This window comes from Bufo gargarizans, chromosome 4, assembly GCF_014858855.1.
Source record: "Bufo gargarizans isolate SCDJY-AF-19 chromosome 4, ASM1485885v1, whole genome shotgun sequence".
In the NCBI taxonomy this organism is placed as follows: domain Eukaryota; kingdom Metazoa; phylum Chordata; class Amphibia; order Anura; family Bufonidae; genus Bufo; species Bufo gargarizans.
In genome coordinates this window covers 412,331,865-412,476,043 of record NC_058083.1, presented here as the reverse complement: position 1 = coordinate 412,476,043, position 144,179 = coordinate 412,331,865, and positions in this window count along the sequence as shown.

Sequence of the window (144,179 nt, the reverse complement as noted above, 5' to 3'; positions counted from 1 at the left end):
TTACCGTATTTTCTGTCTGCATTAGAAAAATGCAAGGGCCTAGCAAAGTCACATAGGAAAAGTTTGCATTTAATATTGTGCAGAGATGCGTTTCATAAAATTTGATAAGATGCATGATAGGATTTTATTAAAAGCACTACTTTTCTATGTCACTTTGCTAGACCCATTATACTTTCTAGTGCAGATGTCTGAACAACACCCTGGAGATGGCAATCATGGATGCTACAGGAGTTGTTTTTAACTATAGATTTTAGACAATAAAAAATAATATTATCGGTTATAAATTTTGACTTACCAAGTCCCATACTTTTATCAGATCTGTATCTTGCCCATTCATCAGGCAAAAGCTCCTGCGCGATCTCTTCCCATGAACGATCCTTTCGTACACGGTCTTGGTATATATTTTGTCTGCAATCCCAAATCTCTGGCCTGTCTTGGATCAAGACAATGGGCCAGATTTATCATGATTCTGACAGCTGACTCCACTTTAACATATGGCTAAAGTCAGTTTTATGATCGGCCCTTTAAGACTGTAATAAATGTGGTTTGACGGTAGCAGTTTATCCATCAATAAGCAGCTTTAGAAAAGTCGCACATCTTTACGAAAAAGTCGCATGTTTTTATGAAAAAGTCGCATGTTCTATTAAAAAGTCTCATAAGATAAGCATGGTCCTCACTGGAGTGAAATTGCGACTTTTTTGCAACTTTTTTGCAACTTTTAAAATAGTCCCAATAGTAAATTTGTCTAGAGATTCATTTACATAAGAAAACACGCCCACTTTCAGAAAACTGGCGAGCATAGTGCAGAGCAGAAAAAAGTCGCAAATTTGTGCGCAGTTTTAGAGTTTGGGACTTTTTCACTCCATTATTCTGACCTGAGCTAATGATAAATCTGGCCCAATGAGTTGCTGACATCAATTCTGGACATTTTGGAGAGCAATCAAGTTGGTGTACAACAATCGTCACCAAATGCTAGATATGATTATTTATCCACAACCCCTGAGGGCAGAGCCTTCATTAAAATATATTTTTTTTTAAACGGAAACGGATCCGCAACTATCAGATGACATACGGAAACCATTCCGTATGTCATCCGATATTTGCGGATCAATTAACTTCTATGGGGGAGCGGACCGATTTCTACGGACAATAATAGGACATGCTTCATATTTTTGTGGTGTATAAAATCGGAAACACGGTGGCGGACAACATACTGAATGTTGTCTGCTAATTTAATTCACCCATAGGAATGAATGGGGCCGATTTTATTCCGCAAAATACGGAACGGATGCAGATCGGACATGGAAACAAATAATACGGTCGTGTGAATGGACCCTTAGGCCCATGCACACGACCGTTTTTTTTTAAGGTCCGCAAAAACGGGGTTCGTAGGTCCGTGATCCGTGACCGTTTTTTCGTCCGTGGGTCTTCCTTGTTTTTTGGAGGATCCACGGACATGAAAAATGAAAAAAAAATCTAAGTCAAGTTTGCCATTGAAATGATAGGAAAAAACGGACACGGATCACGGACATGGATGACAATCTTGTGTGCATCCGTGATTTTTCACGGACCCATTGACTTGAATGGGTCCGTGAACCGTTGGCCGTGAAAAAAGGTCCTATTTTTTTCACGCCCAGGAAACACGGATCACTGATGCGGCTGCCAAACGGTGCATTTTCCGATTTTTCCACGGACCCATTGAAAGTCAATGGGTCCGTGAAAAAAAACGGAAAACGGCACAACTGCCACGGATGCACACAACGGTCGTGTGCATGAGGCCTTATTGTGAGGAAAATTCAGGAGCCAAGCCTACTCTCTGATTAGGTATCAAGAATAGATCTGCACCTGTTCTATGGGTTTGACCCGCACCTGCTTTGAGCTGACAATTACTGACCAAATAAGTGAAGTGTGAACTAAGCCTAATAGTGACGCAGAGTCATTCTACATCTTGCAAAAGGGATTCAAACGCATGTGTTTGCACTGCTATGACATAGATTAAAACAACCTTTTATTTCTCCACTACTTTATTGGCGCTGCCTTCCTGTCCTTATTTTGTCCCACTAAAGAGTCATTGGGATACCTGCAGGGGACTGCAGCATTTTTGTTTGTTTTTTGCTTTACTGGGGGATGCTGTATGTTTTTTGTTTGCTTAGCTAGGGGTTAGCTAGGAATGTTGGTGGCCTGCACAATGATGTATATGTGATCTGCCTGTCATTGAGACACATGGTAACTGTTTCGCTACCAGAAGGGACTAGCTATGTATATTGCTGCACCATACAGTGATGTACACCAGGATAAATTCTCCTTAAAGTTTAACTGCAGGCCAGGATAGACCTGATGTAATGCGCTTCATGACAAATTAAGTTAGATCAAAGTAAATTTATTTTAAAAAATTTGTCGAAGTGACCAAATCTAATTTTTCTAAATTTGGTGCACTAACATTGGGAACGTGTAGAAGAGACCACTTAGTCACACTGACCACTTATTCCCATAAGAGAATGAGATGTTCTGTTGACATCACTTTTCAGCAGTCATCTCATCACAGACAGTTTAGGCTACATTCACACTTGCGTTCGGAGCGGATCTGTCCCCATTGACTTACATCCATTTGGCTCCGCACGGCCAGGTGGACACCTGAACACTGCAAGCTGCGTTCGGGTGTCCACCTGCTGAGCGGGACGGAGGCCAAACGGTGCCATACTGATGCATTCAGAGCGGATCCGCCTCCACTCAGAATTCATTAGGGCTGTACGGATCCGTTCGGGGCAGCTTGTGAGAGCCTTTAAACGGAACTCACAAGCAGAGCCCCGAACGCTAGTGTGAAAGTAGCATTACTGTGGAAAGTAGCCCCTGCACTGTATATACAGTACATAACAGAAAATCACATCATTCGACAGCACAATACTGGAGCATCGCTAATATCATACCCATATGAGGCTACTTTCACACTGGCGTTTTGGCTTTCCCTTTGTGAGATCCATTCAGGGCTCTCACAAGCGGTCCAAAACTGATCAGTCTTGCCCTAATGCATTCTGAATGGAAAAGGATCCACTCAGAATGCATCAGTTTGCCTCCGTTCCATCTCCATTCTGCTTTGGAGGCGGACACCAAAACGCTGCTTGCAGAATTTGTAACACCCCAGAGTTGTGTTACTACATGCCTCTACCCCGTTACTATCTTCTAAGAGCCTTTATATTGTCATCTGATATAATTTATATTATGTCTCCACAAATGTGCATATAAAACCATGTTGAACACAATTGTTCCTGTAATTTTCCAGGTTCACCAGCAGCAATGCATTGGCCAGGTACTAGTCCTAGTTTAGTATATCTAGGCCTGAATGGATTATTCCAAATTAGCTCCCTCTCTGTGGAGGTTAGGGCTGTTCCCACATCCTGCAGCATGGGTGGAGAAGGAAGTTAGAGTCAGTGTAGCCTCCCTCCTGCTAGGGGAAGGCTGTCTGATAGCGTTCAGGAGAACCCCTGCATAGGGAAGACAGCAAGGATCTTGTCTCGGCTGAGACTTGATCACATCCTCAGACTGAGCACCTTCAGCCTCAGCTGGATGAAAAGAAAGCAGAAAACTACAGACAACCTCCAGAGTCCCAGGAAGAAAGCATCCCCTGAGAAACCATCTGAGAGATAAGTCCAGAGACCTAGGAGAAGCCATTCCTCCTCAGCTAGTCTGTCCCCATATAGTAGAAGTTACAGAAAAGTGCAGAAGATTAGCTCCTGCCACAATTACAGAGCAGACGACTTATCCTGCAAGTTCACATTTAAAGCAAAAGCATTCATTTCCTGCCAATCATTGCTAAAACATGCTGGAACAAGAGACCAAAGCTGTATACTGCTTGGATACAAGTTATCTTCAGTAAAGAAATGTTTGAACCTCATCTAAAGGTCTGGACATAATTTCTGCTGCAAAATTCTTCTATTACTCCTACAATCACTACACCCAAGAGTCCAGCCGTACCCAGTTAGGAGACACCGTTGACACAACTACCACCACCCTATAGAGACATTATAGGCTATTACACCACTCTGGCATTCCTAATCTGAGACGTGCGTTATAACACCTTGGAAGGGCCCTGGGGTAGTACCCTGCGCACACTGCAATTGGTGTCACAACAAATACAGAACTTTAAATACCCATATCCTGGCCCACTGCACATTCTGGTGTCCGTCTGACACACAATGTAAGTCAGTGGGGACGGATCCATTTTCTATGACACAATCTGGCACAATAGAAGACGGATCCGTCCTCCATTGACTTTCAGTGGTGTTCAAGACGGATCCGTCTTGGCTATGTAAAAAAAGATAATATAAACGGATCTGTTCTGAACGGATGCAGACGGTTGTATTATCTGAACGGATCTGTCTGTGCACATCCATGATGGATCCGCACCAAACACGAGTGTGAAAGTAGCCTAAACTGTTGTGAATTCATCACAAAAGCATAAGGTGAGCTCTTTTAACTTGTATCACATACACCAAAAGTCCATACAGTAATGCACTAGAGGCGCTGCTTCTGTTCTTTTTTTTTCTCTTCTCTTTTAAATCATTCATAATATGTAATGGTCACAGCTAACCTCTCCTTGTACATTGACCTCTGCACAGATCACAGAGCATGCCCAGAACACTATCATCATAGAAGTCATTAAGCATCTCCTGTCTACAGATTCTATAGTCCGAATGGATGCTGTAAAGCATATACAGTATATAAATGCTGTTAACAACAGTCCAGACATGATGACAGTATGTGACATAATCACATACATAAAATAGAATTAAAAAATCTACAGTCAGAATATAAAATCAGATTAGATAAAAATAATACTTATCTCCTGCCTAGACATAGATATAAATGAAAACCTGCTGACTAACTGCAGACTAGTGGTAGAGCTTACTGCATACAGTCTTATCATCAAATTCAATGGATAGCAGCTATTCCCCCTGCAGGGACTCAACATATTATTTAAATCTATATCAGGGAATTTGGTGCTATGTATCAGCAAAAGCATAGCATTATTCAATACTCATCTCTGTTACATCTATACATAAAGTGGACCATGGAATACACTGACGAGCATAAGAGTAACACAGTTTTGAACTTTTGACTTTCAGGCTCCAACATCTCACCATCCACTACAGCTCTGAACATGAGACTACAATCATTGTGTAGACAATCATCTTAGCTATCTCATACATAAATTGGACTTGCAACTATTTAGCTTATGATTAGTTAATGTAGATTCTTGTCATGTAACTGCATTATTACTGTTTTGCTCCTGGTGGTGGAACAATCTTTTTCTTCTTGTATACTAAGCCTTATGATATGGCATTGTTGCAAATACAAAGGCGTTGGATACTTGACCAGGATCAATGGTGGTCTCAATACTGAGCTATATGCAAGTATCCTATAAGACGAGTTACTTCGCACACTTGAGTGCTATGCGTATGAAATGGACGACATAGTGTTCCAGCAGGACAACGACCCGAAGCAGATGTCGAGATTCGCGAAGAAATGGTTCAATGACAATGAACAAGAGGTGCTTAATTGGCCTCCCCAGACCTCAACTCAATCAAACACTTGTGAGCAGAGTTGTAGAAAAAGCTGTGTTCATACCAAAGCGAGTTGACCAGTATGCACCAACATTGGGAATGTGTAGAAGAGACCTGGGAACAGATTTTGTGCGAGACATGCTTGAGTCTGCAGAAGGAGTCAGGCAGTGTTGAAAGCCAAAGATGGATTTACAAAACACTAACAAAATGATAAAAAATTGAATTAAGAATTTTAGAAGCAAAACAGTAACAATGCAGTTACATGACAGGAATCTGCATAACTAATCATATGCTAAATAGTTGAAAGTCCAATTTAAGTATGAGATACCTAAGATGATTGTCTATAAAATGATGGTTGTCCCACGATCAAAGCTGTATTGGATGATAACATATTACACAAAGGGAATGATATATAGTATATTATGCTCATGTCAAAAAAAGATAGGTGGAGAGAATAAAACATGTCCTATATAAACAAATTGGGCAGCATATTTATAATATATATCCTAAATATAATACAATGCAGAATCAAAACATTATATTGAAAATCATTCCAAGATTCTGAGGTATATAATATCGAAAGAGTTAAGCCAAGGAGGAGGAAACTTTATTGAACCTATATCACATGCAGAAGGTCAATGGATTTTCAACTTGAACACCATTATCCTTAGGGGATTAAAGATTTATGTAAACAGATTTTTTGCATTTAGAAGAACTATTGTGCTTAAATTGTTATGAGTGTTAATAGTCTATTTGACCCTTTCCTGAACCAGTCATTTTTTACCTTCCTGACACAGCCTATTTTTGCAAATCTGACTTGTCACTTTATGTGGTAATAACTTTGGAATGCTTTTCCTTATTCAAGCCATTCTGAGACTGTTTTCTCCTTATAAATCATACTTCATGATAGTGGTAAATTTGAGTCAATATGTTTTACCTTTTATTATAAAAATAAACCCTAAATTTGAATTTCTCGGCTTCTAATACAGACAGTGATAGCTGTTAGAATAGTTATTCATTATCATTCACCATATCTCTACTTTATATTGGCACCATTTTGTAAATGTAATTTAACTTTTTAGGACATTAGAAGGCTCAGAATTTTAAAAGGAATTTCTTAAATTTTCAAGAAAATATTGAAAACTGACTTTTTAAAGGACCAATTCTGTTATGAAATCACTTTGAGGGGCTTACATAATAGAAACTACGCATAAATGACGCAACTGTAGAAAATACATCCCTCAAATTATTCAAAACGTATTTTACAAGCTTTGTTTACCTTAAGGTGTGCCACAAGAAATAATGGAAAATGGAGGTAAAATTTCTATATTTTACTTTTTTGGGAATATTTTTCATTTTAATAAATTTTTTGCTTTAAAGGGGTTGTCCAGGTTCAGAGCTGAACCTGGACAGCCCTCCATTTTCCCCCCGGCAGCCCCCCTGACATGAGCATCGGAGCAGTTCATGCTCCGATGCTCTCCTTTGCCCTGCGCTAAATCGCGCAGGGCAAAGGCATTTTTCAGAGTTCTGGTGACGTACCGGGCTCTCCATGGGGCTGACAGGAACCCCGGTGACGTCACCGGCACTGATGGGCGGGATTTGGCTCTGCCCTAGTCAGTAAAACGGCTAGGGCAGAGCTAAAGCCCGCCCCTCAGAGCCGGTGACGTCACCGAACACACTGCTGGGCGGAAGTTACCGCCCGGCAGTGTGTTATTAAAAACAAAAGAGCCTGTGCCCTGCGCGATCTAGTGCAGGGCACTGGAGCGCATCGGAGCATTAGATGCTCCGATGCTAGGCTCAGGGGGGCTGCCGGGGTGAAAATAAGGGTATGTCCGGGTTCAGCTCTGAACCCGGACAACCCCTTTAACACAGCAAGGGATAGTAGCAAAACAAACCTTAGCCTCTTACAGACACAGAGCATACAGGTACGCCCTGATGTCCCAGTACTTAAGGACACAAGGCGTACCTGTACGCCCAGTGTATTTCCGATCACCGCCGCGCGGCGGGCGGTGATCGGAACTGGGTGCCTGCTGAAATCAATCAGCAGGCACCCTGGGTCAATGCCTAGGGGGGAACTGTGGACCTCCCATATCGGTGATCACTGCGGATTACCCTCTTCTATGCCGCTACCGTGTTTGTGTTTGAGGGAGCCCATCTAGTCCCTACGCTGTTGTTTCGGGCGGACTTAATGTCTCAGAAGGCAGCCCGGTGGCATGCAGAGGCTGCCCAATGCCTTGAATGGCATTGGGAACTGCCTTCTACAGGAGCCGAGGAGATCCAGCCTCAGGCTGGGCCTCCTAGGCAACCTGTTAATGTATTACTCTGTGTAATACACTAACAGGCAATGCATTACAATACAGATGTATTGTAATGTATTGCAGAGGGGATCAGACCACCAAAAGTGAACATCAGAAATAAAGTAAAGAAAAAAAAGTAATAAAATTTATGAAGTCAAAAAAGAAAAAAAAACGCCCCTTACCCCTTATTTTATAATAAAAACTGTTAAAAAAAACACACACATATTAGGTAAATATATCACATGATCCACCCTGTCCGATAAATACCATAAAAAATAAAATAAAAACCGTGTAAAAAAAGCAATTTTTGTCACCTTACATCACAAAAAGTGCAACACCAAGTGATCAAAAAGGCGTATGCCCGCCAAAATAGTACCAATCTTACCGTCACCTCATCCCGCAAAAAATGAGCCCCTACCTAAGGCAATCGCCCAAAAAAGAAAAGACACTAAAACTTTTTTTGGTTTCAGGAATGCTGGTATTGTGTAAAACTTAAGTAAATTTTAAAAAGTATACGGTACATATTAGGTATTTCCGCGTCTGTAAGAACCTGCTCTATAAAAATATCACATAACCTAATCTCTCAGGTGAACACCGTAAAAAAAAATATGAAAACGGTGTAAGAAAAGCCACTTTTTGCCATCTCATCCCGAAAAAAATTTGCCCCTACACATGACAGTCGCCAAAAAATAAATAAAACTATGGCTTTCAGAATGTGGAGACACTAAAGAATAATTTTTTTCTTTAATGCTTTGTCATGTAAAACTGAAACAAATAACCCCAAAAAGTAGTCATATTTGGTATTGTCGCATCCGTGACAACCTGCTCTATAAAAATTCCACATGATCTAACCTGTCAGATGAATGTTGTAAATAACAAAAAAAAAAAAACAGTGCCAAAACAGCTATTTCTTGTTTCCTTGCCTCACAACAAGTGTAATATAGAGCAACCAAAAATCATATGTACTCTAAAATAGTACCAACAAAAATGCCATCCTATTCCGTCGTTTCCAAAATGGGGTAACTTTTTTGGAGTTTCTACTCTAGGGGTGCATCAGGGGGGCTTCAAATGGGACATGATGTCAAAAAAACTGTGGTGTCAAAAGTTTGTAAAATCAGTTTTGAATACCTTGAGGGGTGTATTTTGTAAAATGGGGTCATTTTTGGGTGGTTTCTAATATGTAAGCCTCACAAAGTAACTTCAGACCTGAACTGGTCCTGAAAAAGTATGTTTTAGAAATTTTCTGAAAAATTTCAAGATTTGCTTGTAAAATTCTAAGCCTTGTAACGTCCCCAAAAAATAAAATGACATTCCTAAAAAATTTTACATTTTTGGTAAATTTGGTATTTTTTTTAACCAGTGTCATGAAGTACAATATGTGATGAAAAAACATTATCAGAATGGCCTGGATAAGTAAAAGCGTTTTAAAGTTATTCACACATAAAGTGACACTGGTCAGATTTGCAAAAAACTGCCTGGTTCTTAAGGTGAAATATGGCCATGTTCTTAAGGGGTTAAAATATATTAATATGATTGTGCTTACAGAAACATCCCATATGTAGTTATAAACTGCTGTATGAGCATACTGCAGGACTTTGAAAGGAAGAAATGCCATAAGGCCATATGGTTTTTGGAGGGCAGATTTTGCTGCAGTGGTTGTAGTGGAATTCGATCCGAATTTCATGAAAAATTTGATTTGCACCGAATCCAAATTTCCTCACGCTTCGTGGTAACAAATCGCATTTTTTCCTAAAATGGCTGCTGCACGTGCGAGGACATGGAGCAAGGAACTCTGGGAAGGTAGGATCACCCATAATGCCATGCATGCAGCCAATCAGCATCCAGACAGCCCTGTGATGTCACAGCCCTATAAATAGCCTCAGCCATCTTAGATTCTGCCATTTTCCAGTGTACTTAGTGCAGGGAGAGATGTCAGCAGTAGTGTTGATCGAGCACCAAAGTGCCCATGTGCTCTGGCCGAACACATTGGTTTGCTTGTGTGCTCTATCAAGCACAATGGAAGTCAATAGAGGAACCCCAAGCACCCACTGCTCGGAAGAGAAGAGGGTGTCTGGTTCAAAAAAAAAAAAGTTTAAAATTGTTGAAAACCCCACCAAAATAGTTTGGAAGCAGCATTGGGAGGATGTCTGAATGCATCTCTCATTACCTATGACATACAATAAATAACCACACAAAGGCTATATGCTAAAAGCCAGTTATATGCAAGCCAACCATCTATCTATGAGACAGATAACAGTCAGCATACCTTACAATGGTAGCCTTGTGCACTATGAGATATTTCAAACCAGCTCTCAACTGACTAACAGCCAGTAAGCCTCAAAGTTGCTTCATATCTGTTGGATGGCTTGGGTGGACCTTCGCACCTAGATCAATATCATTAGGGTGACAACAAGTTTTCTGATTGTCCTAACATAATATCCAATAACCTTTCTAGATAGTTTTGTCATGTACACTCATTTGCATAAACATGGACATATGGGAAAGACATGCAAATTAGCAGAATCTGCCTTGTTTTTCAGCTGAAAAACCATTTGCATGGAAAATTCACTATAAAAATTTGTGATTACAATATTCACAATCTACACTACTCATGAACAGCGCCATCTATTGGATTCATAGTCCTGTCATAAGACTATTAAACCAATAGATGTCATTACAAGCAGGGCTACAGTGCTCAGATACATCCTAGTAAGCTTATATTACCACAGATAAAGTGCTAGAAGATGTATAAATGATAGCAGCAATCCGATATACACCTTAGTGTTAGCGCAGGCTATTATAGGCTGAGTGTAACACGGTGTGTGGACTTTGTTGAGCAGGGTGTCCCACTTACTAGCGCCCGAACAAAATAAAAATTGCCATCTATTGGTTTCATAGTCTTATGACAAGACTAATAGTCTTGCAAATCAGCTAAAAAACAAGGCAGATTCTGCTCATTTGCATGTCTTTTCCATATGCCCATGTTTGAGAGCTGGTTTGGAATGCCTCAGATGGGATGGAACGTTTAGGAATGATAGAAATTTAAAACAAAGTATGCAATAAAGTCTGATGATGATGGGATGGAACGTTTATGAGTGATAGAGCGTAAATATTCCTATCTGAGGGGGGGAAAATAGCTGGTTTGGAATGCCTCATAGTGCACAAGGCTGCCATTGTAAGGGACAGTGCTAGAAAAAACTTCATTGTGCTAAAAAATTATTTACAAGTGCAGAAAAAGATTATTCAAGGTGTAGGGAAAAGATAGGGAAGGTTTTTCCACATCATTTATGTTAAACAGGGTTCAGTAGGGAAGGTTACAGCCTGGGTAATAGGAACAATCCTATTATACCTTGCTGCACTGACTGGGCACCCAAATTGCCATTATACAGCTCTGAAATTCAAGCAAACCGTTCTTGTTATTGGGGTGTTACAGCCTTTAACGAAGGTTTATTACAAGGAAATATTTCTATGTCTAATTTGCCCTTGTGCGTTGCAGTTATATGTTCTAAAGCATTTTTTTGGCTTTAATTAGTGGGGAAAAAAGGGCTTATTAATTAGTCGTTGTGTGGTGAAGTGCGAAAATTACAGCTCTTTTTGTTTTGTATTAGTGGCAAAAGAAAAATCAATTTGCCGTTCAGCGGTGTAGTTATATGTTCTAAAACCCTTTTTGTCGTGTAATAGTGGCAAAATAAAAATATATTTGCCGTTTAGCGGTGCAGTTATATGTTGTAAAGCCTTTTTTTTTCGTATAATAGTGGCAAAATAAAAATATATTTGCCATTCAGCGGTGCAGTTACATGTATTAGTGGCAAAAGTAAAATATATTTGCAGTAAAGCGGTGCAGTTATATATTCTAAAGCCTTTTGTGGCGTGTGTTAGTGGCAAAAGTAAAATATATTTGCCGTAAAGCGTTGCTGTTATATGTTCTAAAGCCTTTGTGGCATTTATTAGTAGCAAAAGTTAAATGTATTTGCCGTTCAGTGGTTCAGTTATATGTTCTAAAGCCTTTTGTGGCGTGTATTAGTGGCAAAGGAAAAATAGATTTGACATTCAGCAGTGCGGTTATATGTTCTAAAGTTCTTTTTTGTGTGTTTTAGTGGAAAAAAAGGGCTTATTACTAGAGTTGAGCGGACACCTGGATGTTCGGGTTTGATAAGTTCGGCCGAACTTCCCGGAAATGTTCGGGTTCGGGATCTGAACCCGATCCGAACTTCGTCCCGAACCCCATTGAAGTCAATGGGGACCCGAACTTTTCGGCACTAAAAAGGCTGTAAAACAGCCCAGGAAAGGGCTAGAGGGCTGCAAAAGGCAGCAACATGTAGGTAAATCCCCTGCAAACAAATGTGGATAGGGAAATGAATAAAAATAAAGATAAAATAAATAAAAATTAACCAATATCAATTGGAGAGAGGTCCCATAGCAGAGAATCAGGCTTCACGTCACCCACCACTGGAACAGTCCATTCTCAGATATTTAGGCCCGGCACCCAGGCAGAGGAGAGAGGTCCCGTAACAGAGAATCTGTCTTCATGTCAGCAGAGAATCAGTCTGCATGTCATAGCAGAGAATCAGGCTTCACGTCAGCCACCACTGTAACAGTCCATTGTCATAAATTTAGGCCCTGGCACCCAGGCAGAGGAGAGAGGTCCCATAACACAGAATCTGGCTTCATGTCAGCAGATAATCAGTCTTCATATCATAGCAGAGAATCAGGCTTCACGTCACCCACCACTGTAACAGTCCGTTGTCATAAATTTAGGCCCCGGCACCCAGGCAGAGGAGAGAGGTCCCATAACACAGAATCTGGCTTCATGTCAGCAGAGAATCAGTCTGCATGTCATAGCAGAGAATCAGGCTTCACGTCAGCCACCACTGCAACAGTCCATTGTCAGATATTTAGGCCCAGCACCCAGGCAGAGGAGAGAGGTCCCATAACACAGAATCTGTCTTCATGTCAGCAAAGAATCAGTCTGCATGTCATAGCAGAGAATCAGGCTTCACGTCAGCCACCACTGCAACAGTCCATTGTCAGATATTTAGGCCCAGCACCCAGGCAGAGGAGATAGGTCCCATAACACAGAATCTGGCTTCATGTCACCAGAGAATCAGTCTTCATGTCATAGCAGAGAATCATATAATACATAAGTCCACGGCACACTCAATAATTATTTTGTTTCAAAAAGAATATTGTATTTTATTGTTGTATCCAACACCAACGGATATTATATCAGAAAAAACAGAGAAAGCAGGGCCAACGTTTCGGTCCTAACCGGACCTTGATCACGGCCTGTAGACAATACAGAGAAATATACATGACATCACTAGGTTGTTGGATCACAGTAATCAGATATTGAAGAGTAATTTAGTAAAACGGTCAAGTACAGAAGTCCACATATTAAAGAAAATCATGAGTTACACAGCTAGATGGGTATTGGTCTAACCCATGGTGGAAAAAATGGGCCACAAGGTGAGAGCTGGTCAAGGGATCCAGATCCGCTCAAAGCAATATCATGTATTAATATATGTACTAAAAAGTTAGTAGCACCAGGACAAAAACTCTTTTAGATATAGGCAATTATGTATATAATTTTAGACCTGGCAACAAGAGAGAGGAGGGGAAAAGAGAAAGGGGGATCATGGATGACCAGCTCTCTACCCTATAGTTCAAATTGTCCACCACGGAGATGTCAGATCAGCCATAAGTACAAATTCAGCCCTAAATTGCATATGTTGTAAGAAGAGCAAAGTTATATATCTGAGAAGTATGTATAGAGTTAACATTAAGAATACAGTCCAGGATCAAATAGAAGAAATAATCAAGCTCTTACCAGTGTGCTTTTGGAGCGATGTGTGATCGTTGGTGGTATAGTGAAGACTATCGTTGTGCTGTTCGTTTATAATGGGCAGACACGTGGGGAGCGGCGTCTGACGTCATCAAGCCGCGTCATCAGGCCGCGTCCCGTGTGTGTGTGGAACGCAGAGCGCATTGTTAAGACGTCATTAATAGGCGTCTGGTAGTGTATTGGAACGCAGATCGGTAGATAGCGCATGCGTGAATATCATCTGTATTATCGCCCACGGGGACACACATAGCTCCAAAGCATTAGGTATAAGAATATGGACTTTAGGTAAATGCAGCGGCATATTGATGTATAAGGTAACAGTATGCACAAAGAAATAAACAATATCATCCGATATAGAAGAACTTGAAAGAGACCTATGCAAGGTATCTTGTCAAAATAGATTGAAATAAATCAAAACTGGCAAATGGTCGAGTTGTTCGTTTCATAATGTAGATCATTAAACATCTTGTGTCTTGAGTTATTGTAGTATATATCATCATCAGATTGGATTTCCGGTCTCAATTCTCATAGATCTCATTGGATGTCTGGGTTAATTACAGATATGGATTAGTATATGTTAGTACAAAATAATCAGTAATGAGGGTAGTATATATTCATACAAACTAATAGGTTTATAGAAGTACAAATGGTACTCGGATTATTTTTAGACAAATTGAAACAGTGACGTTTGTAATATTAGCGACCCTCACAACAATTATATGATAGCCGTTAACATCAAATAGTTATAGAATAGAATGCAATGAGGATTAGGATATATTAAGAACAAAATTATAATAAAAGACAAAATATATTTATATTTATAGGCCTACCTACACCTATGTGTCAGCGCGTCAAGATGGGAAAAAAGATAAAAAAGGAGCATATAGTTATTAAAGACAGTTATGATCGAGAACTTAATTCAAAGACATATCCATAAATGTATCACATTAGTCCTACTAAATTAATCAAATTAATAGATCAAATTCACGGTTTAATCCATATGGTGTGATAGTTTTTAATTCGTAAATCCAGAAGGACTCCCTTTTCCGCAATAAAAGTTTGCGGTTGCCGCCCCGTCTTGGCATTGGTATGTGGTCAATAATCTGAAATTGTAGCTGACTGACTGTGTGTTGTGACTGTAAGAAATGATGGGGTATGGGAAGTTCAGTTTTTTTGCACCTAATACCAGATTTATGTTTGCTGATCCTGTCACGAATAGATTGAGAAGTTTCGCCAATATATGCCTGGCCACATGGGCATTTAATCATGTAAACTACATAGGATGTTGCGCAAGTATAATAGCCTTTAATGTTGTAAATTTTGCCAGAGTGTGGATGAGAAAATGTGTTACCTTTTTTCACGTTGGTGCATTGCGCACAATTTAAACAAGGAAACGTCCCATTTTTCAAGGGAGCCAGAGTAGGCTGTATAAATTTGGGTTTCAGTGGGCCAATATCGGCATGAACCAGGGAGTCTCTGAGGTTACGTGGGCGCTTGTAACACATTCTCATTGGGTATGAGAATTCTGAAATTTCTGGATGAAATTTTTTGAGCAATGGCCAGTGTTTACGGATGATCTGATGTATCTTCGGTACAAGTGAGTGGTAGGTAGTAATAAATGGTATTCGTGGAACAGGACTTAATTTGTTGCTTGATTTATCAGAAGGTGTGGTATGTGGAGCTATTTGTTTAAGTTCAGTGTCTAAAAGTGATTGCGGATAACCGCGTGTGCGAAATCTTTGGGACATTTCTTGTAGACGAGTCTCCCTGGTGTGGGGCTCAGTCACGATTCGTCTGACCCGCATAAATTGGGACTTTGGTAAAGATGTTTTAGTATTGTGAGGGTGGTTACTGGAAAAGAGAAGAAGGGTATTTCTATCGGTGGTTTCTTATATAAATCCACCGTTAATTTACCATCTGTTTTTACTATTAGTGTATCAAGAAAATGAACAGAATGTTTACTGATGGTAACCGTAAATCGTAAATCTACTGTAATGTTATTAAGGAAACAGAAAAATTGGTCAAACGAATCGCGAGTGCCTTCCCACACCAGGAAGATATCATCGATGTAACGACGCCATATTTTGCAATGACGTTGAAAGGTAGAGTAGGAGTATACATGTGTTGACTCGAAATTTGCCATATACGCATTTGCGTATGGGGGGGCTACATTAGCCCCCATTGCTGTACCCTTCCGTTGTATGTAGTATTCGTCGCCAAACATAAAATAATTCCGTCGTAGCACTAGTTGTAATAAATCGATGCAGAAATTCTGTTGTACAATGGATAAAGATGAAGTCTGGAGGATATTGGAAACGGCCTGTACACCCCCATCATGAGGTATGGAGGTGTACAGGCTGCACACATCGAGTGTTACCAAAAATGTATCTTGGTGTAAGGGACCAATAGCAGAGATAATGCTTAGAAAATGGCTAGTATCTAGAAGGAATGAGTCAGTTTTTTTGATCAATGGTGTCAGAATTTTTTCTAAGTAAATAGACAAAGGTGAAAGTAGTGAGTTAGTAGAGGCTACAATCGGCCGGCCTGGTGGTTTTTCTAGATTTTTGTGAATTTTAGGGAGTGTATACAGTACTAGCATCGTCGGGTGGTCGTTGTGTAAGAAATCAAATGTGGCCTTGTCAATTATGCCCTGTTGTAAAGCAGAATCTAAACATGAATTGATTTCCTTCTGGATTTTGAAAGTGGGATTGGATGGAATTGACTCATATGTTGCTGTATCTGAAAGTTGAGTTTGAATTTCATGGATGTAATATTTGGTGTCCATAACTACTATGGCCCCCCCCCTTATCGGCGGGTTTGATTGTAATGTTAGAGTCATTAGTCAAAGTTGTGAGGGCCATATATTCAATATTAGATAGATTCTTTGATGTTGGATATATACCTTTTTTCTGGGCTTCTAGTACTTGTCATATTTCTTTGTCAACAAGGTCAATGTAAGCTTCAACACTATGGTCGGATTTAGGGGGCATGAAAGTACTTCTGGATTTAAGACCCAGGTGTGACACAGACAGATTATCTTGGCTAATAATTCTATCACTAGAAGTTGACAATGCAAAATACGCTTTTAGTCGCAGTGAGCGATAAAATCTATGTAAATCTTGAGTAAGATCAAAATGATGTAGAGGAGAGATAGGACAGAAGGAGAGACCTTTCGAGAGGACCGATATTTCAGCAGGAGATAGGGTTCTAGAAGAGATGTTAATGACTAGGTCACTACCTGGGACCTGGTCTGCATTGACGGTATCTCTGTTTCGACTAGAGTGTCGTCCCCTCCGTATCCTCTTTGTTTTCGGCGGGATCGATTCCCGCGCCGGTTGAAAAAACGCTGTCTGCGGTAATTCGGTCTTTCGCTCCCCGAAGAGGAGGATGCGTAGTCTGCATTTGAGTAGTGACCGTATGTATTCTGTTCTTGCCATTGCCATCTGTATACACGGTTTAACTGGTAGTCTTCTGTATCACGGATGTATTTGGATCTTTTGGTTTGTTCTATATATTTACGATGCTCTTCTAGAGTTTTTTCAATTTGATTTTTAAGATCACTGAGTTCCTGAGAAGAAATGGTAGCTGAAAGCTGGGTCTCAATAGCTACTATTTTATCTTTTGACTCAAGAATGGATTTTTGTAGATAATCTATGCTAAGGACAATAATGTCCATAGAGCACTTATTAAGTATTGTTTCAAATTTGTCGCAGTAGTCCTTGTTAGTGGAAAAAAGATTCGGTCTTAGGTGGACTCTCAGTCCACGCGGTATCAAGCCATTATTGTAATATTCAGCTAAAGTGGCACAGTGGAGCTCAGAGCCGGTAAGTTTTTTATGTTCTCTTTCGAGATCCCTAGTTTTGACCTCGCTATGCGAGATATGTAGAAAGTCACTGGAGGCTGTCACTTTAGAGACAATCCCGTCAGCTGTAGCGGTATCATAGGAAAAAGTAGAGGTGGACATAAGGGCGGGTGCACAATCCCACAACACAGTATATATCAAAAAAGATTGGAAGGCACTCCGGCACAATAATGAAGGGGTATGTCCCCAAATCGGAGGTGCTCAGTGGAGAGGCTGTTTATGCCACTATTATATAATACATAAGTCCACGGCACACTCAATAATTATTTTGTTTCAAAAAGAATATTGTATTTTATTGTTGTATCCAACACCAACGGATATTATATCAGAAAAAAACAGAGAAAGCAGGGCCAACGTTTCGGTCCTAACCGGACCTTGATCACGGCCTGTAGACAATACAGAGAAATATACATGACATCACTAGGTTGTTGGATCACAGTAATCAGATATTGAAGAGTAATTTAGTAAAACGGTCAAGTACAGAAGTCCACATATTAAAGAAAATCATGAGTTACACAGCTAGATGGGTATTGGTCTAACCCATGGTGGAAAAAATGATTTTCTTTAATATGTGGACTTCTGTACTTGACCGTTTTACTAAATTACTCTTCAATATCTGATTACTGTGATCCAACAACCTAGTGATGTCATGTATATTTCTCTGTATTGTCTACAGGCCGTGATCAAGGTCCGGTTAGGACCGAAACGTTGGCCCTGCTTTCTCTGTTTTTTCTGATATAATATCCGTTGGTGTTGGATACAACAATAAAATACAATATTCTTTTTGAAACAAAATAATTATTGAGTGTGCCGTGGACTTATGTATTATATAATAGTGGCATAAACAGCCTCTCCACTGAGCACCTCCGATTTGGGGACATACCCCTTCATTATTGTGCCGGAGTGCCTTCCAATCTTTTTTGATAGCAGAGAATCAGGCTTCACGTCACCCACCACTGTAACAGTCCATTATCATAAATTTAGGCCCCGGCACCCAGGCAGAGGAGAGAGGTCCCATAACACAGAATCTGGCTTCATGTCAGCAGATAATCAGTCTTCATATCATAGCAGAGAATCAGGCTTCACGTCACCCACCACTGTAACAGTCCATTATCATAAATTTAGGCCCCGGCACCCAGGCAGAGGAGAGAGGTCCCATAACACAGAATCTGGCTTCATGTCAGCAGATAATCAGTCTTCATATCATAGCAGAGAATCAGGCTTCACGTCAGACACCAGTGCAACAGTCCATTGGCATATATTTAGGCCCAGCACCCAGGCAGAGGAGACAGGTCCCGTAACAGAGAATCTGTCTTCATATCAGCAAAGAATCAGTCTGCATATCATAGCAGAGAATCAGGCTTCACGTCACCCACCACTGTAACAGTCCATTGTCATAAATTTAGGCCCTGGCACCCAGTCAGAGGAGAGAGGTCCCATAACACAGAATCTGGCTTCATGTCAGCAGATAATCAGTCTTCATATCATAGCAGAGAATCAGGCTTCACGTCAACCACCACTGTAACAGTCCATTATCATAAATTTAGGCCCCGGCACCCAGGCAGAGGAGAGAGGTCCCATAACACAGAATCTGGCTTAATGTCACCAGAGAATCAGTCTGCATGTCATAGCAGAGAATCAGGCTTCACGTCAGCCACCACTGCAACAGTCCATTGTCAGATATTTAGGCCCAGCACACAGGCAGAGGAGAGAGGTCCCGTAACAGAGGATCTGGCTTCATGTCAGCAGAGAATCAGTCTGCATGTCATAGCAGAGAATCAGGCTTCACGTCAACCACCACTGTAACAGTCCATTGCCATAAATTTAGGCCCTGGCACCCAGTCAGAGGAGAGAGGTCCCATAACACAGAATATGGCTTCATGTCAGCAGAGAATCAGTCTTCATGTCATAGCAGAGAATCAGGCTTCACGTGAGACACCAGTGCAACAGTCCATTGGCATATATTTAGGCCCAGCACCCAGGCAGAGGAGACAGGTCCCGTAACAGAGAATCTGTCTTCTTGTCAGCAAAGAATCAGTCTGCATGTCATAGCAGAGAATCAGGCTTCACGTCACCCACCACTGTAACAGTCCATTGTCATAAATTTAGGCCCTGGCACCCAGTCAGAGGAGAGAGGTCCCATAACACAGAATATGGCTTCATGTCAGCAGAGAATCAGTCTTCATATCATAGCAGAGAATCAGGCTTTACGTCACCCACCACTGTAACAGTCCATTGTCATAAATTTAGGCCCCGGCACCCAGGCAGAGGAGAGAGGTCCCATAACACAAAATCTGGCTTCATGTCACCAGAGAATCAGTCTTCATGTCATAGTAGAGAATCAGGCTTCACGTCAGCCACCATTGCAACAGTCCATTGTCATATATTTAGGCCCAGCACCCAGGCAGAGGAGAGAGGTCCCGTAACAGAGGATCTGGCTTCATGTCAGCAGAGAATCAGTCTGCATGTCATAGCAGAGAATCAGGCTTCACGTCAGCCACCACTGCAACAGTCCATTGTCATATATTTAGGCCCAGCACACAGGCAGAGGAGAGAGGTCCCGTAACAGAGAATCTGTCTTCATGTCAGCAGAGAATTAGTCTGCATGTCATAGCAGAGAATCAGGCTTCACGTCACCCACCACTGTAACAGTCCATTGTCATAAATATAGGCCCTGGCACCCAGTCAGAGGAGAGAGGTCCCATAACACAGAATCTGGCTTCATGTCAGCAGAGAATCAGTCTTCATGTCATAGCAGAGAATCAGGCTTCACGTCAGCCACCACTGCAACAGTCCATTGGCATATATTTAGGCCCAGCACCCAGGCAGAGGAGAGAGGTCCCGTAACAGAGAATCTGTCTTCATGTCAGCAGAGAATCAGTCTGCATGTCATAGCAGAGAATCAGGCTTCACGTCACCCACCACTGTAACAGTCCATTGTCATAAATTTAGGCCCTGGCACCCAGTCAGAGGAGAGAGGTCCCGTAACAGAGAATCTGTCTTCATGTCAGCAGAAAATTAGTCTGCATGTCATAGCAGAGAATCAGGCTTCACGTCAGCCACCACTGCAACAGTCCATTGGCATATATTTAGGCCCAGCACACAGGCAGAGGAGAGAGGTCCCGTAACAGAGGATCTGGCTTCATGTCAGCAGAGAATCAGTCTGCATGTCATAGCAGAGAATCAGGCTTCACGTCACCCAACATTGGAACAGTCCATTGGCATATATTTAGGCCCCGGCACCCAGACAGAGGAGAGGTTCATTCAACTTTGGGTAGCCTCGCAATATAATGGTAAAATGAAAATAAAAATAGGATTGAATGAGGAAGTGCCCTGGAGTACAATAATATATGTTTAAGGGGAGGTAGTTAATGTCTAATCTGCACAAGGGATGGACAGTTCCTGTGGGATCCATGCCTGGTTCATTTTTATGAACGTCAGCTTGTCCACATTGGCTGTAGACAGGCGGCTGCGTTTGTCTGTAATGATGCCCCCTGCCGTGCTGAATGCACGTTCAGACAAAACTCTGGCCGCCGGGCAGGCCAGCACCTCCAAGGCATAAAAGGCTATCTCTGGCCACGTGGACAATTTAGAGACCCAGAAGTTGAATGGGGCCGAACCATCAGTCAGTACGTGGAGGGGTGTGCACACGTACTGTTCCACCATGTTAGTGAAATGTTGCCTCCTGCTAACACGTTGCGTATCAGGTGGTGGTGCAGTTAGCTGTGGCGTGTTGACAAAACTTTTCCACATCTCTGCAATGCTAACCCTGCCCTCAGAGGAGCTGGCCGTGACACAGCTGCCTTGGCGACCTCTTGCTCCCCCTCTGCCTTGGCCTTGGGCTTCCACTTGTTCCCCTGTGACATTTGGGAATGCTCTCAGTAGCGCATCTACCAACGTGCGCTTGTACTCGCGCATCTTCCTATCACGCTCCAGTGCAGGAGGTAAGGTGGGCACATTGTCTTTGTACCGTGGATCCAGGAGGGTGGCAACACAGTAGTCCGCACACGTTAAAATGTCGTTGCGCAGGCACTGCAGCATGTAGTCGCTCATGTGTGCCAGGCTGCCCAGGGGTAAGGACAAGCTGTCCTCTGTGGGAGGCGTTTCGTCATCGTCCTGCCTTTCCCCCCAGCCACGCACCAGTGATGGGCCCGAGCTGCGTTGGGTGCCACCCCGCTGTGACCATGCTTCATCCTCATCCTCCTCCACCTCCTCCTCATCCTCGTCCTCCTCGTCCTCCAGTAGTGGGCCCTGGCTGGCCACATTTGTACCTGGCCTCTGCTGTTGCAAAAAAACTCCCTCTGAGTCACTTCGAAGAGACTGGCCTGAAAGTGCTAAAAATGACCCCTCTTCCTCCTCCTCCTCCTCTTCCTCCTCCTCCTCCTCCTCCTGGGCCACGTCCTCTTCCATCATCGCCCTAAGTGTTTTCTCAAGGAGACATAGAAGTGGTATTGTAACGCTGATAACGGCGTCATCGCCACTGGCCATGTTGGTGGAGTACTCGAAACAGCGCAACAGAGCACACAGGTCTCGCATGGAGGCCCAGTCATTGGTGGTGAAGTGGTGCTGTTCCGCAGTGCGACTGACCCGTGCGTGCTGCAGCTGAAACTCCACTATGGCCTGCTGCTGCTCGCACAGTCTGTCCAGCATGTGCAAGGTGGAGTTCCACCTGGCGGGCACGTCGCATATGAGGCGGTGTGCGGAAGGGCCGAAGTTACGCTGTAGCGCAGACAGGCGAGCAGCGGCAGGATGTGAACGCCGGAAGCGCGAACAGACGGCCCGCACTTTATGCAGCAGCTCTGACATGTCGGGGTAGTTGTGAATGAACTTCTGCACCACCAAATTCAGCACATGCGCCAGGCAAGGGATTTGCGTCAAACCGGCTAGTCCCAGAGCTGCAACGAGATTTCGCCCATTATCGCACACCACCAGGCCGGGCTTGAGGCTCACCGGCAGCAACCACTCGTCGGTCTGTTGTTCTATACCACGCCACAACTCCTGTGCGGTGTGGGGCCTGTCCCCCAAACATATGAGTTTCAGAATGGCCTGCTGACGTTTACCCCGGGCTGTGCTGAAGTTGGTGGTGAAGGTGTGTGGCTGACTGGATGAGCAGGTGGAAGAAGAGGAGGAGGAAGCCGAGAAGGAGGAGGTGGCAACAGGAGGCAAAGAATGTTGCCCTGCGATCCTTGGCGGCGGAAGGACGTGCGCCAAACAGCTCTCCGCCTGGGGCCCAGCTGCCACTACATTTACCCAGTGTGCAGTTAGGGAGATATAGCGTCCCTGGCCGTGCTTACTGGTCCACGTATCTGTGGTTAGGTGGACCTTGCTACAGATGGCGTTGCGCAGTGCACACTTGATTTTATCGGATACTTGGTTGTGCAGGGAAGGCACGGCTCTCTTGGAGAAGTAGTGGCGGCTGGGAACAACATACTGTGGGACAGCAAGCGACATGAGCTGTTTGAAGCTGTCTGTGTCCACCAGCCTAAGTGACAGCATTTCATAGGCCAGTAGTTTAGAAATGCTGGCATTCAGGGCCAGGGATCGAGGGTGGCTAGGTGGGAATTTACGCTTTCTCTCAAATGTTTGTGAGATGGAGAGCTGAACGCTGCCGTGTGACATGGTTGAGATGCTTGGTGACGGAGGTGGTGGTGGTGTTGGTGGTACATCCCCTGTTTGCTGGGCGGCAGGTGCCAACGTTCCTCCAGAGGCGGAGGAAGAGGCGGCAGCAGCAGAAGAGGCCGAGGCGGCAGCAGCAGAAGAGGCCGAGGCGGCAGCAGCAGAAGAGGTAGCAGGGGGAGCCTGAGTGACTTCTTCCATATGAACTCCATTCTATTGTCAAGATACCATATGATCAACTTTTATATTATTTTATTCTAATTATTCTATACTATATCTAATACCATTTTTATATGTGATGCCATTTTAGTGTTTAATGATATGTCTTTTTAATTTTAAGGAATTTCAAACTGATTCTAGGAGTTTTATTCACATATATAGATGTACTATAATGTGTAGAATCTAATTTTATAAAAAACGCACTACACTGAAAAAAACCGCATGAAAAACGCAACCAAACCGCAATATGGCGATAATTATATATTATCATTCCTGCCTGGATTGTTCAACCGGGATTTGTCATCCACCAAGTAATTGTATAAAAAGGAGGAGGTTTAGAAGTGTCTGCCATTACCACTGAGGAAGGGACCGGAACAGTCCCGAAACGCGTCTGGGCGATACTTCATCATAACCTCCAGAAAGAACTTTTGCATGGCCATGCGCTAAGAGACATTTGAAAATTACTTTCGCTGGGATAATTACACTGCTGTTATACGTCTGAAGCGGACAGAGAGATTGGACGGGAGTCTTACTCACAATACCGCGAGATCAGACGTCACTGCCTTACAAGCAGTACTCACGAGAGCGCGGACGTCAGCGCGTCTCGTACAGCGGAGCCCCGACATTTTCTAACAAACATCAAGTGGACGACTTCACACGTGTGCAGCAGTAACATACTGCCATAGGAGGTAAGACTCCACACCCAGGAGAGTTTACCTTTTGCAACAAAGTTAGGCATATAATTGCCACTATTGAAAGCGATACAGCTATTAAGCTGAGACATTTCAACGGCTCATTTGGTCATTTTTGGTTGCGGCCATCCATCTTTATGGGAGGAACTCTTTTGGCTTGAACAGTATATTAGGTGTCCTATCACCTCATCACATTTGTATGTTATTAATATTATTGATCACTTTATTGCACTGTTTACTTTATTGCACTGTCTACTTTCACAGGATTTATATTCATATATTTAATTCACAGCTTTCTATTATGTTTAATCTTATTTAAGACACCGCTATTGTATTACTGAGATATGCCCTTTCGTCTAGGTGGATTGCGTTACTAAATTGGTCGACCAATCATTCTACTATTGTAATATTTTATCCGTATTTTATCATCATTTTATTGTATTATTTTTTACTATTAAATCTGAGTATTTTTGCCACAGAGTGAGTGCTCGCTCTTCTATTCTATTACTCTTTCTTACATTGAGGTGAGGCGTCCTCAATTTTAGCTTGCAGCACCGCATCATCCACTAACAGCAGTGAGCCGCGACATTCTGTTAATTTTTCTTATTGCAAACGCCTTAGCCACGGGCTCCTTCTGTTAGTAGGATGGATCTGTGGCATCATATTCAGAATAAGAAGCTTAAGGCAGAATCCTATAGATTTTTAGCCAATGAACTTTCACCCACAGAAGGAGATAAATCCGTAGCTATTACCTTCAGAGAACTAGAAGGTCTGCTTCAAAAACAGCTGAGACAAATTTGGGAAATAAGGTCGTTACAGCACTATATTGAGAATGATATAATACCTAAAGGGTTACAGATTACAAAAATTCCAGCTCAAGATCTTCTCATTTGAGAACCAATGGAGTACCCTTTTGCATTCTCAATCTATTGCTCTAATGAATTTGATTGTTAAAAGGCGAACAGAATTATTAGAGGATCTGAATAAGAAAATAGAAAAGCTAAAGGAACAATTGGACAAGATCCCAAAAAATGACGAGTTTAATATGTGGCAGGAGAGAATTTGTAAAGGTTTAGATAAAACTGAGACGGATATTATAAATAAGAAAACTAAAAAATATACAGATACTCAGGGAAGTAGATACCGAGATAATGTTCATAATAATGCCTATAAGATTGATTCTTCACAGATACATACACATGTTAATGAGGATAGAGGGTCAAATAGACAAGAAGAAAATAGGGAGATACAACATAATATATCGACAAACAACAGATATGATGTACTATCGGAACATCCTTTTTTAGATCATACCCCTGCACACCACAAAACGCGGATGAGACAGAGAGATTATTCACCCAACCACTATCCCCAACAATCGGTAACTCACAACTACAACCTGAGACACAAAGACTCCCAATACCAGAACTTGAGGGAAGAACAGTCTTATCACACTCCCCTGCCCCGGAAACACTACGGGAGATCGAACGAGGAACTGACAAACGACAAGCGATCCCAGTATTACAAACCGTCAGAAGAAGGAAAACTAGGAGGAGCAAAAGGAAGAGAAGGGAGACACAGGAAACATCACTAGAATTAAATAAAAATAAGAATGTTATTGTGAACCTCAGTCCTATTGCCCTTACAGAACCACAAATCTCTTTACTGAATAGGGGTTTGAAATATGCCCCTACTATACAGATAGATAAATTCTCTACTTACATAGGGATACAAAAATTTATTAGGAAAATCTGCTTGAAGAAGCATTTTTTTAAAAATCCTTTGCAAACTAAAAGGAGTGAGTCTTCTAGTATGTTTCAATACACAACGTTGAAAAATAAGTCCAAAATGTATCCACGCAATGAGATTAGTAAAGAGATGGCCACTTTTCAAAAATGTGTGGAGGGAGATTTGAGGAAAATGAGAGGTAGAGTGGGTAATAATAACTTAACCCCAAGAGAAACCTCAGCAATCAAAGAATTGCAGAAAAACAAATCTATTACCATACGGCCAGCAGATAAAGGAGGGGCAACAGTAATATTAGATACTGCCAAATATAATAATGAATGTTGGAGACAGTTGAGGGATACGAAAACCTATTTGAAGTTAATGAAAGACCCACTGATCCAATATAAAGAAGAATTAAAATTATTATGTGAAAAAGGGTTACAAGATCAGGTACTTCTCCAACAAGAATTTGATTTTATATTGGGCACACAGGGACGCTTACCAGCATTCTACTGTTTGCCCAAAATCCATAAGAGCTTAGAAAATCCCCCCGGACGCCCCATAGTTTCTGGTATAGGCTCCATCACATCAAATTTATCCAGATATATTGATACACATCTCCAACCACTGGTGAAGAAATCCCAGTCATATGTGAAGGATACTACACATATCATAAATATCTTGGAGAAATTGAAGGTGGAGCCTGGCTGGATCATGGGGACAGTAGACATCCAGTCTCTGTATACGGTGATTGATCACCAACAGGGACTGGATGCAATTGAGAGACAATTGACTGGAGATGACTCCTTAGATAAGACTCAGATTGATTTTATCCTGTTGGCTATTAAATATATTTTACAACATAATTATTTTTACTTTGAGGGAGATTATTATTTACAGCATCGAGGCACCGCCATGGGTACCAGGTTCGCCCCCAGTTACGCCAATCTATTTCTAGCTGATTGGGAGATGGATCAGATTGATCACAAGCTGGGTGGCGACCTGGTCCTATGGCGGCGCTACATCGATGATGTTATTTTCATCTGGAGGAAGGATAGGACTTCATTGGAAGAATTCTTAAAATCTATAAATAACAACGATAAAGGTCTGATCTTTACCTCAAAAATAGAAGACAGAACAGAATATTTAGATCTATTAGTAGAAACAAGAGATGAGAAATATTCTTGCAGTACTTTTCAAAAACCTACAGCCTCCAATAATTATATTCCCTTCTCAAGTTGTCACCTTCTGAGGTGGTTAATTAATGTCCCTACGGGACAATTCAGGCGCATTAAACGTAATTGTACGGAAGATGCGAAATTTGAGGAGGAAGCAAAAAAGATGCAGGGCTATTTTGAGGACAAACAATACCCCATAGGTATAATCAATGAGGCATTAAGTACTGTAAGACAACTAGACCGACAAGAATTCTTTAAAGAAAAACCAGTACAACAGATGGAAGATACATTTTTAAATATAAGACTAATTCTCCCATTTAACAATAACTATAAAAGAATTCAGAAAATGATAAGATCACATTGGTCATATTTGTTAAGCGACAAAACAATAGGACACCTTCTACCACATACACCAAAAATCACTTTCACTAGAGCTCCCAATTTAGGTTTGAAGGTAGCTCCATCAGTGCCAGAGAAAATTCAGAAAAATTCTACCTTGAGCTCCTTCATGAAAATGAAGGGATTTTATAAATGTGGAAGGTGTATAGGGTGTAAGAACAGCATTACACCGAGGAAGACCCTAGAAGTCCACTCAACCCAAAACCAATATAGATGGACCATTGACGATTGCATTTCTTGTAACACATCAGGGGTAATATATTTGATCCAATGCCCCTGTAATCGTCAATATATAGGCCGGACAAAACGCCGCCTGAAGACAAGGATTAGGGAACATATCTCCAATGTGAAAAAAGGATACGAAAAACACTCACTGTCCAAACACTATAAAGAAAAGCATAACAGTAACCCAGAGAATTTAAAGTTTTTTGGCCTTGAGAAGATTGACAAACATTGGAGAGGGGGAGATTTAATTTATAGAATGTCCAGAGCCGAGTCCAGACAGATTTATGAGTTTGGCTCTTTAATACCGTACGGGCTGAATTCAGAGATGGAATTGTTCGGCTTTATTTAATAGGTGGGGGCCCCATCCCCGATGTCGAGTCCCTAGTTAGGCCGTCTATCGGCACTGGGACTCGCCCTCTGGTTTGGGACCCTCACCCAGTCCGACTTCTTCCATATGAACTCCATTCTATTGTCAAGATACCATATGATCAACTTTTATATTATTTTATTTTATATTATTCTATACTATATCTAATACCATTTTTATATGTGATGCCATTTTAGTGTTTAATGATATGTCTTTTTAATTTTAAGGAATTTCAAACTGATTCTAGGAGTTTTATTAACATATATAGATGTACTATAATGTGTAGAATCTAATTTTATAAAAAACGCACTACACTGAAAAAAAACGCATTAAAAAAACGCAACCAAACCGCAATATGGCGATAATTATATATTATCATTCCTGCCTGGATTGTTCAACCGGGATTTGTCATCCACCAAGTAATTGTATAAAAGGGAGGAGGTTTAGAAGTGTCTGCCATTACCACTGAGGAAGGGACCGGAACAGTCCCGAAACGCGTCTGGGCGATACTTCATCATAACCTCCAGAAAGAACTTTTGCATGGCCATGCGCTAAGAGACATTTGAAAATTACTTTCGCTGGGATAATTACACTGCTGTTATACGTCTGAAGCGGACAGAGAGATTGGACGGGAGTCTTACTCACAATACCGCAAGATCAGACGTCACTGCCTTACAAGCAGTACTCACGAGAGCGCGGACGTCAGCGCGTCTCGTACAGCGGAGCCCCGACATTTTCTAACAAACATCAAGTGGACGACTTCACACGTGTGCAGCAGTAACATACTGCCATAGGAGGTAAGACTCCACACCCAGGAGAGTTTACCTTTTGCAACAAAGTTAGGCATATAATTGCCACTATTGAAAGCGATACAGCTATTAAGCTGAGACATTTCAACGGCTCATTTGGTCATTTTTGGTTGCGGCCATCCATCTTTATGGGAGGAACTCTTTTGGCTTGAACAGTATATTAGGTGTCCTATCACCTCATCACATTTGTATGTTATTAATATTATTGATCACTTTATTGCACTGTTTACTTTATTGCACTGTCTACTTTCACAGGATTTATATTCATATATTTAATTCACAGCTTTCTATTATGTTTAATCTTATTTAAGACACCGCTATTGTATTACTGAGATATGCCCTTTCGTCTAGGTGGATTGCGTTACTAAATTGGTCGACCAATCATTCTACTATTGTAATATTTTATCCGTATTTTATCATCATTTTATTGTATTATTTTTTACTATTAAATCTGAGTATTTTTGCCACAGAGTGAGTGCTCGCTCTTCAATTCTATTACCCAGCTGCCACTACATTTACCCAGTGTGCAGTTAGGGAGAAATAGCGTCCCTGGCCGTGCTTACTGGTCCACGTATCTGTGGTTAGGTGGACCTTGCTACAGATGGCGTTGCGCAGTGCACACTTGATTTTATCGGATACTTGGTTGTGCAGGGAAGGCACGGCTCTCTTGGAGAAGTAGTGGCGGCTGGGAACAACATACTGTGGAACAGCAAGCGACATGAGCTGTTTGAAGCTGTCTGTGTCCACCAGCCTAAGTGACAGCATTTCATAGGCCAGTAGTTTAGAAATGCTGGCATTCAGGGCCAGGGATCGAGGGTGGCTAGGTGGGAATTTACGCTTTCTCTCAAATGTTTGTGAGATGGAGAGCTGAACGCTGCCGTGTGACATGGTTGAGATGCTTGGTGACGGAGGTGGTGGTGGTGTTGGTGGTACATCCCCTGTTTGCTGGGCGGCAGGTGCCAACGTTCCTCCAGAGGCGGAGGAAGAGGCCGAGGCGGCAGCAGCAGAAGAGGCCGAGGCGGCAGCAGCAGAAGAGGCCGAGGCGGCAGCAGCAGAAGAGGTAGCAGGGGGAGCCTGAGTGACTTCCTTGTTTTTAAGGTGTTTACTCCACTGCAGTTCATGCTTTGCATGCAGGTGCCTGGTCATGCAGGTTGTGCTAAGGTTCAGAACGTTAATGCCTTGCTTCAGGCTCTGATGGCACAGCGTGCAAACCACTCGGGTCTTGTCGTCAGCACATTGTTTGAAGAAGTGCCATGCCAGGGAACTCCTTGAAGCTGCCTTTGGGGTGCTCGGTCCCAGATGGCGGCGGTCAGTAGCAGGCGGAGTCTCTTGGCGGCGGGTGTTCTGCTTTTGCCCACTGCTCCCTCTTTTGCTACGCTGTTGGCTCGGTCTCACCACTGCCTCTTCCTCCGAACTGTGAAAGTCAGTGGCACGACCTTCATTCCATGTGGGGTCTAGGACCTCATCGTCCCCTGCATCGTCTTCCACCCAGTCTTGATCCCTGACCTCCTGTTCAGTCTGCACACTGCAGAAAGATGCAGCAGTTGGCACCTGTGTTTCGTCATCATCAGAGACTTGCTGAGGTGGTATTCCCATGTCCTCATCATCAGGAAACATAAGTGGTTGTGCGTCAGTGCATTCTATGTCTTCCACCGCTGGGGAAGGGCTAATTGGATGCCCTTGGGAAACCCTGCCAGCAGAGTCTTCAAACAGCATAAGAGAGTGCTGCATACCTTGAGGCTCAGACAGTTTCCCTGATATGCATGGGGGTGATGTGACAGACTGATGGGGTTGGTTTTCAGGCGCCATCTGTGCGCTTTCTGCAGAAGACTTGGTGGGAGATAATGTGAACATGCTGGATCCACTGTCGGCCATTCAATTGACTAATGCCTGTACCTGCTCAGGCCTTACCATCCTTAGAACGGCATTGGGCCCCACCATATATCGCTGTAAATTCTGGCGGCTACTGGGACCTGAGGTAGTTGGTACACTAGGACGTGTGGATGTGGCAGAACGGCCACGTCCTCTCCCAGCATCAGAGGGTCCACTAACACCACCACGACCATGTCCACGTCCGTGTCCCTTACTAGATGTTTTCCTCATTGTTATCGTTCACCACAACAACAAAAATATTATTTGGCCCAATGTATTGAATTCAAATTCAGGCCTTTTTTTACAGACACCTAACACTATCTGGCTATCTATTTAGGTACCGTATTACACTAATACAGGCACAGCAGTAACCACCGATTTAGCTGACTATGAATTTGAGGCCTAGTATTTAGGCGCTGGGTGACAGGTATACGTTTTACGGACAGAATTAGACTGGGATATGCACAGTAGCGTGTGTGTGAAGTTATTGAGAATGACCCTATCAGCACCTTGATTCTGATATACCCTTTTAGGGATGTATTTAAAGTAGGCCTGATACAGCAGAAACCACTAAATTAGGAAATTGCTAAATTGGGAATTGTATTTCAACCCAGAACAAAAAATGTGCTTTGACGGACACTAAATAACTTGCCCAGCCACAACAGTACAGCAGTAACGACAGATTTAGCTGGATATAAATTTGAGGCCTAGTATTTAGGCGCTGGGTGACAGGTATAGGTTTACTGACAGAATTAGACTTGGAAATGCACAGTAGCGTGTGTGTGAAGTTATTCAGAATGACCCTATGTGCACCTTGAATATTATATACCCTTTTAGGGATAGATTTCAAATAGCTCTGATACAGCAGAAACCACTAAATTAGGAAATTGCTAAATTGGGAATTGTATTTCAACCCAGAACAAAAACTGTGCTTTGACGGACACTAAATAACTTGCCCAGCCACAACAGTACAGCAGTAACGACAGATTTAGCTGGATATAAATTTGAGGCCTAGTATTTAGGCGCTGGGTGACAGGTATAGGTTTACTGACAGAATTAGACTTGGAAATGCACAGTAGCGTGTGTGTGGAGTTATTCAGAATGACCCTATCAGCACCTTGAATATTATATACCGTTTTAGGGATGTATTTAAAGTAGGCCTGATACAGCAGAAACCACTAAATTAGGAAATTGCTAAATTGGGAATTGTATTTCAACCCAGAACAAAAACTGTGCTTTGACGGACACCAAATAACTTGCCCAGCCACAACAGTACAGCAGTAATGACAGATTTAGCAGGATATAAATTTGAGGCCTAGTATTTAGGCGCTGGGTGACAGGTATACGTTTTACGGACAGAATTAGACTGGGATATGAACAGTAGCGTGTGTGTGAAGTTATTGAGAATGACCCTATGTGCACCTTGAATATTATATACCCTTTTAGGGATAGATTTCAAATAGCTCTGATACAGCAGAAACCACTAAATTATGAAATTGCTAAATTGGGAATTGTATTTCAACTAGGGATGAGCGAACCCGAACTGTATAGTTCGGGTTCGTACCGAATTTCGGGGTGTCCGTGACACGGACCCGAACCCGGACATTTTCGTAAAAGTCCGGGTTCGGGTTCGGTGTTCGTCGCTTTCTTGGCGCTTTTTGAAAGGCTGCAAAGCAGCCAATCAACAAGCGTCATACTACTTGCCCCAAGAGGCCATCACAGCCATGCCTACTATTGGCATGGCTGTGATTGGCCAGAGCACCATGTGACCCAGCCTCTATTTAAGCTGGAGTCACATAGCGCCGCCCGTCACTCTGCTCTGATCAGCATAGGGAGAGGTTGCGGCTGCGACAGTAGGGCGAGATTAGGCAGATTAACTCCTCCAAAGGACTTGATTAATTGATCGATCTGCAGCTGTGGATCATTGAGCTGCTGATACTCAATTGCTCACTGTTTTTAGGCTGCCCAGACCATTTGTCAGTCACTTTTTTCTGGGGTGATCGGCGGCCATTTTGTGTCTTGTGGTGCGCCAGCACAAGCTGCGACCAAGTGCATTTAACCCTCAATGGTGTGGTTGTTTTTTGGCTAAAGCATACATCAGGGTGAAGTTGTCACACCAAGTGCATTTAACCAGCAATAGTCTGGTTATTTTTTGGCCATATACTACATCAGGGGCAAGCTGCGCCTGTCACCACGTGCATTTAACCCTCAATGGTGTGGTTGTTTTTTGGCTAAAGCCTACATCAGGGTGAAGCTGTCACACCAAGTGCATTTAACCAGCAATAGTCTGTTTATTTTTTGGCCATATACTACATCAGGGGCAAGCTGCGCCTGTCACCAAGTGCATTTAACCCTCAATGGTGTGGTTGTTTTTTGGCTAAAGCCTACATCAGGGTGAAACTGTCACACCAAGTGCATTTAACCAGCAATAGTCTGTTTATTTTTTGGCCATATACTACATCAGGGGCAAGCTGCGCCTGTCACCAAGTGCATTTAACCCTCAATGGTGTGGTTGTTTTTTGGCTAAATCCTACATCAGGGTGAAGCTGTCACACCAAGTGCATTTAACCAGCAATAGTCTGTTTACTTTTTAGCCATATACTACATCAAGGGCAAGCTGCGCCTGTCACCAAGTGCATTTAACCCTCAGTAGTGTGGTTGGGCAAGCTGTCACACCAAGTGCATTTAACCAGCAATAGTCTGTTTATTTTTTGGCCATATACTACATCAGGGGCAAGCTGCGCCTGTCACCAAGTGCATTTAACCCTCAGTAGTGTGGTTGGTCAAGCTGTCACACCAAGTGCATTTAACCATCAATAGTGTGTTTTTTTTTTGGCCATATCCCAGTCTAATTCTGTCAGTAAACGTATACCTGTCACCCAGTGCCTAAATACTAGGCCGCAAGTCGATATCCAGCTAAATCTGTCATTACTGGTGTGGCTTGTCAAGTTATTTAGTGTCCGTCAAAGCACATTTTTTGTTCTGGGTTGATATACAATTCCCAATTTAGCAATTTCATAATTTAGTGGTTTCTGCTGTATCAGAGCTATTTGAAATCTATCCCTAAAAGGGTATATCATATTCAAGGTGCACATAGGGTCATTCAGAATAACTTCACACACCCGATCAAGACTGGGTGGAAGACGATGCAGGGGACGATGAGGTCCTAGACCCCACATGGAATGAAGGTCGTGCCACTGACTTTCACAGTTCGGAGGAAGAGGCAGTGGTGAGACCGAGCCAACAGCGTAGCAAAAGAGGGAGCAGTGGGCAAAAGCAGAATACCCGCCGCCAAGAGACTCCGCCTGCTACTGACCGCCGCCATCTGGGACCGAGCACCCCAAAGGCAGCTTCAAGGAGTTCCCTGGCATGGCACTTCTTCAAACAATGTGCTGACGACAAGACCCGAGTGGTTTGCACGCTGTGCCATCAGAGCCTGAAGCGAGGCATTAACGTTCTGAACCTTAGCACAACCTGCATGACCAGGCACCTGCATGCAAAGCATGAACTGCAGTGGAGTAAACACCTTAAAAACAAGGAAGTCACTCAGGCTCCCCCTGCTACCTCTTCTGCTGCTGCCGCCTCGGCCTCTTCTGCTGCTGCCGCCTCTTCCTCCGCCTCTGGAGGAACGTTGGCACCTGCCGCCCAGCAAACAGGGGATGTACCACCAACACCACCACCACCTCCGTCACCAAGCATCTCAACCATGTCACACGGCAGCGTTCAGCTCTCCATCTCACAAACATTTGAGAGAAAGCGTAAATTCCCACCTAGCCACCCTCGATCCCTGGCCCTGAATGCCAGCATTTCTAAACTACTGGCCTATGAAATGCTGTCACTTAGGCTGGTGGACACAGACAGCTTCAAACAGCTCATGTCGCTTGCTGTCCCACAGTATGTTGTTCCCAGCCGCCACTACTTCTCCAAGAGAGCCGTGCCTTCCCTGCACAACCAAGTATCCGATAAAATCAAGTGTGCACTGCGCAACGCCATCTGTAGCAAGGTCCACCTAACCACAGATACGTGGACCAGTAAGCACGGCCAGGGACGCTATATCTCCCTAACTGCACACTGGGTAAATGTAGTGGCAGCTGGGCCCCAGGCGGAGAGCTGTTTGGCGCACGTCCTTCCGCCGCCAAGGATCGCAGGGCAACATTCTTTGCCTCCTGTTGCCACCTCCTCCTTCTCGGCTTCCTCCTCCTCTTCTTCCACCTGCTCATCCAGTCAGCCACACACCTTCACCACCAACTTCAGCACAGCCCGGGGTAAACGTCAGCAGGCCATTCTGAAACTCATATGTTTGGGGGACAGGCCCCACACCGCACAGGAGTTGTGGCGTGGTATAGAACAACAGACCGACGAGTGGTTGCTGCCGGTGAGCCTCAAGCCCGGCCTGGTGGTGTGCGATAATGGGCGAAATCTCGTTGCAGCTCTGGGACTAGCCGGTTTGACGCAAATCCCTTGCCTGGCGCATGTGCTGAATTTGGTGGTGCAGAAGTTCATTCACAACTACCCCGACATGTCAGAGCTGCTGCATAAAGTGCGGGCCGTCTGTTCGCGCTTCCGGCGTTCACATCCTGCCGCTGCTCGCCTGTCTGCGCTACAGCGTAACTTCGGCCCTTCCGCTCACCGCCTCATATGCAACGTGCCCGCCAGGTGGAACTCCACCGTGCACATGCTGGACAGACTGTGCGAGCAGCAGCAGGCCATAGTGGAGTTTCAGCTGCAGCACGCACGGGTCAGTCGCACTGCGGAACAGCACCACTTCACCACCAATGACTGGGCCTCCATGCGAGACCTGTGTGCTCTGTTGCGCTGTTTCGAGTACTCCACCAACATGGCCAGTGGCGATGACGCCGTTATCAGCGTTACAATACCACTTCTATGTCTCCTTGAGAAAACACTTAGGGCGATGATGGAAGAGGAGGTGGCCCAGGAGGAGGAGGAGGAGGAGGAAGAGGGGTCATTTTTAGCACTTTCAGGCCAGTCTCTTTGAAGTGACTCAGAGGGACTTTTTTTGCAACAGCAGAGGCCAGGTACAAATGTGGCCAGCCAGGGCCCACTACTGGAGGACGAGGAGGACGAGGATGAGGAGGAGGTGGAGGAGGATGAGGATGAAGCATGGTCACAGCGGGGTGGCACCCAACGCAGCTCGGGCCCATCACTGGTGCGTGGCTGGGGGGAAAGGCAGGACGATGACGATACGCCTCCCACAGAGGACAGCTTGTCCTTACCCCTGGGCAGCCTGGCACACATGAGCGACTACATGCTGCAGTGCCTGCGCAACGACAGCGGAGTTGCCCACATTTTAACGTGTGCGGACTACTGTGTTGCCACCCTGCTGGATCCACGGTACAAATACAATGTGCCCACCTTACTTCCTGCACTGGAGCGTGATAGGAAGATGCGCGAGTACAAGCGCACGTTGGTAGACGCGCTACTGAGAGCATTCCCAAATGTCACAGGGGAACAAGTGGAAGCCCAAGGCCAAGGCAGAGGAGGAGCAAGAGGTCGCCAAGGCAGCTGTGTCACGGCCAGCTCCTCTGAGGGCAGGGTTAGCATGGCAGAGATGTGGAAAAGTTTTGTCAACACGCCACAGCTAACTGCACCACCACCTGATACGCAACGTGTTAGCAGGAGGCAACATTTCACTAACATGGTGGAACAGTACGTGTGCACACCCCTCCACGTACTGACTGATGGTTCGGCCCCATTCAACTTCTGGGTCTCTAAATTGTCCACGTGGCCAGAGCTAGCCTTTTATGCCTTGGAGGTGCTGGCCTGCCCGGCGGCCAGCGTTTTGTCTGAACGTGTATTCAGCACGGCAGGGGGCGTCGTTACAGACAAACGCAGTCGCCTGTCTACAGCCAATGTGGACAAGCTGACGTTCATAAAAATGAACCAGGCATGGATCCCACAGGACCTGTCCGTCCCTTGTCCAGATTAGACATTAACTACCTCCCCTTAACTATATATTATTGTACTCCAGGGCACTTCCTCATTCAATCCTATTTTTATTTTCATTTTACCATTATATTGCGAGGCTACCCAAAGTTGAATGAACCTCTCCTCTGTCTGGGTGCCGGGGCCTAAATATATGCCAATGGACTGTTCCAATGTTGGGTGACGTGAAGCCTGATTCTCTGCTATGACATGCAGACTGATTCTCTGCTGACATGAAGCCAGATCCTCTGTTACGGGACCTCTCTCCTCTGCCTGGGTGCTGGGCCTAAATATATGACAATGGACTGTTGCAGTGGTGGCTGACATGAAGCCTGATTCTCTGCTATGACATGCAGACTGATTCTCTGCTGACATGAAGCCAGATCCTCTGTTACAGTACCTCTCTTCTCTGCCTGGGTGCTGGGCCTAAATATCTGACAATGGACTGTTGCAGTGGTGGCTGACGTGAAGCCTGATTCTCTGCTATGACATGCAGACTAATTCTCTGCTGACATGAAGACAGATTCTCTGTTACTGGGCCTCTCTCCTCTGCCTGGGTGCTGGGCCTAAATATATGCCAATAGACTGTTGCAGTGGTGGCTGACGTGAAGCCTGATTCTCTGCTATGACATGCAGACTGATTCTCTGCTGACATGAAGCCAGATCCTCTGTTACAGGACCTCTCTCCTCTGCCTGGGTGCTGGGCCTAAATATATGCCAATGGACTGTTCCAATGTTGGGTGACGTGAAGCCTGATTCTCTGTTATGACATGCAGACTGATTCTCTGCTGACATGAAGCCAGATCCTCTGTTACGGGACCTCTCTCCTCTGCCTGGGTGCTGGGCCTAAATATATGACAATGGACTGTTGCACTGGTGGCTGACGTGAAGACTGATTCTCTGCTATGACATGCAGACTGATTCTCTGCTGACATGAAGCCAGATCCTCTGTTACGGGACCTCTCTTCTCTGCCTGGGTGCTGGGCCTAAATATCTGACAATGGACTGTTGCAGTGGTGGCTGACGTGAAGCCTGATTCTCTGCTATGACATGCAGACTAATTCTCTGCTGACATGAAGACAGATTCTCTGTTACGGGGCCTCTCTTCTCTGCCTGTGAGCTGAGCCTAAATATATGCCAATGGACTGTTGCAGTGGTGGCTGACGTGAAGCCTGATTCTCTGCTATGACATGCAGACTGATTCTCTGCTGACATGAAGCCAGATTCTCTGTTACGGGACCTCTCTCCTCTGCCTGGGTGCTGGGCCTAAATATATGACAATGGACTGTTGCACTGGTGGCTGACGTGAAGCCTGATTCTCTGCTATGACATGCAGACTGATTCTCTGCTGACATGAAGCCAGATTCTCTGTTACGGGACCTCTCTCCTCTGCCTGGGTGCTGGGCCTAAATATATGACAATGGACTGTTGCACTGGTGGCCGACGTGAAGCCTGATTCTCTGCTATGACATGCAGACTGATTCTCTGCAGACATAAAGCCAGATTCTCTGTTACGGGACCTCTCTCCTCTGCCTGGGTGCTGGGCCTAAATATCTGACAATGGACTGTTGCAGTGGTGGCTGACGTGAAGCCTGATTCTCTGCTATGACATGCAGACTAATTCTCTGCTGACATGAAGACAGATTCTCTGTTACTGGGCCTCTCTCCTCTGCCTGTGTGCTGGGCCTAAATATATGCCAATGGACTGTTGCAGTGGTGGCTGACGTGAAGCCTGATTCTCTGCTATGACATGCAGACTGATTCTCTGCTGACATGAAGTCAGATCCTCTGTTACAGGACCTCTCTCCTCTGCCTGGGTGCTGGGCCTAAATATATGCCAATGGACTGTTCCAATGTTGGGTGACGTGAAGCCTGATTCTCTGCTATGACATGCAGACTGATTCTCTGCTGACATGAAGCCAGATCCTCTGTTACGGGACCTCTCTCCTATGCCTGGGTGCTGGGCCTAAATATATGACAATGGACTGTTGCAGTGGTGGCTGACGTGAAGCCTGATTCTCTGCTATGACATGCAGACTGATTCTCTGCTGACATGAAGCCAGATTCTCTGTTACGGGACCTCTCTCCTCTGCCTGGGTGCTGGGCCTAAATATCTGACACTGGACTGTTGCAGTGGTGGCTGACGTGAAGCCTGATTCTCTGCTATGTCATGCAGACTAATTCTCTGCTGACATGAAGACAGATTCTCTGTTACGGGACCTCTCTCCTCTGCCTGTGTGCTGGGCCTAAATATATGCCAATGGACTGTTGCAGTGGTGGCTGACGTGAAGCCTGATTCTCTGCTATGACATGCAGACTGATTCTCTGCTGACATGAAGCCAGATCCTCTGTTACAGGACCTCTCTCCTCTGCCTGGGTGCCGGGGCCTGAATATCTGACAATGGACTGTTGCAGTGGTGGCTGACGTGAAGCCAGATTCTCTGCTATGGGACCTCTCTCGAATTGATATTGGTTAATTTTTATTTATTTTATTTTTATTTTAATTCATTTCCTATCCACATTTGTTTGCAGGGGATTTACCTACATGTTGCTGCCTTTTGCAGCCCTCTAGCCCTTTCCTGGGCTGTTTTACAGCCTTTTTAGTGCCGTAAAGTTCGGGTCCCCATTGACTTCAATGGGGTTCGGGTTCGGGACGAAGTTCGGATCGGGTTCGGATCCCGAACCCGAACATTTCCGGGAAGTTCGGCCGAACTTCTCGAACCCGAACATCCAGTTGTCCGCTCAACTCTAATTTCAACCCAGAACAAAAACTGTGCTTTGACGGACACTAAATAACTTGACCAGCCACAACAGTACAGCAGTAACGACAGATTTAGCTGGATATAAATTTGAGGCCTAGTATTTAGGCGTTGGGTGACAGGTATAGGTTTACTGACAGAATTAGACTGGGATATGGCCAAAAAATAACGACACTATTGATGGTTAAATGCACTTGGTGTGACAGCTTGACCAACCACACTACTGAGGGTTAAATGCACTTGGTGACAGGCGCAGCTGGCCCCTGATGTAGTATATTGCCAAAAAATAAACAGACTATTGCTGGTTAAATGCACTTGGTGTGACAGCTTCACCCTGATGTAGGATTTAGCCAAAAAACAACCACACCATTGAGGGTTAAATGCACTTGGTCGCAGCTTGCCCCTGATGTAGTATATGGCCAAAAAATAAACAGACTATTGCTGGTTAAATGCACTTGGTGTGACAGCTTCACCCTGATGTAGGATTTAGCCAAAAAACAACCACACCATTGAGGGTTAAATGCACTTGGTGACAGGCGCAGCTTGCATCTGATGTAGTATATGGCCAAAAAATAACCAGACTATTGTTGGTTAAATGCACTTGGTGTGACAGCTTCACACTGATGTAGGAATTAGCCAAAAAACAACCACACCATTAAGGGTTAAATGCACTTGGTCGCAGCTTGTGCTAGCACACCACAGGACACAAAATGGCCGCCGATCACCCCAGAAAAAAGTGACTGACAAACGGTCTGGGCAGCCTAAAAACAGTAAGCAATTGAGTATCAGCAGCTCAATGATTAACAGCTGCAGATCGATCAATTAATCAAGTCCTTTGGAGGAGTTAATCTGCCTAATCTCGCCCTACTGTCGCAGCCGCAACCTCTCCCTATGCTGATCAGAGCAGAGTGACGGGCGGCGCTATGTGACTCCAGCTTAAATAGAGGCTGGGTCACATGGTGCTCTGGCCAATCACAGCCATGCCAATAGTAGGCATGGCTGTGATGGCCTCTTGGGGCAAGTAGTATGACGCTTGTTGATTGGCTGCTTTGCCGCCTTTCAAAAAGCGCCAAGAAAGCGACGAAAACCGAGCCCGAACATGGACTTTTACGAAAATGTCCGGGTTCGGGTCCGTGTCACGGACACCCCAAAATTCGGTACGAACCCGAACTATACAGTTCGGGTTCGCTCATCCCTACTTATTACCCGTTGTGTGGTGAAGTGACAAAATTACAGACTGTTTTGAAGTGTTTTAATTTCCTTTTCATTTATTTATTTGATCTAACAGTCAGACAGAGAAGTGCCAGGCCCTGCACAGGGGATTGGCAGAGGCCTAAATGTTTCTGCCGCAAGCACAGGTCGCAGCAGAGTAAGGGGGCGTGGCAGGAGGAGTAGCAGCGAAAAGTCTGAGCTCCTGGTGTCATCTAGCGGTCATGTCTTGACCAGCAACCCATCGGTTCTTGAATGGTTGACTTGATCTTCAACTTCGTCGCAAGTGACATCAGACACCCCCAGCCAAGAGTCAGTGGGTTCGTCAGACACAACCCTTAGTTGGCATGGCCCGGGAGCAGGCTCTGTGCCCTCACCTGTCCTTAACCTGCCTCTGTCCTTTTCTGTTCTCTCAGCCAGAGAAGTATTATATGCTGTGTGCTCAGCCCCACTATACAGCAAGGACGAGCTACTAGAGGACAGTCAACAGCTACTGGCCAGCCAAGTTGTGGAGGAGACATCCGCTGCTTCCTCTGCTAGGTGGGTAAGTAGTGATGAGGAGAGTGGCGTGAGAGCTGGTGTTGCGAGCAGTCAGGCTCCTGAACCAGAGATGGCTGAGGAGGACATCAGTACTCGATGATGGGGCGTGGTTTGCCTGCCGAGAGAGATGGCCGCTTGAGCTGTGAGCTCCCAAGCCCTACTAAGCGACTTGCAAGCTATAACAAGCTGACACCAGGCTTATTTACACGGCACTGGAGCAGAAGTCTCCCGCTTCACACCCATGATGACAAGGGGGAAAAGATCCGTCAAGAAGCAAGGGAAACTGGACTTCTTTGTGGAGAGGCTGAGAGACCAAGATGGCGCGGGCTCGCCTGCCTCCACGCGCTCCTCAAGCTCCGCGGAGCGTGTCTCCCCAGCGACTACTCCACTCCAGCAGAGAAGCTCCCCTGCCTCCCGACCTCTATCTACGCATTCTTCTTCGCCGGTGGAGTCCCCCCTTATCCTGCATGTGGCGTTTGTACAGGATCGGTGTAGCCTTCCTGATCTCGACTTCAGGAAGACGTGCAGGGACTGGCGGGGGTGAGTGATCGGGGTACCCCGTCTCTTGCAGACTTTCCCACCACAGACGACCTAGCTACAGGCAGCATGATTAAGGAGATGTTGGTGGTGTTTAGCCGCTCTATGCACAATGAGATTGCGGCCCTACTGTCTCCCCTGCAGGCCTCAATTACTGACCCATGTTGAAACTAAAATGGGAGACTTCGCTGCATCCCACAATCATTTAGTGGATGCTCATGAGGAATTATCCTCTGAAGTAGAAAGGCTCAAGAACAAAGTGGTGGACCTAGAAGATAGGTCCCGCCGCAACAACATCACACTGCGGGGTATACCCGAAGATGTACCGCCAAAGGAGCTAGAAGCTTACATACTGGACCTTATGTGATCACTTTTACCAAACATGAGCGAAAAGGATCTCACCCTAGACAGGGCGCACAGAGTGGCCCAACCGAAACATCTCCCGGACTCAATTCCCAGAGACGTCCTTGCTAGGGTTCATTTTTTCCATATCAAAGAGCTGCTCATGAACGCTTCCAGAAAGAAAGGCCCCCTGCCGGCTCCACATGAAGGGGTTAAAATCTTCACAGATCTGTCTGCCCCTAACCTCCAGCAAAGAAGAAACCTGGCCCCCTTTACTGCTGCCTTACGGGACCATAATATACCTTATCGCTGGGGTTTTCCTACTAAGGTGTTAATCCAACACCAGGGCACACTGCATGCAGTTCACTCCCTGGACTCGGGAAGAAAGCTACTAGCAGATTGGAACATTCCTATTAAAGAAACCCCTGATCTCCAATCAAGAGGTCCAGACCAGGTTACATCGGACTGGCAGACGGTCCCATCCAGGCGCAAACCGCAACGTTGACCGATGAACTCTCAGTGTGGTTAATTGAATTCTTACATTGTGTAGGGTTCGAGTGGTCAGTCGGGCAGAAACTGCCTCGTAAGCCCACACCATAGTGCCTGATGGCTATCAGGTGCCTTTTCACTGTTTTAGTTTTATTCTTCCTTTTATGTTTATTCCTTATGTTTTTCTTTTGCTGTTACCTTAATACGTTCTGTATTTGACCTCCTCAAGTGCCAATGGGAAAAATCCCAGAGAGATTTGAACTAGGGTTTAGGTATATTGAAACCTTGAAGTGCCCTTTCAGTATGTGTAGTTTTCACCTTGCAGATCCACCATTCCTCCCACAAACATGGTTCTCAAAATTGCCGCTCTAAATGTTAAAGGGCTGAATAGCTGTGATCTATGTTGTGGAAGGAAATTCGTGAACTGAAATGTGACATTTTCTGCACCACTGAAACCCATTTACTCCAATCTGATGGTCATAGAATCCATCACCCTAAGTTCCCACATATCTTTCAATCCCACCATGTTAAAAAACAGAGAGGAGTATTAGTGGCCATCAGCCATTCAGTGGCCTTTTCTTTGAAATCCTCGGTCCTGGACCCTGGAGGTAGATATGTTATCTTAGTGTGCTTATGTTGATTATACGTTGGTTTTTCTATATGCCCCTAACAAGCATCAGCTATCCGTCTTTAGGCGTCTAGCTTCTAAGGTACGAGGGCTGAGGTCTGGCCATGTGATCTGGAGTGGTGACTTCAATTCCACTATGGACCCAAGCGTAGACTCCACAAATCCCTCCAGAAAAACTCCGGGAGCTATCAGTACTCGATGATGATGATGTAGCTGATCGCACTTGGGAGTCAGGTGACGAAGGGGCTTCATCATCATCTGGGGAAGACGGTGGCAGCTTGCCCATGAGGCAGCAGCGGAGCCAGAAAGTTGCTAGCATGGCTGGGAGTCAGCAGGGTGGCAGCAGGGTGGCAGCAGTTGGGAGTCAAACATGCCTGGGGTAGACCACCCGCTTTGCAGGAGCCTACCTGCCCAGAAAGTAGCGGTGCACAGGTTCACAGAGGCATGGGCAGTAGCAGTCAGTGCGTAGTATTGGGGTAAAATCACCTACTCGGCGGTGTGGCAAATTTTTGTAAAGCTACCGGAGGAGGTGAACATGGCCATATGTATAATCTGTTGGCAAAAGTTGGCCAGGGTGTCAATGTTAGCACCACGGCCCTGTGTCAGAATATGCAGCGTCACCATAAAGTGACCTGGGAGAACCGTGGCTCCGATGTGGTGGTCCACCCTGCCACAGCAACTGCTGCATCACCCAGTGGCACACACCTGGTTTAAGGCAGTCAAGGCTCCACCACCTCAGCCGAAGCGAGCTGTCTGTCCTTCCCATCATCTGCTGGTCCTGATGCTCCTGCTCCTCAACCTCCTACTCCTCGTCAGTCATTCTGCCAGCAATCGATTACCAAAGCGATTGCCAAGAGACAACAGTATGTGTGCACTCATCCAACGGTGCAGAATCTAAATTTGCTCCTGTCCAAGTTGCTGGTGCTGTGGTCCCTCCCTTACCAAGTGGTGGACTCTGCACCTTTAAGAGAACTGATGGCTTGTGCCGAGCTGAGGTGGAGAGTCCCAGACAGTCATTTCTTTGCTAAAAAGGCAGTACCAGCCATGCACACACATGTAGAACAGAAGGTGGGCCAGTCCTTGAGCCTGTCTGTGTCTGCCAAAGTGCACGGCAGCGCCAACAATACATTTCCTTTACAGCACACTGGGTGAATGTGGTTCCTGCATAGCCACACCAGCAACTTGGCCAGATGACACCGCATTCACCTCCATGTTCTCACGGGCGTTGGTCCTGTGACAATGTCCGCCTCTGCCTCCTCATTCTCCACCGAGTCCTTAGCCTACACTGCAAGGACAATTCACAGCAAATCCCTCCAGCAAACCACATGTGCAGAGCATAGAGGTGTCACGCTGTTCTGCACCTCTTTTGCCTGGGCAAAAGGAGTCACACAGGGGAGGAACTGCTCCATGTCCTTCATCAAGAAATCGAATCCTGACTTTCTCCTCAACAATGGAAAGAACATGGTGTCGGCGTTGCGTTAAGGAGGCGCCCTGCATGGCACATGTATTCAATCTGGATGTCAAGAGGTTCCTGAAGTCTTCCACCCATCTTCAAGACATCCTAAAAATGGCCAGGAAACATTTCATGCACTTCAGCCACTCGTACACCGCAAAGCACACCCACCTTGAGCTGCCGTGGCAGAACGGCAATCCCCCAACATAGGCTGATATGCAACGTTTCCACCGACTGTACGAACAGAGAAAGGCCATTAAAGATTTCTTGATGATCAAAGCGGACAGGAGTACTCCCCTGTGTAACTTTGATGTCAGCTAGTGGCAGCTCATGCGTGACACCTACCGTTTGATCAGGCCCTTTGAGGAGGCCACGCTATTTGTCAGTCGCCAGGACTGTAGGATGAACAATGTCATTCCACTGTTTCATGTCCTGAAACAGATACTAGTAAATCTGGCTGGTCAGAGGACTGGAGACGTGGCACCTAGATCTCACGGCCACATGAGCCCTGTGGGGGCTGAACTGGAGGAGGAGGAGGAGAAGGACATTGGAGCACAAGCAATGTGTAGCAAAATGGGTGGTTTTTCTACACAGGTGACAGGAGAGGAGGAGCAGGAGCAGCCAGAGGAGCTACAGGCACAAATGGCCCGATGCATGCTCATTTGCTAGTGTAGTGACAATCGAATCATCACCATTTGGCAGTGGGATGGCTTCTGGCTTTCCACCTTGTTGGACCCTCACTACCGGTCCAAAACGGGGGCTTTTTCACACCCGCTGAGAGGGAAGACAAACTGAACTACTATAGAGACATCCTATATAGTTTGTTGGCTGCTGCCTATTTGCGCAATCGTCCATCCTCTCGCACGTCTGACCGGGGGGCCCGCTGCGCTCATGTTTTTGACTGCCATGGCTGCTGGGGTAGGGTGGCAGGAGCAGTACCAGCTCCATCAGCAGCAGCCTGAATCTAGAGTTGCTTATGAGCAGCTTTCTTCACCCACCTAGTGAAGAAACTACTCACCAGCAGCAGCATCTAGACCTGGAGCAGAACCTGAAACAGCAGGTGGTGGCATACTTGGACAGCACCCTGCCATCCCACATTGAAGATCCACTGGACTACCGGGCAGCCAAACTGTATTTGTGGCCGCAACTGGGCGAGTTTGCCCTGGAAAAGCTGTCCTGCCCGGCCAGTAGTGTGCCATCAGAGCAGGTGTTTAGAGCAGCGGGGGCCATAGTTACCTCGATAAGAACTCGCCTGACCACCCAAACAGTGGAGAGACTGACTTTTGTCAAGATGAATCAGGCATAGATCAGCCAGAATTTCCACCCAACAATGCCTTATGCATCAGACTAGATCATCCATGGTGCCACACCAACACTTTGACAAAAGAGACCGGTTTCCTCTGGCTTCCTGCCTCAGCTACTATTCTGATGCTGCCACCCGCCTGATGCCACACGTGACTGCCCAAATAAGTGAAGTGTGCAGTGATTCTAGGAGCAACGCTTGTCATCTGCATGTCATACTGACTCATAGTATTATTTCACTACCAAAGCAGACTCCCTATGCGTGTTACTGCAAGGCACAGTGTTCTACACCACCATAAAGACTCTCTGCAGCCAGGAAATAGCAGTTTTTTAATGCAATTTGCCGCAAAAAAATTCGCATCGAACCAATTTTTTTTTTACAACATTGGCAAACCGGCCAAATAGAATTTAAAAAAAATTTGCTCATCTCTAGTTGTAAGTGCATTGTCTCATTTGAAGAGACAATGGTGTTGAAACTTCCAAAGTTACCCCATTTTATAATCTGCACCCCTCAAGAAATTTATCGAGGGGAGAAATGAGTGCTTTGACCCAACAGGTGTTTCATAGAACTTAGGCTGGCTTTCATAGAACTTGGCTGAGAAAATGAAAAATGTCATTTCTTCCAATAAAATGTTGTATAACCTCAAAATTTTTCATTTTCATAATAAATAAGAGGAGAAAAACACCCCATTATTTATTATCCATTTTCTCCTAAACACCTAAACCCTTCCAGAAATGTATTGAGTGGTGTAGTGAGTGCTTTACCCCATAGGTATTTCATAAAATTTAGAACACATGACTTTCTAAAATAGATTTTTTTTTTTTCAATAAAATGTTGCATAAGCCCCAAACTTTATATTTTCACAAGTGGTAACAAGGAGAAAAAGCATGCCACAATTTGTTATGCACTTTTTGCTGAATATGGCCACACCCCCAAAGTGGCGGTAAACTGCTGTCTGGCATCACTGCAGGATGCAGAAGAAAAAGTGTGCCATGTACATTTGAGGTCTAGTTTGTCGATTTACGCAGTACTAGCTGACAACTGTAGAGGCTCTGAGGTAAAATAACAAAGAAATTCAGAAAGAAATTACCTCATTTTAGAAACCAAAACCCTTCCAGAATTTACCAAGGGGTGTAAGGAGCATTTTGACCACACAGTTGTTCTGCAACAATGAATTCACAACAGATGATGAATTGCAATTTTTACACAGATATACCAATTCTTTGCCTAATATGTTATGTCCAGCGTGTACTAGTATAAAAAGCAAGCACTCTATTACTATGCTGTGCTTCCTGATTTTTGAAACACCTTCCATGTGATAGTAATATTTTGCCTGGACATACAACATGGCTCAATAGTAAAAGAGCACCATATGCATTTTGAGGTCTAGTGTTGTCATTTACACATCCTATGCTGACAACTAGAGAGTAGAGTTGAGCGAACACCTGGATGTTCGGGTTCGAGAAGTTCGGCCGAACATCCCGGAAATGTTCGGGTTCGGGATCCGAACCCGATCCGAACTTCGTCCCGAACCCGAACCCCATTGAAGTCAATGGGGACCCGAACTTTTCGGCACTAAAACGGCTGTAAAACAGCCCAGGAAAGGGCTAGAGGGCTGCAAAAGGCAGCAACATGTAGGTAAATCCCCTGCAAACAAATGTGGATAGGGAAATTAATTAAAATAAAAATTAAATAAATAAAAATTAACCAAAATCAATTGGAGAGAGGTTCCATAGCAGAGAATCTGGCTTCCCGTCACCCACCACTGGAACAGTCCATTCTCAGATATTTAGGCCCCGGCACCCAGGCAGAGGAGAGAGGTCCCGTAACAGACAATCTGGCTTCATGTCAGCAGAGAATCAGTCTTCATGTCATAGCAGAGAATCAGGCTTCACGTCACCCACCACTGTAATAGTCCATTTTCATAAATTTAGGCCCAGCACCCAGGCAGAGGAGAGAGGTCCCGTAACAGACAATCTGGCTTCATGTCAGCAGAGAATCAGTCTTCATATCATAGCAGAGAATCTGGCTTCCCGTTACCCACCACTGGAACAGTCCATTCTCAGATATTTAGGCCCCGGCACCCAGGCAGAGGAGAGAGGTCCCGTAACAGACAATCTGGCTTCATGTCAGCAGAGAATCAGTCTTCATATCATAGCAGAGAATCAGGCTTCACGTCAGCCACCACTGCAACAGTCCATTGTCATAAATTCAGGCCCAGCACCCAGGCAGAGGAGAGAGGTCCCGTAACAGACAATCTGGCTTCATGTCAGCAGAGAATCAGTCTGCATGTCATAGCAGAGAATGAGGCTTCACGTCACCCACCACTGCAACAGTCCATTTTCATAAATTTAGGCCCAGCACCCAGGCAGAGGAGAGAGGTCCCGTAACAGAGGATCTGGCTTCATGTCACCAGAGAATCAGTCTGCATGTCATAGCAGAGAATCAGGCTTCACGTCAGCCACCACTGCAACAATCCATTGGCATATATTTAGGCCTAGCACACAGGCAGAGGAGAGAGGTCCCGTAACAGACAATCTGGCTTCATGTCAGCAGAGAATCAGTCTTCATATCATAGCAGAGAATCAGGCTTCACGTCAGCCACCAATGCAACAGTCCATTGTCAGATATTTAGGCCCAGCACCCAGGCAGAGGAGAGAGGTCCCGTAACAGAGGATCTGGCTTCATGTCAGCAGAGAATCAGTCTTCATGTCATAGCAGAGAATCAGGCTTCACGTCACCCACCACTGTAAGAGTCCATTTTCATAAATTTAGGCCCAGCACCCAGGCAGAGGAGAGAGGTCCCGTAACAGACGATCTGGCTTCATGTCAGCAGAGAATCAGTCTGCATGTCATAGCAGAGAATGAGGCTTCACGTCACCCACCACTGCAACAGTCCATTTTCATAAATTTAGGCCCAGCACCCAGGCAGAGGAGAGAGGTCCCGTAACAGAGGATCTGGCTTCATGTCACCAGAGAATCAGTCTGCATGTCGTAGCAGAGAATCAGGCTTCACGTCACCCACCACTGCAACAGTCCATTGTCATAAATTCAGGCCCAGCACCCAGGCAGAGGAGAGAGGTCCCGTAACAGACAATCTGGCTTCATGTCACCAGAGAATCAGTCTGCATGTCATAGCAGAGAATGAGGCTTCACGTCAGCCACCACTGCAACAATCCATTGGCATATATTTAGGCCTAGCACACAGGCAGAGGAGAGGTTCATTCAACTTTGGGTAGCCTTGCAATATAATGGTAAAATGAAAATAAAAATAGGATTGAATGAGGAAGTGCCCTGGAGTCCAATAATATATGGTTATGGGGAGGTAGTTAATGTCTAATCTGGACAAGGGACGGACAGGTCCTGTGGGATCCATGCCTGGTTCATTTTTATGAACGTCAGCTTGTCCACATTGGCTGTAGACAGGCGGCTGCGTTTGTCTGTAATGACGCCCCCTGCCGTGCTGAATACACGTTCAGACAAAACGCTGGCTGCCGGGCAGGCCAGCACCTCCAAGGCATAAAAGGCTAGCTCTGGCCACGTGGACAATTTAGAGACCCAGAAGTTGAATGGGGCCGAACCATCAGTCAGTACGTGGAGGGGTGTGCACACGTACTGTTCCACCATGTTAGTGAAATGTTGCCTCCTGCTAACACGTTGCGTATCAGGTGGTGGTGCAGTTAGCTGTGGCGTGTTGACAAAAGTTTTCCACATCTCTGCCATGCTAACCCTGCCCTCAGAGGAGCTGGCCGTGACACAGCTGCCTTGGCGACCTCTTGCTCCTCCTCTGCCTTGGCCTTGGGCTTCCACTTGTTCCCCTGTGACATTTGGGAATGCTCTCAGTAGCGCGTCTACCAACGTGCGCTTGTACTCGCGCATCTTCCTATCACGCTCCAGTGCAGGAAGTAAGGTGGGCACATTGTCTTTGTAGCGTGGATCCAGCAGGGTGGCAACCCAGTAGTCCGCACAGGTTAAAATGTGGGCAACTCTGCTGTCGTTGCGCAGGCACTGCAGCATGTAGTCGCTCATGTGTGCCAGGCTGCCCAGGGATAAGGACAAGCTGTCCTCTGTGGGAGGCGTATCGTCATCGTCCTGCCTTTCCCCCCAGCCACGCACCAGTGATGGACCCGAGCTGCGTTGGGTGCCACCCCGCTGTGACCATGCTTCATCCTCATCCTCCTCCACCTCCTCCTCATCCTCGTCCTCCTCGTCCTCCAGTAGTGGGCCCTGGCTGGCCACATTTGTACCTGGCCTCTGCTGTTGCCAAAAACCTCCCTCTGAGTCACTTCGAAGAGACTGGCCTGAAAGTGCTAAAAATGACCCCTCTTCCTCCTCCTCCTCCTCCTCCTCCTGGGCCACCTCCTCTTCCATCATCGCCCTAAGTGTTTTCTCAAGGAGACATAGAAGTGGTATTGTAACGCTGATAACGGTGTCATCGCCACTGGCCATGTTGGTGGAGTACTCGAAACAGCGCAACAGGGCACACAGGTCTCGCATGGAGGCCCAGTCATTGGTGGTGAAGTGGTGCTGTTCTGTAGTGCGACTGACCCGTGCGTGCTGCAGCTGAAACTCCACTATGGCCTGCTGCTGCTCGCACAGTCTGTCCAGCATGTGCAAGGTGGAGTTCCACCTGGTGGGCACGTCGCATATGAGGCGGTGAGCGGGAAGGCCGAAGTTACGCTGTAGCGCAGACAGGCGAGCAGCAGCAGGATGTGAACGCCGGAAGCGCGAACAGACGGCCCGCACTTTATGCAGCAGCTCTGACATGTCGGGGTAGTTGTGAATGAACTTCTGCACCACCAAATTCAGCACATGCGCCAAGCAAGGGATGTGCGTCAAATTGGCTAGTCCCAGAGCTGCAACGAGATTTCGCCCATTATCACACACCACCAGGCCGGGCTTGAGGCTCACCGGCAGCAACCACTCGTCGGTCTGTTGTTCTATACCCCGCCACAACTCCTGTGCGGTGTGGGGCCTGTCCCCCAAACATATGAGTTTCAGAATGGCCTGCTGACGTTTACCCCGGGCTGTGCTGAAGTTGGTGGTGAAGGTGTGTGGCTGACTGGATGAGCAGGTGGAAGAAGAGGAGGAGGAAGCCGAGAAGGAGGAGGTGGCAACAGGAGGCAAAGAATGTTGCCCTGCGATCCTTGGCGGCGGAAGGACGTGCGCCAAACAGCTCTCCGCCTGGGGCCCAGCTGCCACTACATTTACCCAGTGTGCAGTTAGGGAGATATAGCGTCCCTGGCCGTGCTTACTGGTCCACGTATCTGTGGTTAGGTGGACCTTGCCACAGATGGCGTTGCGCAGTGCACACTTGATTTTATCGGATACTTGGTTGTGCAGGGAAGGCACGGCTCTCTTGGAGAAGTAGTGCCGGCTGGGAACAACATACTGTGGGACAGCAAGCGACATGAGCTGTTTGAAGCTGTCTGTGTCCACCAGCCTAAATGACAGCATTTCATAGGCCAGTAGTTTAGAAATGCTGGCATTCAGGGCCAGGGATCGAGGGTGGCTAGGTGGGAATTTACGCTTTCTATCAAATGTTTGTGAGATGGAGAGCTGAACGCTGGCGTGTGACATGGTTGAGACGCTTGGTGACGGAGGTGGTGGTGGTGGTGTTGGTGGTACATCCCCTGTTTGCTGGGCGGCAGGTGCCAACGTTCCTCCAGAGGCGGAGGAAGAGGCCGAGGCGGCAGCAGCAGAATAGGCCGAGGCGGCAGCAGCAGAAGAGGTAGCAGGGGGAGCCTGAGTGACTTCCTTGGTTTTAAGGTGTTTACTCCACTGCAGTTCATGCTTTGCATGCAGGTGCCTGGTCATGCAGGTTGTGCTCAGGTTCAGAACGTTAATGCCTCGCTTCAGGCTCTGATGGCACAGCGTGCAAACCACTCGGGTCTTGTCGTCAGCACATTGTTTGAAGAAGTGCCATGCCAGGGAACTCCTTGAAGCTGCCTTTGGGGTGCTCGGTCCCAGATGGCGGCGGTCAGTAGCAGGCGGAGTCTCTTGGCGGCGGGTGTTCTGCTTTTGCCCACTGCTCCCTCTTTTGCTACGCTGTTGGCTCGGTCTCACCACTGCCTCTTCCTCCGAACTGTGAAAGTCAGTGGCACGACCTTCATTCCATGTGGGGTCTAGGACCTCATCGTCCCCTGCATCGTCTTCCACCCAGTCTTGATCCCTGACCTCCTGTTCAGTCTGCACACTGCAGAAAGACGCAGCAGTTGGCACCTGTGTTTCGTCATCATCAGAGACATGCTGAGGTGGTATTCCCATGTCCTCATCATCAGGAAACATAAGTGGTTGTGCGTCAGTGCATTCTATGTCTTTCACCGCTGGGGAAGGGCTAGGTGGATGCCCTTGGGAAACCCTGCCAGCGGAGTCTTCAAACAGCATAAGAGACTGCTGCATAACTTGAGGCTGAGACAGTTTCCCTGGTATGCATGGGGGTGATGTGACAGACTGATGGGGTTGGTTTTCAGGCGCCATCTGTGCGCTTTCTGCAGAAGACTGGGTGGGAGATAATGTGAACGTGCTGGATCCACTGTCGGCCACCCAATTGACTAATGCCTGTACCTGCTCAGGCCTTACCATCCTTAGAACGGCATTGGGCCCCACCATATATCGCTGTAAATTCTGGCGGCTACTGGGACCTGAGGTAGTTGGTACACTAGGACGTGTGGATGTGGCAGAACGGCCACGTCCTCTCCCAGCACCAGAGGGTCCACTAACACCACCACGACCATGTCCACGTCCGCGTCCCTTACTAGATGTTTTTCTCATTGTTATGGTTCACCACAACAACAAATATATTATTTGGCCCAATGTATTGTATTCAAATTCAGCGGGATATAAATTTGAGGCCTAGTATTTAGGCGCTGGGTGACCGGTATGGATTTAGTGACAGAATTAGACTTGGAAATGCACAGAAGCGTGTGTGTGAAGTTATTCTGAATGACCCTATGTGCACCTTCAATATGATCTACCCTTTTAGGGATAGATTTCAAATAGCTCTGATATAGCAGAAACGACTAAATTATGAAATTGCTAAATTGGGAATTGTATTTCAACCCAGAACAAAAAATGTGCTTTGACGGACACTAAATAACTTTCCCAGCCACAACAGGACAGCGGTAACGAGAGATTTAGCGGGATATAAATTTGAGGCCTAGTATTTAGGCGCTGGGTGACAGGTATGGGTTTAGTGACAGAATTAGATTTGGAAATGCACAGTAGCGGGTGTGTGAAGTTATTCTGAATGACCCTATGTGCACCTTGAATATTATATACCCTTTTAGGGATAGATTTCAAATAGCTCTGATATAGCAGAAACCACTAAATTATGAAATTGCTAAATTGGGAATTGTATTTCAACCCAGAACAAGAAATGTGCTTGAACGGACACTAAATAACTCGCCCAGCTACAGCACTAGGGACAGATTTAGCGGGATATAAATTTGAGGCCTAGTATTTAGGCGCTGGGTGACAGGTATGGGTTTAGTGACAGAATTAGACTTGGAAATACACAGTAGCGGGTGTGTGTGAAGTTATTCTGAATGACCCAATGTGCACCTTGAATATTATATACCCTTTTAGGGATAGATTTCAAATAGCTCTGATATAGCAGAAACCACTAAATTATGAAATTGCTAAATTGGGAATTGTATTTCAACCCAGAACAAAAAATGTGCTTTGACGGACACTAAATATCTTGCCCAGCAACAACAGTACAGCGGTAACGAGAGATTTAGCAGGATATAAATTTGAGGCCTAGTATTTAGGCGCTGGGTGACAGGTATGGGTTTAGTGACAGAATTAGACTTGAAAATACACAGTAGCGGGTGTGTGTGAAGTTATTCTGAATGACCCAATGTGCACCTTGAATATTATATACCCTTTTAGGGATAGATTTCAAATAGCTCTGATATAGCAGAAACCACTAAATTATGAAATTGCTAAATTGGGAATTGTATTTCAACCCAGAACAAAAAATGTGCTTTGACGGACACTAAATATCTTGCCCAGCAACAACAGTACAGCGGTAACGAGAGATTTAGCAGGATATAAATTTGAGGCCTAGTATTTAGGCGCTGGGTGACAGGTATGGGTTTAGTGCCAGAATTAGACTTGGAAATACACAGTAGCGGGTGTGTGTGAAGTTATTCTGAATGACCCAATGTGCACCTTGAATATTATATACCCTTTTAGGGATAGATTTCAAATAGCTCTGATATAGCAGAAACCACTAAATTATGAAATTGCTAAATTGGGAATTGTATTTCAACCCAGAACAAGAAATGTGCTTGAACGGACACTAAATAACTCGCCCAGCTACAGCACTAAGGACAGATTTAGCGGGATATAAATTTGAGGCCTAGTATTTAGGCGCTGGGTGACATGTATGGGTTTAGTGCCAGAATTAGACTTGGAAATACACAGTAGCGGGTGTGTGTGAAGTTATTCTGAATGACCCAATGTGCACCTTGAATATTATATACCCTTTTAGGGATAGATTTCAAATAGCTCTGATATAGCAGAAACCACTAAATTATGAAATTGCTAAATTGGGAATTGTATTTCAACCCAGAACAAGAAATGTGCTTGAACGGACACTAAATAACTCGCCCAGCTACAGCACTAAGGACAGATTTAGCGGGATATAAATTTGAGGCCTAGTATTTAGGCGCTGGGTGACAGGTATGGGTTTAGTGCCAGAATTAGACTTGGAAATACACAGTAGCGGGTGTGTGTGAAGTTATTCTGAATGACCCAATGTGCACCTTGAATATTATATACCCTTTTAGGGATAGATTTCAAATAGCTCTGATATAGCAGAAACCACTAAATTATGAAATTGCTAAATTGGGAATTGTATTTCAACCCAGAACAAGAAATGTGCTTGAACGGACACTAAATAACTCGCCCAGCTACAGCACTAGGGACAGATTTAGCGGGATATAAATTTGAGGCCTAGTATTTAGGCGCTGGGTGACAGGTATGGGTTTAGTGCCAGAATTAGACTTGGAAATACACAGTAGCGGGTGTGTGTGAAGTTATTCTGAATGACCCAATGTGCACCTTGAATATTATATACCCTTTTAGGGATAGATTTCAAATAGCTCTGATATAGCAGAAACCACTAAATTATGAAATTGCTAAATTGGGAATTGTATTTCAACCCAGAACAAGAAATGTGCTTGAACGGACACTAAATAACTCGCCCAGCTACAGCACTAAGGACAGATTTAGCGGGATATAAATTTGAGGCCTAGTATTTAGGCGCTGGGTGACAGGTATGGGTTTAGTGCCAGAATTAGACTTGGAAATACACAGTAGCGGGTGTGTGTGAAGTTATTCTGAATGACCCAATGTGCACCTTGAATATTATATACCCTTTTAGGGATAGATTTCAAATAGCTCTGATATAGCAGAAACCACTAAATTATGAAATTGCTAAATTGGGAATTGTACTTCAACCCAGAACAAAAAATGTGCTTTGACGGACACTAAATATCTTTCCAAGCAACAACAGTACAGCGGTAACGAGAGATTTAGCAGGATATAAATTTGAGGCCTAGTATTTAGGCGCTGGGTGACAGGTATGGGTTTAGTGACAGAATTAGACTTGGAAATACACAGTAGCGGGTGTGTGTGAAGTTATTCTGAATGACCCAATGTGCACCTTGAATATTATATACCCTTTTAGGGATAGATTTCAAATAGCTCTGATATAGCAGAAACCACTAAATTATGAAATTGCTAAATTGGGAATTGTACTTCAACCCAGAACAAAAAATGTGCTTTGACGGACACTAAATAACTTTCCCAGCTACAACAGGACAGCGGTAACGAGAGATTTAGCGGGATATAAATTTGAGGCCTAGTATTTAGGCGCTGGGTGACAGGTATGGGTTTAGTGACAGAATTAGACTTGGAAATACACAGTAGCGGGTGTGTGTGAAGTTATTCTGAATGACCCTATGTGCACCTTCAATATGATCTACCCTTTTAGGGATAGATTTCAAATAGCTCTGATATAGCAGAAACCACTAAATTATGAAATTGCTAAATTGGGAATTGTATTTCAACCCAGAACAAAAAATGTGCTTTGACGGACACTAAATAACTTTCCCAGCTACAACAGGACAGCGGTAACGAGAGATTTAGCAGGATATAAATTTGAGGCCTAGTATTTAGGCGCTGGGTGACAGGTATGGGTTTAGTGACAGAATTAGACTTGAAAATACACAGTAGCGGGTGTGTGTGAAGTTATTCTGAATGACCCAATGTGCACCTTGAATATTATATACCCTTTTAGGGATAGATTTCAAATAGCTCTGATATAGCAGAAACCACTAAATTATGAAATTGCTAAATTGGGAATTGTACTTCAACCCAGAACAAAAAATGTGCTTTGACGGACACTAAATAACTTTCCCAGCTACAACAGGACAGCGGTAACGAGAGATTTAGCGGGATATAAATTTGAGGCCTAGTATTTAGGCGCTGGGTGACCGGTATGGATTTAGTGACAGAATTAGACTGGGATATGGCCAAAAAATAACCACACTATTGCTGGTTAAATGCACTTGGTGACGGGCGCAGCTTGCCCCTGATGTAGTATATGGCCAAAAAATGAACAGACTATTGCTGGTTAAATGCACTTGGTGTCACAGCTTGACCAACCACACTACTGAGGGTTAAATGCACTTGGTGACGGGCGCAGCTTGCCCCTGATGTAGTATATGGCCAAAAAATAAACAGACTATTGCTGGTTAAATGCACTTGGTGTGACAGCTTCACCCTGATGTAGGCTTTAGCCAGAAAACAACCACACCATTGAGGGTTAAATGCACTTGGTGACAGGCGCAGCTTGCCCCTGATTTTGTATATGGCCAAAAAATGAACAGACTATTGCTGGTTAAATGCACTTGGTGTGACAGCTTCACCCTGATGTAGGCTTTAGCCAAAAAACAACCACACCATTGAGGGTTAAATGCACTTGGTGACAGGCGCAGCTTGCCCCTGATTTTGTATATGGCCAAAAAATGAACAGACTATTGCTGGTTAAATGCACTTGGTGTGACAGCTTCACCCTGATGTAGGCTTTAGCCAAAAAACAACCACACCATTGAGGGTTAAATGCACTTGGTGACAGGCGCAGCTTGCCCCTGATTTTGTATATGGCCAAAAAATGAACAGACTATTGCTGGTTAAATGCACTTGGTGTGACAGCTTCACCCTGATGTAGGCTTTAGCCAAAAAACAACCACACCATTGAGGGTTAAATGCACTTGGTGACAGGCGCAGCTTGCCCCTGATTTTGTATATGGCCAAAAAATGAACAGACTATTGCTGGTTAAATGCACTTGGTGTGACAGCTTCACCCTGATGTAGGCTTTAGCCAAAAAACAACCACACCATTGAGGGTTAAATGCACTTGGTCGCAGCTTGTGCTGGCGCACCACAAGACACAAAATGGCCGCCGATCACCCCAGAAAAATGTGACTGACAAACGGTCTGGGCAGCCTAAAAACAGTGAGCAATTGAGGATCAGCAGCTCAATGATCCACAGCTGCAGATCGATCAGTTAATCAAGTCCTTTGGAGGAGTTAATCTGCCTAATCTCGCCCTACTGTCGCAGCCGCAACCTCTCCCTACGCTAATCAGAGCAGAGTGACGGGCGGCGCTATGTGACTCCAGCTTAAATAGAGGCTGGGTCACATGGTGCTCTGGCCAATCACAGCCATGCCAATAGTAGGCATGGCTGTGATGGCCTCTTGGGGCAAGTAGTATGACGCTTGTTGATTGGCTGCTTTGCAGCCTTTCAAAAAGCGCCAAGAAAGCGTCACAAAAGCGCCAAGAAAGCCACGAACACCGAACCCGAACCCGGACTTTTACGAAAATGTCCGGGTTCGGGTCCGTGTCACGGACACCCCAAAATTCGGTACGAACCCGAACTATACAGTTCGAGTTCGCTCATCCCTACTAGAGAGACTCTAGGGAAAAATAATAAATAAAAAAATCTCAAGCAGAGTCCCAATTTTGAAAACCCCACCCCTCATGGTATTAATGGGTGGAGTTAGTATTTTAACACCACAATATTTTTTGCAGAAATTAATGCGCAGAGAACTGTGCAAAGTGAAATTTGTAGGTTTTACACAGATGAGCCAATTCAGTGGCAAACATTTTTGTGCCCAGCTGGTGCCATCTGAGACTCATACCACACTACTTGAATTGATAGATGGGTTCTACTGGATGCAAAAATTCCATAAATGTGGACATAAGCTGCTGTATGGCTGTGCCATTTGGCTTGCGGAGCACAGATTTTGCTGAAAAAGATTTTGGGCACAATACCACATTTGCAAAGACCCTGAGGTACAGTCAGGTCCATAAATATTGGGACATTGACACAATTCTAACATTTTTGGCTCTATACACCACCACAATGGATTTGAAATGAAACAAACTAGATGTGCTTTAACTGCAGACTGTCAGGTTTAATTTGAGGGTATTTACATCCAAATCAGGTGAACATTGTAGGAATTTGCATATGTGCCTCCCACTTGTTAAGAAACCAAAAGTAATGGGACAATTGGCTTTTCAGCTGTTCCATGGCCAGGTGTGTGTTATTTCCTCATTATCCCAATTACAATGAGAAGATAAAAGGTCTAGAGTTCATTTCAAGTGTGCTATTTGCATTTAGAATCTGTTGCTGTCAACTCTAAAGATGAGATCCAAAGAGCTCTCACTATCAGTTAAAGGGAACCTGTCACCAGTTTTATGGTGTCCTAACTAAGGGCAACATAAATTAGTGACTAATTGTCTTAGAAAAATGCTGGGTCACTTTCTTTAATTAACCCAGTCAATCTGCCAACATCTTGTATTGAAAAGCTCCAGCTGATAATGATGAGTCCTGAATATTGATGAGCTCCTGACTTTCCCCGCCTACCTGCTGCTGAATGACATTTTTTTTCCATATGAATCAGCAGCAGGTGGGCAGGGGAGTGGCTATAGCTCTGAATTAAATATACGCTGGACTCAATGACTCGAATCAGCTCATTAGCATACGGCATGCTGCATCTTTGTGTGTATATTATGAGGTAGCCATCTGTCACACCAGTAAGTGAATACATCTAAGGCACTTTTTAGTAGTTAATGATTGTATATAATTAGTTAGATTATAATCAAATATCCACATGACAGGTTCCCTTTAACCACTTCAGCCCCGCTAGGTGAAACCCCCTTCATGACCAGAGCACTTTTTACACTTCGGCACTACACTCCTTTCACCGTTTATCGCTCGGTCATGCAACTTACCACCCAAATGAATTTTACCTCCTTTTCTTCTCACTAATGGAGCTTTCATTTGGTGGTATTTTATTGCTGCTGACATTTTTACTTTTTTTGTTATTAATCAAAATGTAACGATTTTTTTGCAAAAAAATGACATTTTTCACTTTCAGCTGTAAAATTTTGCAAAAAAAACGACATCCATATATAAATTTTTCGCCAAATTTATTGTTCTACATGTCTTTGATAAAAAAAAAATGTTTGGGCAAAAAATAAATGGTTTGGGTAAAAGTTATAGCATTTACAAACTATGGTACAAAAATGTGAATTTCCGCTTTTTGAAACAGCTCTGACTTTCTGAGCACCTGTCATGATTCTTGAGGTTCTACAATGCCCAAACAGTAGAAAACCCCCACAAATGACCCCATTTCGGAAAGTAGACACCCTAAGGTATTCGCTGATGGGCATAGTGAGTTCATAGAACTTTTTATTTTTTGTCACAAGTTAGCGGAAAATGATGATTTTTTCTTTTATTTTTTTTCTTACAAAGTCTCATATTCCACTAACTTGTGACAAAAAATAAAAAATTCTAGGAACTCGCCATGCCCCTCACGGAATACCTTGGGGTGTCTTCTTTCCAAAATGGGGTCACTTGTGGCGTAGTTATACTGCCCTGGCAATTTAGGGGCCCAAATGTGTGAGAAGAACTTTGCAATCAAAATGTGTAAAAAATGACCGGTGAAATCCAAAAGGTGCACTTTGGAATATGTGCCCCTTTGCCCACCTTGGCAGCAAAAAAGTGTCACACATCTGGTATCGCCGTACTCAGGAGAAGTTGGGGAATGTGTTTTGGGGTGTCATTTTACATATACCCATGCTGGGTGAGAAAAATATCTTGGTCAAATGCCAACTTTGTATAAAAAAAATGGGAAAAGTTGTCTTTTGCCAAGATATTTCTCTCATCCAGCATGGTTATATGTAAAATGGCACCCCAAAACACATTCCCCAACTTCTCCTGAGTACGGCGATACCAGATGTGTCACACTTTTTTGCTGCCAAGGTGGGCAAAGGGGCACATATTCCAAAGTGCACCTTTCAGATTTTGCAGGCCATTTTTTACAGATTTTGATTGCAAGGTACTTCTCACACATTTGGGCCCCTAAATTGCCAGGGCAGTATAACTACGCCACAAGTGACCCCATTTTGGAAAGAAGACACCCCAAGGTATTCCGTGAGGGGCATGGCGAGTTCCTAGAATTTTTTATTTTTTGTCACAAGTTAGCGGAAAATGATGATTTTTTTTTTTTCTCTTTTTTCCTTACAAAGTCTCATATTCCACTAACTTGCGACAAAAAATAAAACATTCTAGGAACTCGCCATGCCCCTCACGGAATACCTTGGGGTGTCTTCTTTCCAAAATGGGGTCACTTGTGGCGTAGTTATACTGCCCTGGCAATTTAGGGGCCCATATGTGTGAGAAGTACTTTGCAATCAAAATCTGTAAAAAAAATGACCGGTGAAATCCGAAAGGTGCACTTTGGAATATGTGCCCCTTTGCCCACCTTGGCATCAAAAAAGTGTCACACATCTGGTATCGCCGTACTCAGGAGAAGTTGGGGAATGTGTTTTGGGGTGTCATTTTACATATACCCATGCTGGGTGAGAGAAATATCTTGGCAAAAGACAACTTTTCCCATTTTTTTATACAAAGTTGGCATTTGACCAAGATATTTTTCTCACCCAGCATGGGTATATGTAAAATGACACCCCAAAACACATTCCCCAACTTCTCCTGAGTACGGCGATACCACATGTGTGACACTCTTTTGCAGCCTAGATGCGCAAAGGGGCCCAAATTCCTTCTAGGAGGGCATTTTTAGACATTTGGATCCCAGACTTCTTCTCACACTTTCGGGCCCCTAAAAAGCCAGGGCAGTATAAATACCCCACATGTGACCCCACTTTGGAAAGAAGACACCCCAAGGTATTCAATGAGGGGCATGGCGAGTTCCTAGAATATTTTTTTTTTTTGCATAAGTTAGCGGATATTGATTTTTTTTTGTTTTTTTCTCACAAAGTCTCCCTTTCCGCTAACTTAGGACAAAAATTTCAATCTTTCATGGACTCAATATGCCCCTCACGGAATACCTTGGGGTGTCTTCTTTCCGAAATGGGGTCACATGTGGGGTATTTATACTGCCCTGGCTTTTTAGGGGCCCTAAAGCGTGAGAAGTCTGGAATATAAATGTCTAAAAATGTTTACGCATTTGGATTCCGTGAGGGGTATGGTGAGTCCATGTGAGATTTTATTTTTTGACACAAGTTAGTGGAATATGAGACTTTGTAAGAAAAAACAAAAACAAAAACAAAAACAAACTAAAAATTTCCGCTAACTTGTGCCAAAAAAAATGTCTGAATGGAGCCTTACCAGGGGGGGGGGGGGTGATCAATGACAGGGGGGTGATCAATGACAGGGGGGTGATCACCCATATAGACTCCCTGATCACCCCCCTGTCATTGATCACCCCCCCTGTAAGGCTCCATTCAGACATCCGCCTGATTTTTTACGGATCCCTGGATACATGGATCGGATCCACAAAACACATGCGGACGTCTGAATGGAGCCTTACAGGGGGGTTATCAATGACAGGGGGTGATCAGGGTAATCAGGGTGATCACCCCCCTGTCACTGATCACCCCCCCTGTAAGGCTCCATTCAGACATCCGCATGATTTTTTACGGATCCATGGATACATGGATCGGATCCACAGAACGCATGCGGACGTCTGAATGGAGCCTTACAGGGGGGTTATCAATGACAGGGGGTGATCAGGGTAATCAGGGTGATCACCCCCCTGTCACTGATCACCCCCCCTGTAAGGCTCCATTCAGACATCCGCATGATTTTTTACGGATCCATGGATACATGTATCGGATCCACAGAACGCATGCGGACGTCTGAATGGAGCCTTACAGGGGGGTTATCAATGACAGGGGGTGATCAGGGTAATCAGGGTGATCACCCCCCTGTCACTGATCACCCCCCCTGTAAGGCTCCATTCAGACATCCGCATGATTTTTTACGGATCCATGGATACATGTATCGGATCCACAGAACGCATGCGGACGTCTGAATGGAGCCTTACAGGGGGGTTATCAATGACAGGGGGTGATCAGGGTAATCAGGGTGATCACCCCCCTGTCACTGATCACCCCCCCTGTAAGGCTCCATTCAGACATCCGCATGATTTTTTACGGATCCATGGATACATGTATCGGATCCACAGAACGCATGCGGACGTCTGAATGGAGCCTTACAGGGGGGTTATCAATGACAGGGGGTGATCAGGGTAATCACCCCCCTGTCACTGATCACCCCCCCTGTAAGGCTCCATTCAGACATCCGCATGATTTTTTACGGATCCATGGATACATGTATCGGATCCACAGAACGCATGCGGACGTCTGAATGGAGCCTTACAGGGGGGTTATCAATGACAGGGGGTGATCAGGGTAATCAGGGTGATCACCCCCCTGTCACTGATCACCCCCCCTGTAAGGCTCCATTCAGACATCCGCATGATTTTTTACGGATCCATGGATCGGATCCACAAAACGCATGCGGACGTCTGAATGGAGCCTTACAGGGGGGTTATCAATGACAGGGGGGTGATCAGGGAGTGTATATGGGTGATCACCCGCCTGTCATTGATCACCCCCTGTAAGGCTCTATTCAGACGTCCGCATGTGTTTTGCGGATCCGATCCATGTATCCATGGATCCGTAAAAATCATGCGGACGTCTGAATGGAGCCTTACAGGGGAGTGATCAATGACAGGGGGGTGATCAATGACAGGGGGTGATCAGGGAGTGTATATGGGTGATCACCCGCCTGTCATTGATCACCCCCCTGTAAGGCTCCATTCAGACGTCCGTATGCTTTTTGCGGATCCGATCCATGTATCCGTGGATCCGTAAAAATCATACGGACGTCTGAACGGAGCCTGACAGGGGGGTGATCAATGACAGGGCGGTGATCAATGACAGGGGGGTGATCAGGGAGTTTATATGGGGTGATCATGGGTGATCAGGGGTTTATAAGGGGTTAATAAGTGACGGGGGGGGGTGTAGTGTAGTGTGGTGTTTGGTGCGACTGTACTGACCTACCTGAGTCCTCTGGTGGTCGATCCTAACAAAAGGGACCACCAGAGGACCAGGTAGGAGGTATATTAGACGCTGTTATGAAAACAGCGTCTAATATACCTGTTAGGGGTTAAAAAATTCGGATCTCCAGCCTGCCAGCGAACGATCGCCGCTGGCATGCTGGAGATCCACTCGCTTACCTTCCGTTCCTGTGAGCGCGCGCGCCTGTGTGCGCGCGTTCACAGGAAATCTCGCTTCTCGCGAGATGGCGCATATATGCGTGACTGTGCGCCAGCCTGCCACCTCCGGAACGCACATGTGCGTTAGGCGGTCCGGAGGTGGTTAAGGAACCTAGCATTAGGCTGAAAAAACAAAACAAGACCATCAGAGAGACATTAGGGATAGCCAAAACAACTGTTTGGAACATTCTTAAAAAAAAGGAACGCACTGGTGAGCTCAGCAACACCAAACTACCCGGAATACCCAGAAGACCACAGAAAACAACTGTGGTGGATGACCGAAGAATTATTTCCCTAGTGAAGAAAACACCCTTCACAACAGTTGACCAGATCAAAAACACTCTCCAGAAGGTAGGTGTATGTGTGTCAAAGTCAACAATCAAGAGAAGACTTCACCAGAGTGAATAGAGAGGGTTCACCACAAGATGTAAACCATTGGTGAACCTCAAAAACAGGAAGGCCAGATTAGAGTTTGCCAAATGACATCTAAAAAAGCGTTCACAGTTCTGGAACAACATCCTATGGACAGATGAGACCAAGATCAACTTGTACCAGAGTGATGGGAAGAGAACAGTATGGAGAAGGAAAGGAACTGCTCATGATCCTAAGCATACCACCTCATCAGTGAAGCATGCTGGTGGTAGTGTCATGACGTGGGCATGTATGACTGCCAATGGAACTGGTTCTCTTGTATTTATTGATGATATGACTGCTGACAAAAGCAACAGGATGAATTCTGAAGTGTTTCATGCAATATTATCTGCTCATATTCAGCCAAATGCTTCAGAACTCATTGGACGGTGCTTCACAGTGCAGATGGACAATGACCCAACGCATACTGTAAAAGCAACCAAAGAGTTTTTCAAAGGAAAGAAGTGGAATGTTATGCAATGGTTGAGCATGCATTTCACTTGCTGAAGACAAAACTGAAGGGAAAATGCCCCAAGAACAAGCATGAACTGAAGATAGTTGCAGTAGAGGCCCGGCAGAGCATCACCAGGGCTGAAACACAGCCTCTGGTGATGTCTATGCGTTTAAGACTTCAGGCTGTAATTGACTGTAAAGGATTTGCAACCAAGTATTAAAAAGTGAAAGTTTGATTTATGATTATTATGTCCCATTACTTTTGGTCCCTTAACAAGTGGGAGGCACATATGCAAACTGTTGTAATTCCTAAACCGTTCACCTGATTTGGATGTAAATACCCTCAAATTAAAGCTGACAGTCTGCAGTTAAAGCACTTGTTAGTTTCATTTAAAATCCATTGTGGTGGTGTATAGAGCCAAAAATTTTAGAATTGTGTCGATGTCCCAATATTTATGGACCTGACCATACATATACAATGGAAAACCCTTATAAGTGATCCCATTTTGGAAACTACACTCTTCAAGTTATTTATCAATAGTGTTGATCACGAATATACGAATTTTGAATTTTTATTGCGAATATAGGTACTTTGAAAATTCACGAAAATGTTGAATATAGTTATGTATATTCGTAATTTCGAATTTAAAAAAAAAATCCTTTTTTTTTTATTCTCTTTTTTTTTTTTTTTATCAGTACACATGATACCTCCCTGCTTCTAGCTTGTGGGCCAATAAGAAGGCTGCAATATACTTGACTTTAGGATTAGTAGTGTTTGCAAATTTTGCTCTATATTCGTTTTTTCGAATATTCGCTATATTGCTATATATTCTTGTTTTAGAATATTGCGAATATTCGAAGAAACAAAGTTATAGCAATATAGCGAATATTCGAAAAAAACGAATATAGAGCAATTTAGCTAATATAGTGCTATAATCTTTTTTTTTTTATAGTTTTGAACTTCAGATAAGAAAAAAATTACAACTATTAGACAAAGAAGATTATAGCACTATATTAGCTAAATCTAAAAAAATTTGCATATTTCATCCGACCAATAAAAGAAAAGTGTTTTTAATACAAAAAAAGTCAACCTTCAAATAATTATGTTCAGTTTTGCACTCAATACTTGGTCGGGAATCCTTTTGCAGAAATGACTGCTTCAATGCAGCGTGGCATGGAGGCAATCAGCCTGTGGCACTACTGAGGTGTTATGGAGGCCCAGGATGCTTCGATAGCGGCCTTAAGCTCATCCAGAGTGTTGGGTCTTGCATCTCTCAACTTTTTCTTCCCAATATCCCACAGATTCTCTATGGGGTTCAGGTCAGGAGAGTTGGCAGGCCAATTGAGCACAGTAATACCATGGTCAGTAAACCATTTACCAGTGGTTTTGGCACTGTGAGCAGGTGCCAGGTTGTGCTGAAAAATGAAATCTTCATCTCCATAAAGCTATTCAGAAGATGGAAGCATGAAGTGCTCCAAAATCTCCTGATAGCTAGCTGCATTGACCCTGCCCTTGATAAAACACAGTGGACCAACACCAGCAGCTGACATGGCACCCCAGACCATCACTGACTGTGGGTACTTGACACTGGACTTCAGGAATTTTGGCATTTCCCTCTCCCTAGTCTTCCTCCAGAATCTGGCACCTTGATTTCCGAATGACATGCAAAATTTGCTTTCATCGAAAAAAGTACTTTGGACCACTGAGCAACAGTCCAGTGCTGCTTCTCTGTAGCCCAGGTCAGGCGCTTCTGCCGCTGTTTCTGGTTCAAAAGTGGCTTGACCTGGGGAATGCGGCACCTGTAGCCCATTTCCTGCACACGCCTGTACATGGTGGCTCTGGATGTTTCTACTCCAGACTCAGTCCACTGCTTCCGCAGGTCCCCCAAGGTCTGGAATCAGTCCTTCTCCACAATCTTCCTCAGGGTCCGGTCACCTCTTCTCGTTGTACAACGTTTTCTGCCACACTTTTTCCTTCTCACAGACTTCCCACTGAGGTGCTGTCACCACCAGACTTTTGAGAAGCTCTGACAGACGTCCTTCAGAACCTCCTCGAGGTTCCTTTTGTTTTGCTTTCATTTTCTCATCTCGTTAGCCTCTCTCAGCTGTCATGTACTTGCACTGATTGCATCCCTTTAAATCCCTTCCCATACTGCATCACTTTGCGGTTTATACAACTTCCTGGAGTGTGTGCATGTTGGATGCTACTACTGAGTCTTCTACAGATAAGTTTTGTTTATTTATTTGTATTTTCCTGTTTGCTGGATCCCAGGTGACACTGACTCCCTCCGTATCAAGTGTAGGGAGCCGGTGGTCGTGTCCCCTCACTATTATAGGGTGTTCAGGTGTTATACAGTCGAGGAACGAGGATATGCGATCACCTACCATTGAGATTTTTGCATAGGCTGAGCAGTTAGGGAGAGAGCCAGGTCTGTTGCAGGGCTCTCCCTTTGGTTCCTTAGTTTTGGATCCAGTCAGTCAGATCTTCATTTTGTGTCTTCTAGTTTTCTGTACACCTTCCGTGACAGGTGCCTTGATACAGCACTCTGGGAACAGCCTATTCGTTCAGAAATTTCTTTCTGTGTCTTACCCTCTTGCTTGAGGGTGTCAATGATGGCCTTCTGGACAGCAGTCAGGTCGGCAGTCTTACCCATGATTGCGGTTTTGAGTAATGAACCAGGCTGGGAGTTTTTAAAAGCCTCAGGAATATTTTGCAGGTCTTTAGAGTTAATTAGTTGATTCAGATGATTAGGTTAATAGCTTGTTTAGAGAACCTTTTCATGATATGCTAATTTTTTTAGATAGGAATTTGGGGTTTTCATGAGCTGTATGCCAAAATCATCAAAATTAAAACAATAAAAGGCTTGAACTACTTCAGTTGTGTGTAATGAATCTAAAATATATGAAAGTCTAATGTTTATCAGTACATTACAGAAAATAATGAACTTTATCACAATATGCAATTTTTTTTAGAAGGACCTGTATATTAGCTAAATTGCTCTATATTTGTTTTTTTTTTGAATATTCGCTATATTGCTATATATTCTTGTTTTAGTATACTACGAATATTCGAAAAAACTAAGTTATAGCAATATAGTGAATATTCGAAAAAAAAATCTAATATAGAGCAATAAAGCTAATATAGTGCTATAATCTTCTTTGTCTAATAGTTGTAAATTGAAAAATTCGCAATAAAAATTCGAATACGAAAATTCTAATTACGAAAATTTGCATATTACACAATCATTACCTTGCCGATTTTTCAAGAAAAAAAATCTTGAATTTTCGAATATTCGACGAATATTCTAAAAAATATTCGCAAAATATCGTGAATTCGAATATGACCCCTGCCGCTCATCACTATTTATCAAGGGGTGGAGTGACCATTTTGACACCAGAATTGTTTTGAAGAAATTAAAGGACATCTGCCTACAGATTTGTACCTATGAAACTGGCTTACACTTGGCAGCTGAAGGCATCTTTGTTGGTTCCATGTTCATATCTGCCCACATTGCTGAGAAAAATGATGTTTTAATATATGCAAATAAGCCTGAGGGCATTGTCCTTACACCATGTAGTCTCGGTTTTCTGTGCAACTGGCGCGTTCTCTCTACCTTGATTGACAGGATTAGGCAGTGAAAACGTGATCATGCCTTGTTCTGTCAATCAAAGTGCAGAGGGTGCTGTAGCTGCAGAGAAAGCAGGGCCTCTAGGTTTAATGGCAATGCCCTCATTGATCCCAGAGGATCATTTGCATATATGAAAACATTATTCTTCTCAGCAATGTGGGCAGATATGAACATGGGACCAACATAGATGCCTTCAGCTGCCAAGCGCACATTCTACAGGTCAGTCAGTTTCATAGGTTCTAGTCTGCTGATGCCCTTTTATGAGCAGGGGACTGTGCAAAATGACATTTCCAAGTTTTCCACAAATATGGAACTTTAAATTGTTAGGTGGGTTCTACCAGGGACTGAAATGCCATAAATATGGATATACACTGCTGTACGCATTTGCTGCAGGGTCCACAAGGAAAAGACCACCTTTTGGCTTTTGCAAAGCAAATTTTGATGGATTGGTTTACGGGCACCATGTTGCTTTTAAACAGCCTCTGGGGCACCAGTATAACCATTTTCTAAGAACCATACATTTGTTTTAATTTTTCTCTCAACAAAGATGTGTGCGGACTTATTTTTTGCAGGATGAGTTGCCATTTTAATGTACATAAGATTTTTGATCCCATATTATGTTTTTGGGAAGCAAGATAAAGAAAAGGAAGCAATTGCACTATTGCATTTTGGGTTTTGTTATTGCAGCATACACCGTGCAGGAAAAATGATGTTATCTTTATTTTGCTGGTCAGTATGCTTACACAGATAACAATTTTATATATATTTTTTTTAAAGGGGTATTCCCATCACAGACATCTATGCCGAGAACGGAGCAGGGTGAGCTGTGGCTCAAGGAGCCCGAGTTTCCAGGGGTCCGGCCGCCACCAAGTGCTCTCCCCACACAAGGAAATAGGAGCGCACCGCCCTTGCGCTGGCTTGGATATTTCCATCAGCCCTATAGAAATGAATGGAGGGCGGTTGCGCATGCACAGTGGATCCTCCACTCCCTTTTCCCGCTCCGTTCTCGGTGTAGGTGCGGGTCCCAGTGATGGGAAATCCCCTTTAATATTTTACAACAAAGCATTTTTTGCATCACTATTTTCTCAAAAAGACAATATTTTTTTCTGGAGATGGTATTTGGGGAATATGCCACTTTTTAATTGCTTGATTTTATGATTTTTTGGAAGCAAAAATGGACATTCTAAAATTGTTTTTATTTTTTATAGATCTTGTGATATTTTTATAGAGCAGGTCATTATGGAGGCGGCGATACCAAATATGTTTATTTATTTATTTTTGCACAATAAAACCATTTAAAAAAAAAAAATAATGTTTTGTGTCTCGTGAGCAATTTATTTTTTATTTTTCAGGCGATGGTCTTGTGTGAGGGCTTTTTTTGTTGTTGTAGGGCACACATGACATTTTGATAGCTCAACATTATACTTTTTATGATGTGAGGTGACCAAAATATGGCTGTTCTGGCAAAGTTCTTATTTAATTATTCATTTTACGGTGTTCACTTGTGATATTTGTATACAGCAGGTCATTATGGACACAGCGATACCTAACATGTCTATTTTTTTTTGTTTTTCACAATAAAAGCATTTTCTTAAAAATTGTGTCACCGTTTTCTGGTATCATTTTGATCACTCGATATTACGCTTTTTGTGGGGCAGGGTGACCAAAAAGATGGCTGTTCTGGCACCAATTTATTTTTATATGGTGCTTATCTGACGGGGTAGATCATGCAAAATTTTTATAGAGCCGATTGTAATGGATTAGACTTAGTAATACCCAAAATGTTTATTATTTATTTATTTATTTATTTATCTTTTTAATTGTAAATGGCTTGATTAGGGGGAAGGGGCACCATTTTTTATGTGAAACTTTTATTTTTGTATTTGTATAAGCCATCAGCAATCTCGCTATTGTGTTGGGGAGATTGCATTTGAATAATGTAGGAGCGCTGGTATTTTTGCAGTGCTTTTTTTTTCAGGTTAGAGCGTTCACAACCCAGGAAATATATTTTGATATTTAAATAGTTTAGACAATTTTGGAAACAGCATTGCCTGTTATATTCAGTATTTATTGTTTGTTTTTATATGTAAGATTGGTAAAGGGAGTGATTTTTTAAATATTTTTCAGGGGTTTTTTTAAAACTTTTTTTACACTGTGTCTCCCTAGGGGCTTGAACGTGTGATCTTTTCATAGTTTGTCCCATAGACTGCAATAGTAGGCTTTTTAGGCAGGTTGCCATGACAGGCCTGGGAACCTTCACAAGTCCCCAGGCTCTTATGGCAACTGATCAGAGCTCTGAAATTTCACTGTGGGGGCTTTGATCACAGGACAGAGAGAGCCGGTCACTGCTAGCGAGTGTCTGCTGTATTATACAGCCCGTATCCACCATGTATACAGCCAGCTCAGCGTATGAGCTCTCTCCACACATGTATGCCGTACACGTATCACATTATGCATTAAGGGATTAAGAACCTGTCATGAATGCAGTGCAATCTGTATGCAGGATGTTTTAAAGCGGGATGGGTTGAGCTGATTGATATACAGTTTTGTCAGAAAAGATTCAGAAAAACTTTTTATTCATACATTCAAACTTCTGCTTTGGCCTCAAGGGGACCCATTCACTTCAATGGGGCTGCAAAAGATGCGGACAGCACTCCGTGTGCTGTCCGCATCCGTGGCTCCGTTCCACGGCCCCGCTAAAAAAATATAATATGTCCTATTCTTGTCCGCACTTTGCGGACAAGAATAGGCATTTATATTGCCGGCGCCCGGTCCGCAAATTGCGGAAGGCAACCCAGGCGGCTTCTGTTTTTTGTGGATCCACGGTTTGCGGACCACAAAAAACGGCATGGTCGTGTGCATGAGGCTTTTTTCTGAGCTCAGTTGTCCAAGTTGGCGGTCTTGTCAGTGATTGATAGCATTCTCTGTCTAAGGCCTCATGCACACGAACGTTGTTCTGGTCCGCATCCGAGCCGCAGTTTTTGCAGGCTCTGGTGTTGACCCATTCACTTCAATGGGGCCGCAAAATATGCGGACAGCACTCCGTGTGCTGTCCGATACCGTTGCTCCGTTACGTAGCCCCGCAAAAAAAAATAACATGTCTTATTCTTGTCTTTTTGCGGACAAGAATAGGCATTTTTACAATGGGGCGCCTGTTCCGTTCCGCAAATTACAGAAGGCACACAGGCAGCTTCCGTGTTTTGCGGATCTGCAGATTGCGTGCCGCAAAAAAACGGAACGGTCCTGTGGATGAGGCCTATGTGTGTATACTGAGATAGCTGTCAGTCACTGACGGTCTCTGTGTACAATGAGAAAGGGCAGAGATTAAAGTGCATAAATTACAAGTCATACCAAACCTTTCTACTCAAGACTATATATCAATTTGCTCAGCTTCTCCTGCTGCATAACAGATTGCACGTGTTTTCCACTTAAATAAAAAAAAAATGCATAAGGGTTAGAAAGCATTTTACAAAAAAAACATTACTGACTTCACTGATCCCTGTTGCTTTCGTTTTCACCTCACTGGGTCTCAGCTGGCCTCTACTTCCTGTTTCAGGCTTGACAGACAGGAAATGGCTGGAGATGCCTACTCAGCCAACCAAAGGCTGTAGCAGTAAGCTTCCTCGGGAAGTGATTGGATCAGCAGGCATCTCCAGGCATTTCATGTGTGTGGAGCAGGGACCCAGTAATAGGGTTGCCAATCGTCCAGAAATTTCTGGACAGTCCGTAAAAATAGGCAACTTTTTTTCCTGTGTCCGTGAAAAAAATAGATGTGCCCATGAATTTTTGGAGGCTGGTGGTGACTAGATTATTTTGGTGGTGATTATGATAATTTTACAGCTCACAGTAAAAACTGGTGATAAGTTCTTAACACTATATTGAGCTATAGACATGGATTACTCATAATTTTTATCTTTCATTATGGTTTTCCAATTTGTCCGTAAAGAATGTTGGCTGACTGTGATTTTGGGATAAGTTTCCAGAAAAATTATGATTGACAACCCTGCCCAGTAGGCATCAGAATGGTGTGTGTGGGTGGGGGGGTAATGCTTTTAAAATGTTTTTCTTTTACTCATTCTGTCTCTTATATAAACAATGTTACCCGTCTGGGAATCCGTTTAATAATGCCATAACCTTAGCTGAAATAAACTGTATTTACACAACACAAGTTAAGAAACTACTGTGCTATACAAAAATGTTTAAGGATAAACTTACATTTTCTCTCTTTTAAGCAAATAAAAATGATGCATTCATCCTGTTCTCCTTTGTGAAAAATGTAAAATGTCAGTAGTCAAAGTTTTCATGATTTTACAGAGATAGGGTAGTGTCAAGCACAGCACCACAAGCATAATGAATTAATGATAAAAATCTATGGATGTTCTGCTTTGTTTGGAACACATCAATATTACATTTATTCAACTGTCTTCACAGCTTAAAGTAACATCTGTCAGCAGTCAGCTATTATCTCTAGTTTAACACAAAACTTGCACAAGTTCAAAAGAAACTTCTCATTTTAGGAAGTGAGAAATATATTTAAGCTCGCAAGTGAATCTAAGAATCACTGATTAAATGGTTTCGGAAGAATCGGCGGAAAGCACAGGCTGGGATTGCTGTTCTAAAATACCTTTTTCTTCTTAACTAACTTCATAATCAATAACACTTAGGAGGAAATGTGTAGCGTTGTATAATGTGCACAACTAGTCTATAAAATGAGTCTACAGAACAGGGAACTGTGTTGAAAGCCTGGTTTTCCAAAACATTTTATTCAGTAAGGCAACAATGAGACAAAGTGTGCCATGTACTTAGTGGCAGAAACCACTGCATTGTCTGTTGCAATATTCCACTTTGGATGCCCCAGTCAATAAAGCTAAGTCATGAATGCAATTTTTTTTATTTTTCTGGCGATGGTCTTGTGTGAGGGCTTTTTTTTGTTGGATGAGATTATGTTTGCATTGGTACCATTTTAGGGTACACATGACATTTTGATAGCTCAACATTATACTTTTTATGGTGTGAGGTGACCAAAATATGGTTGTTCTGGCAAAGTTCTCATTTAATTATTCATTTTACAGTGTTCACTTGTGATATTTGTATACAGCAGGTCATTATGGACACAGCGATACCTAATATGTCTATTTTTTTTGTTTTTCACAATAAAAGCATTCTCTTAAAAATTGTGTCACCGTTTTCTGGTATCATTTTGATCACTCGATATTACGCTTTTTGTGGGGCAGGGTGACCAAAAAGATGGCTGTTCTGGCACCAATTTATTTTTACATGGCGTTTATCTGACGGGGTAGATCATGAAAAAATTTTATAGAGCCGATTGTAATGGATTAGACTTAGTAATACCCAAAATGTTTATTATTGATTTATTTATCTTTTTAATTGTAAATGGCTTGATTAGGGGGAAGGGGCACCATTTTTTATGTGAAACTTTGATTTTTGTATTTGTATAAGCCATCAGCAATCCCGCTATTGTGTTGGGGAGTGATATTGCATTTGAATAATGTAGGAGCGCTGGTATTTTTGTAGTGTTTTTTTTTTTCAGGTTAGAGCGTTCACAACCCAGGAAATATATACTTTGCCTTTGGAATATGGAAAGGTTCCAAATGAAAAAAACAGAGCCAAAATGTGGTAGTAGCAGCACCAGCAATCCGGCCAAAAGTAGTAGTAGCAATAGATCACAGTTTTCCCTGGCTTCAGAAAGGCTGAATATTATTATTGAGAAAAAAGGAAAATTTGATTGTGGTTTTGAATGGCTCACTCCTCCTCTGCAGCAGAATCATGTGGAGGTGACTTCTGAGTCTGACACCATTTCATCGGGCCAGGAGTCACAGCCTTTCTCCTGCACCTCCTCCTTGCAGCCCCAGAGAAGGCTTTCAGTAGAGTCCTCTCTGACTTCACTGCCTATTTCTAGTGGGATGCCTTCCTTTTTCTTTAGAAGTGGCAACAAAAACCCACCATGCCCTACGGCAGATAGTCATGAGAGTCTTTCTTTTGATGACTTGTGTGAGAGCAGTCAGCATTTGGTCTGCCCTGAGTAGGAGGTGAAGAAGGTGAGGAAAGCAATGCATAGCTGTGGTGGTCGTGGTGGTAATAGTGGCACCTATAGCCATGGTATTGGTGGTGGTGGCAGCAACAGTGGCAGTCAGGGAAAATACAGAGCAAGAATCAAAAGAGGGGCCAAAGAACCCACCATGATATATCACAGTCTTATAAAAGCGGCAGGGAGTCTGAGGAATCCAATGATGATTGTGTGTTGGACAGGACCTGGGAGACAGGTCAGGGTGCTGAGGTGGAGAAAGTAACATTAGAGTAGGAGGGAGGTGGCAGCTGCAGCAATAAAGAGCAGATGCAATGTAATTCCCAAAGAACTGCCTGGGCTTTATGTGCATGGAGATCTGGTGATGCCACTGACACTGTGGGTACATTAGGCCTAAAACATGCCAGAGCTAAGCCAAGCACGGCTGCCTCTAGCTCTGTGCAAGTATCTCCCATCTCCAGGCTGGGGGTAGAAGCATTGCCCTGTGCAAGCTCTGCAAGAGAAAAGTAAGCCGTGGGCAGTCAAGCACACACATAGGCACCACAGCTCTATCGAATCACATGAAGAAGCATCACCCCATACTGTGGGCAAACAGAGGTAGCTGCCAGCTACGACAACAAGAGTTTACATCTTGTTCCGGTCTCCCTTGCAGCAGCCAGACTGCCTTTATCGGCAGCACAGTGTTTTTCACATCATCGTCCTCACTTTCTGTCTCTCACATTCAGACTTCTCTGCTCCATTGTTAGCCATCGATATTGGAATGTGTGGCCAGACAACAACTTTACATGTCCAGCAATCCACTGGTTTGGAAGCTGATGGTGCAGTTGCTGTCGTTAGTTAGTAGAGTCTGCTGCCTTTAGGGAGCTGATCTGCCTCCCTAGAAAATACCTAGCTGGCATTATTTTTCCCAAAAAGCTATCTTTGCCTTGTATTCTCACATGGCAGGGATTGTGAGAAACTCCTTGCGATTCTCACTCTGTGGCAACATGCATACGCCACAGTGAATACTTGGAGCAGCTGTTACTGGCATGGACAGTACATGTTTTTTGTGCCCCACAGGGTAAATATTTTTGTGGCAGTGGCGAGGCAGCACCCTAACAACGAGGCCAAGTCCTTTTGATCCCCCACAATTGTGTCAGCCTGATTCCCACAAGAGGCACTTATCCACCCCCTCCACCTCCTACTCCATGCACACATTATTGTCCCCAACAGCAGCAGGGCACATTGTCGATCACCTTTCTTCCTATTACATGAGTAAATTTAAGCAATGCCATGAAGTGTTGGAGTTAATAGGCCTGGGCGAGAGTAGCCACAAAGGCGAACAGTTGCTAAAGTACATTAAGCAGGAAACATCCTGCTGGTTGTCACCAATCTGACTTCAACTGGGCAAGGTGGTCAGCAACAAAGGTTACAACATCTTGGCTGACCTGAACCTGGTGTAAATAACACATGCTCACTGCATGGCGCATGTCATTCACCTAGTCGTGCAACACTTTTTTTTTAAAGTAAGGTGTTGCGCAAGATGTACAGGAGACTGTCCTCACATTTCGGCCATTCTTAATTGGGAAGAAACGCTATTCTGGACTTGTGACAGAATGGACAGTGATAAAACGGACTGCTGTTATACCGCCCAATCCATAATGTTCCAACTCACTGGAGTTCAACATTGCACATGCTATAGTGTGTGTACGAGCAGTGAAAAGATTTTGTCATGCACCAGACTACCTCAGCAGGGAGCATGTGTTCTTTTGAAGTAAAGTAATAGCAGCTCATCCGAGAAGCCTGTCAGGTGCTGAACCCCAAGAGGCCACAGAGTTTGTCAGTAGGGACAACTGCGGCACAAATGATCTCATCCCCCTCATATTTATGTTAGAACAGATGCTAACTCTCATGAAGCAGGGGACGACAGCGGTAGAACAGCTAACACATCTTGCTATCCTCCCTGCAGCTGTTGGGGACCCTCAAGGAGAAACTGCCATGGAGAAGGAGGATCAGGAGCAAGAAGAAGATGATGACGATGGCACTAGCCACGACACTCAATCATCTCAGTGAGGGAGGGGAGCTGGAAAGAACTAGCTACTCAGACACAATGGACAGAATGTACCAACAGGTGTATCATTGACAACAAGCAGTCTGATGATTACTGGATAGCCATGCTTTTATGCTCTCGCTATCAAAGCAAAATTAGGAAATGTTTTCCCCGGCAGTTGAAGGGGTTATCCAATTTCTCAAACAGCCCCCCCATGTGGCAGGCCCTTTACAGGTAATATACTTGCAACACGCCAGACCTGCAGGGTATAGCGAAGTGAGGTCACGGTTATGGGCAATCGAGGGTTGCTCACTGTATTGGAGAACCCTGGACAGGCATGTGGCAGTGAAGGAGAGGTAGACACGCTTCCTCTGGGGCACACTCTGTATGTAGGGACCAGACCTGATGGTGGATGAGGTGCCCTGGATGTTACGGGTATTTTGAGTGCCTGGGGCAAGGTCCCTTTAAGGTTCGTGACGCCAGTGCCTTTGACGGTGGCACACCGGTTGATAGTTGGAATAAGTGAGGTACACAGGTAGTGTAGTGAACCAAACGTTGCTTTACTTAACAGTCCAGCTTTGTACATATAGATGGTAACACAGTCTTTTAGTTCACAGCTTTACAAGCAGGCTTATTCCACAAGATGGCAGGTATTGATTATGCAAGATACTCAGAGGGTAAATCCACAATGCACTCAGAATCAGGTTGTACCTTTCCTCAGAAATAGCGTACACTGTTCTTTCTAGAACTCCTGTATGGCTTTCTATCCCAAGGCCCGGATGCCTAAATGGTGGCTTAAATCCTTGGTAACACTATATCTTCCTCTGGTATTAGATCCTTGCTTTACTTTCTAATGCATCTGCCCATCAGGGTTACTTATCTTTCCCTGTGATATCCTTACTTGTCTGGTGAATGACCGTGGGTTTCTCCCAGGAGGTTCTGTCCTGCTACTGGGGTGACTTCAGAGCTAACTAAGGCTCTCTTGGCTTCAGGCAGGATAGGTCTCCTCACTAGCCTCCTGGTCATAGCTAGCAGCCAGGGCTATCAAGCTGCATGTCAGGAGGAGGCCCTCTAACTCCTGTCTTCTCAGACTCCTGACTCTGCACTCACTCTCCCTGTCTGGGCCTGGACATTTATACTAGGGGCTCCCTATCTCCCTCTAGTGTCTGGGATGTCTAACTACACCCAACTAGGCCTGCTATTGCATCATACAGGGGAACATTGCATATAAAAACAAATTAAATATAACATTTCTGTCCCTTGTGAGTAGGAGTAACGCGCACACCAATTGACCCTTGTGTAGTGTGCCCACCCCTACCTAGTGGGACACTACATACCCCCACGCTATAACTTTGCCCGTCCTCGGCGCAACATGGAGGAGGCCCTGCCCAGCTGGATACTGCACCTGTAATAGAAAAACAATGCAAAGCAGGAAAACACATCTACATTTGCGAAAAATACATTATATGCATATATCAGGCAGTTCCACTGGCTAAGGAGCAAGTTACGGTGAAAAGGGGCGTCGTTCTCTTCTCTCAGGATCATGTAAGGGAACAGGGGCGCTGACCTGGCACAGCGTAACAATAAATACCAGGATAGTCCATAATAATACTTTAAGTGCAAATTGTCCATAATAGAACAGTTGTAGTCCATAGAAAATGTAAAAACATTAAATAACAATTCTTGGAGGCTCTTGGAGATCAAACATGAGTCCGTACCCAGGCTCTTTTCTTGTAAAATTATTCAGTAAAAGTGACAGATAAGCAAGGGCAGAGAGGAATAGGATCACAGAGGCTCGCATATGGTGGAGTCCATCTCTGGGCACATTTCTTTAAAATAGTAGCAAAATCTCAGAGGCTCATGTGCATTTGAGTCTATCCCTGGGCTCATTCTTTTCACTTTGAGTTGCATAATAAAAGTGACAGCACAGAACATAGTCCACATTATTTAAATGGTATATATAAAACAAGTGCTGCAATACCCTTAATCAACCTGAAAAGGGGGTGAAAGGGTTAAAGGTGCAACGTATAAATAGGCACAACTGGATTCAAATATTGCAGAAGCAGGCAGGAGGTCCTGTAAAACAAGATGGCCTTGCTGCACGTGGTATTTCAGTGGTTTGCCGCCTCCACTGAGCCGTGGGTAATTCTGTATGAATCTCAGCTGTCATCTCAGCTGTCTCATTCATTATTACTGTGTCAGTTACTAAAAGGAACACTTACTGTCTGAACCCTAAATGTGATATTATTAATGTCTGGGGGCACTATTGTTATGTAGGATATCAAGAGGGCATTAAAGGGGTTATCCAATACTATAAACTGCCCCTAATATGCCGGGCATCTCACAGGGAATATACTTACCTGCTCCCCGCAGCCTGCGCCGCTCCTGGTCCACGCTCCGCCACTGCTGCTTCTTCCCGTTCACTGATGAAAACATCCGGTGTCAGGGGGTGTACAGCCAATGGCAGGCAGGCACGGGGGAAGCGTCCCTGGCATCGAGGGTGACTCTAGAGAGGCTCGTCCGTGTCCCCATTTGCCATTGGCTGCTCCTCTCCCCGACACCAGATGTTTTTATCTGCGCATGGGGAGAAGCAGCTGTGGCAGTGCGGGGACCAGGAGCGGTGCAGGGAGTGGGGAGCAGGGTAAGTATATTCCCTGTGAGGGGCCCAGCATATACAGTTTATAGTATTGGATAACCCCTTTAATACTGTCTGGGGCACAGTAGATAGCAAGTTTGTGTAGAGTTAAGAAGGTGTTGGAAAAGTGAGGAGCCAAAAATGTCTGTGTTAAATCCATAGAGACAAGTTATGGCCAGAAGAAGCTGCCGTGGCGGCCTGGGCCAGATGGAAAAGAAAAAGGGGAACTATATTTTTATAAACCTTATAAACAGCACCTAAACAACAGACTGGTGGCTGGTTGTGAGTGGGGCTATGTGCAGAGCTTTCCCTGGGACCCATATAACTCTGGTTATAACTTTTATCATAGATGACAATTATCTGATTGGTGGAGGTCTATTCCCTGGATTCCATGAGTCCACCAAGTGAATGAAACAATGGTCATTCCATTCATCTCTATGGGACTGACAGAGGTAGCCAGGTACAGCACTCAACTATCTCTGGCAGCCCCATACTGATAAACCATCATTCCATTTAATCAGAGGACTCAGAGACCCCCCCCATTCTAGGGTGGGGGCCCTAGTTGGCCAGATATTTATCACCTAACTTCATAATAAGTTGTTATGGTGGGACAACCCATTTATATACTGTAGGTTTCAAAAATTGGAATGAATACAGAAATTACATGTTACATTTATGGCACTATTGTAGGATGATAAGGTTAAAATAGAGGTGGGACGACGAATCCGTCCAATCCACAAATCTTGTTGGATTCGAGGGATTTGTGGACTCGAATCCTGACCTCATTTACTGAATTCGAATCAGACTAATCCATGACAGCGGGGACCGGTGCAGTCTCTGTATTCTAATGCACCGGACCCGCTCACTGTAGTATAATCTTATGATCTAACCTGCATTGTTAAGATACAATAATCCATCTTTATTACTTACATTACAAAATTAAGTTCCGTAGCAGGGAGGAGGTAGGCCGGGAGGACGGGTGGGCAGAGCGTCACTCACTACGCCACCTTATGAATGAAGCAGGCGGCACGGGCACGTGACATAGTGAGTGATGCGCCGCCCGCCCGTCCTCCTGGCCTGTCTCCTCCCTCCTCTCTGCTATGGAACTTAATGTTGTAATGTAAGTAATACTGATTGAATATTATATCTTAACAATGTAGGTTAGATCATAAGATTTGAATACAGGGACTGCACCATTCCCCGCTGTCATTCCTAATCCAGATCCTGGCCCCCAGCCCCTGTATTGGGGGTCATTCACACTGCAGGGACACTGTTATGGGGGGGATCTGTGGATGGCACATAGCATAAGATGCTATATATATATGTGTCATCCACAGATCCCCCCCATCACAGTGCCATCCAGAGAGCCCCCATAACAGTGCCATCCACAGATCCCCCATAACAGTGCCATCCAGAGATCCCCTATAACAGTGCCATCCACAGATCCCCCCATAACAGTGCCATCCACAGATCCCCCCATAACAGTGCCATCCACAGCTCCCCCCCATAACAGTGCCATCCACAGATACCCCCATAACAGTGCCATCCACCGATCACCCCCATAACAGTGCCTTCCACAGATCCACCCCATAACAGTGCCATCCACAGATCCACACCATAACAGTGCCATCCACAGATCCCCCCATAACAGTGCCATCCACAGATCCCCCATAACAGTGCAATCCACAGATCCCCCCATAACTGTGCCATCTACAGATCCCCCCCCCATAACTGTGCCATCCACAGATCCCCCCCATAGAAGTGTCATCCACAGACCCCCCCATAAGTGTTTGGATCACTTTGTTTCTTACACCGTTCACAAAATTCTTATGTACAGGATTCGTAGGATTCAAGATTCGATAGATTCGAGAACCTTTTCGGATTCGGATTCTAAAAAGATTGCATTCGTCCCACCTCTAGGTTGAAAATTATAGCCTGGATATTTATTAATAACCTTTAAATACGTACAAATGTGTTTTCAAATTCCTTTCAATAGCTTACCTTAATTGTCACACAACTTTGTGATGCCTGATCTACAGTACAGTATATTTACTGTACAAAAAAAATACCATTATCATGCCAGCCTCTGGTTTCTACAATGCAAAAACGATACTGTAACAGTGAATAAAGGAAGCACAAACTCTTTACAACAAGCAGGAAAGGAATACATCTATTTTTTCCAACTTTTCATTTTATTTTCATTTTGTAACCTGGTACTTCTAATATTTGGCCTGCAGTTACTTTTCTCAGTTTTATGAAGGAGCAGCTTGGGGGTGTTAAATGGTTGCTGTGCCAATCAAATCTCCCTGGCTACTAGTATTGTATTTCCAACCAACATTTCCAAATTTCTTTGGAAGAAGTGGCATGTTATAAGATGATTAATTTAATACTTGACAAGAAAGTAAATAAATGATTTGGGTCTCTTACTTTTACACAGTACTGTATAGTGTGTGTTTTTAGCTGTTTTCCTGTTTTTATTACCTCAGCTTCATGTAGAAATCAAATCAGTATCAGCTAAATTTTCACATTAATTAAAATTATATTTTCATCAGCATTGGCACCAGTCTGCTGTATGCTCAGGGTAATGATTAATAAGCTGAATAAACACAAGTCATATTTTCACTTATCTCTCACTGAGCTAACACAAACAAAAAATAAAATGCAAAAACCATTTTATGAATTTACACACATTTAGAACATCTGACAATCACAGAAAGTATAAAGCTAATAACTAGCCTCAACTTATGCCAATGTGCACATCTGCTTAGTGTCTAGATGTCTAAAGCTCATAATAATGTATAACTGTTGAAAGTAGTAAAAAGCCATTTTTGCAATTTTGTCATTTTTTTTGTCAAAAAAATAATTTATTGTATGATAAAATATATACAATTTTACAGAGGATGTTACATCATGTCTTTTTTATTTACCCATTCAGGCAAATAGGCATAACTGTACATCCAAATCCTGTACAAATTGCCGCACTTGGACGTATGTTTACGTCACAGAAGTTAAGCCACCGTGTTGCTGTTCGTTATGACACCTCTATGCCATCAACTTTCATTAGTAGCTGACAAGCATAGAAACTGTACCCTTAGCCAATCATAGGCTAGTATTGCCCCAGATAGCTGAGATTGGTTTTCATGTCACTTTTAAGTCTGGTTAACATTTTGTGGTTGCACCAAATGAATGAAAAGTAGTGAGGATCATGAAATGTCACAACTTGAGACTTTTTTACACCACAAAACTGACTTATCTGACTTCATACACACACATATATAGTGTATATCCATTATATATATATATATTGAGACCCTGAACCCTCATCAGATCTCATATCAGACCCCCAAATCAGACCCTCAATCTTCATCAGACCTCAAATCAGACTCCTATTCCTAATCAGACCTCGGATCAGACCCCCATTCCTCATCAGACACCCATCAGAACTCAGATCAGACCCCTATTACTGATTAGACCCAAGATCAGACACCTCCTGTGTATTTGTGAGGGCTTCCAGTATTCGCTCCATAAGACGCACTGCCATTTTACCCCCACCTTTTGGGGGGAAAAAGAACATCTTATGGAGTGAAAAATACAGTGTGTGTGTATATATATATATATATATATATACACATATATATATATATATATATACACACATATATATATATATGACCAAAGCTTGTGAGCAGCACAGCAGAAAATAGTTGAAGGCGGGTGCCAGCACTGGAACTTACGAAAGTGACGTGGATATTTTTGACTTATATATTGATTATCACTTAATTTGCTGCTATGTATTGTGGGTATATATACCCTTGTGAGACACCATGTTTTATACTTGATAAAGACTGCATTGAGCGGTTGAAACGTTGCAGAGGGGTAATAAAGGGTCCATCATTTTTTCACTTTACGTTTGGAGTGCTGCCTCATCTTTTGAACGTATGTCTGTTAGTCGTTGAGCCTGCGGCTGGGAGGATTTTGCACCCTTACTACTGGACTAGTTCTGCTGTGTATTTTTTGTTTGCTGGTTATCTGGACTCACTGAGCTTGCACCCAAGTTTTATCTGTGTTCTCAGAATCATCATTATGGATCTCCCCGATGTTTTTACATATACCAGGGCGGATAAGGAGAGAATTTTGCAGGGTCTGGTGAGTGAGCCTACATTTTTGTCCACTCCTACTTTGGTTGATTTAAAAAGATGTTATAAAGCTGATGCTAAGAAGATTGTGTCCACTGATTTACATCTGATGACCCTTGGCCAGTATTTCAAGGCTCATAGGATCCCTAGAGGGATCCGGTCACAGCTGAAGCCTAATTTATTTCCCACTGATTCCGTTTTTGCAGAAAAGTTTGTTCAGATCTCAAATAAATATGCATTTGATGTAATCCTTCTCAACTTGGAAAATCTACAGCATGAATTGGTTGAAAGCAGGACTCGGCAGTTTCAAACTAAACTAGCACTGCAATCCATGTTGGGGCCTGATGAATGGAAACTATATGATGATAACTGTCAATTGCTTAGAGTTAAAAGGATAGTACAGGATTCTGAGATACTACCTACCCGGTATGCCCAGATGGTGCATAAGTTTAGACAGAGAGGTTATCCCCCTCGGGTGATTGATAAACATTTGAATAAGGTTAGGGATCCACAGCAGATTGTAACCGACACTACACCTAATAAAGCGGTAAGGATTCCGTTCATATCCACATATCCGAACAAAGTGGGATGGTTGCCAAAATCATTCGCAAATATTGGTCTATATTGCAAAGCAATCTGCCCAATATTGCAGCTTTCACTGTACCTCCCCTGCTATCCTATAGGCGAACGACCAATTTGCGTGACAAATTGGTTCGGGCTGACATCCGAGTCAAAGGTTTGGTACAAACTCACATTGGATCCCGAAGGAAGGGGTGTTACCCCTGCCTTAATTGTGCGAACTGCTCATTTATGATCAAGGGGGACAGATTTAGGCTACTTTCACACTAGCGTTCGTCGGTCCGCTCGTGAGCTCCGTTTGAAGGGGCTCACGAGCGGACCCGAACGCAGCCGTCCAGCCCTGATGCAGTCTGAATGGAGCGGATCCGCTCAGACTGCATCAGTCTGGCGGCGTTCAGCCACCGCTCCGCTCACCTCCGCACGGACAGGCGGACAGCTGAACGCTACTTGCAGCGTTCGGGTGTCCGCCTGGCCGTGCGGAGGCGTGCGGATCTGTTCAGACTTACAATGTAAGTCAATGGGAACGGATCCACTTGAAGATGTCACCAATTGACTCAATCTTCAAGCGGATCCGTCCCCCATTGACTTTCCATTGAAAGTCTGAACGGATCCGCGCAGGCTACTTGCGCACTTGCGCACTTGCGAATTTTTTTAAAGTTATTAATGCAGACGGATCCGCACTGAACGGAGCCTCCGTCTGCATTAATATGAGCGGATCCGTTCAGAACGGATCCGCCCGAACGCTAGTGTGAAAGTAGCCTTATTCATCCTGTAACGGGAACCCATTATGACATTCGTCAATTTTTTACATGTGACAGTGCATATGTTGTTTATGTGCTTTCATGTCCATGTGGTCTCCTATATGTTGGGGAGACCAGATGTGACATGAAGACACGTTTAAACAACCATCGTTTCTCAATCAGACGCAAGAGGAAAGACTTGCCAGTTCCAAAACATTTTGTTGAGGCAGGTCATAGGGAGAAGGATCTAAAATTCATGATATTGGATCAGATCAATCTGTCAAGGAGGGGGGTGATCGGACATTGCCTCTCAAACAGAGAGACCTATGTTGGATTCATTGCCTAAATATTCTGAGACCAGTTGGTCTTAATGTCGAGTTTAAATGGAGTGTGATATAGATATGGTTCCTCATCATTCTGCTGGTATTTTATTTTTCTTGTCCTGGGTGTGTGAATTCAATTGGTGTCATTTATTGTACATCTAATTTTGACAACTGGATTTATAGTTATCCTTGTTCTTTTCTTTATCTTTTAGATGTTTTCTATCAATGCTTTTGCAGTGGTTTTGACAGATGGCGGATGCGGAATCCTGGGCCTCTCTCTACATGTTGTGGGAGGGAGGGGACTCATGGGGCACAATTATTTTTAGACTAAATTATTATTATTGATTACTCTGGCTGCTTGTATAGGGTTTTTGCTAAGTGAGTGGTGGTCCTAATTTACCTGGCTGTAGAGTTTTGGGGAGATATTGGGTCTGGAGGTGTTTGGGCAAGGACGTGTCCTTGACCTCCGTCCCGTTATAGGCCCTTGGTAATGATCATGGAAATGATATAACTACTGGTCTCTCTCCATTTACTCTCAATATGTATGGCATTTATTTTATAGGGCTTTCCCCCTTGTGTCTTGATACTAAAGGTACCATGATTGCTCCAGACTATAACCTGAATACAGCGACTAGTTGGCTGTCCTTATCCAGTTAATTATGTCATTCAATTTTGACATCCATTCTATTGGTCTTTTGACCTTTTTCTCTCTGTTGTGCCTTCTGTTTCCCCCTCTTCCTGATGTCTTGACTGCGTTGTCTCCTTTCTTCTAGCTGGGATTTGCTTTGCCTGCGGTGTGCGGCCAGCTGTTGCTGGGGCAACGACACCAGTATTACTGGCGTTGTTGTCCTTTGTGCGCTTGCCCCTCCCCGCTGGCGTGGCGAGTCCAGGCGCTGCTCTCGGACTGGTCTCGCGATGGCTGCGTGAGTCATGTGGATGGTCAGGTGATCAATCACGTGACTCGAGTGGCGTCTCCTGGCTCCGTCTGTTTGAGTTGCGGTTGCTAGGTTTCTGGACATGCGCAGTCTGACTTGGAGGACGCGGATTTTGGCGCCGCTATTCTGTCCCCGCTGAGTGAGTTTTTATCTTTATTAACGATAGCTATTGCTAACACTTATACACAGGTGATATAACACTGTTTTAATGAGTACAATTTACACAGTTTATGGTAGATGTTTGTACTAATCATGAGTATTATTGATTTGCACATTGGAACACATCATGTAAATTTTTATTATTGATACATTGTTCACTATATGAAGATATTGTATGTATTTTTGCACTTGTTCTTATGATTATATTATTTATTAATTGATTATCGCTTAATTTGCTGCTATGTATTCTGAGTATATATACCCTTGTGAGACACCATGTTTTATACTTGATAAAGACTGCATTGAGCGGTTGAAACGTTGCAGAGGGGTAATAAAGGGTCCATCATTTTTTCACTTTACGTTTGGAGTGCTGTCTCATTTTTTGAACGTATGTCTGTTAGCCGTTGAGCCTGCGGCTGGGAGGATTTTGCACCCTTACTACTGGACTAGTGCTGCTTTGTATTTTTTGTTTGCTCGCTACATATAAATATATATATATATATATATACACACACACACACGCATAGTTTATATCCATCATTTGTATGTATACAATACACATATACAGTATATATCCATTGTTTATAAATATATATATATATATATATATATATATATACTATGACAAAATGAGAATGCAGCACACTGTAACAAATGGGTGCAGGTCCGGCCAGTGTGGACCAGCACCTAGGTCCAATGAACTAAAGAAGAAAAAAGGCCAGCAGCAAGCACTCCAAAAATATCAGAAAGTGTGTAGTTTATTTGCCCAGAGTCAGCAGCGACGTTTCAACAGCTTGTTGCTGTCTTTTTCAAGCCTAGTGCACATGTGTTACAAGCATACTTTATAAAGGTACACCAATCAGACATAAATTGACATCAATTATTACACATTACAATCAAAATTCATAAATATAATGATACATGTGGTTACATAAAATCATATAGAATACCGTAGCAGATGGCCAAGTACAGTGCATATAAATAATTTACTATTAGTTAAATAACATTTCAAACATATGAAGAAATACTGTAGCCAATCATAATAGGTGCAGGTGTGTCCCCTAATTAACGTGAAATTAAAACTCACGGTCAGATGAGGTACTGTATGGAGCCGGCATCACAAACTCTGCGGCGTTCCCAAGCAGTAACTGCGCATGCGCGAGAGGAGCAAATATTGCGATTCCTCTGGCGTCCGGAGACTGACTAATAGCCACAACAAAGATGGCTGAGACAACCTAGCAGCCATTGTGCGCATGTCCAGGCTGTGATAGGGGCCACCCATCAGTCATCACATGATCGCAGTCATGTGAATGAATGACATCAGATACAAGAAACCGTTTTTTACTGATAATAGATTTTGCGTAATCCCTAGATTCAGCGCTTTATCAACCCGTTATGCTGGCCATAAAGGAACAATATAACGTATACATGTAGTGGAGGAAGGGTGTCCCCTGACAGTGAAGAGCCACATTAGTGGCCCCATCAGTGTCCATTTGGGAGGAAAATGGCGTCGCCAGGGGGCTCCCCGCGAACTGCCACTTAACCCCCACAGGAACACCCCGCTTTCTCACCCGTGTATTACGTGTCCATGCCAGAGCTATATATAATAATGGTAATGATAAACCAAGCTCCTTGGAACAAAGAAAGTAAATAAATATAAAGACTGTGTGGGTAGGCGCCTAAAGCAAAAAGGACTACACTCCGCATCTCCGCTGCGACAGCAGTCCAGTCATCCTGTATGCGGATAAGGTGCAAAAAGAACATGGGTAGCCAACCGGATCAGTGATGTACTTCACACTATACAGCGCCTCAGTCATGACCCCGAGAATATAGTGAATCTAAAAACAAAGGAAAAAGAAAAGTTTTAAGAAAACCTTTCATACAAAGATAATAGTTAATGAACTTGATTAATATGTATACATGTGCATTCCACCTACAGCAGGAAATACAGATCGGGCGGTACCCGGGGTGAGGCAGCACTAGTCCACCCTGAAATCAACATTTAACCCATTGGGTCTTAAAGTTTTCAAAGTATATATCCAGAGTAGCTCACGCTTTTTGAGGAGAGCTTGTCTGTCTCCTCCCCCCCCCCCCCCGTCTCCCCAATTCTATCTGCTCCAATATGCGAAATTTCAAATCATTCTGTGTGTGTTCTGCCTCTTTAAAATGTTTGGACACAGGCAAATCCATTTTCTCTTTCCTGATGGAATAACAGTCTCATCAACATACCACCTCCCGCAGGGGCACATCAGCTGGTAGACCACATAGGATGAGTCACAAGTCAAATATTGAGTGATTTTAATCATTCTGTTGGTAGCCGGATTGAGAAATGTATCTCCTTTTATCATAAGTTTACAATTTATACAGTGATAACAAGGGTAGCAGCCAGTCCAAGTGGAGCCACACATTGCTCTCACACTTGTCTTGGCACTGCCCACATCCGATTTCACCAGTCTATCCCCCAAGTTACGTCCTCTAAGGGAGGTGTATTCAATTCCTCAACCTGAGGGAAACTGTTCCCCATCATCTTCCAGTGCTTCCGAATGACAGCCGCAATTTGCGGACTGTCAGTGGAAAAATGGGAGATGAAGGGAATACGTGTTTTTGGGGGGGCAGCCTTGGGGCTAGTAGTAGTGGAGATATTCTCCACTCGCATGATGGTTTCTTTGACCAATTTCTTAGGGTACCCCCGAGTGGCAAATTTTTTACCCATTTCATTAAATCTCACATGTCTCGTTTGTCCATCCTTCACTATCCTCTGAACACGGAGGAACTGGCTGAAAGGCAATGACCGGATCATGGAACGGGGTGATGGCTATCATACCGCAACAAAGTATTTTTATCAGTGGGCTTCACAAATAGATCAGTATTCAGACCTCATCCCATGATCCGGACCTCCGTGTCAAGGAACTGCAACCTATCCGTGGAGTGGACCACGGTAAATTTCACTGTCGGATCGATTTCATTGAGGAATGCGTGGAACGCGAGGAGGCCCAACGTGTCGCCCGTCCACACCAAGATGATATCGTCAATATAGCGCCACCACCCCAGAACTTGTCTGAAGTGGTGGCTGACATAAATAGACGACTCCTCAAGGTCGGCCATATAGATGTTCGCATAAGTGGGCGCCACGTTGGACCCCATCGCCACGCTGGACCCCATATACATTTTTATTTTATTTTTACTGTCAAGTTCCAGTAAAGGTGAAAAATTCCCTAATCTTCGCCAAAATAACAACAAAAGAGGCCCCAAAGTGTTACCAAAAACTGTGTGGTAATCAGCCATTAATTATACCCTGCAAATTTCTGTTTTACAGCTACTTCCAGAATCCAAACTAAAACCTCAGGGTAAATGAATATGATTTTTATCTTAACATAGAAACATAGAATGTGTCGGCAGATAAGAACCATTTGGCCCATCTAGTCTGCCCAATATACTAAATACTATGGATAGCCCTTGGCCCTATCTTATATGAAGGATGGCCTTATGCCTATTCCATGCATGCTTGAACTCCTTTACTGTATTTGCAGCTACCACTTCTGCAGGAAGGCTATTCCATGCATCCACTACTCTCTCAGTAAAGTAATACTTCCTGATATTACTCTTAAACCTTTGCCCCTCTAATTTAAATCTATGTCCTCTTGTAGCAGTTTTTCTTCTTTTAAATATTCTCTTTTACCTTGTTGATTCCCTTTATGTATTTAAACGTTTTTATCATATCCCCTCAGTCTCATCTTTCTTCCAAGCTATACATGTTAAGGTCCTTTAATCTTTCCTGGTAAGTTTTATCCTGCAATCCATGTACCAGTTTAGTAGCTCTTATCTGAACTCTCTCCAAAGTATCAATATCCTTCTGGAGATATGGTCTCCAGTACTTGCTCTTCACTGAAGAAATAATCACCCATATAGTAGAGCAAACAAATTTTAATGGTGAGCAATTTATTACTTGGAATCCCAATTTGGACTAAAAATATAGTAGAAATGAAAAACATTTTGGGACTTACATTCAATATATGTATTTATAAGAAGAGATATAGATATTTTATATGCCTCCTTCCCCCCCCCCCTTCACCCCCTTTACAGTACTGTAAGGTCACACTACGAGGCCGTTTTAAAATTCAGCCATCGTTATGTAATTTTAATTCAAAATGTTCTCAAATGTATGTTCCACAAAAGCAAGTGGCAATGATAAAATTTAAGCAATATCTTCCAAACAAGCAAAGCATGGCCAATATGTAGAGATGAGCGATTCGCTCAATGCTACCTGTATGGTATAAACATCTCTAAATCATGTGACAGCGGGTCAGGGTACACATATGCCTTCTACATTTATGAAGGGAAAGAGACAAAAATTGGACTTCCAGAGTCCTCTTTTTATATTGAAACAAGCGGAAAGATCGTTTGGGATTTTGACCAACCAATATTAGATTAAGGCTTCCATATTTATATGGATAATTTTTACACAAGCATTAAGCTTTTAAAGTGTCTTGCAGCTAAAAATGCTGTGGCCTGTGGGACTGTCAGGAAAATTAAGAAGGGCCTTCCTAAGCCCTTGATTGACCTAAAATTAAAAGTAGGGGAAAGCAAAGCAATAAATGCAACAAGAAATTGCATATGCACACTAATTGTGCATTCACTGATCTGCATAGCATCCTCCTGTACCATTTCAGCACCCTCACTGTTTCCGTAGTCCTAGTTGATTAGGCAGGTTGCTGAACTTCCTTAAAGGCTATGTACACCTTTGGGGAAAATTATGTTTTTATTATTGCATTGTACACGTTTTTAGCTAAAAATCATTTAAAAATTGATCTGTATTCAAAATTTTGAACCACTAGTAGCAGGATCTGAATTTTCACTCTGTTTAGTCAGACAGCTCACCTGACGGGCTCCTTATCTCTGACGTTATAAACACTTAAGAATGTGGCTTAAATAAGTGTTTAAGATTTGTTGTCATTTAGAGATAAAATTTATCAGATGGCCAGCACAAAGTGAAACTAAAAAGTAGGATTTACACAGCTAGAAAAACAGCTAACCCTTTGTGACAGAACAGCACAATATTTTTAATAAAGACCAATTGGAAACAATTATTTTTAGCCCAAAATGAGTAAAACACAATCATAAAAAATGCTCCCAAAGGTGTACATAGCCTTTATAGAGATCAGTCCTGTATGGAGACTTACTGGAAGTACTCCATGGTACTGACAATGCTCCATGGGACACTAAAATGGTTCTTTTCCTTGGGAGATACCTCTTTGCATACTGGCTGTTTAAAAATCTTTTCTGGGAGTATCCAGGAAAAATACACATTCCATGAGCACACTGTCACCCTGTGTGTGCTGTGCTCCTGCACTCAACTGCATCACTGTCTTCAGTAGATTGATACAGTTGAATACTGCAATCAAGTGGCAATATTATGTGCTTCACTGTGGTATTTAGTTCTGCTGGGGAGGTATTTTGTGCTGCAATATGGTAGTGCTGGCCCCGCCTACCTCTGTTGTCTCTGCTGACATGTGTTGTCCCTGTATACTCATGTTGTCCCTGTCTATATGGCGCACAATGCATATCAGAGCAAAAGGCAAGCCTTAAAGAGGATAGAACTGCCTGTATAGCCTAGAGACATGATCTCCTGAAGACACAGATCTGAATAAGGATAAAAAAAAGTTTACGCTGAATTGAAAGCTCCCAATAGCACAATGGCTTACAATGCCTAAATGGAAGTCTGGAACAACCAGGATTCTTCCTAGAGCTGACCGCCATTCCAAACTAGTCAGCTGAGCTCCAAAGATCCCGTTTTTTTCAGTATTAAGCTACATGCACACGACCGTATGTGTTTTTCGGTCCGCAAAAAAAACTTAGGACATCCGTATGCCATCCATTTTTTATTTTTTTTGCTGATCCATTGTAACATTGCCTAAAACAGACAAGAATAGGACATGTTCTATTTTTTTTGCGGGGCTACGGAACGGACATACTGATGTGTGATGTCCGATTTTTTTTGTGGACCCATTGAAATGAATGGGTCCGTTTCCTATCCGCGGACCCATTCATTTCAATGGGTCCACAAAAAAAAATCGGACATCACACATCAGTATGTCCGTTCCGTAGCCCCGCAAAAAAAATAGAACATGTCCTATTCTTGTCTGTTTTAGGCATTGTTACAATGTGTGCATTTGTGTGCATGTAGCCTTAGAGTGCCAAAAAAAATATACATATGTGTGGCATTGTTGTATTGGTACTGACCCAGATAATGAAAGTAACAGGCTAGTTTTACCACATAAAACTGTGGAGGAATTGTGTGTTTTTTCTATAATTCCAACCCATCTGGAATGTTTTCCTTGCTCCCACAACATTTTATACAGCCATAAATGATGCCATTAGAAAGTACAACTTGTCCATCAAAAAAAAAAGCTCTTGTACAGCTCTGTAAATGGAAAAATTTTAATGTTATGGCTTTTCGAAGGCTGGGGGTTAAAAAAAAACTAAAATGAAAAAAATCGCACTGTACTGTGTATGTCAAGCTTAGGCTATTACTCTGGCTGCTTGTATAGGGTTTTTGCTAAGTGAGTGGTGGTCCTAATTTACCTGGCTGTAGAGTTTTGGGGAGATATTGGGTCTGGAGGTGTTTGGGCAAGGACGTGTCCTTGACCTCCGTCCCGTTATAGGCCCTTGGTAATGATCATGGAAATGATATAACTACTGGTCTCTCTCCATTTACTCTCAATATGTATGGCATTTATTTTATAGGGCTTTCCCCCTTGTGTCTTGATACTAAAGGTACCATGATTGCTCCAGACTATAACCTGAATACAGCGACTAGTTGGCTGTCCTTATCCAGTTAATTATGTCATTCAATTTTGACATCCATTCTATTGGTCTTTTGACCTTTTTCTCTCTGTTGTGCCTTCTGTTTCCCCCTCTTCCTGATGTCTTGACTGCGTTGTCTCCTTTCTTCTAGCTGGGATTTGCTTTGCCTGCGGTGTGCGGCCAGCTGTTGCTGGGGCAACGACACCAGTATTACTGGCGTTGTTGTCCTTTGTGCGCTTGCCCCTCCCCGCTGGCGTGGCGAGTCCAGGCGCTGCTCTCGGACTGGTCTCGCGATGGCTGTGTGAGTCATGTCGATGGTCAGGTGATCAATCACGTGACTCGAGTGGCGTCTCCTGGCTCCGTCTGTTTGAGTTGCGGTTGCTAGGTTTCTGGACATGCGCAGTCTGACTTGGAGGACGCGGATTTTGGCACCGCTATTCTGTCCCCGCTGAGTGAGTTTTTATCTTTATTAACGATAGCTATTGCTAACACTTATACACAGGTGATATAACACTGTTTTAATGAGTACAATTTACACAGTTTATGGTAGATGTTTGTACTAATCATGAGTATTATTGATTTGCACATTGGAACACATCATGTAAATTTTTATTATTGATACATTGTTCACTATATGAAGATATTGTATGTATTTTTGCACTTGTTCTTATGATTATATTATTTATTAATTGATTATCGCTTAATTTGCTGCTATGTATTCTGGGTATATATACCCTTGTGAGACACCATGTTTTATACTTGATAAAGACTGCATTGAGCGGTTGAAACGTTGCAGAGTGGTAATAAAGGGTCCATCATTTTTTCACTTTACGTTTGGAGTGCTGTCTCATCTTTTGAACGTATGTCTATCTGTTAGCCGTTGAGCCTGCGGCTGGGAGGATTTTGCACCCTTACTACTGGACTAGTGCTGCTGTGTATTTTTTGTTTGCTCGCTATATATATATATATATATAAATATATATATATACACACACACACACACATATAGTTTATATCCATCATTTGTATGTATACAATACACATATACAGTATATATCCATTGTTTATAAATATATATATATATATATATATATATATATATATATATATATACTTTGACAAAATGAGAATGCAGCACACTGTAACAAATGGGTGCAGGTCCGGCCAGTGTGGACCAGCACCTAGGTCTAATGAACTAAAGAAGAAAAAAGGCCAGCAGCAAGCACTCCAAAAATATCAAAAAGCGTGTAGTTTATTTGCCCAGAGTCAGCAGCGACGTTTCAACAGCTTGTTGCTGTCTTTTTCAAGCCTAGTGCACATGTGTTACAAGCATACTTTATAAAGGTACACCAATCAGACATAAATTGACATCAATTATTACACATTACAATCAAAATTCATAAATATAATGATACATGTGGTTACATAAAATCATATAGAATACCGTAGCAGATGGCCAAGTACAGTGCATATAAATAATTTACTATTAGTTAAATAACATTTCAAACATATGAAGAAATACTGTAGCCAATCATAATAGGTGCAGGTGTGTCCCCTAATTAACGTGAAATTAAAACTCACGGTCAGATGAGGTACTGTATGGAGCCGGCATCACAAACTCTGCGGCGTTCCCAATATGTAACTGAATCAACATCTGGTAATTATACCCAGCATGGGGTCAGAGGTTATTATACCCAGCATGGTGTCAAAGGTGTTGATCCCATTATCCTAATTGGAGTCAGTAGGTGATAATGACCTCCCAGAAAAAGGTGTCAAGACAGCATTGTATGTGGCAGACAATAGAGGAAGTAGAAAGGAAAGCCCTGACCACTTTCATGGGAATTACACCGAGTCATTGGTTCAGATATGTGGATGACACTTGGGTTGAAATTCATAAACAAGAGTTAAAGGCTTTCACTGACCACATCAACTCAGTGGATCATACCATCAATTTCACGCGGGAAGATATGCAGAACAACAAACTGGCATTTCTGGACTGCCTTATAACAGTGGAAGAGGGAAGGAAGCTGGGAATGGAGGTCTATCGAAAACCAACACACACAGACCAGTACCTGCTATTTGATTCCCACCATCCTCTAGACCACAAGCTCAGAGTCATCCAGACTCTACACCACCGGGCAGAGAAAATCCCCACCAGCACAGAGGCCAAGTCGAAGGAATTCAAACGCCTCAGAGGGGCACTTAAAACTTGTGGGTATCCAGATTGGGCCTTTGTCAAAACAGAAGGAAGGAGAAGAAAGTGCACCAAGACTACCAATGAGGGCGAGAAGCATGACAGACGCAAGAATATGGTTATCCCATATGTAGCTGGGGTGTCTGAGAAACTCAAAAGGATTTTTAATAAACATCACATCCCTGTCTGCTTTAAACCCAGCAACACACTGAGGCAACAACTGGTTCACCCAAAAGACCCAACGCCTAAACACGGACAAAATTGTGAACGCAGTCCAGTGCAATGAGAACTGTATATTGGCGAAACAAAACAACAACTACATCAGCGTATGGCTCAGCATAGAAGAGCCAAAACCTCTGGTCAAGATTCAGCCGTGTACTTACATCTAAAAGAAACAGGTCACACCTTTGAAGACAGTCAAGTACGTGTTTTGGATAAGAAGGCCGATTGGTACAAACGAGGTGTGAAAGAGGCCATCTACGTAAAAATGGAGAAGCCAAGCTTGAATAGAGGCGGGGGGGGGGGGGGGGGGGTTAGACATCTATTGTCTGCCACATACAATGCTGTTTTTACACCTTTTTCTGGGAGGTCATTATCACCTACTGACTCAAATTAGGATAATGGAATCAACACCTTTGACCCCATGCTGGGTATAATGATCTCTGACCCCATCCTGGGTATAATTACCAGATGTTGATTCAGTTACATATTTATTCCCAGAGAATTCTTGTACAGTCACTCAGAATTGAGAAAGCTCGTTGGAAGAACGAGTAAAACGTTTTCAAGAAATCTACAGTAAGTCCAGTTGCCTTGATTTAATCTTTACAGATATACCATGACCTGGATAAATGAGAACCTTCACGGACACAATTGGTGTAAATTTCAGTAATCGCTTATTCCAGAAAACTGGCATAAATGATGATAGATCTGCCGGGGCTATGGCCCTGCCCACAACGTGCCCATACCACTACCCCTTTTCAGACAATGGCAGCATAAAAATGGCATTTGCACAAAAATGTTTGCGATTTTGGAGTTTAGGAAGTCACAACAGTTTTCTGGAGTACAGGGATAATAAATCTCCCCCTAAATTTTTTATTTTAGGCAGAATTTTATTTAATATTGTTAACATATTAACTTCAGTTTTAATATCTACACAATATCTACATATTAGTTTTACAATAACTTATTGTGTAAAAAAAATCGCAATAGTAAAGAAACCAAAGCAGTTCATTCCTTGAGCCATACATTTTCTCCAGTTGATTCAAATAACTTTTCTAGTTACTGTGATATTTGTGAAGCTCCGCCATAGTAATTTTTAAATTTATCCCAAAAATATAATATACAAAAAAAAAGTTATGCATTGGATTCAGGACAAATTATATCCATGCAATATGTTTATTTTATCACTGTAAGGGTCCATTCAGACGCCCGCAATTTCGTTCCGCATTTTGCAGAACAGAATTGCGGACCCATTCATTTCTATAGGGCAGCACGATGGGTCCGCAATTCCGTTCCCGAAAAAAATACCGGACAAGAATAGGCATATTCTATTAGTGCCGGCAATGTGCGGTCCACAAAATGCGGAACGCACATTGCCGCTGTACGTGTTTTGCAGATCCGGGGATCCGCAAAACACGTTACGGACGTCTGAATGGAGCCTAAGAAAATGCTGGTTATTGTTGAAATTGTTTTCTGGCATGAGAAATATTGGCGCACAGTTACTAAACATTGGTATTTCATATGCCAGACTTAGGGTCTGTTTACAACTCATTTTTCCTGTAAGTCAAGTTATTATTGTTAGCTAGGTATACAATCCTATGTATAGGCAGCCATTTTACTATTTGTTTTCATTCTTAATGTAAATGTTATAGTACATGCTATTCTATGCTTTATACTTATATCTGTTATTTATATTCGTAGTTTTACCAATCAAATGTACAATCTCTCAGTCACGCGCACCGCGCAGAGAGTACAACAACCTGTTGGCCAATAAACAAGTTAGACTACAAAGAACAGTCCTCTTATTTGGAAGACAGGGATGGTTTATGCTAAATGTCAGACAGCATACTGTGTGAACGTGTAAGAAGACAGAACAGTAAAACAAATACTAGTCACCAGCGATAGTGGATCTGACTATACGGAGCCGCCATCAGCCACATGGTTCTGCATACAAGTCCATTTCTACCTAGACTGAGTCCACACAGAGACATTAAGCAGCCAGCAAACGGGCACACAATCTCCACTAGCCAGGCATAATCATTGAAGACCAGGTCACAAGTAAGCCGCTCTAGCAAGTCCTCAATAAAATAAATGGCTGATCTCGCCCGTGCAGAAGCTGAGGCTGCAAAAGTAAGGTCTTCCTTTGCTGCAGAAGAGATGCAACTAAAGCAAGACACCGCATGTCTGCAAGCGTCACTGGAAAAACTTGCGGCAGAGAAAGAAGCGCCAGCCGCATTAGCCAAAGCAGAGTTTCTAGAAGCCATGGAGTTCCCCGAATCTGAGAAACATAGCAAGGTACTTGGGCCATACCTAGATCAACAAGATTCAGCACAGCTCGTCTCAGAATCTCAAGACAGAAGACAACGATGATCCAGTATATCAGCCAGTTTATACAGAGTGTCAAAGATCCTACTTTAAACCACAGTACCTTGAGCAGGACGGTCTGCAACAAAGTGATGCTGACCACAAGTACCGCCCTACAGAACGAAAGCTACAACCTTCGCTTCGAATTAAAGGAACAACCTTCGAGTCAGAACCTTATTATACAGACTTCCCTAAGCCAGAAACCCCTAAAAGGTATGGTGATAGACCACACACGCAGCATATCAACAGCACACCGGCTAGTATCGGCGCTAACCAGGCTGCTATGGACTTTGCTAAGTTCTTTGCTAAACGGGAGCTGGTTACCAAAGGACTTTTAAAGTTTACTGATCGTCCCGAGAACTACAGAGCATGGCGAGCCTCCTTCCAAAATGCCATAAGGGACTTAGATCTTTTTTTTTATTTTTTTTTATTATTTATATTTTTATTGTAAATGTCACAGTATAACAGGAAATAACAAAGTATCAAGGTATAGGCTCGCAGGCCTCGCCAGTGTATTAAAAAGTACAGATCGGATATGGATTAAATACCGGTACAATGCACAGTACATACGTAAGGATACACGTCAATCACTAGCTCCTATGGGAAAGATTTTCAATAAGTGAGACATTCATGAGGTTAGAGAAACAGGTGCCTAGAAAAGGCCATAAGACCGGATAGAGAGGTGTTTTTATCCATTATTTGGGATGTGACGTTTTCATAGTGGTGCCTATGGCATGATGTGCGCTTGTGTACAATAGTTACAAAGGCATACCAGCTAAATTAGGTTCCAAGCGATAAACTAAGGTTTAGGGGATGTGTATTTAGCCCACAATGACCATTTTTTGAGGAAAGACAAATGCGTACGAGATTCCCAAGAAGATAGTTCCTCAAACCTGTAGATCTGGTCAATTTTTTGAGTCCATTGGTCCAAGGTTGGGACAGTGGGCTGAAGCCAAAATTTAGGGAGTTGCAGGCGAGCCGCCAATATCATCTGTGTAAATACAAATGGTGGTTTTGCATTCCCCTTTTCTTGAGAGAATGAGAGGAGAGCAATTTGCGGAGAAGGCTGGATCATTGTGCCACAAACACTGTTTGCGGTAGAGAAGACTTCGCACCACCATTTCTGGATAAGGGGGCACGTCCACCAAATATGTAGGAAGGTTCCTCTTTCCCCAAGGCACCTCCAGCACGTGTCAGAAGCCGCTCTAGCAAATCTCGATATCTTATCAGGCGTATTGTACCATCTTGTAAGAATTTTGTAGATATTTTCCTGGATTCTGACACAGCGGGAGGCTCCATGGGGAGCATCAAGAAATTTAGGTAGAGACTCAAAAGGAAATGTGATATTTAGATCCAATTCCGATTGTGTGACAAAGGATGGTTTGGCCAACATAGGAGGTAGCTGCAGTTTGCTATATATCCGTGAGGTAAGTTTCCTGGGTAATGTTTGTAAGGCAATCAGAGCTTCTAACCAAACTAAGGGACGGAGGAGATCCCCCACTTTAATATGCTGTTTTAGGTAGGCCCTGAGGTAAGCAATTGAAAGAAAGTCTCGTGGATGAGGGTTAAGCAGGGCATTTGTGTCTCTTGAGTCCATCCATATTCCAGCAGGGAGAGCTAAAGAAATTAATGGAGCTGAAGAGGACATCAGCCTTGTTGAGGTAGCTTCTCTTAAAGTGGGAGGGGCCGTATTCAGTACATCTGCTACAGTCAATGTGGGTGAAGGGAATGGGATGGAACAGTGTGTGGAGGATAACCACTTCCATGCTTCCAATGTGGCTCCGATAATTGGGTAATGAGACATGTGACCAGAAAAAAACGTCTCTTGGCCCAAAAGAAGTGCTCTAGCTGGTCTATTCAGAATTTCCAGTTCCATCTGGACCACTGTGGAAGATGGAGAGGTGCTTAGCCAAGCTAATGCACGGGAGAGAAGGATGGCCTTCCCATACAACTCAGGGCTCGGTAAGCCTATTCCCCCAGCATGCCTAGGCTTAATAAGAAGTGCAGAGGAGAGTCTCGCCTTCCTCCCATTCCAAAAGAAGGAACTGAATTTTTTCATAATCGAAATGTAATAGTGTTTGGGGATAGAAATGGGGAGAACTTGCTGCAGTTATGTGAGTCTGGGAAGTATTAAGGAAGATATAAGGTTTTTTAGACCAAACCAGGAGAGTGTTAGATTGGATCTGGCCAAGTTGTCAATGGAATCAATGATAGATTTTTTTAAGGGGATATAGTTGAGAGAAAAGAGTTCCGTTATTTCTGGGCAAATTTTGACCCCTAAGTATGTGATGTTGGGGGAAGACCAATTAAATGGGGAGTCCTTCATTAGAAGGCATTTTGTTGCCTGGGGAACACCTAAGCAAAGGACTAATGATGTATTAGTGTTAATTTTAAAATCTGACATCATGCTGTATGTATTCAGGTGGGACTGAATTCGGGGTAGGGACGTTTTTGGATTGATCGTCATTATGAGTACATCGTCCGCAAAAGCGGCAATTTTCTGTTCCCTGCCTCCTAAACATAGACCCCTTATCTCCTGGTCCAATCTTATATTTGCTAGAAGAGGCTCCAGAGCCAGGATGAATAAGAGGGGTGATAAGGGACAGCCCTGGCGAGTCCCATTTCTAATAGGGAAGGAAGATGATATAGTACCATTTACTAGGACTGCAGCTGTTGCTTGCTCATACATCGAGAAGACTGCTTTGGTATAAGAGTCAGGTAGGCCAAATCCCGAGAGTGCTTGTTTTAAGTATGACCAATTAACCCTGTCAAATGCTTTTTCAGCATCTGTGCTGAGTAAAAGCAGGGGAGAGGACACTCGTTTAGCATGACAGAGGGTATTAATCACCCTCGTGGTATTGTCCTTTCCTTCTCTGTTACGGTCAAAGCCTACCTGATCTCTATGAACAAGTTGAGGGAGGAGGATAGCTAATCTATTGGCTAGCATCTTGGCCAGGAGCTTAAGGTCTATGTTTAGGAGGGATATGGGTCTGTAATTGGAGCATAGGCTGGCGTCTTTCCCTTCTTTGGGGATGAGAGTGATGTGGGCCGCCGTCATGTCTCTCGAGAGTGGGATTCCCTTAAGAGTCTGATTGCAAACTTCCAATAGATGAGGAAGAAGGAGATCTTGGAACATTTTGTAATATGCTAACGGAAGGCCATCAGGGCCTGGGCTCTTTCCTGTCGGCATTTGATTCATTGCTGTTTTTAGCTCGTTGAGGGAAAAGGGGGCTGTAAGGCTCGACTTCTGGTCTGGGTCAATGGTAGGAAGTTTAGCTGCTTCCAGGAAGGAAGATATGACAGTGGCACGAGTTTCTGGTTCAGTTGTTGAGGGGAGATTATATAGATCATTATAAAATGAACAGAATTGGGCTGCGATCTGATTGACCGAGAAGATAGGGGTCCCATCCTGTGAGGCTAGCTGGTGGAAAAAATTTGCAGACCTCCTCCCTTTAATCCTGCTCATTACAAACTTGGTGGCCTTATCCCCATGTGCGAAGAATTTGTGCTGTGAGCTCATGTGGTATTTGGCTGCTCTAGTGGCTAGCAGAGATCTGAGTTTGGCTCTGTATTCTGACAACTTTTGGAATTGGGTGTCAGTGGGTTTAGCTTTGTGATGGGACTCTAAAGTCTGAATATTTTTCAGAGTATCATCTATTTCACTTTCCCTCTTTCTCTTAAAGTGTGTGCCAATGCTAATAAATTGTCCTCTCACTACAGGTTTATGAGCATCCCAGAGAGTGTTGGCCGTTATATCAGAACTTTTATTTAGGGAGAAATATTCTGTGATAAGCTTAGAAATCCGATCAACCGAGTCCTGATAACCCAGGAGGGTTTCGTTTAGGCGCCAGTTAAAGCACGAGGGCGTTTCATTGGGGGCCAAAACTGAAATATATATTGGGGAGTGGTCTGAGACATGTATAGCACCGATGGTTGCCTCCCTACACAGGTGTATGTGTTCTTTAGAGATAAAGAGGTAATCTAATCTGTGGTAAGTTTTATGTGTTGGGGAATAGAACGTAAAGTCCAGAGAACTCGGGTGGAAAGATTGCCATACATCAATCAAATGCAGATCCCAGAGGGTATTTCTGACATTTTTTAGAAACTTTTTGGAGTGGGACGATTTATGAGAGGAAACATCTAGTTGAGGATATAAAGCGACATTTAAGTCACCCCCAGTGATTACTATACCCTCTTTAAAGGATTCTATAATAGGAAAAATGTCAGAAAACCAACGGGATTGGTTGGAATTTGGAGCGTAAAGGTTTATCAAACTGTACGTTTGTGGTCCTATGGTGCCTTTGAGTAGGATATACCTGCCTTCTGGGTCTAAGCTTTGGCTGACGAATTTAAAGGGGATTTTCCTCTGTAGCCCTATGCTGACCCCACTGGAAGCTGAGGAGTTACTCCCACAATGGTACCAATTGGAGAAGTGAGAGAACCGCATGTCTGGGTAGTGGTTGAAGCGGAAATGTGTCTCCTGAAGAAATATCACACCAGCCCCGGCTTTTCTTAGAATGGCAAAGATTTGGCTCCGTTTAGAAGGGGAGTGAAAGCCTTTGACATTGTAAGAGGCCACTGACAAGTCAGCCATTATTTATGGTGTGTGTGGGTTTACCTTGTAGCTGTTGTGGTCCCTTTCTAAGAGGTGTATCAGGTCTGTTGAAGTCCTCTATCTCAAGTACCAATGAGGTTGTGCATATATAGGAGTCAATCCAGTTCGATACAATAGGCGAGAACCTTGATTAAGGGGTAAGTAGAAGGAATAAAACATAACTTGTTAAACAAACAAAAAATACGAACATAGACATAATGTGATATGTCATAATCGGGAGGGGGTTATTTGGTCTGTAGACCGTTTAAGAGATCGTATAACGCCCGGAAAAGGGGCAGAAGCAGGGCAGAAAAATGGGGGGAACATATATAAGCATATGAATAGGCTATCAGGTATCATGCAGACAGTGAGATCACAAGCCCTAGGCAGTAATATGTGAAAATTTCAGAATGTCAATATAACCTGAGACTACCATACTGTAGGCAAGTAAGTCTTTCTACTGTTCTTGTGAGAGACTTCTCGGGGTGAGTTGGAGACCCCTCTTCTTGGAGCGGGAAGACTTCGGTGTGCGTAGTATTTCAAAAGGAGCCACCTTGGGTATATCAGGCAGGGTACCGAGGTCCTGGAAGAGTTCCCAATTTTCAATCTGCATGGGTGGCACATTCAGAATCTCAAAGGCAGATGTGAGGTCTGTAAATGACGAGATGTTCACTCTCTTGCCCGCGTATGAGAAGGATAGGCCAAATGGATAGGACCATCGGTATAGTACTTTTTTGGAGCGTAACAAATCCGTCAGAGGTCTAAGGGATCTGCGCTTCTTCAGAGTTGAAGGGGCTAAGTCCTGATATATATCAATCTTGGAATCTTCGTATGTTAATTCAGGATGGTTACGTGCGGCTTCCAGTATGGCAGTTTTCACTTGAAAATTCAGGAACCTACATATTATGTCCCTAGGTGGTTCGCCGGTTTAGGCTTGGGCCTGAGGGCTCTGTGTGCCCGTTCTATGATTATTTCTTGGGAGAAGTTAGGGCCCAGCAGCGATCCGCATATTTCAATAATGGAAGCTGAAACCTCTCCTGAGGAGACTGATTCTGGCACTCCTCGGAATCTCAGGTTGTTTCGGCGCCCCCTGTTTTCTTGATCTTCAAGTGAGCGGCGAAAAGAGTCTGTCACCGCAGACTGATGGTTTAATATCTCTGCTTGGTGCTGCTCTAGGTTCTCAACGCGGTCCCCAATATGCCTCACCTCGTTCCTGCATGCAGACAATTCTGTAAGGATCGGCTCCATAATCCTGCTCAGCGCATGGTCGAGGTATTTTCTTGTGACCGGGAGGTCAGAGCTGGCCTGCGCTTCATCTGAATCGCTCTCTCCCTCTGACTGTGCAGGGGCGCACTTCGGAGCTTTGGCCTGTGGAGTCGGTGCCATCTTAGGCTCCCTGGCGGCTACCGTTGCGGCGGCTAGCTTTAGAAATTTCTCCATGTCTCCTCCAGCATTCTGAGTTTTGGAGGGAACAGGAGTGTCTCCATGCTTGGTGTTCCCGATTTTCACCATCTCCGCCTCTGTAAGCTAGTTTTAGCTGGCGTTAGGGACGAATCTCTTCACAGAGCACAGAGCTATGCGACCATCGTCATCCGGCGCAAGCTCCGCCCCAGGGACTTAGATCTTGTCACAGTCATTACCTCTGTCTGTGACCTTCTGTCTATGCTCTCGCTGCAGCTCCGTTCCTGTCTGTTGTTTGTGGTTCTTTATGGGTTAACTCCCCTGTGTGCCTATTAGGAGTTAATCCTCTCTGTCTGCTCCATGGGTGTGGCCTCTCTGCTGCACTCATGGAACCTGTATATAAGGCTGAGGTTTCCTCAGTTCTGGGTTAGTTCTCTTGGTGCTTGTTGTCTTGTCCTGCTCCTAGTTTGTACTCACTCTCCCATGCTGCTGACCCATGGGAGCCGTGTCTGTCTGTGCTATGTGGGTTTCCTACTTGTTCATTGCCATCCTCTTTCCTGTGTTTCTGTTATCTGTTCTGCCAGTTATGTTTGAGTCACCTTGTGTGTATTCATATGTCTCTGTTCAGCAAGCCCTTGCTGCAGCGTGCCTTGCTGCAGAGTGCTATGGGCAAGGCCACGCAGTATACCACTGGTGGAGCTAGTCCTTCTCTGCTCATTGCAACTCCCGTTCCCTTGCGTGAACTCCTGCTTGTGTTTTTAGTTGCCTGCTTGTATTTGCCTGTTTATGTTTGCCTAAGTACCATCGGTACCTTCTGGTACCTGTTGTCCGTTTGCTCCTGTTGTCACTGTCTAGTTCACGCTCCAGAGTGGACCCTGGCAACTCCCTGCGGCAAAGCCTAACCCTACCATCTGGGGCCCTAGTGAATACCAGGAGTTGCTTAGTCACGCCCCTCTGGAGTATTACTAGACAGTGGCGCAGTGGGGGTTTTCCTCGCACTATGCGGATAGTACATAGAGCTCTCAATTTCTCAGTTTTCCTCCTTTGATTCTGTTTGTGCAATAAACTCTTGTGTGTCTGTACCTGAGTTCCGTTTGTTTTTTGCTTGACAACGCAGAGGTCTGTCGCTGGATCTCTAACTCGTGACAGATCTTTCCTGTAATGAGGAATTAGATTGGTTGGTAAAGTGGCTTGGAAACGAGTCTGCTGAACACGCCTAAAGTATCATAGCCATTAACATAAACTATCCGGGAAAAGGCATAAAGATGGTGTGGGAAAGACTTGATGAGTGTTATGGGTCAATAGAAACTATAGAAAATGCTTTATATAAGAGAATGGTTAACTTTCCCAGAATAGTGGGTAGGGGTTACCAGAAGCTCAGGGAACTCAGTAACTTGTTAATAGAGGTACAGGCTGCTCAGGCAGATGGAGATCTGCCAGGGCTAGCATTCCTGGACACCGCCAGAGGTGTCAACCCAATTTTCCAGAAACTCCCTTATAATCTACAAGAAAAGTTGATCACGCATGGTTCCCATTATAAACAGGTTCATAATGTACCATTCCCCCCCTTCGTGGGGTTTGTAGACTTTGTTGCTCAAAGGCAAGGATCAGAAATTATCCCAGTTTTGACTTTACACTGTCATGTCCCACTTCCCCTGGTGTCAAACCTCATAAAGCACCAGTGGCAGTCCACAAAACTAATGTTGCCTCCACAGGTTCTCCTTACAGGCCATTTAAGTCTTCTCAAGAAGAGAACATACATCTTACCAAAGATCTTACCAAACAATGCCCTTGCGCAAGAAACCACATTCTCTACTAAGATGCAGAGCCTTCAGAGAGAAGTCTTTGGAAGACCGCAAGTATTTCCTCAAGGAAAACAACATCTGCTTCAGGTGCTCTACTACAACATCGCACTTCGCTAGGAACTGTAAGGTCAGTGTGACATGCACAGGGTGCGGTAGCATGGAACACAGCACGGCTTTACACCCTGGACTACTCTCTCAGGTATCACCCCAAGCAGCGAAGCATGACCGGAAGCAGATAGACACTGATATAGATACCTCAGTAGCCACTTCTCAGTGTACAGAGATCTGTAAAGGACTCTTAGTCCTGCTAAAAAATATGCCTTGTCAGAGCTTATCCGGTCGGCCACCGAGATAAGTCTATTACGGTATATGCAAACTTAAATGATCAAAGCAATGGGTCTTTAGCTAAATACACCTTCTTCAACACCTTCAACATCATAGGGCCCAGTTCTCCCTACTCCTTAACCACCTCAGCTCCCCTAGCTTAAACCCCCTTAATGACCAGACCACTTTTTACAATTCTGCACTACACTACTTTCACGGTTTATTGCTCGGTCATACAACTTACCACCCAAATTAATTTTACCTCCTTTTCTTCTCACGAATAGAGCTTTCATTTGGTGGTATTTTATTGCTGCTGACATTTTAACTTTTTTTGATATTAATAAAAATTGACCGAAATGTTTGCAAAAAAACATCATTTTTCACTTTTGGTTGTAAAATTTTTCAATTAAAACTATATTTCTATATAAATTTTGCTCTAAATTGATTGTTCTACATGTCTTTGATAAAAAAAAATGCAATGAGTATATATTTATTGGTTTGGGTAAAAGTTATAGCGTTTACAAACTATGGTGCAAAAATTTGAATTTCCGCATTTTGAAGCAGCCCTGACTTTCTGAGCACCTGTCATGTTTCCTGAGGTTCTACAATGCCCAGACAGTAGAAATACCCCACAAATGACCCCATTTCGGAAAGTAGACACCCTAAGGTGTTCGATGGGCATAGTGAGTTCATGGAAGTTTTTATTTCTTGTCACAAGTTAGCGGAAAATGAATATTATTATTTTTTTATTAGTTTTTTTTTACAAAGTCTCATATTCCACTAACTTGTGACAAAAAATAAAATTTTACATGAACTAACCATACCCTCACGGAATACCTTGGGGTGTCTTCTTTCCAAAATGGGGTCACATATGGGGTATTTATACAGCCCTGGCATTTTAGGGGCCTAAAGCGTGAGAAGTAGTTTGGAATCCAAATTCGTTAAAATGCCCTGTGAAATCCTGAAAGTACTCATTGGAAATTGGGCCCCTTTGCGCATCTTGGCTGCAAAAAAGTGTCACACATGTGGTATCGCCATACTCAGAAGAAGTAGGGCAATGTCTTTTGGGGTGTCTTTTTACATATACCCATGCTGGGGGAGAGAAATATCTCTCTAAAAGACAACTTTTCCCATTTTTTTATACAAAGTTGTCATTTGACAGAGATATTTCTCATACAAAGTTTGGGTATATGTAAAAATACACCCCAAAACACATTGCCCTACTTCTCCTGAGTACGGTGATACCACTTGTGTGACACTTTTTTGCAGCCTAGGTGGGCAAAGGGGCCCAAATTCCAATGAGTACCTTTTAAGAGGGCATTTTTAGGCATTTGGATTCCAGACTTCTTCTCACGCTTTAGGGCCCCTAAAATGCCAGGGCAGTATAAATACCCCACAAGTGACCCCATTTTGGAAAGAAGGTATTCTGTGATGGGCATGGCGAGTTCCTAAAATATTTTTTTTTTTTGGGCACAAGTTAGCGGAAAATGATAAAGAGAAGAGAAAAAAATAAAATAATCATTTTCCCCTTACTTGTGCCCCAAAAAAAAAATATTCTAGGAACTCGCCATGCCCCTCACAGAATACCTTGGGGTGTCTTCTTTCTAAAATGGGGTCACTTGTGGGGTATTTATACTGCCCTGGCATTTTAGGGGCCCTAAAGCGTGAGAAGAAGTCTGGAATCTAAATGTCTAAAAAAATTTACGCATTTGGATTCCGTGAGGGGTATGGAGAGTTCATGTGAGATTTTATTTTTTGTCACAAGTTAGTGGAATATGAGACTTTGTAAGAAAAAAAAGAAAATAAAATTTTTTCGCTAACTGGTGCCCCAAAAAAAATTTCTTCTATGAACTCGCCATGCCCCTCAAAAAGTGATCTTTTTATAGCGCCGCAGCGATTTTACTGTGTTTTTGCAGTGGTCAGAAAAATATAATTTCTGTCACTGCGGTGGGGCGGACTGAACGCAAGTGTGCGCACAAGATCATGCCTGATTAGGCGAACACTGCGTTTTTTGTAGAGCCTATAGAACATGTCCTATTCTTGTCTGCAATTGCGGACAAGAAAAGGCATTTTCTATATAGTTCTGGCAATGTGCGGATCCGCAAAATGCGGAAATCACATTGCCGGTGTCCGTGTTTTGCAGATCCGCGGTGTCTGTGTTTTGTAGATCCGCGGATCCGTGGATCCGCAAAACACATATGGAGGTCTGAATGGAGCCTTACAGGGGGGTGATCAATGACAGGGGGGTGATCAGGGAGTCTATATGGGGTGATCACCCCCCTGTCATTGATCACCCACCCCCCTGTAAGGCTCCATTCAGACATCCGTATGTGTTTTGCGGATCCATGGATCTGCGGATCCGTGGATCCGCAAAACACATACGGACGTCTGAATGGAGCCTTACACGGGGGTGATCAATGACAGGGGGGTGATCAGGGAGTCTATATGGGGTGATCACCCCCTGTCATTGATCACCCCCCTGTAAGGCTCCATTCAGACGTCCGTATGTGTTTTGCGGATCCACGGATCCGCGGATCCATCCGTGGATCTGCAAATCACATACGGAGGTCTGAATGGAGCCTTACAGGGGGGTGATCAGGGAGTCTATATGGGGTGATCAGGGGTTAATAAGGGGTTATAAGTGGCAGGGGGTTGGGGGGTGTAGTGTAGTGGTGTTTGGTGCTACTTACAGAGCTACCTGTGTCCTTTGGTGGTCGATCCAAGCAAAAGGGACCACCAGAGGACCAGGTAGCAGGTATTTCAGACGCTGTTAACAAAACTTTCAAGGGTTAAAAAATCGCATCTACAGCCTGCCAGCGAACGATCGCCGCTGGCAGGCTGTAGATGCACTCGTTTACCTGCCGTTTCCTGTGAACGCACGCTCCTGTGTGTGCGCTTTCACAGGAAATGTCGCGTCTGGCGAGATGACGCGCCGGCGCGTCAAGGATGAATGAATTGACCGCCTCCGGACCGCAATCCTGCATTAGGCGGTCCGGTGGCGGTTAAGGACGTGTGCGGATACTGCTGAGATGGCGGTGAAGAAAGCAACTGGGTATAAGGTAGAGTCCATGGATGGTCAGACCTGCTTGTCCCTGCCAACCATACTGAAGTGCAATCACATTCCTGACAACCATTCTGAGATACCTACACCAGAGGTAGCAGCATACCACCCCCACTTGAGGAGTATAGCTCACCTGATACCGGAACTGGACCCTGAAGCCCCAATAGTCTAGCTCCTTGGAAGACACATACTACGAGTTCATAAAGCTAGAGGACATATTAACGGCCTCCAAAATGCTCTTTACGGCCAGAGACTTGACCTAGGATGGGTCATCATAGGAGACGTCTGTCTAGGAGAAGCACACAAGCCGACCTCAGTCAACAGTCACCAACACACTTGAAAATGGGCGTCCTCCCTATTCCAGCCATGTCAGAGCAGTTTCCTTATAAAAGAATTGCCACACAGCGCTCCTATGCCTTGTCCTTTCGCAGATCCCTTCTGTGAAGACCACGCCTGCGATGGTGAGCAAGATCACTTAGGGTGCACAGTGTTCCACAGGACAAGAGAAGATAACAGGGTTGCAATGTCCATAGAAGACAGGCTATTCTTGGATATCATAGCTTAAGGAATAGTAAAAGACAAGTCAAAAAGCTGGGTTGCACCTTTAACGTTTAAACCCCGAGACAACGCTTAACTAACAACAAAGAACTTGTCAACAGTCGATTTAACTTCCTCAAACACATACTTCAGAGGACACCAGAGACAAAAGAACATTTCTTCACCTTCATGGAAAGAATATTCCAAAACAACCATGCAGAAATGGCACCCGTGCTCCAAGACTCCGTGGAGTGTTGGTACTTACCCATATTCGGCATGTATCATCCTATAAAGCCAGGGCCGATAAGAGTAGTATTCGACTCGAGCTACAGGTGCGAAGGTGTCTCGCTAAACGATGTCTTACTGTCTGGTCCAGTATATTAGAGAATGGAGTACCACACACTGTTTACTCTTCCCGATGCCAGCAAAGACCCAACAGTCATTCAACAATAGTATAAATATGCAGCACACAGAATATTCTTTGCAATTTAAAGGTAATTTTATTTAGTGATATTCACAATAAGAGGTTCATGATCCAGTTTATAGGAAATTAAATGCTGCCTAACTACTATCCATATATGAGCCGGACATTTCGGTCCATAGTGACCTTCTTCAGCGGCTTGGAGTTTCTGTTGTCAGAGATAAAGGGATATCTGGGTTGCAATTTACCTTTAAATTGCAAAGAATATTCTGTGTGTTGCATATTTATACTAATACTGTCTAGTACAGACCTCAAGAACAGACTTCTGGAGGTATTTCTATGGTTCTGCAGAGATTCTGTAGCATTTATGGCCGACATACAACAGATGTACCACTGCTTCCTCGACAGGGAAGAACATAGAAACTACTTGAGGTTCTTCTGGCACTGCAACAACGACCCCAATGAAGACATTGTAGAGTACTGAATGAGAATGCACATCTTTGGAAACAGTCCTTCCCCTGCAGTCGCTATCTATGGTTTCAGACATTCAGCCCGAGAGGGTGAAGAAAATTATGGATCGGATGTCAAGTCCTTTGTGGAAAAAGATTTTTATATTGACGACTGCTTGAAATGCACACGCATGAACGAGACTGCAATCAGTCTCCCAAAAAGGACCCAATAAATGTCGCTCTATCTAATCTGAGGTTGCACAAAATCGCTTCCAACAGCCGTGAGTTAATGTAGGCCTTCTCACCCCAAGACCATTCAAATGATGTAAAAGACTCCCTTCCCATGCAGCGGAGCCCCGGTTTGCCCTGGGATTTAAAGGCAGACACATTCACCTTCCAGATCAGCAAGGAAGAAAAGCCCTTCATACACAGAGGAGTCCTGGCCACCATGAACAGCTTATATGATTCTCTGGAATTCGTAGCGCCTGTTACCATCCAAGGTAAAATGATGTTAAGAAACTTCACCTCAGAGACACTTCCCATGGAGAAAAAAGACCTGTGGACAAGTTAGAGGAAGTCTCTCAAAGCTTTGACCAGCCATCATGTGACACGAACTTATGCTTCTGTGCCGTCAACTGAAGTCAAGATGCAAAGACTGTATATCTTCTGCAATGCTTCAGTCAAGGCAATTGCAGCTGTAGCATACCTAAAGACCATAGACATCAGAGAACGATGCCATATAGGGTTTGTTATGAGCTGGACCAAACTGGCACCACTCCACGAACACACAATACCCAGACTAGAGCTCTGCACTGCTGTGCTTGCAGTGGAGTTGACTAAACTTATAACATCAGAAATGAACCTGGAAATCTAGGAGCTCGCGTTTCATACAGACAGCAAGGTAGTCCTAGGATATATTTGCAGCGAAACCAGACGCTTTTACGTCTATGTCAGCATTTGGGTGGTAAGGATCAGGAGATCCGCTTGTCCTAAACAGTGGCACAGTGTCTACACAGCATAATCCTTCGCACCGAGCCACCTTAAGGACACAAGAGTTTAAATGTCCTGCATTCCTGTACTGTTCAACGTCTTGCAGCATCGGATCCGACACATTTGAATTGGTAGACCCAGATGCGGATGAAGAAATCCGACCTGAAGTATTTGTTCTACATAAGGTGACTTTGGACCACCAACTCAAATCCACCTGAATGTCGCTTGTTCGTGCTATAGCCTGTCTAGTTCATATAGCTCAGTCTTACAAGTCGACATTACCTGTGAGCCAGAAGCCCTGCAAAGGTTGGCATCACTGCAAACTAGCCTTTACCGCTCCCAATATTGAAAGGTTCAAGAGTATAATAATTTGCACTATACAACATGAATGTTATGCTAAGGAACTAGACTACCTTAGCAAAGGCCGACTAGTCTTCAAGGATGGTGCTTTGAAAAATCTTGATCCCATCACTGACCAAAATGGGTTGCTAAGAATGAAGGACCTAGAAGTGGAGTCTGTTGATGCCAGGCAGGGAGTGTTCTGCCCAGCAGGGCTAAAAAATTATTCTAGATCTATCTGCCAGGGTCAGGGTAATTGTGGGTAAGTGTTTAGTGTGGTTATAGCACCATCTAGCGGTGTTAAATTGTATAACACTTTTTTTCCTGTTACAAAGACTACTCCATTGTGGGTGGTGCACTGCATTGTGGGATTGAAAGACATCCTGGGAAAGAGAAGTCTCCAGTCTCCAGAACACATTATCAGAGCTGTCCCATGCATGTCTCCTTCTCAAACTCCACTATACTTGCAAAATCATATCTGGTGAGAGATCTACCTCTGTTTCAGGGATATAATTATTGTTATGCAGAGCTGTTCAGGGAGTTATTATTGTTAGCTAGGTATACAATCCTATGTATAGGCAGCCATTTTACCATGTGTTTTCATTGTTAATGTAAATGTTATAGTACATGCTATTCTATGCTTTATAAAGATGTAGTAGAGTTAACACTCATGCTTTATGAGATGTATTATCTAAACTAAAAGCGTTAAGCAAACACCTTCAATTGCTTTTCAATGGCTTTTGTTTCAAGATAACACGATGAGTTAAGAAAAATTAGTAATATGAAAATTCGCATTACGAAAATTCGCAAACAACACTACTCCTAAAGTCAAATATACTGCAGCCTTCTCATTGGCCCACAAGCTAGATGCAGGGAGGGATCATGTGTACTAATAAAAAATAAAAATCGAATAAAAAAAAAAGGATTTTTTTTTCGAATAATAAAAATTACGAATATATATAACTATTCAAAATATTCGCGAATTTTCAAAGTACCTATATTCGCGATAAAAATTCGAAATTTGAATATTCGTGATCAACACTAACAAAGAACATTCCTATTATTTGGAAGACAGGGATGGTTTATGCTGAGTGTCAGACTGCACTGTGGGATAGCCATCCTCTGTGATGTCACAGCACTATAAAAGGCTCACTGTGAGCTGAACTTAGGGAGAAATGAGACAAATGCCTATGAGCTAGGGACAGTGTTTCATAAAGCTTTTAGTTGTAGAATACTAGAGAAAGAGTGCAGGAACAGTGTAGGGAGATCACAGGGAGAGTTTTTAGACACTGTGGGGATAGCATAGGGATACTGCAGGGACAGTGCAGCTTAAGTGTAATCGTCATGTGCATCTTGTTCACCTGCTGCCACAATCACAGTTAATATGTTAGTTTAAATCTAGAATTATGGTGCTTTTGTATTAAAGGGCAGCCTAATATATTGCCGTCTGTATCTTGTTGAACTGCTGACACATTCGCAGTTAATCTCATGTTTTATATATAGAATTACTGTGTCTCAGAATTAAAGGGCAGTCTAATATCTCACCATCTGCATTTTGTTGAACTGCTGACACATTTACAGTAAATCTCTTAGTTTATATATATAGAATTATTGAGCCTGAGAATTAAAGAGCAGTATAATATATATCGCCATCTGCATTTTGTTGTACTGTTAACACAATCCCCGTTAATTTTTTAGTTTATATATAAAAATACTGTACCTCAGTATTAAAGGGCAGTCTAATATATCAGTGTGTGCATCTTGTTCAACTACTGACACAATTCCTGTTAATATTTTAGTTGATATATAGAGTTACTGTGCCTCAGTATTAAAGGGGAGTCTAATATATCATCATCTGCATCTTGTTGAATTTCTGACACATTCACAGTTAGTCTCTTATTTAATATATAGAATTACTGTCACTCAGTGATAAAGGGCGTTTTAATATATCGCCGGGTGCATCTTGTTCAACTGCTGCAACATTCATAGTTAATACATTACATTACTGGTACAGTTACTGTACACTATGGCCATCAGACAGTTGCCTGGCCCCTCCAAAGGAACCACTGTATCTTCCATCTTCCCACATTCCCCATCCAGCAGTAAGTAATATTTTCAACATACAATGGCCTTTTCTGACCCATCGTAAATTGAAACTAGACTCAACATACAATGCCTTAGTCTCAGACCCAACTAATCAAGGACACTTCTCTGGTACAATAGCTGTGTTAGTTGCTAGTTAGCAGCTATTCCTGGCTGTTATATATAGGGACTTGTTTTATCTGCCTTAGGCCTCCTGCACACGAACGTTGTGTGCATCCGTGGCCGTTGTGCCGTTTTCCTTTTTTTTTCACGGACCCATTGACTTTCAATGGGTCCGTGGAAAAATCGGAAAATGCACCGTTTGGCAGCCGCATCCGTGAGCCGTGTTTCCTGGCCGTGAAAAAAATATGACCTGTCCTATTTTTTTCACGGCCAACGGTTCACGGGCCCATTCAAGTCAATGGGTCCGTGAAAGAACACGGATGCACACAAGATTGGCATCCGTGTCCGTGATCCGTGGCCGTAGGTTACTTTCATACAGACGGATCCGAAGATCCGTCTGCATAAAAGCTTTTTCAGAGCTGAGTTTTCACTTCGTGAAAACTCAGATCCGACAGTATATTCTAACACAGAAGCGTTCCCATGGTGATGGGACGCTTCTAGTTAGAATACACTACAAACTGTGTACAAGACTGCCCCCTGCTGCCTGGCAGCACCCGATCTCTTACAGGGGGATATAATAGTGCGGCACCTGAAGGGGTTAATTGTACTATCATATCCCCCTGTAAGAGATCAGGGCTGCCAGGCAGCAGGGGGCAGACCCCCCCCTCCCCAGTTTGAATATCATTGTGCGGCCCCCCCCCTCCCCTGTTGTTAACTCGTTGGTGGCCAGTGTGCGCACCCCCCTCCCTCTATTGTTTTAATACATTGGGGCCAGTGTGCGCGCGCCCCCCCAACCCCCCCCCCTCCCTCCCTCTATTGTTTTAATACATTGGGGCCAGTGTGCGCACCCCCCCCAACCCCCCCCTCCCTCCCTCCCTCTATTGTAATAATAGCATTGGGGCCAGTGTGCGCACATTCCCCCCCCCCCCACCCCCCCGATCATTGGTGGCAGCGGAGTAGAAGATTTTCATACTTACCTGGCTGCTGGCTGCTGCGATGTCTGCGTCCGGCCGGGAGCTCCTCCTACTGGTAAGTGACAGCAATGCGCCGCACAGACCTGTCACTTACCAGTAGGAGGAGCTCCCGGCCGGACACAGAGATCGCAGCAGCCAGCAGCCAGGTAAGTATGAATCTTCTACTCCGCTGCCACCAATGATCGGGGGGGTGGGGGGGGGGGCACACTGGCCCCAATGCTATTATTACAATAGAGGGAGGGAGGGGGGGGGTTGGGGGGGCGCGCACACTGGCCCCAATGCTATTATTACAATAGAGGGAGGGAGGGGGGGGGTTGGGGGGGGCGCGCACACTGGCCCCAATGCTATTATTACAATAGAGGGAGGGAGGGAGGGGGGTGCGCACACTGGCCACCAACGAGTTAACAATAGGGGAGGGGGGGCCCACTGGCCACCAATGAGTTAAAAACAGGGGGGGGGGTCTGCCCCCTGCTGCCTGGCAGCACCTGCCAGGCAGCAGGGGACAGTCATGTACACAGTTTTTTTGTATATTCTAACCTGAAGCGTCTCCATCACCATGGGAACGCCTCTGTGTTAGAATATACTGTCGGAAATGAGTTTCACGATGTAGCTCATATCCGACAGTATATTCTAACATAGAGGCGTTCCCATGGTGATGGGGACGCTACAAGTTAAAATATACCATCGGATTGGAGAAAACTCCAATCCGATGGTATAACAGAACTCCAGACTTTACATTGAAAGTCAATGGGGACGGATCCGTTTGAAATGGCACCATATTGTGTCAACATCAAACGGATCCGTCCCCATTGACTTGCATTGTAATTCAGGACGGATCCGTTTGGCTCCGCACGGCCAGGCGGACACCAAAATGACTTTTTTTTCATGTCCGTGGATCCTCCAAAAATCAAGGAAGACCCACGGACGGAAAAACGGTCACGGATCACGGACCTACGGACCCCGTTTTTGCGGACCGTGTAAAAAACGTTCGTGTGCAGGAGGCCTTAGTTATCTGCTTATTTTTCTTAAATCTTCATTTTCTCTTATCTTTGATGATATTTTGGGGCTTTGAAACCTATTACTCAACTTACAATGGTTTCAACATACAGTGGTCGTCCTGGAACCAATTAAGGTTACTTTCACACTTGCATTTCGTGCGGATCCATCATGGATCTGCACAGACGGATCCGTTCAGATAATACAAACGTCTGCGGCTGTTCAGAACGGATCAGTATGTATTATCTTTAACATAGCCATGAAGGATCCGTCTTGAACACCATTGAAAGTCAATGGAGGACGGATCCGTTTTCTATTGTGCCAGATCATGTCATAGAAAATGGATCCGTCCCCATTGACCTACATTGCATGTCATAACGGGTCCATTTGGCTCAGTTTTGTCAGACGGACACCAAAACGCTGCAAGCAGCGTTTTGGTGTCCGCCTCCAAGGCAGAATGGAGAAGAAACGAAGGCAAACTGATGCATTCTGAGCGGATCCAGCTCCCTTCATAATGCAATAGGGCAAAACTGATCCGTTTTGGACCGCTTGTGAGAGCCCTAAACGCCAGTGTGAAAGTAGCCTAATATTGTAACTTAAGGGACCACTTTATAACTTTAATTATTAGGTGAAATGTTTATAATGGTCAACTATTGGCCCAATGTGGCCCCTTTATGTAATTCTCATACATAAGGGTCTCTTTCAGGAGATTGCAGGCCACAACATCAACAATTAGCATATTGTGCTACACACCTAGCCAGCCAAACCCCATACCAGCAACAACCCCTGTTTTGGCTAACATGTTATATGGCAGCTACTAGTTTTCAGGCTCCTGTCTCTTATGGCAATAATCCTGTGGCCATGTTTGAGCCATCCACCATGTTCAGCTTATCTGGTATTAACCGTAATACATGGTTAACCTCTTAACGCCCAGCGACATACTATAACTGCCCGCTGATCGGGCGGGTGCAGGAGCTGCGCCCGCCTGATCAGTTGCAGAGGACCGGCTGTTCCAGTTATCCGGACCCCTGCTGTATGCGCCGGCATCGGTGAAAACACAGATGCTAGCACATTAACCCCTTCTATGCTGCGGTAAGCGCTGACCACGACATAGAAGGGGTTCACTGCGGGTCAGGGAGCTGCTGTGGCGGGGACCCGATGGGCGAGAAGGCAGCCCGATGCCGTACAGAGGCTGCCTAATGCCTTGCACGGCATCGGGACCTGCCTTCTACGGGTGCCCAGGAGATCCAGCAAGATGATACCAATAAAACCGTCACCTCATCCCGCAAAAAATGAGCCCCTACATAAGAAAATCACTCAAAAAATTAAAAAAACTATAGCTCTCAGAATATGAGACACTAAAACATAAATTATTTTTTTCCGAATATGCTAATATTCTGTTACAGTGAAATACATAAAAGTATACATATTAGGTATCGCCGGGTCCGTAACAACCTGCTCTATAAAAATATCACATGACCTAACCCCTCAGGTGAACACCGTAAAAAAACAAAAAAACTGCCAAAAAAGCAATTTTGCAACACCAATCAATCAAAAAGGCGTATGTCCCCCAAAATAGTACCAATCAAACCGTCACCTCATCCCTAAAAAAAAAGAAGACCCTATGAAAAATCGGTCAAAAAAAATAAAAAATAAATCTATGGCTATCAGACTTTGGATATACTAAAATATCCTTTTTTGTTTAAAAAATACTATTATTGTGTAAAACTTAAATAAATAAGAAAAAGTATACATATTAGGCATTGCCATGTACATAACGATCTGCTCTATAAAAATATCACATGACCTAACACCTCAGGTGAACGCTGGAAAAATAAATAAATAAAAAATGTGCCAAAATTACCAATTTTTTGGTCTCCTTGCCCTATAAAGTGTAATAATGAATGATAAAAAAATCATATGTACCCAAAAATTGTACCAATAAAAACGTAAACTCTTCCTGCAAAAAACAAGCCCCTGCAAAAGACGATGAAAAATATAGCTTTCAGAAAATGGAGACACATTTTTCAAAAATGCTTTATTATGTAAAACTGAAACAAAGTAGACAAATTTGATATAATTGCGTCCATAACAACCTGCTCTATAAAAATAGCACATGATCATGAATTTTGTAAAAAATAAAAACTGTGCCAAAACAGCCATTTTTTTGTTACCCTGCCTGTAATATAGAGCAATTAAAAATCATATGTACCCCAAAATTGTACCAGTAAAACTGGCACCTTATCCCCTAGTTTCCAAAATTGGGTCACTTTTTGGGAGTTTCTACTGTAAGGGTGCATCATGGGGGCTTAAAGGGGTATTCCCATCTGTTTAATCCTAATTTATTCTATTAAATGTCCCCTAATAAACTTTTTACTAAATATATATATTTAACAAAAACATACAAATTATTTGTTGATCGGCGCTGCCCATGGATACAGCCACCGCTCGCATCCATGGGCTGCGCTTGCGCACATCATTCCTTGGTGATCTAGTGCCGGCCTCCATTCTCCTCGAGATTGCGCACGTCGCCGGCCGGCCGCAAATGGGCTAATCTATTTTCCTTTGAGCCGCGTCGAAAATAGAGCCGCGCATGTGTGGCTTCAATGCAGCACAAACAAATATAGTTTAACGCATGCGCGGCCGTCCGATCAGTTCGTGGGAGGAAGAGATGAGTACGGACGGTGTGGGAGAGCCAGCAGAATGAGTATTTGTTATATATGCACCACCAATTCCACAAATGATTGGGGGCTGATGGAGGTACTTAGGGGGCTGATGGAGGTACTTAGGGGGCTGATGGAGGCACTTTTGGGGCAGATGGAGGCACTTTTGGGGCAGATGGAGGCACTTTTGGGGCAGATGGAGGCACTTTTGAGGCAGATGGAGGCACTTGAGGGAGCTGATGGAGGCACTTTTTGGGCCGATGAAGGCATATGGGGGGCTATTTGAGGCTGATGGGGGCAATTTAAGGCTGATGGGGGCTATTTGAGTCTGATGGGGGCTATTTGAGTCTGATGGGGGCTGTTTAAGGCATATTGGGGCTATTTGAGGCTGATGGGGGCTGTATGAGGGGCTATTTGAGGGTGATGGGGGCTGTTTGAGACTAATGGAGGCTGATTGAGGCATATGGGGGCTGATTGAGGCATATGAGGGGCTATTTGAGGCTGATGGGGGCTGTTTGAGGCTGATTGAGGCATATGGGGGCTGATTAAGGCATATGGGGGGCTATTTGAGGCTGATGGGGATGTTTGAGGAATATGGGGGGCTATTTGAGGCTGATGGGGGCTGTTTGAGGCATATGGGGGCTGTTTGAGGCATATGGGGGCTGTTTGAGGCACTTGGGGGCTGATTGATGTAGCAGAGCTGAATATGCTGCTGTTCAGCCATAGTTCTAGTGGTGAAGGGAATAGACAGATGTAGCAGAGCTGTATATGTTGCGGGTCAGCATCAATGCTGGTGGAAGAGAGAAACTGATGTAGCAGAGCTGAATATGTGGATGTTCTGACACAGTGCTGGTGGAAGAGATAAACTGATGTAGCAAAGCTGAATATGCGCCTGTTCTGACACAGTGCTGGTTGAAGAGATAAACAGACAGATGTAGCAGGGCTGTATAGGAAGCCATTCAGCCAAAGTGATGTTAGGGGACTAGAGAAGACACATGTAGCTGAGCTGTATATGCATCTATAAAAATACATAGTGTAAGGTTTATACACAACTAGAGTACAGCTATAATGGAAACAAATCTGCATCAGTGCTGGTGGGTGGGGGTTGGTCAAGCTTTTGAGCTAATGTATAATATGGAATTATATTTTTTGATGCACAGAATGGGTTTGTAAAAGATCAGACTGATGAGTCATACTCTTCACATGAACTAGCACGCAAGGACTGAGTTCTCAGTGTGATGTCATAAGGAGGTGTGGCCGGCCTTCACTCTAGCTGCCTAAGCCCGCCCAGCCTTAGCAGCAGAAAAAGGAAGTGAACAGCTAGTTGGCAGCAATTGAGGATGAAAGAGCAAGATGGGAATACCCCTTTAAAATGAGACATGCCATCTAAAAACCAGTCCAGAAAAATGTGCCTTCCAAAGACCCTATGGCGTTCCTTTTCTTCTGCGCTCTGCAGTGCGCCCTTACATCAGTCTACGACCACATGTGGGGTGTTTCTGTAAACCGCAGAATCAGAGTAATAAATATTGAGTTTTGTTTGGCTGTGAACCCTCAATGTATGAAAAAATAGATTAAAATGGGAAATCTGCCAAAAAAGTGAAATTTTGACATTTAATCTCTATTTTCCTTTAATTCTTGTGGAACACCTAAAGGGTTAACAAAGTTTGTGAAATCAGTTTTGAGTAGTTAAGAATTGTTGACTTGCATAAAGCTGGAAAGGGTTATAAAAGTATCATCAGTCCACAGTAAGACAAATTGTCTATAAATGGAGAAAGTTCAGCACTGCTGCTACTCTCCCTAGGAGTGGCCGTCCTGTAAAGATGACTGCAAGAGCACAGCGCAGACTGCTCAATGAGGTGAAGAAGAATCCTAGAGTGTCAGCTAAAGACTTACAAGAGTCACTGGCATATGCTAACATCCCTGTTAGCGAATCTACGATACGTAAAACACTAAAAAACTAATTTTATGGGAGGATACCATAGAGGGAGCCACTGCTGTACAAAAAAAACATTGCTGCACGTTTACAGTTTGCACAAGAGCACCTGGATGTTCCACAGCAGTACTGGCAAAATATTCTGTGGACAGATGAAACCAAAGTTGAGTTGTTTGGAAGAAACACACAACACTATGGGCCAGATTTATCATTACTCTGACAGCTCACTCCACGTTAACATATGGCTAAAGTCCATTTTAGCCAAGTCAGATTTATGATTGGCCCTTTAAGACTGTAATAAATGTGGTTTGACAGTAGCAGTTTATCCGTCAGTAAGCAGCTTTAAAAAAGTCGCACATCTTTCCGAAAAAGTCGCACGTTTTTATGAAAAAGTCGCACATTCTATTAAAAAGTTTCATAAGATAAGCATGGTCCTCACTGGAGTGAAATTGCGACTTTTTTGCGACTTTTTAAATAGTCCCAATAGTAAATCTGTCTAGAGATTCATTTTTTTGCATAAAAAAGTCGCAAATTTGTGCGCAGTTTTAGCGTTTGGGACTTTTTTGGGGACTTTTTCACTCCATTATTCTGACCTGAGCTAATGATAAATAATAAATAAGTTTATCAAGACATTTTGCAGGAGAACTTAAGGCCATCTGTCCACCAGCTGACTCTTCAATAAAATAAAATAACAAATAACACAACAGAAAAATAAAATAAAAAAGATAGAGTTCACCACTGTGTTTTCTTCTTTTTTGGCGTCGCAGACTACCGAGTGAAGCGGGCTTATTCACATTCAACAAACAGTTCAAAGGAAGGTGTCGCGCTGCCTCACTTGTCTGTGATTCAAAGGGCTTGATCAGGATATGATACGACAGCTTTTAGGTGATGCCAAACAATGAGGTTCCACAGGAGGATAATCTCGGTCACAAAATCACCCCTTTGTAGATATAAAGGTGCAGGCACAAAGTGAAGGTCCACCAATGTTTCCAATGGTAATAGCTTTTATTATACTCACAAAGGTATAAGATCACGGAATATCTTGGGGTGTCTTCTTTCCAAAATGGGGTCACATGTGGGGTATTTATACTGCCCTTGCATTTTAGGGGCCCTAAAGCGTGAGAAAAAGTCTGGAATCCAAATGCCTAAAAATGCCCTCTTAAAAGGTACTCATTGGAATTTGGGCCCCTTTGCCCACCTAGGCTGCAAAAAAGTGTCGCACAAGTGGTATCGCCATACTCAGGAGAAGTAGGGCAATGTGTTTTGGGGTGTCTTTTTACATATACCAATGCTGGGTGAGAGAAATATCTCTGTCAAATAACAACTTTGTATAAATTTTTTGGGAAAAGTTGTCTTTTAGAGAGATATTTATCTCACCCAGCATGGGAATATTTAAAATACACCCCAAAACACATTGCCCTACTTCTTCTGAGTACGGCGATACCACATGTGTGACACTTTTTTGCAGCCTAGGTGGGCAAAGGGGCCCAAATTCTAAAGAGCATCTTTAGGATTTCACAGGGCTTCTTTTACACATTTGGATTTCAAACTACTTCTCACGCATTAGGGCCCCTAAAATGCCAGGGCAGAATAAATACCCCACAAGTGACCCCATTTTGGAAAGAAGACACCTCAAGGTATTTCGTGAGGGGCATGGCGAGTTCATGTGATATTTTATTTTTTGTCACAAGTTAGTGGAATATGAGACTTTGTAAGAAAAAAAAAAGAAAAAAAATATAATTTTCCGCTAACTTGTGCCAAAAAAAAAAAATAATTCTAGGAACTCGCCATGCCTCTCACGGAATACCTTGGGGTGTCTTCTTTCCACAATGGGGTCACTTGTGGGGTATTTATACTGCCCTGGCATTTTAGGGGCCCTAATGCGTGAGAAGTAGTTTGAAATCCAAATGTGTAAAAAATGCCCTGTGAAATCCTAAAGGTGCTCTTTAGAATTTGGGCCCCTTTGCCTACCTAGGCTGCTAACAAGTGTCACACATGTGGTATCGCCGTACTCAGGAGAAGTTGGGCAATGTGTTTTGGTGTGTATTTTTACATATACCCATGCTGGGTGAGAGAAATAGCTCTCTAAAAGTCAACTTTTCCCATTTTTTTTATACAAAGTTGTCATTTTAGAGAGATATTTCTCTCACCCAGTTGTATGACCGAGCAATAAACCGTGAAAGTAGTGTAGTGCAGAATTGTAAAAAGTGGTCTGGTCATTAAGGGGGTTTAAGCTAGGGGAGCTGAGGTGGTTAAAAAATGCTATGATTGTGTTAAAGTGAAATAAAAAAAAAAAAGTATACATATTAGGTATCTCCGCGTCTGTAACAACCAGCTCTATAAAAATATCACATGACCTAACCCCTCGGGTGAACACTGTAAAAAAAAAAAAAAAAAAACACACTGTAAAAAAAAGCCATTTTGTTACCTTACATGACAAAAAGTGCAACACCAAGTGATCAAAAAGGTGTATGTCCCACAAAATGGTACCAATAAAACCATCACCTTATTCTGCAAAAAATAAGCCCCTAAATAAGACTATCACTCCAGGAAATAAATAAATATAGCTCTCAGAACATGGAGACACTAAAACATCATTTTTTAGGTTTAAAAAATTGCATTATTGTGTTAAAGTGAAATAAATTTAAAAAAGTATACAAATTAGGTATAAAAAAAAATCAAAAAAGCCATTTTTGTCACCTTACATCACAAAAAGTGCAACGCCAAGTGATCAAAAAGGCCTATGTCCCACAAAATGGTACAAATACAACCGTCACCTCATTCTGCAAAAAATGTGCCCTACATAAGAAAATATTTAGAAAAATAAAAAAAACTATAGCTCTCAGAACATGGACACATTAAAACATAATTTTTATTTTGTTTAAAAAAATGCTATTTTTGTGTAAAACTTAAATAAATAAGAAAAAGTATACATATTAGGTATTGCCAAGTCTATAACCATCTGCTCTATAAAAATGTCACTTGACCGAACCCCTCAGGTGAACGCTGTAAAAATAAATAAATAAAAACTGTGCTAAAACAACCAATTTTTTCGTCACCTTTTTTCAGTGCCCTGCCATGTGCCCATACAGCAGTGTATCACCACATGTGGGGTGTTTCTGTAAACTGCAGAATCTGGGTAATAAATATTACATTTTGTTTGGCTGTTAGCCATAGATGTGTTAAAGAAAAAATTGGATTAAAATGGAAAATCTGCCCAAAAAGTGAAATTTTAAAATTTGATCTCCATTTTCCTTTAATTCTTGTGGAACCATTAACCACCTCCGGACCGCCTAACGCAGATGTGCGGTCCGGAGGTGGCAGCGCTGCGCACAGTCACGCATATACGCGTCATCTCGCGAGACGCGAGATGACGCGAATATGCGTGACTGTGCGCAGTTCGCGCCGGCATTTCGCACAGCAGTATTTCGTCAGCAACCTGCCAGCCAATGATCGTGGCTGGCAGGTTGCTGATTTTTAAAAAAGCCAATCAAAGTGCCAGATATCAGATCATATTAGTAAATATGATCTGATATATGGCTGCCTGCTCCTCTGCTGGTTCTTTTCGTCGGTTGGATCCAGCAGAGGAGCAGGCTTCACAGTGAGTACACCAAACACTACACTTTAGCCCCTGATCACCCCCCTGAACCCCAATTAACCCTTTGATCACCCCTTTGATCACCCCTGTCAATCACAAGTGAAAAGAAAAAAGTGATCAGTGCAAACTGTCACTTTTTTTTTTCACTGTTATTGACCGTTAGGTTTTAGGTATAGTTTAGGTCCCTTGGTTAGGTAGTTAGCAATCAGTTAGCGCCCAGCCCACCGCACCGCAGTCCGTTATTCGCTGATTAGCGTATCGCTAATCAGCATTTGTACTTTTATAGTATCTGGAAGTGATCAAAACTGATCACAGTCAGATCTATAATAGTACTAGTGTCACTTTAGTTCGCCCTCCACCCAAAACGCAGTGTTTGCCCGATCAGGCCTGATCGGTCGCCCACACGTGCGTTCGCCCACACCCGCCCCACCGCAGTGACAAAAAAAAATTTTTTTTTGATCACTGCACATTCACTTTACACGCACTGCGGCGATAAAAAAATCAGTTTTGATATTTTTTATCAACCGCAGCGGCCTCCGGTACTTCGCTAGCCTCCCCTTTGTAAGGCAGGCTTGCTTTTTTTTTTCTTGGGTAGTCTCAGGGAATACCCCTAAATTTAGTTGCCCACATGTCTAACAGGGGGTATTCTTCTGAAGAGGCCTACAGGCTTCTGACCCAGTCGGATGAGGAGTGGGAACCCTCATCTGATGAATCCAGCGGGTCAGAATACGAACCTGTAGAAAGCAGTGGCTCTCTGACCCAAAGTTCGGACGAGGAGGCTGAGGTCCCTGATACCACCAGGCGTACCCGGCCCCGTGTCGCTAGACCGCAGGTTGCGCAGGATCCGCTTCAAGAGCAGCAGAGTGGGGCTGGTGCTGTCGGATTACGTGGTGAGGCATACACCAGCAGCCCAGCCCTCCCTGGACCTAGTACCAGCACTGCCGTACAACCTGGTGAAGTAGCGAGCACCAGAAGGGCAGTTGAAGCTGGTACGGTGGCACGTGCAGTAGTGACCCCGTCGCAGCCACCGCAAAGACGTGCCCGTAGAGCCCCTAGAATCCCAGAGGTGCTGGCAAACCCTGATTGGCAGTCCCCAACTTCAGCCGCACCTGTAGTTTTCCCTTTCACTGCCCAGTCTGGAGTTCGGGTTGAGACAGCTCAGATCGGTTCGGCCCTGGGATTTTTTGAGCTGTTCTTGACTGCGGAGCTTTTAGACATAGTTGTGGCCGAAACAAACAGGTATGCCACACAATTTATCACCGCTAACCCGGGAAGCTTTTATGCCCAGCCTTTCCGGTGGAAACCAGTCCAAGTTTCCGAACTTAAAACTTTTCTGGGCCTCCTCCTCAACATGGGCCTGACAAAAAAGCATGAATTGCGGTCATATTGGTCCACGAACCCGATTCATCACATGCCCATGTTCTCTGCTGCCATGTCCAGGGCACGTTTTGAGGCCATCCTGCGGTTCCTGCACTTTAGTGACAACACCGCCTCCCGTCCCAGGGGCCACCCTGCTTTTGACCGGCTCCACAAAATTCAGCCCCTCATAGACCATTTCAACCAGAAATTTGCAGATATTTATACCCCAGAGCAAAACATCTGCATAGACGAGTCCCTGATACATTTTACCGGGCGCCTTGGCTTCAAACAATACATCCCAAGCAAGCGCGCCCGGTATGGGGTCAAATTGTATAAGCTCTGTGAAAGGGCCACAGGCTATACCCACAAATTTCGTGTCTATGAGGGAAAAGATCAGACCCTGGAGCCGGTCGGTTGCCCTGACTACCTGGGGAGCAGTGGGAAGACAGTTTGGGACTTGGTGTCACTTGGTGTCCACCATCTTTATGTGGACAATTTTTACACAAGTGTGGCCCTCTTTAGGCATTTGTTTCTAGAACGGATTGGCGCCTGTGGTACCGCGCGAACTAGTCACGCGGGCTTCCCCCAACGGCTCGTTACCACCCGTCTTGCAAGGGGGCAGAGGGCCGCACTGTGTAACGAAGAACTGCTCGCGGTGAAATGGAGAGACAAGCGTGACGTTTACATGCTCTCCTCCATTCACGCAGACACGACAATACAAATTGAGCGAGCAACCCGTGTCATTGAAAAGCCCCTCTCAGTCCACGACTATAACCTCCACATGGGAGGGGTGGACTTCAATGACCAGATGTTGTCTCCGTATTTAGTTTCCCGACGCACCAGACGCTGGTATAAGAAGGTGTCTGTATATTTAATTCAATTGGCTCTGTACAATAGTTTTGTTCTCTACAGTAAGGCTGGGAGAACTGGATCCTTCCTCAAATTTCAGGAAGAGATCATCGAGAACCTCCTGTATCCAGGAGGTTCCGTGGCCCCAACCACCAGTGTAGTTAGCCGTCTACACGAGCGACATTTCCCCAATGTCGTTCCTGGTACCTCAACCCAACAGTCACCCCGAAAAAGATGTCGTGTCTGTAGCAGGAGTCGAATAAGGAGTGACACCCGCTATTTCTGTCCTGACTGTCCGGACCACCCTGCCCTATGCTTTGGAGAGTGTTTCCGGAAGTACCACTCACAGGTACACTATTAGCATAGGGATCATCTCACCAGGACAGGCACACAGGGCTATTAGGGCCCATTCACTCACTGCTGCTGCAAACGTCTCCTTTCACATGGGACAAAGTGCATAACGCACTTCGCCACATCTTTGGGCGATTTGCGCTTTGCACATTGACCCATGGGGAAGGACAGGTTTGTTCTATAAAGGTAAAAAAAAACAAAAAAAAACACACCAGTAAGCAAACACGTTAATGTTCAGTTAAAAAAGTTAAAGTTTATATGTTCTGTTGCAAAGTTAATAAAATTATTGCATTGCGGCCTGGTTTTTTCTTTTTTTTCTTTTTTTACCTTCCAGGTGGACCAACCGATCTACTAGCTGCAGCACCGATGTGCATTCTGACAGAAGCATTGTGCTGCTGTCAGATTACACGCAAGTCGGTGTATGCGGCGCTGCAAGACGGGATTTTCTCCTCTGCAGTGACAGATACGTTTGCCAAGGCATACGAGCTGAGGAGGAGGCGGCGTTCCTATGCTTTGGCAAACACTTTGTATATATATATATATATATATATAAAAAATAAAAAATAAATCCCGCAACTGACCCCATTTTGGAAAGAAGACACCCCAAGGTATTTGCTGAGGGGCATATTGGGGGTCACATGTGGGGTATTTATACTGCCCTGGCTTTTTAGGGGCCCTAAAGCATGAGAAGAAGTCTGGGATCCAAATGTCTAAAAATGCCCTCCTAAAAGGAATTTGGGCCCCTTTGCGCATCTAGGCTTCAAAAAAGTGTCACACATCTGGTATCGCCGTACTCAGGAGAAGTTGGGCAATGTGTTTTGGGGTGTCATTTTACATATACCCATGCTGGGTGAGATAAACATCTTGATCAAATGCCAACTTTGTATAAAAAAATTGGAAAAGTTGTCTTTTGCCAGGATATTTCTCTCACCCAGCATGGGTATATGTAAAATGACACCCCAAAACACATTCCCCAACTTCTCCTGAGTACGGCGATACCAGATGTGTGACACTTTTTTGCAGACAAGGTGGGCAAAGGGGCACATATTCCAAAGTGCACCTTTCGGATTTCGCAGGCCATTTTTTACACATTTTGATTGCAAAGTACTTCTCACACATTTGGGCCCCTAAATTGCCAGGGCAGTATAACTACCACACAAGTGACCCCATTTTGGAAAGAAGACACCCCAAGGTATTCCGTGAGGGGCATGGCGAGTTCCTAGAATTTTTTATTTTTTGTCGCAAGTTAGTGGAATATGAGACTTTGTAAGGAAAAAAGAGAAGAAAAAAAAAATCATCATTTTCCGCTAACTTGTGACAAAAAAAAAAAAATTCTAGGAACTCGCAGTGCCCCTCGCGGAATACCTTGGGGTGTCTTCTTTCCAAAATGGGGTCACTTGTGGCGTAGTTATACTGCCCTGGCAATTTAGGGGCCCAAATGTGTGAGAAGTACCTTGCAATCAAAATGTGTAAAAAATGGCCTGCAAAATCCGAAAGGTGCACTTTGGAATATGTGCCCCTTTGCCCACCTTGGCAGCAAAAAAGTGCAACACATCTGGTATCGCCGTACTCAGGAGAAATTGGGGAATGTGTTTCAGGGTGTCATTTTACATATACCCATGCTGGGTGAGAAAAATATCTTGGTCAAATGCCAACTTTGTATAAAAAAATGGGAAAAGTTGTCTTTTGCCAAGATATTTCTCTCACCCAGCATGGGTATATGTAAAATGACACCCCAAAACACATTCCCCAACTTCTCCTGAGTACGGCGATACCAGATGTGTGACACTTTTTTGATGCCAAGGTGGGAAAAGGGGCACATATTCCAAAGTGCACCTTTCGGATTTCACCGGTCATTTTTTACAGATTTTGATTGCAAAGTACTTCTCACACATATGGGCCCCTAAATTGCCAGGGCAGTATAACTACGCCACAAGTGACCCCATTTTGGAAAGAAGACACCCCAAGGTATTCCGTGAGGGGCATGGCGAGTTCCTAGAATTTTTTATTTTTTGTCGCAAGTTAGTGGAATATGAGACTTTGTAAGGAAAAAAGAGAAAAAAAAAAAATCATCATTTTCCGCTAACTTGTGACAAAAAATAAAAAATTCTAGGAACTCGCCATGCCCCTCACGGAATACCTTGGGGTGTCTTATTTCCAAAATGGGGTCACCTGTGGCGTAGTTATACTGCCCTGGCAATTTAGGGGCCCAAATGTGTGAGAAGTACCTTGCAATCAAAATGTGTAAAAAATGGCCTGCAAAATCTGAAAGGTGCACTTTGGAATATGTGCCCCTTTGCCCACCTTGGCAGCAAAAAAGTGTGACACATCTGGTATCGCCGTACTCAGGAGAAGTTGGGGAATGTGTTTTGGGGTGTCATTTTACATATACCCATGCTGGATGAGAGAAATATCTTGGCAAAAGACAACTTTTCCCATTTTTTTATACAAAGCTGGCATTTGACCAAGATATTTTTCTCACCCAGCATGGGTATATGTAAAATGACACCCCAAAACACATTCCCCAACTTCTCCTGAGTACGGCGATACCAGATGTGTCACACTTTTTTGCTGCCAAGGTGGGCAAAGGGGCACATATTCCAAAGTGCACCTTTTGGATTTCACCGGTCATTTTTTACACATTTTGATTGCAAAGTTCTTCTCACACATTTGGGCCCCTAAATTGCCAGGGCAGTATAACTACCCCACAAGTGACCCCATTTTGGAAAGAAGACACCCCAAGGTATTCTGTGAGGGGCATGGTGAGTTCCTAGAATTTTTTGTCGCAAGTTAGTGGAATATGAGACTTTGTAAGAAAAAATAAAAAAAATAAAATCATCATCATTTTCCGCTAACTTGTGACAAAAAATAAAAAGTTCTATGAACTCACTATGCCCATCAGCGAATACCTTAGGGTGTCTACTTTCCGAAATGGGGTCATTTGTGGGGGTTTTCTACTGTTTGGGCATTGTAGAACCTCAGGAATCATGACAGGTGCTCAGAAAGTCAGAGCTGTTTCAAAAAGCGGAAATTCACATTTTTGTACCATAGTTTGTAAATGCTATAACTTTTACCCAAACCATTTTTTTTTTTTGCCCAAACATTTTTTTTTAATCAAAGACATGTAGAACAATAAATTTGGCGAAACATTTATATATGGATGTCGTTTTTTTTGCAAAATTTTACAGCTGAAAGTGAAAAATGTCATTTTTTTGCAAAAAAATCATTACATTTTGATTAATAACAAAAAAAGTAGAAATGCCAGCAGCAATGAAATACCACCAAATGAAAGCTCTATTAGTGAGAAGAAAAGGAGGTAAAATTCATTTGTATGGTAAGTTGCATGACCGAGCGATAAACGGTGAAAGTAGTGTAGTGCCGAAGTGTAAAAAGTGCTCTGGTCATGAAGGGGGTTTCACCTAGCGGGGCTGAAGTGGTTAAAGGGTTAACATAGTTTGTAAAATCAGTTTTAAGTAACTTGAGGGGTTTAGTTTCTACAATGGGGTCATTTATGGGGGTATCCACTATGTAAGTCCCACAAAGTGACTTCAGACCTGAACTGGTCCTTTAATAGTGGGTTTTGGCAATTTTATTAAAAATTTTAAGAATTGCTTCTAACGTCCTAAAAATTTTTTATGAAATTTCCAAAATGATGCCAACATAAAGTAGACATATGGGGAATGTTAAGTAATAAATATTTTATGAGGTATCACTTTCTGTTTTAAAAGCAGAGAAATAGAAATTTAGAAAATTGCGAATTTTTCAAAATTTTGATATAAATTTGGGACTTTTTCATAAATAAAGGTGGAATATATTGACTCAAATTTATGACTATCATAAAGCACAATCTGTCACGAGAAAACAATCTCTGAATGGCTTGGATAAGTAAAAGCGTTCCAAAGTTTTATTACCACATAAAGTGAGATATGTCAGATTTTCAAAATTAAGCCTGGTCAGGAAGGGGGCAAATGGCCCGGATATGAAGTGGTTAATTGCTTTTTAATTGATGATCATGGGCATGTATTTATATCTGTATGGAGCACCATTATGTTTGTTGTCACTGCTTGAGAAAGGTTCCATTAAGGCCTCTTTCACACTGGCGTGTGTGCCCTTTGCCGTATTGCGGACCGCATTTGCAGATCCGCAATACACGGGTGCCGTTCTGTGGGCATTCCGCATTATGGATGCGGACCCATTCACTTGAATGTGTCCGCAAATCTGGAGATGCGGAATGGTGCGGAACGGAACCCTACGAAAGCACTACGGAGTGCTTCCGTGGGGTTTCGTCCTGTACTTCTGTTCCCCAAAAAGATAGAAAATGTCCTATCTTTTTGTGGAACAGCCGGATCGTGGACCCATTCAAGTGAATGGGTCCGCGATCCGCTGCGGCTGCCCCACGGACTGTGCTCGTGTATTGCGGCCGGCATTTTGCTGGCCGCAATACAGCAACGGGGCGCACACACCAGTGTGAAAGAGGCCTAAGAGGACCGAAGCGTTGCTGCTATTTGGTGAATAAACACATCTTTTTTTGGGAAGTGCCACGGAATTCGTTTTCTATATTTTTATGCTAGTTAAAATAAATATATGGATGACATAAATCTGATGTCTCTGGATAGTTCTAAATGAAGAGTGCCTGTCTACAACAATACATATAACTAAGTTTGACGGAGTGAGTCATAGAGCCAGAGCACCTTTATCGAGAACAGGAAAAAGGTTGAGCCGCTAAATTAACCAATTTTTGTAGCACAAATACTTGACTGAAATGTTCAGATCACAAAAAATGCAGTATGCTGTATGCAGTCTACTTAACAGCAAACATATGGGTTCGTCATGGTTATATTTAAATTTGATATACGATCCACTAAAGTAGTTACTCTTTCATGTTGTTACATTTGACATTTTCCAGTGCTGAAGAAATCCACGCTATTTAATCAGTTGTGACCTCTATTTTTCTCATGACTACAGTGACCACAGTTTGTCCCAATATAGGCTTCTTGGGCTAATATTTTCCTCCACTATGACATTGTAGCCTGTGCTAGAAAGCACTACTTTAGAAACTGGTTCCTGTAGAAAGAGATTTGTGAAGGAAGTAAGCAGAGTCTAATATAAGACATGATCCTCAGTGCCATGTGAGTATTTCAAGCAGTGAAAGGAGCAGAGGAGACTGTGGTACAGAGCACTAAAGAGAACCAGGAGAAATAGCTACTCCAAAGCAGTGGGGCCTGCATGTGCAGGGGGGGATTGGTCATAGACCCTACAGGGAAATTTCCCGGTGGGCTGATGCCCCAGGGGGCCACCCAAGTCCTCCTTTCTGCTGCTGACCGGGTACATAATGAGCTCTCAACAGTAACAAAGAAACAAAGAATGTGGCAGATAAGAACAATTTGGCCCATCTAGTCTGCCCAATATACTGAATACTATGGATAGCCCCTGGCCCTATCTTATATGAAGGATAGCCTTATGCCTATCCCATGCATCCTTAAACTCCTCCACTGTATTTGCAGCTACCACTTCTGCAGGAAGGCTATTCCATGCATCCACTACTCTCTCAGTAAAGTAATACTTCCTGATATTACTTTTAAACCTTTGTCCCTCTAATTTAAAACTATGTCCTCTTGTAGCAGTTTTTCTTCTTTTAAATATTATCTCCTCTTTTAGCTTGTTGATTCCCTTTATGTATTTAAAAGTTTCTATCATATCCCCTCAGTCTCTTCTTTCTTCCAAGCTATACATCTTAAGGTCCTTTAATCTTTCCTGGTAAGTTTTATCCTCCGATCCATGTACTAGTTTAGTAGCTCTTCTCTGAACTCTGTCCAAAGTATCAATATCCTTCTGGAGATATGGCCTTCAGTACTGCGCACAATACTTCAAATGAGGTCTCACTAGTGCTCTGTAGAGAGGCATGAGCACCTCCCTCTTTCTACTGTTAATGCTTCTCCCTATACACCCAAGCATTCTGCTAGCATTTCCTGCTGCTCTATGACATTGTCTGCCTACCTTTAAGTCTTCTGAAATAATGACCCCTAAATCCCTTTCCTCAGATACTGAGGTTAGGACTGTATCACTGATTTTATATTCTGCTCTTGGGGTTTTACGACCCAAGTGCATTATCTTGCACTCATCAACATTAAATTTTAGTTGCCAGATTTTTGACCATTCCTCAAGTTTTCCTAAATCCTTTTCCATTTGGTGCATCGCTCCAGAAACACCAACCCTGTTACAAATCAGCATAAAGACACACTTTACCATCGAGGCCTTCTGCAATTTCGCTGATAAAGATATTAAACAATATGGGTCCCAGAACAGATTCCTGAAATACCCCACTGGTAACAAGACCATGGTCTGAATATACTCCATTGACTACAACCCTCTGTTGTCTGTTCCTCAGCCACTGCTTAATCCATTCAACAATATGGGAGTCCAAGCACAAAGACTGCAATTTATTTATAAGCCTTCTATGTGGGACAGTATCAAAAGCCTTACTAAAGTCTAGATTAGCGATGTCTACTGCACCTCCGCCATCTATTATTTTAGTCACCCAATCAAAAAAATCTATAAGATTAGTTTGACATGATCTCCCTGAAGTAAACCCATGCTGTTTTTCATCTGTCAATCCATGGGATTTTAGATGTTCCACAATCCTCTCCTTAGGTATGGCTTTCATTAATTTCCCCACTATTGATGTCAGGCTTACTGGCCTATAGTTGCCCAATTCCTCCATACTACCTTTCTTGTGAATGGGCACAACATTTGCTAATTTCCAATCTTCTGGGACGACTCCTGTTACCAGTGATTGGTTAAATAAATCTGTTAATGGTTTTGCTAGTTCACCGCTAAGCTCTTTTAATAGCTTTGGGTGTATCCCATCAGGCCCCTGTGACTTATTTGTATTAATTTTAGACAGCTGACTTAGAACCTCTTTCTCTGTAAAGACACATGCATCAAAAGATTAATTAGTCTTCCGTCCTAACTGAGGTCCTTTTCCTTCATTTTCCTTTGTAAAAACTGAACAGAAGTATTCGTTGAGGCAGTCAGCTAGTTCTTTATCTTCTTCCATATACCTTCCTTCTTTTGCTTTTAATTTGGTAATTCCTTGTTTTAGTTTCCTTTTTTCATTTATGTATCTGAAGAATGCCTTATCGCCTTATTTCACTGACTGGGCTAATTTCTCTTCTGCCTGTGCTTTAGAAGCTCTTATAAAACTTGTTTGGCCTCTCTCTGCCTAATCTTATAAATTTGCCTGTCATCCTCTTTTTTTTAATAATTACTAAATGCTATCTTTTTGTTTTTAATGATTTTGGCCACTTCTGCTGAGTACCACAGTGGTCTCTTACTTTTTTTGCTTTTACTGACAAGCCTAATGCAATTATCTGTTGCCTTCAATAGTGCCACTTTTAAGTAGTCCCATTTCTCCTGGACTCCACTGAAACTGTTCCAATTTGATAGGGACTCGTATACTACTAATCTAATTTTAGAAAAATCAGTTTTTCTAAAATCTAAAACTTTAGTTTTTGTGTGGTGTGACTCAGTCACTGTACTTATAGTAAACCACACTGACTGGTGATCACTAGATCCCAAGCTTTCCCCTACAGTAATATCAGATACCAAATTCCCATTTGTGAATACTAAATCTAAAATGGCCTCCTTCCGGGTTGGCTCCTCAACTACGTGCTGTAGAGATAATCCCAGTAGGGAATTTAGAATATCTGTACTCCTGGCAGAACTAGCTATTTTGGTTTTCCAGTTTACATCAGGAAGATTTATGTCACCCATAATGATAACTTCCTCTTTCAATGTTATTTTATCTATTTCCTCAACTAGTAGTTAACTTTGTGAGAACCAGGTACTCAGTTAGCCAGCCAGCAACCTCCCATATCCTCCTAAATTAAACTGCTGTGGCTTGCACCTCACCTCCTTAGCCCAGGACCAGCTTTTGGAGCGGTATATTGTGCTGCACTGTGTTATTTGGTTCTGATGGGATGGTATTTTGCATGTTATTGTTGACCCCGCCTACTTGTATTACCCCACCTTCTGTTAATTTGGACCTGCCTACAACAGGGGGCCACTTTAACTGCATGTGCAGTTTGCCCCTTTGCATGTGGATTTCATCATTCCCAGATCAGTCTGGACACTAAAGTGGACCAGAGAGCCAGAAACAACCAGGAGCAGCTATTTAGTGTGAGAAGCACAAACACTACCAATGTCACATGCCTTCAGAGCAGATTGCCAAAAAGCAGGAGGCATCTGATGTACCACTAGAAGGATTAACTTAGGCATCAAAGATTGTGCTGTAATTTCAGTACAGAGACTGTGTTTTATAAAAAAGAAAAAAAATGAAAACTTTACAAACTGTTAAAGCAGCCAAACGCCTGAGCACCACAGTGACGTGTTCTAAATCTGTCTTAGTTCAGATATTTTACTGTTGCACACTTAATGACCCATGCAGTGATAAGTTAAGTATTGTTTTGTTAGGAAATGTCACAGACACTAGACCATGACATCCTCAACTACCGTATAATATTCTTTCTAACATAGAAAGTATATTATAGTGAATTTGTATTGTGCAGCAGTTGTGTGCGGTTCTGCTGAGATACCGCAGCTATACAGAGTACCAAACGCTATTGGAAAAAATAATATTTCTACTGGTGTGATATAACTGTTGTCTCCCCAAAACAGTGATTGAAGCAGGGGTGTTATATACCAATAATATACTTTCTATATAGTGCATTTAGGTAGTGCAGCATTTTTGCGGTTTTGCTGCGTTACCGCAGCTACACAGAGTGACAAACGCCATTGGAACAAATAATTTCTACTGGTGTGATACACCAGTTGTCCCCCAAAAAACTGATTGAAGCAGAGGTGTTATATACCAATTATAAACTTTCTATATAGTGCATTTGGGTAGTGCAGCATTTGTTTGTGGTTTAGCTGCGTTACCTCAGCTACACAGAGTGACAAACACCATTGGAACAAATAATTTCTACTAGTGTGATATACCAGTTGCCCCCCAAAAAAAATGATTGAAGCAGTGGTGTGATATACCTTCTTCCACAAATACTGCTCTTCTATAGAGACTTTTGTCACAGGGTCATTTTGAAAATGACAGGCAGAGGAAGAGGCAGGCCATTCTGCAGAGGTAGGGGTCAGGCAGGTGCACCAGGCCGGAGCCCAAGTGGGAAGTTGCAGAAGGTGCGTGCAATTATGTCAAAGGATGCACCAGACTTGGTTGAGTGACTCACTCAGCTTTCCGCTTCTGCACCTTCCTCATCCTATCTGCACCCTCTTCACTCTGTGCTGTGTGCACCCCCAAAGAAGCCACCACCACCATATCCCCTTTGCTCAAGTCAGATGAATTATTTTCACATCCATTACAAGACCATACCGATGCACAGCCAATTTTTGGCTTCGGATCAGGAAGAGGAGGTTTTAACGGTAGCCACCCAGCAGTCTGACGACAGTACCCAGATCAGCCCAAGGAGGGTGGTCCCCACTGTTTGTGCCAATTCCGAGATCTCTAATGTCAGTGGTGATGAAGGTGACGAATCCGATAATGACGTGTCGATGGACTTCACGTGGGTGCCCACAAGAGAGGAAGAGGGGGGGAGTTCAGAGGGAGAGACGGAGCAGCAGATAGGGAGGAAAAGAAGGAGAAGCAATCAGAACTCGCAGTACACAGGAGGCAAAAAGCAGACTGCAAATGTATCTGGAGCGAGCCATCCACCATGCACGGTCACTGCAAGAGGAGGGCGGTTTAAAGATGTGTTGGTCACTTCAGATATGAGATCATTCTTTCAGCCAACCCATCGACAGCCTCCCTCCGGATCCAGCCTCAGGGAATGCCTAGACCGACAGGTGTCCGACTACATCGGGATGTGGAAGCTCTGTGAAGCGAGGAACCCCTGGACTACTGAGTGTGCAGGCTTGACCTGTGGCCAGAGCTGGCACAATTTAACATGGAACTCTTGGCTTGCCCCTCGTCCAGTGTCCTGTCCGAAAGGACATTAAGCGGGGGATCGTGACCGATAAGCGCACTCGCCTAGCTCACAACAGTGTGGACTACCTCACAGTTCTAAAAATGAATGAGGCAAGGATCTCGGAGGAATTTAACACCTATGACGACCAGGTTTAATTGAATTTCCTCATGCCAGCCCATAAATATCCGCCTCAACCCAGAACAAATATTGGTCCCTGTCTTAAGTAAATACAGCGGCATAAAAGGCCTTTTCTGTTCGTTGAATGTCTAATGTTTTTTGGCCTCAGAAGAATTTAACACCTGTGACGACCACATGTTTTAACTATTATAATTAGTTTTTTTTTTTCAAGAGGATTTCGTTAGCCATGTTTTTAATCCAATTTTTTTATTTTTAGTTCTTTTTGACATCTATTTGTACTAGCCTACAGTAAAATTGCCGTCTAATATACCTCCAGCCACCTAATCACTTGATAATTTATGTACGGTGAATGCATAATTTTTGGGGCCTGTAATCTAACTGGCCAACAATAAAATTGTTATATGGTGACCGCCTAATTTACCTCCAGCCACATTATCAATTGTGCTTTTCTCTTTGGTGAATAAATAAAAATAATTTTTGGGGCCTGTAGTCCACTGGCCTGCTGTAAAATTGATATCCATTGACCGTCTAATGTACCTCCTGCCACATAATCACTTGATCATTTATATACGTTGAATGCATAATTTTTGGGGCCTGTAATCTAACTAGCCAACAGTAAAATTGTTATATGGTGACCCCCTAATGTACCTCCAGCCACATTATCAATTGTTCTTTTCTGTCTGGTGAATCCATAATGTTTGGGGCCTGTACTACACTGGCTTGCAGCAAAATGAATGACCTTCTAATATACCTCCAGCCACATAATTACTTGTTGTTTTCTGTTCAGTGAATACCTAATGTTAGGGACTTCGGAGGAATTCAACACCTCGACCACGACGACCACGTGTTATCAAATTTCAACTATTATCATTTGGGTTTTTTTCAACAGGGGGGATTTCGTTAGCCATGTTTTTAATCCAATTTTATATTTTTTTGTTCTTTTAAACATATGTATTTGACATCTATTTGTACTTGCCTGCAGTAAAATTAATATCCTATGACAGTCTAATATACCTCCAGCCACATAATAACTTGATGTTTTCTGTCAGGTGAATGCCTAATTTTTGAGCCCTGTACTCCCGTAGCCTAAAATAAAAATTTTGTAGGCTCCAGCAGGTCACATTATTGACAGTTTCCATTTAAAATGCATAAAAATGGACCCTGATAAAAATACATATTTTTTGTGGGAAATTTTGCCATTGATCCCCCTCTGGTATGTCACTGTGCATGTTGTGGGACAATTTGTGCACTTCTTGTAAGTATTTGGTGGCTGCTATAATGACCTGAAGGTTTTTCAGGTTCGCCTGCCATTAAAGTGAATGGGGCCCGCCGCGAACTTGCGGTTCACGAACATTTGATCGTGTTTGCATGATCCCGTTCGCGAATCGTCCCGGCCGATGTTCATCCATTACTATTAGTAAGGCACCCTGGGCTGTCACTCTCTCAGTTTCTGGCCATAACAGCACTATTTTCCAAGGCCTTTCTCAGTCCAGATAGCAGTCAGGACCTGTTTCAGTGTTTTTAGGGACACCTTCAGTTATGGGCTCTGCTTGTGTGGCAGTGAAAGCAAAGCTATAGCTGTTGCTTGTAAAGAGGACAGGCTATCATTCACCACCCAATAGGCTCTCAGGATGAACAGCTCTAGCATGGCTTGCTGGCCATACCTAACTCCATTATCACACACCAGGTCTGCCTCTACACCATTCCATTAACACCAAGCAGCTCCTTATAGCTACATTTGGCATACTGTACTTTCTTTTGCTCCATCTACGCAGTCCCACCACCATCTAGTGACTGCACTCATGACCAGAACCAGTGCAGAGGAGAATTTTTCTGGAAATATGGATGCACCACGCAACAGCACATTGACCTGTCAATGTTTGACAGCAAATCAGTGTGCAAGTCACTACATATGTATGTCAGTAAAATATGTTCGTAATTGTGTGTGTCACTGTGTCAGGTGTTTGATAAAATACCTCTTCCCAATGTCATCTTACATTGTATGATGATAATTTTTATATACATTTACAGAATCTGAGAGGGATAAGAATGGAAAAAGGTCACAGTATACCTCAACAGTATAAGATGTAAGCTTTATTGATATCAATTAAAAATACCCCAAGTTAGTAAATAAAACTGATATTGCAAGTATATTGCCTGCGAAGACCCTGGTAATCTAAGAAGGGAAGATTACTTGCCCTTATCGCTGCCCCTACCAACTACTTGATAAAATACCTTTCTTCCCAATGTCATCTTATATTGCATTATGATAATTTGAATACATTTATTGAATCTGAGAGGGAAATTTTATCATCTGAATCTCTACATCAAGCTATGGGTATGTACTTTTTTTTTTTTAAATGTATGAGAGCCCTTGTCTCTGAGCATGCATTCTTATAGTCATGCAAAGCAGTAGCAAGTTGCAGTAGCCCAGTACAACAGGGGGCATCTGCAATTTGTTTTAGTGTTTGTAATGTTAATGTAGTGCACCGTGTGTTTCAGCATGTTCTAGGCGTGGCTAGAACTAACAATCCTGGCTCAGCTCTCTCTGGAGCTTGGGGTGGGGGCTGGCCCCTCCAACTGGTTCCAGAAGATTCCAGTTAGAGTAGTTGTAAGGTAGGGGGCACTTATGATGTGCTCCACTCCCCCAGACTCCAGCTTCACCAACAGCTCCAGGAGATAAAAGAGGAAGCTTTGATGGAGGATCTGCATGGCCACATAATTCACAAGGCTGAGAGTCCACAAGGTAACCCAGCTTGATGTATTCCAGACACTGCTGCTGAAAAGGGAAAACATAGAAACATAGAATGTGTCGGCAGATAAGAACCATTTGGCCCATCTAGTCTGCCCAATATATCTGAATCCTATGAATAGTCCCTGGCCCTATCTTATATGAAGGATAGCCTTATGCCTATCCCATGCATGCTTAAACTCCTTCACTGTATTTGCAGCTACCACTTCTGCAGGAAGGCTATTCCATGCATCCACTACTCTCTCAGTAAAGTAATACTTCCTTATATTACTTTTAAACCTTTGCCCCTCTAATTTAAAACTGTGTCCTCTTGTGGTAGTTTTTCTTCTTTTAAATATGCTCTCCTCCTTTACCGAGTTGATTCCCTTTATGTATTTAAAAGTTTCTATCATATCCCCTCTGTCTCTTCTTTCTTCCAAGCTATACATATTAAGGTCCTTTAACCTTTCCTGGTAAGTTTTATCCTGCAATCCATGTACTAGTTTAGTAGCTCTTCTCTGAACTCTCTCTAGAGTATCTATATCCTTCTGGAGATATGGCCTCCAGTACTGCGCACAATACTCCAAGTGAGGTCTCACCAGTGTTCTGTAGAGCGGCATAAGCACTTCACTCTTTCTACTGCTTATACCTCTCCCTATACATCCAAGCATTCTGCTGGCATTTCGTGCTGCTCTATTACATTGTCTTCCCACCTTTAAGTCTTCTGAAATAATTACTCCTAAATCCCTTTCCTCAGATACTGCGGTCAGGACTGTGTCAAATATTCTATATTCTGCCCTTGGGTTTTTACGCCCCAGGTGCATTATCTTGCACTTATCCACATTAAATTTCAGTTGCCAGAGTTCTGACCATTCTTCTAGTTTTCCTAAATCCTTTTCCATTTGGCGTTTCCCTCCAGGAACATCAACCCTGTTACATATCTTTGTGTCATCAGCAAAAAGACAAACCTTACCATCGAGGCCTTTTGCAATATCACTTATGAAGATATTAAACAAAATTGGTCCCAGTACAGATCCCTGTGGAACCCCACTGGTAACATGACCTTGTTTTGAATGTTCTCCATTGACTACAACCCTCTGTTGTCTGTCACTCAGCCACTGCCTAATCCACTCAACAATATGGGAGTCCATGCTCAATGACTGCAGTTTATTGATAAGTCTTCTGTGTGGGACAGTGTCAAAAGCCTTACTAAAATCTAGATATGCGATGTCTACTGCACCTCCACCGTCTATTATTTTAGTCACCCAGTCAAAAAAATCGATAAGATTAGTTTGACATGATCTCCCTGAAGTAAACCCATGTTGTTTTTCATCTTGCAATCCATGGGATTTTAGATGTTCCACAATCCTATCCTTTAATAGGGTTTCCAACATGGTAAGACACCCCAGAATAGAGGACACTACAGCCACAGTTTCATTACAGCCACTGAACCCATGATCCCTCCCTGCTTCTTGCTTGTGGGCCAATGAGAAGGCTGCAATGTCTTTGTCTGAGCTTAGCAACATCCCTAGCAACCAATAGGAAAGTTGCCTACCTCATTACTATATAAGAACCTCCCCAGCAGCCATTTTCTACAGCAGTGTCATTGCTGTGCTCTGTGCTTTCCACTCATTACATTAGATAGATAGATAGCTTATATACATAATACAGATAGTTAGTGGGAGATACTCAGTGTAGGTTATATTCTGATATAGTGTAGCTGATAGGTGCAGGGTGTTAGGTAGTGTGATAGGTTCTGCTGTCCATGCATGCATGTTACAGACATTTTGCTGTGATGTCACAACAGTACATAGTGCACCAATCAGTAATATGTAGTCAGACCTGATAAAATGTGAAGTTTCACATATTGTGCCAAAATACGCACCGCATTAATTGCCAATTAGAGCAATTGCAAATATATTGGAGCACTCCATATGCATATAAAGAAATTTTTTATGTTCTTCCGTGCCGACCATTTTCTACAGTCTCAGGAAACTTCTAGCAGCTTGGGAACTGTAGCAAAAGTGACCCATGCCTGTATTGCGCGCACTTTACGCAAATATTACATTGGCAATTTTCGCAATCAAGAAAATAATAGCGAATTCTCTAATTCACGAATATATGCCGAATATATTCAAATATTGCCCCTGTTGCTTACCACTATTAGTGACAACTTTAGGACCATACCATTGTAAAGTGCAATTTAAGGGCATGTTCACATCTGCGTTAAAGATTGGTGCCTGGCACTTTCCTTATTTTTGTTGTTCTGCTCCTATAATGGAGCAGAACATCCGAAGTAAATAACACTGGTATGAAAGAGCCCTAAGGGGTATTTCAACTGGAAGTCATCATAGTTTGGGAGGAAATGGGGTCCTAAGGCAAATCTAATATTGACACAGTGGGTCGATGCTGTCTACTTGCCAAACCTTGACAGCATTTGTGGTTGATTGTCTTACAGAACTGCTTCTGTGAGTTTCATGTCGGATCCACTACTCTTGCTAATGCTGTAATAAGTAATAATATTAACATTCACTTGTCACCAACATAAGCTTATCAATCTATACAATTGTAAATCATATTGCTAATATTAACACCTATTATTTTAGATGGATCCATATTACTGACTTTATAATAAGCAATGTTCTAATGATTATGACATCATTATGATATTCTCTTATTCTAAACATTACAAAAATTGTAATTGTTTCACTTGTATTCTATTACTATTCCATCTGAACAGACTGCACTGCGTTACGGCAGTTATTGTGGAAATACTGTGTCATCCAACAGATTTGACTTTGGGCTAATCCTAAGGACGTTATCCTGGCAGTTCCCTGATTTTCACTCTTTAACCCCTATACTAGGATATGGACTTTGCTGCAGGTGTAGTCTCTGTTTGGTTGATAGCTGACCTACAGGGGTCAGAGACACCAATGTGCAGAGCACCGAAGGGTCAGGAAAAATTCTAGTCAGGGACAGGACAAGTTCAGTGCATGGCAGAGTACGTGCAAAATGGTAAAAGGTCTGGGCAAACAGTAAAGGGTCAATACAGAGGTCAGGCACAGGTCAGCCAGCAGAGGGTCAGAATCCAGGAACACGTTAGAAGTCGGTACACAGGCAGACAAACAGATTGTTAACTGCAGTTGGTGTGGATCCACTACACCAACAAACCGGTTTGACTTTGGTCTAGACCTAACGGTATTATACTGACAGTCCCCTAGTATTCACCCTTTAACCCTTATACTAAAATTTGGACTTTGATGCAGGGGGGCCAGCAGTCCGCCACCTCTTGAAATAGTCCTGGTATGGTTGGCAGTTGACTCACTAGGGTAAGAGATACTGTTGCGAAGCAACAAGGGTTAAAGCAATACTCATAGTCAGGAAACATACAAAGGTCAGGGCAGGAAGAATTTGCGTGAACCAGTGAAACTAGTCCTAGGTCAGGGCAGACAGCAAAGGGTCAATATGGTAAACAGGATAGGGTCAGGGCAGACAGTGGCAGGTCAGAATTGGTAACCAGGCAGGTAGACATGATGGTATGCACACACTGGCCCTTGCCAGCAAGAAGGAAGCTGCAGCCTGCATAGGACAATCACAAGGAACTCCGGCAGCCAGCCTGCTATGGGAGAGCAAAACCCAACTTAGAAGTTACATGAAAACTATCTCAAATTATATATTTTCCGCATAGTGTATACATTCCCAAATAGTTTGTTAGCATTTTAGTAGCTTGACAGGAACGTTCAAATAAAACAAAAATTCTATATTCAAGTTCCATTATAAAATATTGGGGCCTCTACCTAAAGTGGAGGCAAAATTATATACCTTATGCACCCCCTTACTTGCTTGATTTTGAATTTTTACTTTTCACTAAGCTAAAAGTTCAGCATGTAAGCTTTTAGCTTAGCGAAGTGGGCACAGGCAGGAGCCAGCTTCGCTCAGCTAATCCTGGCATAGCATATTGTGACAGGGTACTGTTTGCTATGGATACACAGCTGATAGTCCTACTGAATAGTAAAGAAAAACGAGTGGCCATCATTACTTTAAGAAATTAAGGTCAGTCAGTCCGAAAAATTGGGAAAACTTTGAAAGTGTCCCCAAGTGCAGTCACAAAAACCATCAAGCACTACAAAGAAACTGGCTCACATGCGGACTGCCCCAGGAAAGAAAAGACCAAAAGTCACCTCTGCTGCGGAGGATAAGTTCATCTGAGTCACCAGCCTCAGAAATCGCAGGTTAACAGCAGCTCAGATTAGAGACCAGGTCAATGCCACACAGAGTTCTAGCAGCAGACACATCTCTAGAACAACTGTTAAGAGGAAACTGTGTGAATCAGGCCTTCATGGTAGAATATCTGCTAGGAAACCACTGCTAAGGACAGGCAACAAGCAGAAGAGAGTAGTGTTGATCACGAATATTCGAGTTGCGAATTTTAATCGCGAATATCGGCACTTCGAGAATTCGCGAATATTTCGAATATCGCAAAATATATTTGTAATTGCGAATATTCGATTTTTGCGAAAATACCAGTCCATGCAAATTTTTATGCGAAAATTTGTATGCGAATTTTATGCGAATTTTCGCAATCAAGAAAATAATGCCTGGAGATCATGAATTCGCGAATTCTCGAATACATGGCGAATATTCGTCCAAAATATTCGCGAAATATCGCGAATTCGAATATTCCCCCTGCCGCTCATTACTAGAAGAGACTTGTTTGGGCTAAAGAACACAAGAAATGGACATTAGACCAGTGGAAATCTGTGCTTTGGTCTGATGAGTCCAAATTTGAGATCTTTGGTTCCAACCACTGTGTCTTTGTTCGAAGCAGAAAAGATGAACGGATGGACTCTACATGCCTGGTTCCCACCGTGAAGCATGGAGGAGGAGGTGTGATGGTGTGGGGGTGCTTTGCTGGTGACACTGTTGGGGATTTATTCAAAATTGAAGGCATACTGAACCAGCATGGCTACCACAGCATCTTGCAGCGGCATGCTATTCCATCCGGTTTGCGTTTAGTTGGACCATCACTTATTTTTCAACAGGACAATGACCCCAAACACACCTCCAGGCTGTGTAAGGGCTATTTGACCATGAGGGAGAGTAATGGGGTGCTGCGCCAGATGACCTGGCCTCCACAGTCACCGGACCTGAACCCAATCGAGATGGTTTGGGATGAGCTGGACCGCAGAGTGAAGGAAAAAGGGCCAACAAGTGCTAAGCATCTCTGGGAACTCCTTCAAGACTGTTGGAAGACCATTTCAGGTGACTACCTCTTAACCGCCTCCGGACCGCCTA